Below are 136957 nucleotides of genomic sequence, written 5' to 3' on the forward strand. Positions count from 1 at the left end.
CTGCTAACACACAATGTCTTTGAACAAAATCGCAACTTAGTACATTTCTAGAAACAGAATTACAGTACTGACTTTAAAAACAGTTTCTAAGGCTCAGACTGAGTCCAAAAAGGCCTCTGGGTTCATTCAAGCTCTTAACATTTGGACTGCATGAATGCAGCATAAGAATGATTGCAGCAAGACATCCACAGGTAATTTCTACATTTATTTTTTATACCAAAAAGTTATGTGCAACAAATAGAATTCGTACATATTTACATTGTTTTACCTGTTAGCAAAATTGTATCCTAAACCTCCAATAGAGAATCTCTCAACTATATTGATAAAAGGAACATCTGCCCAATGACTCCATTTAAATGGATGTTTAATTTGGAGTTTAAAGCACTAGTAATAAATAGCTGATGGAACATACTATACAGAACAAACACCTAATATTTAGGCCATGCTTAATACAGTTTTATGGTAACAGAATACTTCATCTTTTCTGGACCAATTTTGTCTAGATCACTGTTAAAGAACATTGGTAGAACCAAAGCTATCAGATCTCTCTTTGACTTTAGCCCATATAAATTTGGAGCATCAAGTGCTGCCTGAAGCACCTCACCATCTTTCTGAACAATGAGAGACTCTGTACAGCAGAAGACAGATGCCTACTACAGTACGCAGAAACCTCCTGATGAGAGATCTGTTGTCACTTTATCAAAGATGGTGGGGAATGTTTCATTGGCCTTAACATTCCAAACACTTGACAGTGAGAAACTTCCAAGAACATTCATTTCCTAGAGACCTGAATGCTTCATTGGCCTTAAGAGTAGCAAGTACCTTACAGTAAGAGGATTTCAGGAATGTTTAATTCCTAAGCAGGTCTGGGATGAGGTTCTTTTGCCTTTCCAATCAGCCTCGCCAGGGGACGGGGGAGAAGCCAATATTCAGAACCAGTCTTTGTAGATGATGAGTTTTTTTCCCCTCTGTTCTCAGTGTTGGAACCACAACCGGAATCTGTGTAATGATACTGCCCCCTGGTCCCTCTGCCAGACCAGTTATTAATTGCCAGCTTTTTTTTTACCCTTACTCTCATATCAAGATTTCTCAGGATTTGCCTTCAGATTTATAAGGCTCAAATTAATATCAACCACATATTTGCCACAACATTTGTTTTAATTGGGAGTAGCAGGGGGGCAGTTGCATGAAGCACTCGTCAGATTTCCACATTTCTAATAGTAACCTGAGCCATTTTACTGGAAGAAATATGCTATCATTGGGAGCAACGAGGAAAGAGTTAGAAAACTGGAAGCAAAAAGTTTCTACTGCTAATATTATTTTGCCCTTTATTCAGGCCAACTGCATTTCTAAAGCACAAGAGAGAAAGTAGAAGAGTTAGGGCCATTTCTAGCAAATCACTTCCAGTAAAAAGTAACTGCAAGAAAAGCACACAAGACAAGAGAATCCACAATCAAGGATCAGATTTGCAAGATCGTGCACAAAGTGTAGCTGCAAATTCTTCCAGAGACCAAACTCGATTTCCATTTGATCCCTATGTGCACACAAACGAGGACTGCAGACACGACTGCTGAAAATCTGGCCCTAAACAATTTTACTAAACAAACTGAATTAACAGACTATGCCCACACAGACAAGCACAAGACACAGTGAAGTTAGTCAACACCTATACTTTCTGCTGATGGGGCTTTTTTGCCTTTTTTTTCCCCCCTGGTGTGTAGTACACCCAAAAATTGGACCAAGTAATCATTGGTTATACTTGTCTCCGTTGCTGCTTGTTCTGAGATATTAGCACTGCGACTAACCATTTCAGGCAGCACGTGTTCACCTCTTCCTTGGATGAAAAGATGCCTTAGTGTAGATCACAGGAATGCATCAAAATAAAACTATACAACATGTTAAACAGTGATATTGCCTCGAGGCTTGTAAGAGAACACAACAAAGCCTTGAGGGACCAGTTTGACATCATTCACTCCCCTCCTATCGAAGTTCAAGGCATTTGAGAGACAGAACTAAACATCAAGACAAGCTTTAACTATACTCTGGTCAATACAAAATGCATTTAATGAATTGTTGTCTAAAACTGTTAGACAAGAGGGACAAGTAATTTAGTGTTACATGCAACAGATGTTACTCATACCACAGAGCTCTATACATAAAAGCAGTTTCCACCTACATCCCTGATACAAACCAGAAAATTACTTCAGTAGTAATTTAAATACTATTTTGCGAATTCAATCTAAAAATTCTATTTTCTCTACTGAACACTGCATGTTTCACAGTCGAGTTTATCCTCAACAACTTAGTGTTTATAATCCACTTAGCCATACAACACAAGTGTTTAAGAGAAAAATCCTAAAATTAGTTTAACTAATTCTTTAAATAAATGAGTTCGCAGTTGGAACTTCATATTTAGGAGCTGACAAGGGCAAAAAGCAGCACAGCACCAATTACAGAAAGTAGCTGAACCTAAACATTTTGGTGTCACAGAGTCTGAAACACAAGTATTTTACTTTTCCAAATCACACCTTCAACCTTCTATCACATTGATTTAAGTCAAGTGAAACAATATTGCTACCACTTCTCAGTCTAAAAACTAAAATAGATCTCATAATACTCTTCTATCCCCAGCAGGTTTTCTGGAAATTTTGTTTGTTCCTTTTTTAAAGCAAGGACACTTCTGCCTGCCAAGTTCAACACAAAGTATTTGGTTAAAGATTTTAAGACAGAAGGCACTTTTAACATTCAGCCTTAGAATACTGAGTGCAGAAACAACATTTACCATTTTGTTCCTTTGTTTAAATCTGCAGTTTAATTTTTTTTCCCAATTAGTTATTAGAAAGAGCAATGATAGCACTATATCACGTTTTCATTTTCAAGAGCACATTTACTTACTTATCCCACTAAATAGGTTGCCCTTCCAAGGGATCTTATGTATGTCAGGCCTAAAGTTCATTTCCCAATATAGCACAAACCAAAGATCCTGACGAAGATCAATTAAGTAACCGCTTCTTCAGTGCACTACTTGGTTATCCCACTCGGTCAGTGGCTTCCACTGCAAATTGCAATTCTGTACTGCAGCATTCATATAACATCAAACATTAGTAACACTGGCTGTCTGACCGCAGTTTAAAAATGAAACAGCTTTGTATGGAAATTAAGTCCTTTCAAAGAAGGCTCTTTGATACACCAACCCCCAATCTGCATATAACATCCCAGTGGCAGCTTTCTATCGACCACATTAAGCTATTTTCATTCCGTACATAAATTAATGAAGTTGTGGTTTAATGAACATACTTCAGGTCTCAGCTTTAATTCCATTTTCGTTACTGGAGATAAAAAAATAGCAAAAACGGAACAAAACCCAACCATCATTCTTGCGAGAGCACTAGCAGCGAGTGCAGCAACACGGTGTTCTCTACAGAGGTCACTTCTTCCATCGTGTCAGTCGACTATTAGCTGAACACTCTGACAGCTCCTAGGCTAACAAAACTGACTGTTCAGTGACTTCTCCAGGGATGAAACCAGTATTTCTAATTTTATTTACAGTATAAGTCCTAGTCAAATCTAAGTCCGTCAGCTAAAAAAAAGTAACACACATACTGTAAACATGGCAACATTAAATATGGTAATGCTAGTCTAGAATATTTAATGCTATGATCACATCTTGTTATACCTGAATTTATATACAGGATATTTTATAGCAGGTGTCACCCACTTCACAAGTGGAGGGGGAAGAGAGAGAGTCTAGGTTTTGCTGTGGCTAAAACTCCTTCAAAGTAAAGTTAAAGCTTGTCTTTGATTGTATTAGAGCTTTCTTTCATAACCACATTTAAATTGAAGATTAGCACAAAAAAAAGTTACCTAGGGCCCCTTCAAATTTATAATTAAAAATTCAGTTACTCAGGGAAAGTGTCTGATATGGAGAATAAAAAATTACTGCAAAATAAACTTAATGGAAGTTGGGTCTTCAGACTGTCAGTCAAAAGTTCAAACAGGCGTTACTCCTGTTTGGGTTGGAGTTGCCGTTTCCAGGCCTCGTTCAAATAAACTAGTCGTTTGTAGTTGACGATAAAGAGAATGAAGTTCAGCAAATATGTGACGACGCAGACAATGCAAAATTCCTTCAGCACGAAGTACAGAATGTATGCCAAGTACAATGACCCTACTACAGACACTATGGAGGATGTCATGAGGATTAGAGCTGCTACTGCACTTGCTGTCATACCTGCAACAAGAGAGAGAAAGTTACTACTGCTGCTCTCGTTTCCCCCTTCCACACAAAGCAAAAAGCCTAAGCACTCCAATTCAAACTCGAGGCTACTCAGCAAGTCTGCATTACACAGAAGTCTGTTTAAAATACCATGAGTTCAAGATGGCTGACAAATCGCTATTTGGAGGGGAGCTTCTAGGTTCTGTACGACAGTCCTTTGATAAGAAGTATGTGTAGTATTTACCATCTTCTGTATTCCTGAGTTATGGGAAAGTTACAGATTGGTCAAGTTATGTCTAGCAATGTTAACAGCTTTATAGCAGACCATATAGTTATGAAGAAATACGCATACATTACATTTCATGTGCTTTTTTTGCCTGCTATCTCTATTACCCCTGCAAAACTTGTAAATTCCATTTTTATTTCCTTTCTTTTCTATCGTGCAATCCAATGCTACATATATTTAGGTGAAAATACCAATGCAACAACTGTCTTGACACTTGTATTACTAATAGAATAGCAGGAGGAAATGCAATTGCTCCTGTTATCAGTTGGGTTTTTAAGCCCTTTGGACAGATGTATCATTACACTGGTGCTGAAAAAAAAATAAATATAAAAATCCCATGCATATATCTTATCTCTTGTAGACTGCACACTGTGTAATGCACTGTTCTTTCAACACCACAGACCTGTTACATAATTTGGGCTCCAAGTTGAATTAGTACTTACCAAGTAGCATTTGTAGTATATAAAACACGAGTCCAAAAACACTGTTTGACTGATTTATTGCACTGTCCCTTCCAAAGATGGAACCCAACAGACCGAATCCTCGACTCCATCTGTAAAACAGTGAAACTAATTAACTTGTATTTGGGCACCTATTGCTTTACAATCAGTATTTTCAATTCATTGCTGTTGGAAAAACAACAGATACACATATCCTGACACGACCACTGCAGCCCTTTATGAAGTTTAGGGTTATCTTGGAAAAGCAAGAAGCTTGCAAAAAGGTGTGCACTAGGTACAACTTTATCCCACACATTGCTGATGAAACTTATTTGACACACCAGGAACTACCCAATTCACCCAACTGCAACTTCACCAAATACTGTATCTGCTCCCTGGAGTTGTAGTTCAAAGGTCTTGTGTCAAATAAACCCTTTCTTCCTCCAACAATAGCTTTAGCAGTTCTCTCAACCACAGTACATTGGACACACAGTCACTACACAGCTGAGTGAAAACTGTACAGCTTGGTAACTAGTTGTTACCGGCTCTGCCAGCACTCTCCTCGCTGGCACTACAGCAAACAGATTGGAACCTGTGTTCGCACTTCAGCTGCTCCTGATCAGTCTAACACCTCAGGAGGAACCCAAATCTGTCAAGCAAACAAGCTGGGGATGGCCCCATAACAAGACTCACAGACCTCATTTGCTAGAGCCCTCGCAGAGCATGACGTTTTGACGCAGAGCGACTTTGCAATTTTTTAGTGATAAGGTAGAAAGCAGCACAAGCCCTACAAAACTGTTACAGCAGTAAGGTGGATAAAAGATTAAATTAGCAAATGTATTTGTGCTAGAAACCATTAATTTGATGCCCTAAGGCAGATCACTTCATTATTTGTAGAAGCAAAGGGAGGACCACATTTATTAGTGTCACTTGAAAATAAGAAAAGAAGTTAACACTATTTGGAAATGCAACTTAATTCACTTACGAGAGAACGTTAGAACATCTGCCAGCATATCTTTGGAGCATCAAATCAAGCACTACCTAAACGTAAGGCTGGGTTTACATTATCAGGTTAATGGTCACATAACCATGTGAATAAAGCACAATTCCTCACTGCTGTTCAGCAGCAACTACATTTATGCCAACAGAAGAACAGGTTGTTGCACTGGAGGCAACAGTTCTACTAAGCCAAGCGCAGGTTTGCTCTCTGCACGCTACGGGAACGTTGCTGATGTGCTCCACCATACATCTCAGAGCAGTGAAAGGCCACCACCACACTACACGTGAAAAGTGCCACGATAAGTATAATTTTATAGTATCTCGAAAATACTTCATAATCTCAGTCGTTTGTGCGATATATTCAAACATACTCGAATTAATATTTAATTCAAACTTAGTAACTGTCTGCAATTATTATTATACTCAAGTCTTGTCCTCTTGTCCCCAAGACACTGAGCAGAGAATTGGGTACCAATTCCTAGAAAGCATGCTTAATGCATTAACAGTAAAAAACCCAAACACACTTTCAACCAGTTTGATCTCAAATCTCGTAAATGACTGAAGTAAAACGTATGTGCAAATACATGTCACGGTTGGTGACATCCTCCCTGCAGCGTATGAAGGCCAGCAGTCCCAGTTAGCATATGGAATAGTTTGTGGGTGAAGTAGTATCAAGGATGTGTGGCAACGATCCAGAAAAGCAGCTGTAGAGATGCGAGTGCAGCACTTCACAGCTAAGGGAGCTATGCTTCCAAGAGGGAGGGATTTCAGAAAAAAAGACCAAACACCATGCAACAATACATAAGCAAACATTGTAAAGAAATACTTTAAGTTCCAAAGAATCTCAGCTATGATAAGACTTTCCTCCCACACATTGAATGTTATCTGGATTTTAAGTGAGAACTGTTTATTTTTTAGCCTTATTTTGATAAGATAGTCACAGCATGTATCACTGTCTCCCAGCCACCAAATGCAGTGTTAAAGAATCAGACAAATACATTAAAGGTATCATAATTTTGCATTTAATAGTCTATTTTTACATTTCTGCATTACCACATTTGTAGATGTTTCAGCTTACTATCCACAGGTGCAATTCATTGTTCTAGTCACCAGTTAAGAATTCTTTGTAAGGTGGCATTAAACTCTACTTGAACACACTCAGGCTTTCCTTACTGAGAGTCTGAAGAGCGTAACTCAAAGCGTGCCCAAGTTTGTGGTTCAACATGAGCCTAGCTCAAAGGAACTGCAGGATGCTGGATTCCTCCCCTCTCCCTGCCCTAGCTGTACGCTCTCACTTCTGATGCTCATGAGATCGTCGTGTTTGAGAGTGAACTCAAGTCTAAAACATCAGAAACTTTAGACTACAGAATCTCACCTTACAGTTATTCTGCAAGGGAATAAAATGTTGCTAATGGGAAGATAACGAGTTCAAGCCCTTCCTGACTGTCCCCAAGTGATCTGTTCATAGCTGCAAGAAGGTCAGAGCGTGGTGAAAGCTTTTTCCACATGCAGTAGTTCATTAAGTATCTTGTTTGCCTTGTAGCAGCTTTAAGGACATCAAATATTAAATTTCAGTCCATGGAGTACAGCTCTAATCTCACATCTTATTCCACACACTTCAAGACAGCTAAGAAGCCTGTAGTGCAAGACATGAAGCACTTTTCCCAGCCTTATAAGGTTTGCAGTATGAGGAAGTTTTTGGCATCGAACTGAAAAGTAAAATATTTAGACTTTGTATATTTCTATTTCCATCTAATTTCTCTACTGAAGAAGGTCAAATCATCTCCGAATTCTATCAAGGAGGACCCAAAACCCACTAAAACACACAAAGAACCAAGTACTTTTGCAAGCAATTGGAGGAAGGAAGATGACTTTCAGCATGATAAAAATCTTTCCTCTCACACTGGAACAATGCAAGTCACACCTGAGTTATAACAACTTCAAAAGTCTAAAAACACATGGCAAACAGCAAGAAGAAAGACTGCAGTCCTAACATTAGAATAAACATCAGTGAAAAGGGCTATAAACTGCTCACGAGTTCTTCACAGAACTTGCCTTTTTAAGAAAGGATACAATTTACAAGAACTATTGTTAATGCAGACAATTTTTTCTGGATATAGAATGTTAAGTAAAATGAACTGCATTAGTTAAAGAGTTGCTTGCGCAGCAAGATAAAAGCATAATCCAACATCACCAACTTTTTCCTGGTACTGACTTGCGGTTCCCCATCCCTGCAGCAGTCAAGTGTTGTGCTGGGAAAATCGTGCTGAAGTCACCCTGCGTGATTCCGAGCTGTAGGACAAACACACGTGGCACCTGACTTGTGCCACACCCGAGTTTCACTCCTATTAACAAAAAAACCAAAGGCAATCTGAACTAACTTCAAGGAAGTTTTAAAATAAATCTTTAAGACGTCTTCCTGTATCTTTTAAGTAACTCAAATCGCCTCTCTGTTCAAGGTGACAGCCAGCGTCACTTCTCACTTCCAGGTACAACTTTGAACGTTCTTGAAAAAAGTTTTCAGAATAGTGATTCAAGAAATCCAAGACAAAGTGTTTAAAATTCTTTGTGTAGTTTTCTAACATCTAAAATTGAACACTACAGTGACTTTTAGTCCGATGTGCATTTCCTTTTATCAAAAGGAGGTCTTGAGAATTATTATTCACACTCTAAACAGCATCCCTTTTGGTTCGTGACATTTAACAAAGCTCCCAAGTGTTGCATACCAAGAAGTTAAAGCAGTATTTGTCTGCACTTGATGCTTCTTAACAGGAAAACAAGAACCACCAAGGTCATTTTGATCCTCCATATCAAATAAAGTGATATATCTCCAATAAAATCTTATACTGTTAAATCATTACCTCTTTTGCACAATTATGAACATCCTCTATGTTCCAGAACAGCACATTACGGGAGAACACTTTAACTCTGTATTTAGCAGAGACAATACCACCAGCAGAAAGGCAACCAAGAGAACCTCATGCAGTGCACTAATCATTTTACAGGACAAGTAAACAACCTCCATGTAGAAGTTAAAAGCTGTAGGAGTCATCAGTTTTAGCTCAAAAAGCAACAGAATTTCAAGCCTGCCAAACACAGCAAGTCAAACAAACAAAAACTACTCGTTTAGCCAAGAGTCAGATTATTATCTCAACCACTCTCTGTAAGAAATAAATGCGATACCGTTTTTTCTAGCCAAGCACCCCAGTTCTGACTGTTACCTGCAGGAGATGTTTTTAAGGGCTTTTACAAAGAGATCATTCCCCAAGATGCTCTCCTTGACCTCAATCATCATCCAATTAAGAATCAGCTTAAAAAACTTCTGAACTGAGGTTTTACCTGCACCAACACGCTCAGTAGCCTACCTTGAAGCCTTCCTGAATGTAGCCAGACACTTTTTGAACACATACTTTTGACCTCCAGGACATCCCCCGGTGATGAATTCCAGAATCACCTCCATTTCACTTGGCAATCCTCAGTTCTCATGTCAGGAAAAGAACTAACTATTGCACGTTCATTTTAACATGAAAATAACCATACTAGACCAGGTCATGCCCAGCTAGCTACAGCACCATGTCTCCAACACAAGCGAGTAGCAAATACCTTGAACAAAGCACGCACATCGTACTTCTCAATTCACATTCTAGTCTCCTAAATGTCTCCTTGAAAATGCTATCAAATCCTTCAGGAGACCAGAGTATTAAATGGGATGTATGATTCAACAATCTGAGAACACTCTGCGTTTGTGCAGCAGCACGTTTTCCAACACATTTCTCTTTCAATTTTTAGGTCTGCTGCAATGAAAAGGGCAAACAATAATAATACTAAAAAGATATTTTCAGAGAACTGTAAGAACTCAAGTTTTATTTTCTCAGTAGTAGTCAATTACTTAAAGCCTCTCATTTTAGGATCATTTTTCATCCCATAAGCATTATTTGGTTATCAACAGCAAGCTCCATTTACCACTTTGTAGCCCTGAGGAAACAATAAATACCATTTTCTAAAAAAAGCTTACACTTGGCAAGTGATAGGCCCATTTCCTGAAGTGTCCTCTGACTTCTGAGCTAAGTTATAGTACAGAATGAAAGTTCTCAGGAGGGAAGCAAAGCTGGCCACACATCAGCTTTGGTGAAAAGCTGATACAGAGGTCAAAGGATCTGGAGCACCCTAATACTTAGCCATGTTAAGAAACTTTGGCTGCAGCTGCTTTACAGCTTCACTAGAGGATTTTGGATTAAACCTGGTTCGTGCTTACAAGGTCGTTTAGGCCACTCTAACAGTTTTAATTATTAAGTAAAAGCCTTCAGTTAGAAGCCACAAGAAAGGAAGGAGATTAAAAATTCCCATTTGTAAGCTTGCCAAGAGTGCTCAAAATTTGATTCACTTAATTTCATCTTTAAATCTATTAGCAGTATTTACCATAAACAAATGAGATTGTTCTATATATCCTCCAGCTCTACCTCAGAAACAGTCTGAAAAAAATCTATGTCTAGATCAGCAAAATCTCAAGCAGACAGTGGTTAATTATTTTTTAGCAGTCCTCACAGAAGCACTGGTTACTCAAGCTACAAACCAAAAGCGTTGTATTCCTTCTACATAACCTTGTCTATTACGCTATCATAAATGAAGCCCGAATTTGAACAATAGGCATTTAGTTAAATTTACTTTCCCTCAGGAAAAATAACTCTCAACCCTACTGCAAATTTCAGTCAAGCTAGAAATTATAGAGTTACGAAAAGCAAAAATACACATGTATACATTGTAAGGTTGAAAAAAAAAGACTCATGTAGCTAGGGTACTGCTGTATTTTCTAAAATACGTGCCTCAGCCACTACATATTATATCAGCCTGAAGTATTAAGTCACCAATTTTCTGTTAAAAAGATGAGACAAAAATCGCTTGACCGACCAGCTTCTGCTGCTTTAGGAACAATTTGCTTTAGAACTAACGAAGCTGGTTTTCCAAAAATGTTCCTAAAAACACCTTCCTTGCCCGGCATGCAGAACAACCAGATGCCTCTCAGCTCACACCCTCCAGCCTCTGCACTCTGCCTCCCCAGTCAAGTCCAGTACCTCTCAGCTCTGAGTCCCATTTACACACGTGCTGCCCACCTGCCTGGCACACCGAATGGGACCGATAACCTTAGCTCACGCTGCGGGTAGTTTTGCCTTCAGCAGAGCTATTACTGTGAGTCTCTCTCCCGTCCCCTTGGCACTGAATCCGTCTCTATAAAACGTTAGCAGCAACTTGCATCCTTTGTTAAATTTTGACATAAAAATTAAAAATTATTAATACACAAAACATAAAGGCAAAATCTCTAGAAATCAGGTTGTATTATTCTGCTTTTTTAGCCTATCTCAGCCTCAAGTTGTTTGCACTTTTTTGGCTCAGTATCCTTAGCTGTAAAACTTGTATCACACTCATCTAGCTACAGCTTTGCTAATTGACCATCATCTTTAACCTGCAGCACTCCAAATCCTGCTGGAGCAAACTGCTTGACATACTAGATGGATTCTCCCTACACTGATTTCCCCCTGCCCAATCAACAAGCTAGAGATCTTCAAACCTTCCCTCAGACAGCAAAAATAAATCCTTGCTAAAGAAAAACTGAAGAAGCACCGTTACACCTGCTAACTAAAAATTTGCAAACCTCAGAAATGAACAACCAGTTTTAAATTACAGGATAGATTATAGCTGAGTCTCAGGAGACAACATTTTCACATGAACTATTTCAGTAGCCTAAGAACCACAAATAGGGTTGCTGTTGATTGACCACCAGCTGCTGCACATACTGCCCTTCCACAGTTCAACCAAACTGCTATCTTTTTCTGTACAGAATTGAAGATGCCTAACAAAAACAATTAGCTTGGCTCAGCTCAATTTATTTAGCTCAATAAAGATATTACTGACTAGAAGAGAGCAAAGACCTGCAAAACTAGTAATTTTTTTTTTAAAAAAAGCATATGAGCCTCATTTGTGTACACTGGTTCACAAGAAGGGACTAGACAAGCTTTTCCTGCCACCTGCATAAAGCTACTTTTACCATTTCTCTTAAATCTCTAACAATTGCAGCTGTCCACCTCAAACACATCTGAATGCTTGCTTGCAGGTAGAACAACAAAAAAGTCCTGGGACATCAGGAACTTACCATTAACACGAAAGACATTCACTCTATAACATTCTTAACTTGGAATCAAGCAAACTTAACAGATACCATGTTTACAGGAACTGCCCCCACAACAGAACTGAATGGGAACATGCAATATAAACATCAGGTGAGGGAGGAGGTCAGAGAAGTTTTCTTCCATGTTCCATTTCCTTAAATAATGGGGTTGTTCTTGTCAACTTGATCTCTGTTACAGTCTGCACTCTATCAAGATGCACCAGAACAATAGTTCTGGCAAGGTGTGCTTCACTGAAAAACCAGCACTGCTCAGAGTTTTAGCTCCAGTACCTTACAGCATAATTGCTCTGCAGAGGAATAAGCTATGCACCAGCATAATTACACTTACACCACACAGCACTGAAGTACTATGTCACAAGATTAAACAATTCAAACTTAAGATAGGTCTAAATTCACTGCTCGAAATGATTTATGAAAGTGAGCAGAACAAGACAATGATCCTACAGTTTTCACAGGCCACCCTTGGCAAATCCAGTAAAACAACTGCAGGGCTGCACAGATCTGTCCGCAACATAAGCAAAATTTTACAGATGTGCATTTTGAGTAATTACCAGAGGATCACTTTGAGGCATCCACTAGAAGGCATCAGGCAGATACGCATTTAGACTTTCTCAGAACCGGCGTTTTGGGGCGGCTCAAATAAAAGATGACAATCCAAGACTTTGCACATTAGCATGAAGTTCAGGACAGGGAATCCCTGAAATACGTCACCTATCAAATGATGTCCAGAAGAACACCAATTCTTAAAAATCCTATTTTGACTCTAGAACTTCTTCAGTAAGGCAGCTAAAGATGTCAGCCTAGATCAATATTGACTATTTCCAAACCTCTTCACTTACAAAGCTGGCCAAAACTACAAGTATTGCTAAAGATACACAGGGACGTGTGCCCTTTGGTCGTTGATGCCAGCTATCTTAAGTCTGCATTGAAGTTGTCACAGCACTAACACATGCCAGGCTACAAAACTTCTTGCAAAAAGAGGCATCCACTGATCTGCTCTGCAGAAACCTCCAATTAATCAAGACAGAAACCAGGAACATATCAGAAGACCCAAAAGACTCCCAGGTCACACAAAAGAGCAAACCAAAAAGCTCAGAGTCTCTGCATTACTACTTAAATGTCACATTTTATTTCAAGCCATACCACTACCCACATTACTTGAAACTCAATTATTTTAATTCCCTCTGTGAAACTATTCTAACAGCAAAAACAAAAAGATTCTTCAGGAACTGCTATTAGCCAATTTCATTATAAATACAGCCATACCTGCCACTTCATTATTCTCAAATAGAGCAATTCACTTAAAACATGTACAGCAATTGCCAAATGAAAACTTTTGGTATTTCCCTAATACCTTCCTTCATTATACATTCCTTAGCTGTTTTCTTTTTAAATTATTTCATGAATTTTCCCCATGATAAAAGCTTGAAATATGATGGCCATCAATATTTTGAATAAAGGATACTAGGAAGGTATCTTCTGGATGAGCCAGTCTCTGATACAAGATTTTCCATACTCCTCCCTCTGCATCCTGGTAATCTTTAAAACACTTCTGTTCTCACTGTTGTGCTCTAGAAGCTGGTAAAAGCCACAAAGTACCAGTTTATCACCCATTTAACTCTGTAGAGTTAACTCTGCTCATCAGCTAATCATATAATTTGTGATTGCCAGTGTAATAGCTTAATGAGAAAAGAAACATATCAAAGTTAAATCTGCATTCCATGTGAAAACGCTGTAACACAATATTTGAAACTCTACTATCCTGGTGAAAACTAAGTTGTAGTTACAAGTTCCTTTTAGAAATCAAGTTTCAAAGAAACTTTGGTGACATGTAGGAGTAACGAGGAATATTCAATCGGAGAGAGGGAGAGGGAATGACTGACAGCTGGGGAGCTGTGGCAACATGGAAAATAAGATTAATTTCACAGATTAATTTCTTTCAACGTTATTCCTACTTCACGGTTTAACAGCTTGCCCTTGTCTCAGTTTTAAAGCAATACTCCCTTTTTGTCTGTGTACTGTGCAGCACATTCTTCTCCAAATATGGTTTGTCTGAGCAGAACTTGCACACTCCTTTTCCACAAACTCCTTTTACCACTAATCATCATGAGCTATCCTGGCATTTGCAACACTTCAGTCTTTAAGTGTGATTCTCTTATAGCAACTGCTAGTGAGATTTTAGTTGATTTTATCCCTAATTGCTCATATAGAATTCCTGCCGTAAAGTATTTACAGGTCTTGCCATAGCACACTCAACGTTTAAGCTGCAGTGTTACTAATGAACACTATAATTACCAAGCATTAGTCCATTATTGGAAATACCTGAAGATATAATTGGAATTATTTAACTACTTCGAGGCATTTAGTAAACATGCATTAAAACTATTACTTCAAATTCCCTGTCTCAACAGCAGCATTTGGAATTACAATAAAAAGCTGATGAAAGACAAATTGCATATAGGAACAGACTACTAAGGTGCTTAAATCCCTGTTAGTCTCTTTTTACCTCTATACCTGTGTTAAAATTTAGGTAACTGACAACGCTCGTGTGGCCTATACATAATTTTAACTTTTAAGTTTAAGTTATCTGGCAAGCTTATCGAAGTCTTCCTCCTGTCCGGATTTAAATTTCTCATTTCAGGACACTTCTCAAGAAGAGATTCAAACAAGCACCTTCACAAACTAAAGATTATGTGATGACAGACAATAAAGCAGAGTTAAAGCCTTCATTCAATCACAAAAGCCTCCTTTCAGCCACCTGCAGATACACATCTCTCTGTAACACAACACAAACCCACTTCTGTCACCACAGAAGTGGTTTTAAGACTAAGAGTTGGGTATGTTTTGCCCAAACAATTTAACCAGTGTCCACCTTGACAGAGTATGGGCATATTCTCCCCCACTGACTACTTGTGATAATACAGCAAGTACCTTCCTAAAAACCGTGACAGCTTTTATGCAGGCTACACAGAGGAAAAAAAAAAAAAAGAAATCTCAAATACTCATCTAGCTGAAGGCACTAATACGATAGTACCAAAATTCTCATTAAAAGAGGAATTTACTATATACATTTGCTGAAGAACCAAACCCCTCCTCTTCCCAGCTCCTTACTGGTGGGTACCTTTGCCTATGTCTTTATATGCCTCTTCCTATATATATGCGCACACACACATGCACAATGCAGTTTTTGAAATTGCTGACAAATCATCTTATTTCTTCAGTTGAAATACTTGAGAATACGCTTTTAGGAGAATTTCTTGGCCAAATTACACCTGATAGTATTTTCTGTAGCATGCTTATACTGGTAGCACTCGTAACTATACAGCAGGTTAAGTCTTTTCAAGTCAAGCTAGCAGCATGTTAAGATTTATACACTGACTCTCCCAACAGAAATAAAAAACATTGGTTTTTAAGAAAACAACTGCTAAAGTAATTACTGACAGGAAACCTGTAAAATAAATCAAGATTGCGACGGGGCTTGCGCTGCTGAGGGACACACAAGCCCTCTCGAATTCAAGCATTTTCCCTGTCACGAAGGCAGCCTGTGCTGCCAGGTAACACTGCAGTGAAAACGCAGTTCAGACACTGATTAAAAACAACCCAAAGCCAACCACCTACAACCGTACGTGTTTATTTTGGCCTCAGCCACCAGGCACACCTCCTGCAGATCGCTCCGAGGCGCGTTCGCCACCGAAACGCCTGCCACTCCGGCTAATTACCGCTGATTGCAACACGAGCCGCGGGGGCCTCACCCTCCCCGGGACGATCCCGGCACAACGCCGTTCCCACACTAGCCTTCCGGTGAAGGGGCTGCCTAGACCGGGAGCCCCGACACCCCGCTGGCCCCGCAGCACAGCCCGCTCTGCGCCTCAGGCGCACCCTCCCCGGGACGAGCCCCGGCCCGCGGCCGCCGGCTCCCGCCGCCTCCCTCAGAGAGCCGCGCCACCCCTCTGGCAGCCCCCGCCCCAAGCCCCGAGGCACCGGAGGCCGCGCTGCGGGGCCCAGCCTCGCCGCCCCCCGTGCTCCCGGCGCCTTCTCGCCGAGGCGGCCTGGGGCGGCGGCGGCGGGTCCCATCCCCGCCTCACCTGGAGGTGACGGCGGCGGAGCAGCGGACTCGCTCGCTGAGGTCGCACAGGGCCTGGTAGTGAAGGTCGCGGCCCTTCTCCCGCTCCAGGTGGCAGGCGTAGAGGGAGAGCAGGATGCCGGCCGCGCACAGGGCGGAGCGGGCCACCCGCTCCCAGCGCGGCACCGACACTCGCAGCAGGACGGGCGCCGCCATCTTACCCCCTCCCTCCGCCTCAGCCCGCGACGCGCGCCCGGCGCCGGCCAGCCGCGCACGCGCGCCCGCACCCCATTGGCTCGCCGGGCGGGCGCGCCCATCCCGCCCCGCCCCTCCGGCCGCGCCGGACGTGGCGCTTCGCGACGACGTCACGTCAGGCCGGAGCCGGCGGGGGGGCGTGGCGCGGCGGGCTGTCATGGCGCCGCCTGGCGGGCAGCGGGCGGCACTGCGGGGAGCGGCCTCCCACCCGCCCCCGCTCCGCTATTTTCAGCAGGAAAATCAGTTTTTCCCCCTTTTCCCTCAGATGTGAGCAGCGGAGGAGATGTGGGCTGTTCCGGGGAGTGCTGCGGAACCCGGCACGGCTGACGGGCCCCTTCGCTACGGCTAAGGCGGCGTTGGTCTCGTAGGTACTCCAGTGGGTGCTCTGGGTTTTCATCATTATTTTGGAGAGAATGAGCCAAATCCCCGGAACCTTCAGCCACACAAAGCCCATCTGGTGCCTCCTGTGCAGAGAGCCCTTGCTGAGCACCTGTTACGTTCCCAAAGTTTACCCTCAGGCTCTCTGGGATGCGTAATTTGGACAAGAGATATAAAAAGGGGATTAAAAGTTTGGTTATTTCCTACTGCACACGGTAGCCTGGTGCTCCACCTGGCTCCGGAGCTGCTGCTGCTGGATTTCCCCAAGCCTTCCTCAGTCTTATCTTTGGAAAAGTACGCTTTGCACTTGAGCAACAGGATTTCATCATGGGATCACGTTCGTATCACACCTCTAAATATAGCCGGCAGACCTGTGAGGCAACAGCACGAGCCAGAATTAAACGGATACAACCAAAGGCAATCAGGACTGGATCTTCCCTCTTTCGTGCCTGTCTGGTTTCTATCAAAAGTAGCATCAATATCTGTCTGGCTGTAGTTTAAGAAGACAGCAAATACCTCTGGTCTACCAACACAGAAGTCATGTAGTAGCCGAAGAGAAAGTAGTCTCTGCTTACTGTAAACACCCACCATAACCACCGCTATTGCTTTACTGTGAGGATGGCCACCGGCTACTTGCTCTCCTTCCCTTCCCCATTCCGTGGTACACACATTATGGCTGGGCATTAGCAGACGGAAGGGCGAGTCAGTACAAGTTTTCCCAAGGAAGGCAGGACGCAACACACAATGGCAGCATTCATACCATCCGTGCCTTCATTGTTCTGCAAAACAAAACGAAGTCGAAGAGAGACGCACTGCAAAATTACTTCAGCAACAAGAAGGAATCCCTCTGCCAGCAAAAAGGGGAAACTGAAAGCTATTAATTAAAAAGAGTTGAGAAAACCATTCATTAAGAAATTAGTTGTTTGAACTCTAGCTAGCGTATAAACTAAATTAAAAAACTCCTGTTCTCTATGCTGTGCCTATCAGGGGGAACAAGGGGAGAGGGACAATGGGAAAGGAGTGGAGATGACTGAGGTAGAAGGGGCAACCGAAAAAATAACATGCACTAAAGCAGCGGGAAAAAAAAAATCACTCACATATTCAGAGGTTAGCCCTTAAATCAGACGAGGTCTAGTCAAAACTTTTCCTTTTTGGAAACCCAATGGACATCACGGGATGTTGGGCCCTGGAAGCATCGCTCAGGCTGGCAGCAGCAGATGGAGGAGCAGGGCTGAGCTCTGCCCTGCCAGGCTCTGAGCGGTCCTGCCTTGCTCTGGGAGCTGTCTGTGGGCATCCTGGGCCAACCGCAAGAGAGAAAGTGCCAAATGTGAAGTGAATTACTTACTGTCTGTCTGGAGTGCAAAACTCATAATGCTTCCCAGGCACTTGACAAAACCCCAAACCCAGAGCGGCTAAGGAAGCAGCCAAAATGGAGGCAGGCCAAGAGGAAAAGAACCAGAGAGAAGATCTGTGCAGAGACGAGCTCCTGCAGCAACGCCAGCAAGCTCAACTTACATGGATGCCACCGTTCTGAATCGTGACATAGTGTTTATATTTATCTCCTGATAATTTTTACATTAACAGCAACTGCTTTCCTGATCGAAGCTTTGGTTTTGGATGACCATTGCTGTATGAGCTCACGATATTCACGCTTCCTTCATCAGACAATAGTTACATCCCGTTATGTACAAGATGTCGAAATGACTGGTTTTATGTAGCTACCCCCCTAACAAATGAAGAAACTGTGAACGAGTAATTTTTTGTCACGATAATGGCTTTCTAATGAAGTGATAACGTTGCAGGTTGGCAATTGCATTTTGAGGATGAATCTCTAAGGATAGAAGCGAAGTGATTTCTTAAAATGGGAAATGGAGTTGTTTGAAATGTCACTTTCTGTTGAGCCCTATTTGACAGTTTATTAACTCATTAGGTCTAATCCCATGTATGTTAGTCATGTGGACTCTTTTCACTGTTTTCAATGGGTTTTAGATCAATTTAAAAAAGCAGCTTGTGCGCTATATTAACTGAATGAATAGAGATCAGATTTCAAAACAGTTTTACCTCTGATATATCTGGACTTCAGTAGTGATCTCCAAGGACTATAATTACGTTCCTCTGACATAACTTGTGCCTTTCTCCTTGTCCTTATTAAATGATTCATTCTTTTCTAAAGCTCTGCTATTATTCCGAAAATAATTTGTGTTTTGTCTAAAGAACTCCCTCCACCTAGAATCATAGAATCATGGAATGGTGTGGGTTGGAAGGGACCTCAAAGGTGATCTAGTTCCAACCGCCCTGCCATGGGCAGGGAAACCCTCCACTACACCAGGTTGCCCAAAGCCTCATTCAACCTGACCTTGAACAATTCCAGGGATGGGGCATCTACAACTCCTCTGGGCAACCTGTGCCAGTGCCTTACCACCCTCAAAGTGAAAAATGTCTTCCTTATATCTAATTGAAATCTCCCCTCTTTCAGTTTAAAGCCGTTGCCCCGTGTCCTATTACTACATACCCTCGTAAAAAGTCCCTCTCCAGCTTTCCTGTAGGCCCCCTTTAAGTACTGGAAGGCTGCAATAAGATCTCCCTGGAGCCGTCTCTTCTCCAGGCTGAACAGCCCCAACTCCCTCAGCCTGTCTCCATAGCAGAGGTGCTCCAGCCCTCAGATCATCTTTGTGGCCTCCTCTGGATCCGCTCCAGCAGCTCCATGTCCTTCTTGTGCTGGGGACCCCAGAGCTGAACACAGTATTCCAGGTGGGGTCTCACGAGAGCAGAGCAGAGGGGCAGAATCACCTCCCTTGACCTGCTGCCCACGCTGCTTTGGATGCAGCCCAGGATACAGTCGGCTTTCTGGGCTGCCAGCGCACATTGCCAGCTCATGTTGAGCTTTTCCTCAGGGCAGCTCTCAATCCATTCTCCACCCAGCTTTAACCACGTTAAGTGTGGTGCCATTCACTTTATTTAACAGCTCTGGATCTAGTACCATGACGACGCAGTAGAAAGCCTGACTTTTATTTATTCTCTTCCCTTTGCTGTTTTTATTGCATTCCCCTCCCTAGACTACGCAATACCGGTCTTTTCAAGCTGTCTTTCACCATCTGTCTCCAAGCTTCCAGACTTTATTTTTTTCTTTTGCTTCCCCAAAGAAACAGCCACCTTCCAAACCCTGGTTCAGGTGTGCAGATGCTTCCGCCCATGGCGACAGCTGAGGGGGAGTCAGGCCTTGCTGGAGCCACCAGCGACCACGGCGCTGTCACGATGTATCCCGGGTTAGAGCTGCTGGGTATATAAACGATAAATTAATTAATATATTAATTAATAATTTAAAAACATATTCCTCAAAACACGGATGGAAAACACAAACCCGAGGAGCATGTGCAGACTGTCTTGTGCGTGGGGCTGCGGGGGGCAGGAGGTGCCCTGCTGCCTTTTTTGGGCGGAGGGCGGTAAAAATTTCACTTTTTTTGTGAAATTCGGCAATCCCGAGCGAGGCCGAAAGGCTTCCGCAGCCTCCTTCGCGGCGCCTCCCGCCGGGCTCCTCCAGGAAGAGGGAGATTCTCGCGGGACGGGCGCACGTTCGAACACGGTTTAGCTGCTCGTTTCCACAGCGTGACCCGCCGCCATCGCGCCCTCACCCGCTGCGGCGCCACAAGCGGCCGGCGGAAGGGGCGTGGCCGCCGTAAGCCCCGCCCCCTGCGCGGCGTGCCGGCAGTGACGCAGGCGCGCGCGGCCGGTGTCGGGTGACCTTCAGAGGCGGCGGCGGGCGGTCGGCGCGTGGCCTTGTTCTCCCTCCTTTCGCCTCGCCTCAGCGAACCGCCTCACCGCCATGCCGAGGGGCGGCCGGAGCCGCACGTCCCGCGTGGCGCCCCCCGCCAGGTGAGGGCCGCTGGGCCCCGGCCCTACCCTGCTTCCCTTCCCTGGCCCCTCGGAGGCCGCAGGCGGAAAAGGCCTTTCCGCCATTTCGGGGTTGGGTGGCAGATGTGGGGCGGGGGTGGCAGATGTGGCGTGGGGGGACCCGGCTGTTCTGAGCTCCGTTAGCGGAGCGGGCTGGGCGCTTTGCGGGGATGGAGGCAGAGCTCCTCAGCGCTCGCTGGGCGGCAGGGCCTGGCCACCTAGTGCCTGGCCACCCAGTGCCTGAGCGTTAAGGCCTTATTTAATCAGCCCTGTTTGGGTTATATCTCTCAGTGGGTGCGGCTGGTCTTTAAAACAGCCCAGAAGAAGCCTGTAAACCGTACCCTGCTGTGCATAAATCGCTCACCAGAACATCGGGTTCCTGCCATCGATGTGGAGGATGTAACAAGGAGGATGAAGGTGCTTGTGCCCTGCAACTAGGCGGTCTCTGCCCAGTTTGAGACTGGAGTGATGATATGAGGTTTTGTCTCTATGTCCTTACAGTCGGGCACCACAAATGAGAGCAGCATCACCGGCGCCTGCTGCTCGGGCACCCGTCCCAGCAGCGGCACCGGCTTCTGCTGTGGCGGCTCCTGCACCGAAGCAGCCTGGTCTGATGGCGCAGATGGCTACAACTGCTGCCGGCGTTGCCGTGGGCTCTGCTGTGGGCCATACCATAGGTCATGCGCTTACCGGAGGATTTGGTGGAGGAAGCGGCTCTGAAGCTGCAAGGCCTGACATTACTTACCAGGTAAGAGAAGGCACAACTGGACACTAGCTAATGAGGTGCTAGTGAGTTAACAAGGTGAGTTAACTTGGCACATGAGCTATTTATACGCTGCTGTAATTGCTGTAGATGTAAAGACCACACAAATCATGGCTGGGAAAGCTGGGTTAACTTTAGCGACTCAGTCTCCAAGGTAACTGCTAGAGTCACCATGACTATCTTAAAAGTAGTTCAAAGGGATGCACGAGTGATACGTGCTTGTGGTAGTAGTGCCGTAGTACCCCTCTGATTCAGTTGGGACTAAGCGTTCTAGGTCTGACGACGATAAGATCTATTGCAAAACCTTTTTGCGCTGCTCAAACACTAAGATAGCGCTGTTACCTTGTCCAGGTGCTATCCAGAGTTACCTAAGTGTTTATAACTTACAAAACTCTTCAGAATGTGCCATGCTACTGCTGGAAACTTATTATGTACTTCAGCCTGTTATTTGTTTTCCATTTTAAAAGTAACACGGCGTTTTGACTAAAATGCAGGGAAGAAATACACAACAAGCAGTACTGGGGCGGTGTGGCTTCATAGGCTGGAGCTGGATTAGGGCGTTTATGGAGGTGTCTGCCGTTTCAGGAGCCCCAGGCAGCTCAGCCTGCCTACCAGCAGCAGCAGCAGTTTGCTCCTTGCCAGTATGAAATGAAACAATTCCTGGAGTGTGCGCAGAACCAGACTGATCTCAAGCTGTGCGAGGGCTTCAGTGAAGTACTGAAGCAGTGCAGGTTTGCTAATGGTAAGTAGACAGTGCTACCAGACCACTAGTAAATGAGCTAATCAGTAAAATTATGGTGGGAATGTCCTGGTTTTTTTTTTTCAATCCATCTGGTAAAGAATGGGGATTGATACAGAGCACATACACTGAAGTCCATTAAAGCAAGTTGCTGTTGGCTTCCTGCTTTGATCCTGTACATGTAGTTGGAGGTGGTGGGGTGGAGAAAGTATGAATTCCTGAAGCTTTTGTGCTGGTGAATGGACTGACTGTTTAGGAGAGTGGTGGCAGCATACTTGGAGAACCAGCACAGCCTGTAGCAAGTGCCTGTTTGGCACAACCGACAATCCATCCATCTCCCACCTGGGAGATGGGTGACTGCTGAAGTCTGCAGTTCAACATGTCCCAGCAAACAGATAGAATCACAGAATGGTTTGGGCTGGAAGGGACCTCAAAGATCATCCAGTTCCAACCGCCCTGCCATGGGCAGGGAAACCCTCCACTACACCAGGTTGCCCAAAGCCCCATCCAACCTGGCCTTGAACACTTCCAGGGATGGGGCAGCCACAACTTCTCTGGGCAACCTGTGCCAGTGCCTCACCACCCTCAGAGTGAAAAATTTCTTCCTTCTATCTAATCTAAATCTGCCCCCTTTCAATTTAAAGCCATTGCCCCTTGTCCTGTCACTACACGCCCTTGTAAAAAGTCCCTCTCCAGCTTTCCTGTAGGCCCCCTTTAGGTACTGGAAGGCTGCAATGACGAGGGGAGAGGGAACACACTAATGTATGTCTGCCTTACAGCAAGGAAGACCACCTGCCCTTTAGGGATTCAAAACTTGGTGTGATTAACTGTGATAACTTCTCACCTTGCAGGTTTAGCCTAAGCCTTCAGAACAAGGCTGCTGAAGATCACCTTACAAGATCTGACCTATGAATGAAAAAAAGCTTCAGTAATAAAGTCTAAAGCTGTCTGATATCTTGTTAGTTCATATATTCACACGATTGTCCTCCTCGTGGCTTGATTCCTGCCATAGCCGCTACAGATGTGATGCAACTTACCGCAGCAAATTAATTTAGCACAAAATGGAAGAATGAACAACAAAGCAGAATGAGCCAATGTGGGTTAACTGGTTTGCTGATTGTTGTGTTGAATGTAAGTGATATGGTGTATAAATAAACAGCTCTCTCTACAAGTACCTTGCTTTGGTGGACTTGGGAGTCTGAAGGGTGAGCAGGTGAGAACTGATTTTTGGCAGGCTTCTGTCTGCTTGCCGGCTCTGCTGCCAGCAACGGTGCCTGAAGGGCTGGAGCTACAGGAGTTTAGGAACACCCGTAGCTCCGTGGCTGCCAGTGTCTCCTGCTTGAGCATTTGAACCCCACTGCTGATTAAAATTACCCGTAGTGACAAGGAAGGCTGTGTCTGACTCCCCACTGCTCTGCATGCGGTGGGTCTCAGTGCCCCAGTGGCTCCTGTCATGCTTTTAAAAACCAGCTCTATATTTAGGCTGACGAGATTCTGGGAAGTTCCCTCTGCTCAGAGAGGATCTCTGTGGTAGGGCCTATTCCCTGCCGCGCATCTGTACACTTCCGAGATAACACAGTCTTACCTCAGACTTGCAGTTGCCAGGAACACAAGCCCGGGGTGCAGGTTTTTCTTCCTCCATCATGTAGGAGTCGTGGAGTGAAACACGAGAAGGTGGTCCAGCTGACGGTGGGTGGGGTGTCCTTCTTGTGCTGCGCTTAAAAATAATAATCTCCCTTTAAAAAGCGTTTACTGCTGCAAAGTGCAAACCCTCCTTTTTCCATCAGAGGGAGCAGCCAGCTCATGCCTTGCTGGAATCCCTGGAGCCTGCAGAGTAAACACCCTCCCGCACTTCAGCGATGTTGTAATCCCGCTGCCAAGGGAGGGTTGGGAGTACCGGGAAGGTGTATTCGTGGGGAATAACCTTGCATCAAAAAGGGCCATTCCTGTTAAAAATACTTTCATGGCATGACCTATTTTTCCTGAACTGCTTGTATGCTGTGGGGTATTCCGCCTGTTCCTAAAAGGCTTCATCTCTGATCTGCAGCTCCTGGAAGTGAAAAGATAAACTCGATGTTCGAAATGGGGAAGGGTTACCTCAGATATGGGGACAAGAACACGACCACCTTTCCTGGTGACACGAGCAGCGTTGTCTCTGCTGATTGACGCCTCGGCTGCCAAATGTTTCACCGTCCTGCTGAAAAGAAAGAAAAACATTTTGGGCCAGAAGCGCCTGCGCTGGTGCTGAATTTGTAACAGACATCCCAAAAAACGCTCTTCACGAGCAGGCAGGGAGACGCACGTGGACTACAGCGGGGCCGGTAAAACGATTTGCAGCCGCGGCTGGAAAGCGACAACCCGAGGAGGGACCCGGCCAGGCGGGGGTTCCGGACCGTCCAACCCCCCCCCCCCCGGCAGCATCGCCGCGTAGGAGCGGCTCAGGCACGAACCCAACCGGCGGTTTAGCCCCGGGGCTGAGCGCAGCCCCGCGCACGGAAGGGTTAAGCCCGGCGGTGCCGCGGAGGAAGTCCCCGAACCTCCGCGCTGCTCCGCGGCTCTTCCGCCCCTCAGCGCGGCGGCCGCCAGCTCCGCTCCCCGGCGGCGGGGGGGCGGTACGGGCTCCCCCCCCCACCCCGGAGAGACGCGCGCTCCGCGCCGCGGCCCCGCACGCCGCCCGGTCGCGTTACGCGTTATTTTTGGCGCGGCGGCGGCGGCGGGCGGCCCCGAGCGGGCGGCAGCTGCCCAGCGCCCGGGCCCCGCTCCCAGCCCGGCCTCTGCCCTTCGCCCGCCCGCGGCCCGGGACGGGGACGGGACGGGGACGGGCGGATCGGCGGACCCAGGCTGCCCGCGGAGAGGTGAGGCCGGCGGGAAGCGGCGCTGCCGGGAACCCGTTTTTGGAAAAAAACCGGCTTCAGGAGACGGTGCTTTAGGGGCAGGGAGGATTCCGGAGCCGGAGGGGTTTTGGCCGCCCCGCACAGCTTCCTTTCAGGATTATTTTAAGAATTCATTTTTTTTTTCTTATTCGCTCAGCACCCCGGGGCGGGTTCCCCGGGAGCTGCAGCGGCTCCGCGTTCGCTTGCGCTCGCCGAAGCGGGAGGTTTCGGTGCAGAAACACCCTCCCCGGGGGGGGGGCGCTTTGCCGGGGGTGGGGGCGAGGGAGCGGTTTGGGGGGGGGGGGGGGGGCACCCCTGTCCTGACCTAAAAACTGGCTTTAGTTTGAGCTTTCCAGATTTATCTCACTAAATATTTGCATGTTACTGAATATTTACCAAGGCAAACATTTAAACCCCTGTTTCACAGCAGCGGCCTGAGCACACGCAGTGCCCAGCGCCGGCTCTGTCACCATTCCTCCATCTCTGCTTCCTCCCAACCCTCCTATTTTTCCCCCCTTGCACTCCCATGGAGCTCCTAGAGCACTGATAATAAAACCGGCTTATCCTGTTAGTGCTCTGTACTAACTGTTTACATAATATCAGGATGTTTTAAACAAAGTCCTGGGCGCTCTCCTCCCAGAAGAAGGCACCGCAGCCCCCCGGGCTCTGCAGATGCTCCCCTGCCTCCAGCCTTCAACACCACCAACCCCCAGGATTTTGATTTTTCAGCTTCAAAGAAATCAAAGCTCTTGGTTCTCCCCCACCCCAGAGATGCTCTCTTTTCCCTACGCCCTGTTCCTGCCTCTCATTTATAGTTTCAGCCCTGACTTGGTTTGGCATTGCTCACAATTTTCCCAACAGCTGAAATTGTATAAACTAAATCAAACTCATGGCTGGTTAGAAATTCTTCATCTCTCGTTAGACATCCTGCCCAGCAGCAGCAGACAGACACCTAAACCGCAGCATCAATTCTTATAACCAGGTCAGGACAGACATGCATTGATAATACGATTTAAACGTACTTAGAGATTCAAACCTGCCTGGCAGCATCCTGGCAGAGTTATTGCCACCTTGGAGAGAAGGGGTAAGGAAAACTTGCAGTATCGGAGCTCACCGATACTCTCTCTCCCCAGCAACAAAGTGTCACCTCAAAACGACAGTTTTCCTGCCCAGTTTTATAAAAGCTGCCGCCCCCCCCCCCCCCCCCCCCCCCCCCCCCCCCCCCCCCCCCCCCCCCGCTAGCTGCTTGGTTTAGGTGTACGTTTTCAGAGCAGCTGGACACGGAAAATTGGGATTTCAGCAATGCTGGGTGCAGGAACAAGCTGAGGATGTCCAGTTCCCCAGGCTTAAAGGGAAACGCTGGTGAAAATTAGGGCTAAGGGTTACTGGTTATTTCACCCCCTCTATCAAAATACTGTTGCACCACTCCTTGAGCAATGGCAGCACGTTCCAAAAAAACCAAACCCTGAAAACCCTCCAAAAAAAAACTGAAAAAAGAAAGCGGACAGAAGCCTTTCAGGAGTTTTGGAGGCTGCTGGCAGCTGTACGTGTGTGGCCGAGGAAGCTCGCTCAGCTGCTGTCCTCAGGCTGGCTTGGCCCCAGCTGACCCCACAGCGCCGGCTGTCCCCAGGCACCCAGTTCCCTGCCTGCACCCTGACCCACCGAGCCATGCCACTTCACCGATCCTCACCATCCATTTCCCCTCCTTAGTCCTTTTCCCTTCACTTTAAACACTATTTTTTTCCTCCTTATTTTCAGCCAAACCGTTCCGGACAACTTTGTCGTCTTAAAAATAATCAGGAAAAAAGAGAAGAAAAAAAAACCCAAACAAAGGCAAGGCAGATTTCAGCGTTTCGCAGGGGTCTTTGGGTGGTGTCGCTGTGGGGTGACGTTTCTGGAGGCTGCTGCTGGGGACCTTTGGACCTGCTGTGCCAGCATCGCCTTGCTGCTGCACATGTTTGCAAGCTTAAGGTGCAGCTCAGCCACTGCCTCCCCTGCCAGCGCTCTCCCCGTGGGAGAGTGTCAAAAAATTGATTAAATTGCTTTCCTAGGTGGGAGGAACCAGGAGAAGTGTAGTGTAGTCCTTACCACATGGTAGGAGCTGGAGGACCATGCCCTGTGAGCTGGGTGCAGGTGTTCTGCAGGAGGGAATGAAGTTTTGAGGTGCCACAGCATTTCCCAAAGCCTTGGCCCTAGCCAGGCTGCTTCTGCCCCTGGGGACAGCCAGGTGACAGGGATCCAGTGGGATTTCTCCTGTTCTCAATGGGATTTCCATGGGGTCCTGAGGGCTTTTCTAACCAGCAAAGTATCCTCTTTGATCTGTGGTCCAGGATGCTCCTTCTCCTCCTTCCTCCTTGATGTTTTCTTATCCAGAAAGGATCAAGGGTCCCTGCCCTGGGTGCAGCGAGCACCCATCCTTGCTCTTTTCTCCTTGCAGTCCCTTTCTGCTAGCAGACGAGCCCGAAGTGCTGCCAGACAGGAGCCAGAGATGACAAAGGAAGAAGATCTACCGGACTGGAACTCATCCAAGGAGTTTTATGAAAAATATGAACCGAAGGAGGTTTTGGGCAGGTAAAGCTTGTTTTTGGCAAACTGTGGTTTCATGTACTCCAGTACCCAGTAGGAACAGTGTCCCTGGGAATCTGATATGAACAGGGCCTGTAGCAGCATGGGGTTAAAAATAGCATGAAGCAGCACTTTCCATCAGCTCAAAATCTTCTGTCCCACCAAGGCTGGGTGACAGAGTGAGACCCACTCGTGTATGAAAATACCAGCCAGCCCAGGTGCCCATGGTACGGCCACGAAGTTGGGCTGGACGGGAAGGAATGGAAACCCCCATCTTGTCCGTGTTGTCCTTGGCAGGGGGGTGAGCAGCGTCGTCCGTCGGTGCATTCACAAAGTCACCCGGCAGGAGTATGCCGTGAAGATTATCGACATCACGGCAGGTAACATATCCCCCAAGGAGGTGCAGGAACTGCGAGAAGCCACCGCTAAAGAGATTGACATTCTCCGGAAAGTCTCAGGCCACCCCAACGTCAGTAAGTCAGGCTCTGAGCATCAGGGCCAGAGAGTTTTCTTCCCCATTTATTCTTCGAGGTGTCCTCAGGAAGGGGTTTTGGGGTGAAATCCCTGAAGGATTAGGACCTCCAATCGTCCTAACACAATGCAGGGCACTGGCTTAGAGCATCGTTTGCTCTACCTCTGCACACATGCCAGCAGTGCCCACGCTGCCCAGGTTGTCTCTCAACCAAAACACTAGTGAAGATCAACTCATTAATTTGATTAGCAATTAGATCAGCAACTTTCAGCCCATTAATGGACAGGAACATGCTATACGCTGTGCTCACAGCCCCCGTGTTTTATTGCAGTCCAGCTGAAGGACAGCTATGAATCCAGCACCTTCTTCTTCTTGGTGTTTGACCTGTAAGTACCAGCTCGCCCATCACCCCAGCACTGCCTTCACCCCAAGCCCATTCCCACTCTGCAGACAGCCACCAGCCAACACTTGCCCTGGCTTTTTATGGCCCAAACAGGGCAAAGTCAGGGAACAACCAGCTCTTCCTTAAGGCAGAAACAAGCCTCGATTGCTGTGAGCCAGCTCGTTGCAGCCTTGCCCCCGGCAGCGTTTCTCCTCCGTCAGCGGCTCAGTGCTGCTCAGATTTCCCCGTAACCTTTGGTGGGAGCCATCATGTATTCCTGCCAGTTATTTATATGCCCGGCGGGACCAGGGCACACATGATGCCGTGACGGCTGATGCCGGGGCAGCCTGATGGACGTTAGCGGAGAGGGATGGCACCGCAAGAGCCGCACCCCTGTCCCATCCAAAACCCACCCTCTCCGGGGACAGCCTTTCCTCCTCTTGCCTGACGTTTTGCAGCCATATAGAGGCATTTTTACCCCTTTTTATTAATAAGTCAGCTTGTCGTTGTGTGCAATGGGGCTGTTAATGGGCAGCCCCCTCCCCAGGGGCTCGGATCCCATTTGCCGCTGTGGCTCAGCCGCCGCCTGCCCGTTTTCCCTCCCACACGCAGGATGAGGAGAGGGGAGCTCTTCGACTACCTCACTGAGAAAGTCACCTTGAGCGAGAAGGAAACCAGGTAAGGCCGGATGCAGATGTCCGTCAGTCGTGCTGCAGAAGCAGGGTGCGGGTTTGAAGGACAGCCTTGCAGGCGGCACGGCACCCACCGGCAAAACAGCTCCCAGAGCTAGTGGCTGAACTGCACAGTTCCTGTCCCCGGGAACACGGTGCTGGTGGGGCTAGGAGAGGTGCTCTCCCCATCTCCAGGAAGATCATGCGCGCGCTGCTGGAAGTGATCCAGTACCTCCACTCCATCAACATTGTCCACCGGGACCTGAAGCCCGAAAACATCCTCCTGGATGACGACATGAACATTAAGCTGACGGACTTCGGCTTCTCCTGCCAGCTGCGTGAGAACGAGAAGCTCAAAGGTAGGAGGAGGGTGAGGCAGGGGCGATGCTGGGCCGGCCCGTGGCCACCCCATTGCTGCAGTGCCCGTAGGGGTCGGTGGAGTCTCTCCAGCCCCACTGTCTCCTTGGGGCCAGTTTCACTGCTGTGGGTGCGAGTTGGTGCCAGTTGGCTTGGAGTGCCTCTCTGCTCGTGCTCAAGCCTGGCTCTGTCTGTGGCACAGCCTCCACATCTCACTCCTTGCCATGAGGAAGTTGCTGCCCGTTAGGAAAGCCACCCTGTTCTTTCCACTTTTCCCCCCCCTCCAGCTGACCCTCATTAACCCATCCATTTACTGCCTAACATCAGGGTTTTTTCCTCACTCCTACCCTGTGAAGAGCTACATAAGCAACAATGGGCACCCCCTGGCATCCCCATCGCTCTCTACACTCATGTTTTAGCCATTATAGTCCACCAAGAAAAGTCACCAGTGAGATGCACATGAGTCACACTTACTCCCTGCCAGCACCATCACTGCAAAGATCCCACCTGGGACCCAGACCCCCTCGTCCACTGTTCGGGGGTGGGGGGGAGGGGGCAGCACAGATGCCCTTGGGTGACTCAGGGGGATGCTCTGCCCCACCTTTGCAGAGATCTGCGGCACACCTGGCTACCTGGCCCCTGAGATCCTGCAGTGCTCCATGGATGATGAGCACCAAGGCTACGGGAAGGAGGTCGACATGTGAGTGAGACACTTGCCCTCCCACCTCGGGCTGTTCCCAAAACACACGCGGTTTGAGGCACAGCAAGAGCTGGTGCAGGTGGGAACCAATTTGAGTGTTTGGAAGAAATTAAATGATGCACCAAAAAATGCCCTCGGGGACTGTGAGGGCCCATTCTGGTGACCTGGGGGGCTCCGGCACAGAGGTGGGAGAGAGGCAGCCTGGGGACGAGCCCATCTCCCTGCTTTGCCCTGTTGGAGAGTGGAGAAAGCAACGCTTTCTGCTTGTAAAAATAATCTCAGGGGCTGGAATCCAAGACGCAGGGCTTTTTAAACACACCCCATAGTGAGACACAAGCCTGAGGCAGCCTCCAAGAAAGGAGCCGGCTCAGGCATCATAGAACCATGGAGTGGTTTGGGTTGGAAGGGACCTTCAAGGTCATCCAGTTCCAACCCCCCTGCCATAGGCAGGGACACCTTCCCCTAGATCATGTTGTTCAAAGCCTCATCCAACCCGGCTTTGAACACCTCCAGGGATGGGGCAGCCACAACTTCCCTAGGCAACCTGTGCCAGTGCCTCACCACCCTCATTGTATAAAATTTCTTCCTTAGATCTCATAAAAATCTCCCCTCTTTCAGTTTAAAGTCATCGCCCCGTGTCCTATCACTACTCTCCCTTGTCCAAAGCCCCTCTCCACCTTTCTTGTAGCCCCTTCAGGTACTGGAAGGCTGCTAGAAGGTCTCCCCAGAGCCTTCTCTTCTCCAGGCTGAACAACCCCAACTCTCTGCCTCCATAGCAGAGGTGCTACAGCCCTCGCATCATCTTCATGGCCTCCTCTGGACCTGCTCCAAAAGCCCATCAGAGCCCAGTCTGAGCCCTGCAAAGACTTTTCCACCATTTCTGGTGGCTTTGGGCTCAGGTCTGCAGTGGTCAGAGCTGTAACCAACCATTCCAGACACAGCAGGGCATTTCAGCCCCTTTTCAGTTTAAATACCTCCACTGAGCCCCACACCAGGACACTGTGCACTCCACAGCCTGAACCAAGACAGCCCCAGAGCATCCAGCCTCACTGGCGGCACCACCACATCCCACCCTCCCATCTCCTCTCCCGAAAAAAAAACCCAAGAAAGGCAAACACCTCCAACTCACAGCTCCCTCCTGCAGCATCCAGGAAAGCAGCTCCACATCAGCTCAACTCCAAAACCCAAACCACTCTCTAGCAGCAGGACAACCCCTGCTCCTTATTACCCATCAGGGCTAACGAGCCTCAGGAGCGAGCTCAGCTTCCCTCATCCCACACCATGCAGGGCAGCATCCTCCTGGTTTTCCAGGGTGGCAAAGCGCAGCGTGCCCCAGCTGGGGGGCAGCTCCCAGCCACCCCTGGGGTGCAGATCGGGCCGGGTGCCCCCGGGGTGCCACCCAGGGCTGGAGGGTCCCTCTGGGCTACCTGCAGGTGGAGCACCGGGGTGATCATGTACACCTTGCTGGCCGGCTCGCCTCCCTTCTGGCACCGCAAGCAGATGCTGATGCTGCGGATGATCATGAACGGGGACTACCAGTTCAGCTCCCCGGAGTGGGACGACCGCTCAGACACCGTCAAGGACCTGGTATGCACTCGGGGATGGGAAAATGTTTGGGGAGGGGAGAATTTTGCAGACACTTGGGACATCCCGGGTCGATCCGGTATGCTTGTGCAGATCTCCCGGTTCCTGGTGGTGGACCCGCGGCAGCGGTACACAGCTGGCGAGGCGCTGGCCCACCCCTTCTTCCAGCAGTACGATGTGGAGGAGGTCCGGCATTTCAGCCCCTTCCGGAAATTCAAGGTGAGGTTGGGTACAGGGGTGTCTTAGCACCCCGACCCTGAGCCCAGGAGCTGCAGGAGCCGAGCAGTGGGATGAGTTTCCCAGCTGAGGTGGGAGAAACTGGGAGTTCAGGAAGGCTGATGGACCTGGGCTTTGGCAGGATGTGGCAGTTTGGGTGGGACGCTTCTCCAAGCAATATTTCACTTACTTTCTGGTACTTCCTAAGGGCTTTTTCACAGAGGAGAACTAAATAAGACAAGGGAGAAGCCTGCCTCCCCCCTCACATCATGGGGGGAAAAGAAAAAGATCACATCTAAGGGGAAATCAATGAGCCTGACGTCACAGGGGTGCATCAAATGATGCAAAAGTTGATAAAACCGGAATCCTTTCCTGCAGCCATTAGGGCAGCACAAAGGTACCCAAAGTGGCATTAGGTGACACACTGTGGACTGACCCACAGTTTTCATGTTATGGGCACACTTGGAAAAAGCCTGAACCGCTCACATGGGACTAAATACCTCTGGCAGGAGCCGGGCTCCCTCCCGGCCTCCCCCACATGGATAGCAGCCACATGGGATGCGTCGGGGCTGATCTGGTCCCGTTGTAGGACTGGCCACGAATTCCAGCCTCTTCTCTCCATGCTGCAGGTGATCTGCCTGACCGTCCTGGCATCGGTCCGCATTTACTACCAGTACCGGCTGGTCAAGTCGGTCACCAGGGAGCTGGTGATCCGGGACCCCTACGCCCTGAAGCCCGTCCGCAAGCTGATCGACGCCTGCGCCTTCAGGACCTACCGGCACTGGGTGAAGAAGGGGGAGGCGCAGAACAGAGCTGCTCTCTTCGAGAACACCTGCAAGGCCATTTTGCTGACGCTGGCAGCCGAGGAGGGGCTGTTTTGATCGCCACTGCGTTAAGCCGGTGCGTTCGCTCAGAGCTAAGGCGAGTAAAGTCTCTGAAAAACAACCAGTGGTTTCTTTCGCTTTATCTTAGCGATTCGGCGGCGATTTGCCCTTGGGGTCTGTCCCGCTGTAAGGGATGGGTTTGGAGAAGCCGCCTCTAACAGAGCCGTAACCAGCTGCAGCTCCCGACGTGCTCAGAGCAGCACATCTGCTTGGGAAGGCTCAGCTCAGCCCTGGAGCGGGACCTTTTCAGGGCTGTTGCAGGTGGAGGAGGGATGAGCAGGGGCTGTTGCAGGTGGAGGTTTGTCCTTGCCCACTCATGGGCTCGGGGTGTTGCTGGCAGAGCTTGTGGAACATCTAGTTTGTAGCCCGTGTGCTGGCTGTAACACCTGGGAGAGGTGGGTCACCGGTGTGTGTCATCTGTGCACTTGGAAACGAGCGCACACGTGGTTTTGCCACTGTTAAGGGTGAGTAAAGGCGCCGTGTTTTATTTCTGGGAAGGCTCAGCAGATAGTACAAACCTGGGACTTCCTGAGGAGACAGGGACTGATGGACAGGTCTCGCTTCCAGGGATGTGCCCCCCTCTCTCCCCCAGCCTGCAGCCACCCTTCCCATGCTGGTGGTCACTGGGGGCTGCGGGTGTTCGCTCGCTCTGGCTGGGGATGGAGGTCAGAGCAGTTGCACCCTCTGTTTATTTACAAGACACCAACAGGAGAGCTGCAAAACCTCCAAGAGGACATTACAAGACAAACCACCCTGGCTGCCATTCCCAAACACTGCTCCTGCCCAGGCATCCCAGTGCGGAAAAGAGTTTTGGCTGAAAAGTTATTTATTTTTCATTTTTAAAACTCTCCTGCTGAATGCGGCTGCTGGGGGTTACTGTTCATCTCCACAGGAGGAAACGCCTTCAGGTCTTCCTGAGCGACCTCCTCAGAGCTCGGGTTTGGTCCGGCTCCTCTCGGCCGTGACGGGTGGGATGTCGGCAGCGCAGCGGAAGCTGAGGTTGTCGGAGGCTGAGTCTGGTGTGTTCCCCATTCTCATGCGGAAAGAGAGGCCCAAAGTTAGGGACCCTTCCTAATTAACACTTACATCCTTTAATGGGACCCTCTGTAACAGACTAGAAACATCTTCCACCTCCCTTGAGTAACTTCAAGAGAAGCATTTAATTCTAAACACTTGATGGAAAATACACGATTTGAGAAGCAATTAGGAACGTACTTGTAGCAGTAAAATTTTTAGCAGTGTTTGTAGTATGTTTTCCTAAATGCTTCTCAGAAAAACTGAGCAGGAACAGACAAAGGTCTTAAAACCTGCTTCTGAATAAAACCAAGCCAGAAGAAATCGCTGCAAAACAGCGCCTGGGCACTGCCCAGACCTACCTGGTCGTAACACGAGCTTTATGATTTGCAGACCCATCCGCAGTGTCGATCCACGAGGCGCCTCTCAGGACGTGCATTTTCTGAGCACGCTGCCTGGACGGGAGCCCCGCAGCTGGGTACTCCGATGCTGTCCACTCCCAGGTGTTTCCCAGCAGGTCATAGAGCCCTGAGACACGGATGGTTTTGCATCAGGATTATGAGAACACGTTTGCAAGGGCTGCAAAAGCACTTGGGTGTATGGGAGGGAGGGTGCAACATTCAAAGGATCACTGCAAGCGTGCGTTTGCCCTATTGCAAACTAGCCCCAGTTCACAAATCTCTTATTTCAACGCGTCCCATTGTTTCCCACTCGCGGGAGGACACGGCATCCGCTGCCCTCAAAACAACACGCTTGAGATCTTCTGGTAAATCACATGGAAGTGCAAAATAAGTGACTTCTAATTAGAAGCAGGGGATGGTTGGGTACATTGAAGTGCACCAGGTGCACAGCAGCCAACTTCAGAAACAGCCATCGACGCTTTTGCTGGGCTCGGTTATTCTGTCAAGATGCTGATGTGATCCCAATGTGACCTTAGAAACCCTGCTACAAACTATGGGATTTTGTAATTAGTGTTCATTGAGGAAGCAGATGCCACCTCTGAAAGCAGGGCAGGATGTCTGCGCCGTACCGTAGTTGTTCTGAGGAGGGAACGCTGCCACCGGCGAGATGCCGTGATAACCGTCTTCAGCCGTGTCAACCCTCGGGAACTCGCCCTGCGGGAAGAAAGATCATTCCAAGCAAAGACCCACCGTGGAGACGACACAAAGTCCTGCTCTTCGCAGGAGCGCGTTACGCTTAAACAATGGAAATAACTCTCCACTGCAAATTAACTCTATGCAGCATTTCTGGCCGAGAGAGGAGATCAACCACCCACAGTTCTCCCAAGACAAGCTCCTTTTCAAACAAATTTCTATATGAATTTTTGGTTATGTATGAATCTTTGGAAGCCCTGAAATCCTGGTTTCCAAGGGAAGCAGGGCTGAGTCTGCTCCCTTTATTTTGGATAACCCACCAGGAGCTGAATCGCGGGAAGCCCGCGGTGCTTCCCAGGAGCACGCAGGCTGCTCTGGCAGCCGCGCACACTCTGCGGCCGCGTTAACCACCACCCTCAGAACGGTTCAGCACAGACGGGATGATTTTTTAGGATCTTACCTGCCACAGATTCGTACGGTTCAGCTGAAACTTGTTTCCCCAGGGATACACCCTTTCTGCCACAGAGGAAGAGATACCCATTACCTTGTGTCACTCCAGCCTCTGCATTTGCCTATTTTTAACCAGGCTTTTACGACTGTCCTTTTCTGCTCAGCTCAGGACACCGAGAGGGGTTATATGAACGGGGCGAGCTGGTCTAATCCCTACAGACGCTGCCAAGGAGGCGAGAAGAGATGGGAGTCAGCAGCAGCTTCCCATTCACAAACCATCACTCGTGCTAGGGAGTCCCACGCTCCCCCCTGCAATCCCAGCACCAATGGGGGGGCAGGGGGGTCACTCCTTGCCCCAAAACCATTAAATGGTTATTTTCAGCTGGCAGAAGTGCTTTGTGTAGGAAGATACATTAAGACCATAGATAAGCCACCTCTTCTTCCTATATCATTATTATTATTGTTATTATTAATTCAACTCCCAGGCCAAAAAAGGCGGTTTCAGTCCCCCTGATTAACCTCTGGAAACATCCCTGGATGGAGGCTTGGATCTGGTAGAACTAACATTACTCGATGCCTGAGTTTGAAAAAAGGTCGGAGCTTGCGGTACGTACGCTCCAGTCCTCCCCTGGCAGCGAATTCCCACTCCTCTTCTGCCAGGAGCCGCTTCCCTTTCCAGGCGCAGAACGCCTGCGCGTCATTCCAGCTCACGTGCAGCACCGGGTAGTCCAGCCTGTCCTTTATGCTGGAGCCAGGACCTGAGGGCTGGGAGGAATTACATCAAATGGATTTAATTGTTTTTTATAAACTTTTCAATTAAAAAGGGAATAAAGGACCAAAGAGGCCAAGGTGGGGAACGCACAGCAACCAGAGATGCTCTTTTTTTCCCCCATTTTCAGCCGGTGAGGTTCAGCACACACTGACACGTGCACGCTCCCAGCATGGAGAGGACTCGCCGCAGCTGGTTTTTACTCACCTGTCGCCAAAAGGCCTTCTCGATGGGCAGCCACCACGGGGCAGACTGGGAAAAGAAAGGACACCAGATTAAAGCTGAACTGGGGACACCATCCTACCGCAGCGTGTGTGAAGAAGGGCGTTTGTTAGTCTGGAAACAGTTAAATGCTGCAGTTTGAGCTGGGTTATCACAGGCACTTAGATAGTGCTTTCCAACAGAGTCGAGGCATTTGCTTTTAAAAGTGAAAACGGATCAAGCAGCCCATGCTGTTTCATTTTTCTATTTTAAGATTTAATTAGTAAAGTACTTTCAAACGCGCTTTGCTCTCTCCCAGCTCACTGGAGCACAGTCTGACAGTGTTTGGAGAGGATGTAAACAGAGGAGTGCCATAAACCAACTCAGGCTCAACCCTGCTGTTAGTTCCAAAGCAGAACAACCCAAGACTAAAGAAAAACCACTGAGAACGGCCACACTCTGCATTGAGAGGTACCTGCTATTCAGCGGAAAAGCAATACTGGCAAGGGTCTCCCCTCTTGTTTGTTTTTTTTTTTTTAACTTAATCCAGAGAGGTCAGACCGGGAGGTGATCAGAAATACCACCTCCAGCATCATCACCGAAACTCGCCCCCATGGGATTTAGATTTACCTCCAGTTTTTGGGTGACTTTTTTTTTCAGCTCTTCAGATACGAAATCCTCAAAGACAAAGCTCCAGCCAAACGCTTCTGCTTCTGTTTTGTATTTCTTTTCTCTAACAAACTCCCTGGCATAAATACAACACACTCAGGCATCTGGGTAAGAGTTCTTTGAGAGTCACAGCACCAAACACAGTGATCTGCACACGCAACAAGTTCAGTGCAAGGCAAAACGTACACGACGTACAGACACCCCACCTGCAGAGAGTCCCCGCTCCTCGGCACGGCTCCAGTTGGTTTGATATTGATTTAACACACAGAACAGTTCAATTTGCATCTGTTCACAGACCTGATAGTTTTTATGTTACCTGTGCATGTAACCTCACCCTGCACCCTCGTCTTCCATAAAATGTAACAATTGCACACATCAAAAATCCCTGAAAAGCCACTAAAACTTACAACTGCTGTTAGTCAAATGTCCCCAAAATGCAAAAAAAAGTCACATAATACTGAATAATGTCACCCTGCTCCTGTCCCATTTGTTTCCCCATTGCCTGAGTCACAGGAATTTCCATTACTGTGTGTCACTGGGCAGTTACGGTGTGTGGAAGTGTTGGCTCTTTTTAACCAAGAAGGGTTCAGCCAGGCAAATAAAGGCATTTCCCCCTCCCGCTCCCTCCATTTATTAGCGCTCTCTACAAGGGCTTCTATAAAATACATGGAGTGGTCTGGTGTTTATAAATGGAAACTGAACCTGTAGGAACCTGCCATCTGAAACAGTACAGCCCTATCAGTAAGAAAAAGACAAACAATCAAAAGTGTGTTTGCAATAAAAAAGGAAGGAGAAAAAAAAAGGAGGAGGGGGGAAAAAAGGAGGAGAAAAAAGAAGAAGAGAAAAAAGGAGAAAAAAAAAAGGAAGCGAAAAAAAAAGGAGGAAAAAAAAGAGGAAGCATGTTTGCAAGGTACCCTGGTAAGACGCTTCAGCTTGCACCCGTAGAGGTGATTTATTACCGACAGACACATCTTTTTGTTGCCATGGAAGTGCCGGGAGCATCCAAGCGGTGGCTTCCCGAGCCCGGGAACCGGCCCGAGAGCCCCACCGCCGCCACCGCCGCTCTCACCTGAAATCCCGGTTGGTGACGGGGTATTTGTCGACAGCAAACGGCTTCACCGCCACCTCCCTGAGCGGCCCCTCTTCGCTCCTCTTGTCCAGGGAAGCGGATCCCATCTGGAACGTCCCCCCCGGCAGCCGCACCATGCCTTCATCCTGCGCAAACACTGAAAGGGAAGAAATTCAGGACGAGAACTTTTGGTTTCCAACACGACCGCGCAGGACAAGGTGCGTTATTTGCCAGGACGTCACTTTGTGTGCCGGAGGTAGGGAGCGAACAGTGACAGGGATTCATAGATTTCATAGATTTCTAGGTAGGACCCGTGTAGGGTCCGCGTTTTCGCGATAATAAGCTTAAAAGATTTTAAAGTCACATTTTCAGTGTGTCTCTTGGGAAAGGAACGGCTCCAGCCAGGCGCAATCCGCAAGGCAGCTCCTTTGAATTAACGCTTTGCTGCAATTAGGAACCTGCGCGGGGAAAACAAAGGGATTTTTACGGCTCCCCCGCAACAAGGCGCAGGACCGGCACAGGCAGCGGCCGCTCCCGCACTCACCGCGGCCCAGCAGCCAGCAGCCCGCCAGGAGAGCCAGCCCCGGCGGCGCGGGGGCCATGCCGCCCACCGGGACCCACCGCTGCCAGCCCCGGGACCCAGCGGCGGCCCCGCCGCGCCCTGACCCAGAAGCGCTCCGGCCCCGGGAAGTGTTTCCGGGCCGGTCCCGCCCCCACGCGGGGTCACACGGGTGTGTCTTGGGATTCCCGAGATGGTTTGGGGATTTGGTTTTTTTTTTTTAAGGAAAGGGATACTTTCATAACACGGGAATTACACGGAAAGGTTGAAGAGCATTTCGCCTCCGCACATGAAAAGACCAACAAAACCGCCACCGCCCTTGAGGCATTTCAGTGTTTCACATGCAAAAGAGATGGGTTTTTTTGGGTGTTTGTTATGTTTTTTGTTTGTTCGGATTTAAAAAGGTTGCTTTTATAGTCGTTCGGGCAGCCACCTGCAGCTGGGGAAGGAGGCTCCGTCTGTTAACGTAACAAAGCAAAACTGGGATTAGGGAAAAAATGACTGAAGACCACAGCAGCCTGTTCCCCTCCCCAAAACCCAATCACCACACCCCCAAACCCAACCACTACACCTCTCAAACCCAACCAGTACACCCCCCAACCACCTTGCCGTGGCAGGCTTGATCCAAGGATGCAGCTCTGCCTCCACCTGGTACATCACTAGTGCTCCATAAATACTTTTTGACGCAGCAGGAACAGCGTCAAAAACCTTCCAGTGTGGTATGAGAAGGATGACAACCCACCACCAGTCCTTCAACACACTTCAAGCCGTTGTGGAGCACCTTCACTCACTCAGGTTTTAGCTGTGCCCAAGTACAACAGTGAAGCGACTGGCTTAATCCAGCCTCACGAAATTCCACGTCTGAACCACGCTACTCCAGAGGCAGAGTCTCCAGCAGTATTTTCACAGCCCCCGAGAGGGAACACGCTACCATGGAAGTATCGGAATCAATAACAAATCCAGCACACAGAGCTGGGAGCCAGAAGCTGCGGATCGAGGCGTGCAGCCCACGGCTGCTCGCCAAGGCTGGAGGCAGAACGTTCAAGAGCTTGGGCCGAGGAAGGTAAAAAGTTTTAAATAAGTGACACACACGGAGCACAGAACGTAACAGTTTATTGGGTAAAAAGGAAAGCAACTTCGGTTGTACACTTCAGTGAAGTTAAAAATAAATAACTGATTTTTAGAGCCAAATACTTGAACAGTTGCTAATATTTTGAGTGGCCATGTTTACCAAAGAGGGGCTGCTCCTTACAGCAGAGTAACTTCCATTGCTGGGAAAAATCCACCATGGCTAAGAAAAGAGCACCTCTGGGTGGATTTCTTAGACATTCCACGGGGCACTAGTGGGGCTGACCCCTGTCGGCAACAGCACGTCCAGCTCAGCCTTTAAGGGAGGACATTCCGGCTCGCATAATTTCGTCCACCAAGAGAATGTTGCTGGCAATCACCGTGCTGGAAATATTAAATAGATATTGTTAGAATATCCATTTTGACACAGTTCAAAGAATACTCAAGCTCCATTCCTGCCTTTCAAGACCGTTTCCTCTACGTGGGATCCCTCGATTTCATATTACTGAACAATCAAATGTCCATTGCTATTTAAAGTGAAAATACTGAAACATTTACCAGGAATGAAGCAGTTGCTTTTTGACATTATAATTATCCCAGATTCCAGCTGCTGCAGCTACCATTGGCTCGCCTACAAAAGAGACAAAATGGTCTTTACATCACCAGTTCATGCAATTCAAAGACTTTCCACTGTCTAACATCTGGAATTTCCTGCTATGTACAACAAAAAACAGTCATTACTATGTGAAGCACACGGAACCACAACAGAATGCAATCAAGTATTACGGCACGCAAAATCCGACTGCCGCAGCACTCTGCACAGCTTTTCGTGGAATCAGGCACAGCTTCCTGCACTCAGAGCAACTTTATTCCTCATGGAGCTGAGCCATGACAGTTTCTCACTAGAGCATCATCCCGTTATTTTATCAAGCTCTTACCAGTGTTGAGATCGACCCCAGTGAGTTGCCCCGATTCCGCGTGCTCTGTCTGAACCTTCACTAGTGTCTCCTGGGGATCGTAACCAGAGTTCTGAGCGAGAACCTTTGAGAGAACAGAGACATCATTTCCTGTTGTTAATTAAGAGACCTCCAGTAGAAAAGGCAATGGGACTTTATTCCCGAGTTCCTTATACCTTAGGAATGATGAGCAGAGCATCAGCAAAAGCCTGAACTCCAAGCTGGGCTCGCCCTTTCACATTAGGTTTATGCTTCACAAGAGCATTAGCTACTGCCACTTCTAGGGCACCTGCTCCTGGCACCACACATCCTGCAAGGGAGAAGAGGACATTGAGACTTCTCAACAAGCATCTATTCAGAACAGTCGATTTTTAGTGTAGTTTGATCTCTTCCCTCATCCTTAAAAAAACAGTTTGTACCTGACCAGGTAAGAACTTACACAGTTATCAAATACTTGTAAAATACAGGTGCAGGAACAGTAACTAAAATCACTTCACATTGAAATTCACTCAGCTTGGTGTCCAACTGCACCAGACACCAATGAAGCCAATACAAAATTAAATGATTCTGAAGTGAATTTCAACAGAAGATCCTTAAGATGGAGACTCACCATCCTCAATAGCGTTTTTAACAGCGCGCAGACCATCTCTTACTGCATCCTTGATTTGCATGAGCGTGTGCTTATTGGGCCCCCTGATCAGCAGGGTGACAGAGCGGGGGTTGTCACATTTCTCAATAAAGGTGTATTTCTCTTCACCCTGTAAAACAGGGTTACGTATTCATGTCATACATTTGGTTAATCAACGTATACATGTTAGTAAAACAAAAAAATTGAGCAGACACTTTCGGATTCAGTTCTGCACTAACAGCACTTCAAGAAGTGATGAGAACCAGCAGAACCTTATTTTTCTTTTCTTAATTTTACCGATATTTAAAAGCATAACATGGAAATAACAATAGGAAAACACACTATGACGAGAGCAAACATCCAGGTAGATGTTCACGTACGAGCGGACACTGGGATGTGCAATGCCACCAGCCTTTACTCATGCTCCAGTGTAGCTCCTAGAACACTTAAGAAAAGAAAGCCTCCTCATACTTACCAGTGTGTACTCGTAGACAAGCCCTGCGTGTCCCAGACAGTCAGGGGTGAGATCCTCCACGGAGTTCATGGCAGTACCACCACAGGCAAGGGTCAGTCTGAGAGAGAACACATACAGCACTTGCTTTATATCCCATGAAATCTGAAGTCACTAACACAACAACAGTATTTCAGCACACACAACACCACACTTCTACGGCTTGGAACAGTTTGCTTCTGTTCAAGAAAGAGCTCATGCTTGCAGAGTTAAGTCTCCTCTATAGGGGTCTTCATTTGAAGCATATTGACAGCTGAAATTCCTACATTACCCACTGTGCCAAACGGACGTTTCTGTGGTTTGTACGAACTACCCCGAGTCGCACCAGTAACAGCTGAACAGACTTTTTAGCCCAAGTCCTTGAAGATGAATTCAAGCCAGACCTGACTCACTGTTGGAGTCCAGAAGAGCACGTTATTTTACCCCCACCTCTTCCCAGGAACTGACCTTTCCATGTTCCTCCTTTTAGCTCTCCGCAAAGCAACTACTCCTTCTTTTGCAAGAGCATCCAAGGAAAACGGGTCAATTCCCTAGAAACAAAGAAAGTGACCATCAGGATAAAGAAAAAGCTAAAATCCTTCTCTCTCAGTCCAACACCAGTAGGTAAATTCTTCCTCAGGGCTCAAAGAAAATCTCAAGCAGGAACTGCATACATATATTCAAAAGCACATCAGCCTAAATTTAGCTATTTCTGTCTGAAGAACTGTACAAAACGAGTCACACAGCACATGGCTTGCCAAGAAAGTCAACGTTTCAAATTAACTTTTCCAGTTAGTTATACCCTTCATCTCACCTTTTGGTTGATCACAACAAATCCTTTATCTGAATCGCCACAGACTCTTCTTTTCAAGTCTATGATTTTGTTCACTCTGTCTTCAATGAACTTTCTTTCTGCTTTCACTAGCTTCTCCCTCTCTTCTGCACTTTTATAGAAGAATCCAGAGCTCACCTCTCTGAAGGATTAAAAAAAAAAAAGAAAAAGCAGTAAGACATCCTGTGCTGTAGAAATAAACTTTCTCCAACCAAACCCCCTCCAACCAAATCAGCATGCAACATGTAGCTGTTCCTGCCCTCCAGTTCAGAGCTTTTCCATTTGAAACTGAGCAAACTCTGAAGTATATTTAAATGTGTAAAGTATATTTACACAGATGTGTAAAGTATATTTAGATGCGCCATCTCCAACATAAAATTACGCCCAAGAAAGGAAGGGCTTCCAGCCTTTCTTCAATAAAACAACAAAATAAAACCCACTACAAAGCTCTGCCTCTCAAAGACATTTTCTTAGCCTCTCTCTCAGCCTTCTCATCTTCCCTTTTCCAGAAAAGGACTGCAGAAGGAGCATCACCTCTTCCATTCCACCTTCTACACTACCTGCCTCGCTCTAGAAGATTCTATGCCGTCCTTTTGGTTCTTATTTAAGCAGATCGTAAATAAAAGTCTTTTCCAGAAGCATTTTCTGCTCCTCACCTTGTTGCTGCGTACTTACGTTTTCTCATATTCCAGAGATACGTTGCAAGTAAGAACATAAGCATCTTCCACTCTTTTCTTCATGTCAGGATGACGAGCACCATGATCCAAAACCAGACCCCTAATCAGCCTGAAAGACGAAAAAGCATCTTGTGTGTCAGCATACACATTTTATGGAAGTGCAGACTAGTCAGAGAACTGACAGTGCAACCATCAAACACAAACTGCCTGCACGCTTGTGTGCGGAGCAAACAACCCTCATGTATCCCACTCCCAAGAGCATGCTCGTTCCCATATAAAGAGCATACCAAGAGTGTGGAAAAGGAATTTATTCTGGCATAGTGTCTGACTGCATTAGCTACTGAGGAAAGCTAGTGCAGAATTCATCCATGCCACTGAGGTAAATGTAAGAGCCTACGGAACATCCAACTAGATAACTGCAAATCAGTTTCCATTTATCAAATGCTGTTTTGTATTTGTAATGAACAGATACAAGGCCAAAGCATAACTGAGCCACAGACACTACTACTAGGAAAAAAATAAGTATCTATACATCACTGTTATAAAGGAAATAGACATGTTCAACCATAACAAAGTAAAGTCCAAGTCAGTGTTACTCTTGGCTATTCAAAAAAAATCTCTTGTCAGGAAATTAAGTTCAGTGACTGGGGAACTTCCGCTGTCTAGATAATACCAGGCTGAAATCTGTATTTCTGCCTTTCTTTCGTCCCCTCACTAAGGATTTTTCCAGTGGTAGCTTTAAGACACCCCAGTTGTTCTTCTAAAACGAAGAAAACAAAACCCACAGACTACTCAAATGTCAGGACACTATTAAACTGAAGCTCAAGGATACTCATTACTTACGTTGTGTCAGTTTCTGATTTATGCTTCATCTCCATAATCTCTACCATGTGGAGGTCAATAGGCTCATCTGGTTTTCTGACTATCAAAACAGAATCTACCACAGCCTGGAATAGAAGAGAGGAAAAAAAACAAGTCCCAAAAGGGCCATTAGTCTTCCGAAGTGCAAGTTCACATCTTTCCATCCACCCTTTACTCAAGTAATAATCACAACAGTTTGAAACCTGGACCTCTTCACACAAAACGAGGCAGGTAAGAGGTGTACACTTGCCTCTGTTAGGATGTCAGCAAGCTCAGCATGAACTTTAGTACGGAGTGATGTTCTGGCAACATCTATAAGGGTCTCCCTGTCCATTTCCTTGGTTACTTTGACCTGCTCCAAAACTTCAAGCGCTTTTTCCTTTGCAATCTCAAATCCTTCTGCTACTATTCTAGGGTGCAAACCCTAAGGCAAGGAAAGAAGGGAAATCATCAGACAACAGAAGACAAAATGGCACTTTTTCACAAGCGGAACCTGTGGTTTCAACACTTCATATAATGTCAAAGCACAGGGAATATGCATCCTACAAAGACAAGAAAATGTACTGTCCTTCTGAATACATATAAAAGGAATACAAATCCTTCCAATGCAGAGGAAAAGTACAGATTATTCTAGCACAGAATTAAAGCCAAGGGAACTACAAAGCACACTTGGGTGTTCACTGTGCCAAACAAACACCTATTCTGTAACACTATCCAAAATACCCAATCCCAGGGAGGATCTTCTCGTTCATATACAAGTAAAAGAAGTGTTTTCACTCACATAAAGCAGACAGAAGAGCAGGTACCAGACAAAACCTTATTAAAAGCCACAGTATCCGCAATAAGTGGTTTTGCTTTTGAACAAGTCTTAAGTGCTCTTCTCCAGCTTTTCCCCATTTTACAAGTTCCATCATACACACTCATTTCAAGCAGAAAAGTTCATGTCTGACTTATAAGTATTAAGTATTAAACACAAACCAAGCTGAATGGTCCCAGATGAAGCTTTTAACTTGTCCACCTACTAAAGAAACGCTGCATACATACCTCAGAAATATACAGATCTGCCTGCTTCAGGAGTTCTCCAATGATCAAGACATTTGAAGTGGTACCATCTCCAGTGATGTCATCTTGCGCTGTTGCTACTTTTGCTATCAAGGAGGCTGTGGGGTGTTGTATTTGCTGAACAAAAACAAGAACCTGAGCAGTAAGTCTTACTGCACTGGTACAGGAAGCAAGCAATCTGAATCAGCTGAAGAAAATATTTAAGGACTGGTTGATGTTTTCATGATTCATGTCAATCCAGCAGGTTTCAACGAATGACACCAACTAACTACACCAATCACTTTGACAAGAAGTTGATTGAATTAATCCATGTAACACAATTTCCCTACTCAGATGGTGCATCTACACACAAAAACGCTGAGCGCTAAGAGCCAAACTATCCTCAGCTCATCAGGAGCTTGAAAAGAGCTCTTTTCTCCTTCGGGCAAAGGATGCACCATCACAACTGGATTGTTGCTGGAACTAAAACCAGCATGTAGAGAGTTCATTTAGGAATCTGCATTATCACTGCTGATAACCTAACTGGTTTGCTATTCCTTTGGCAGTTTATTTTACTCATTCTTATGAAACTAAAGAACATTCACATAGTTTGTTTTCTGCCAGTTCCTCTGCTAAGCAGTACATTTGGTGTTCTGGCTATGAGCATTGTGCCTGTCTAGCCAAACTTCACAACCACCACACATGACTTTATGTGACTTAGAGAAGTCAGTCTTTTAATTCAAGGAACACACACATCACTTACATCTCCAATGGCTGACTGAAGAGTATTTTAACATAGCTTGAAGCCTATGAACCTACAGAACAGTATCCACATTTGAAGAGGTTGGTGCTCAGCAACTGTACTAGAGTGAGATAAAATCAAATGGGACAATTTATACTGTCGTTTAGCTTTTAATCATTATTTTCTTTAAAGCACTACCAGTAGTGTGACTGAACCGGTGTAATGAATTTTTCTTGTCTGCCAGATCACTGTGTATATTAATTCCAACACTTTATGCTGAATTACAACAGACAGCTTAGTGCAGTGCAACACTCCACGTGCTCTAACAGGCCGTGTTCGCCCAGGGGATGTGGGCACCCCTCGTGTACCCTTCACCCGTGCAGGGGGGAAACTGCAATACAACCCCACACGGGAAAGCGGTATGAGCTGCATCCACCGCCCAGATTTAAACACTTTCCCAGCCACAGACCCATGAAGAACTCTGCTGTCCCAGGCCTGCTCAAGTCCAACAGAAGCATGCTTGCCGTAAGCAAAGCAGAAGGCCACAAAAGTGCCTGTAGCACTAAATAGCTCACGTTTTCTTTTTAATTGCCACATTAGCACACAAACTTCATTCAGCATCGACCAAGATGCGTTTATTTACCTGCCCCTCGATGCACAGGGCTAAACGCCACAGAACTGCAGGCGGGGGGCAGCAGGGGCCGGGGTCTCCCCTCAGCCACAGGCGCTCGAAGCGCACACGAGCCGCCTCCTGCCCCCCTACGCCCCCCTCACGGCTCCCCCCGCCGCGGGCAAGCAGCGGCTCACCATTTCCTGCAGCAGCACGTTGCCATCCTTGGTCAGCTTGATGTCTCCAGCGCCCGACACCAGCCTGCGGGCGACACGAGGTGGGTGAGCAGCACCCCCCGGCCCGGCCCGCGGCGCTCCCCGTCCCTCCGCCCGCTCATTCAGCCCCACCCGCCCCGGCGCCCTCCGCCTTTGTCCCCCGCCGCACGGCGGCTGCAGGAGCGGCGTCCCGGCCTCTCACGGGCGGCCCCCCACGTCTCTCCTCACGCTTCCCCTCAGGCCGTGACGGCCGCCCGCGTGCTGAGGCGCCTGCCCGCCCTCCCCTCCCCCGACGGGCGGCGCGGGGGGTCCCCTCACATCTTCATGGTGCCCTTGGGGCCCAGGTTGGTCCTCAGCACGTCCTGGAGCCCGCGGGCCGCGCTGATGTTCACCGCCAGCGCGGCCTGGGCGCGGGCCACCTCCGCCTTGGGGTTGAGCGCCTTCACCGCCATGGCCGCCGCTCCGCGTCGCGCCGGGCCGGGCCGGGCTGGGCCGGACGGGGCGGGGCAGGGGCAGGGCGGGCCGCGCCTCCTCGCCCGCCCCTTCTAGAACACTCCGAGGCGCTCGCGAGCCCATTGGTCCGCCGGCGGGACACTCGCGTTTCTATTGGCTGCGGAGCCTGTCGCTCCGCCGGCCCGCTCCAGTCCGCGCTGAACCGCCATTGGGGCCCGCCGGCGCGATACTCGCGTCCCCATTGGCTGCGGAGCCTGTCGCTCCGCCGGCCCGCGCCAGCCCGTCGCTGCAGCGCCATCGGGGCGCGCCGGCGCGGCGGGTAACGGGGAGCGCGGCCGCGGGGGAAGGCGGGGCGGGCGCGGATGCGCGGGGGGGTACCGCACTCGGTCTGCGAACGAGGCCTTTGAACGGGCAGGGTCGCTCGGTCATTAATCCCACCCACTCATGTGACAGACACCCCCGGCAGGCTGGCAGAACCGTGAGAATAAATAATTAAACGTGGCGATTTAATGTTAGATCGGTAGAATTAATAGTTAAGCGGGCAGGATTAATAATCACAATGGTTCTCGGTAACAATTCCGAGTTGAGGTTAATCAAAACGTGTCATCCTTTAACGCAGCAGCCGTCGTGTGGGGCTCTGGGGCTGCGCCCCCCCGCCCCGCAGTGCCACCCGCCCGCTCAGCACCCGCACCCTGCACGAGGCTTTCCGGGCACGGGGGCCGTTTCCCAGGGCCGTGCAGGGGTTTCCCGTGAGGCCCGTGGAAGAAAAACACAAATATTGTTGAAGTCAGAGGAACCTTGATGGGCTACTGGACACGTTTGTCAGGGCACGGTCCTGGAGGCTGCTCAATGTTTGTGTCTTACTGGCCTTGGGCTCCCAGATGGAGGAATATTGACAATTTTCCTTAAGAGAACTCCTGCCGCGGCTCCATGCACACACCGCAGGCACAAAGTTTGACTCCCACCTTGTGCCATCTGGGCTTGTACCCCCAAACACCCATCTGCTACGTCTGAGCAACGGGCAGCATCAGGTGTGACACAATCCTCTTGTTATTTCGTAAGGGAGGTGCCCGCCTCTGGAATAATCACGGCCTGCGGCTGCAGAGATGTGCCAGGAAGATGCAGGTTTTCGTTGTTCCTGCAGCCCATCTGCTCCGGAGGGTGCTAACCCCCAGCAAACAGGGACAATTGGCCTGGAGGCCGGATTTCATCAGTATTTGGTACAGAGGAGACAGCCAGCCTTCCCCAACGCTCATCCACCAGGCGTGAGGATGACACAGGGTAAATCTCCCCCACTCCATCCCACTTTTTGCAGCCAGGAGCCCTGGATGCCGCGCTGGACGCTGGTCTGCAGCGACCTGCTGTAGTGGTGCTGAGCAGCAATGCAATCTTGTCACATCATTTTGGTAGTAAACTCTGAGCCCGCTGTTGGGTCTGATTCTGTTGCACGGGCGTTGTGGGGAAGCTTGACTGAAACAGTCAGTAAGCATCAAGTGTCAGGGTGGACTCTCCAGCCTGGCCGGGTTTGGCAGTACACTGTGGCACCTGCTGGGAATCTGCTCTGCTGCTCACTTTGGGTGAGGATCTCAGGTTTCTGGGCAAAACGCCATGCTGTGCAGGAGGGCTCCCATGCACGGCCTGTCGGGCTGAGTTGGCAGGTCTGGATCTGGAGGGGACAGCTGCTATTATGCTTGGGTTTCTGTTTTTGAAATGTTTTAGGTGGAGGTGGTGTTTGAACATAACACACTACGAGTTCAGAGGCCTCTTGTTTGTCTGAGCGGTGTATAAGTCTTGTGAAGTGTTTTAATGGTGACTCTTTTAATGGTGAATCTTTCAGCCTGGAGAAGAGAAGGCTCTGGGGTGATCTTATTGCAGCCTTCCAGTGCCTAAAGGGGGCCTACAGAAAAGCTGGAGAGGGACTTTTTACAAGGGTGTGTAGTGATAGGACAAGGGGCAACGGCTTTAAACTGAAAGAGGGGAGTTTTAGATTGGATATGAGGAAGAAATTTTTCACTCCGAGGGTGGTGAGGCACTGGAACAGGTTGCCCAGAGAAGTTGTGGCTGCCCCATCCCTGGAAGTGTTCAAGGCCAGGTTGGATGAGGCTTTGAGCAGCCTGGTGTAGTGGAAGGTGTCCCTGCCCATGCAGGGGGGTTGGAACTAGATGATCTTTGAGGTCCCTTCCAACCCAAACCATTCTGTGATTCTATGATTCTTTAGTATAGTGGCTGGGCACTTTCTGTCCATTAGTGCAATAATTAGAAATAAAACACTAAACATGCAAAATGCAGGAAATTACACTTAGCATTTCATAACTGGCTCTGGAATTCTCCTGTTAATGTTCAGTCTTCACTTTTGTTGGGATGCTACCGGCCTGCTGAAACCGTAGCAAAACAAAACACACCAGCCCAGCCTGGACAGGCTGCAGTGCTAATGTTTGAGGTGCCCAGATGAAATGCCCAGTTAAAACACCTGAATCCCCAGCTCTGCCCTGGATTCTGTAGCCAACAGGTCGCACACAAGCATTTTGCTATTCTTGCTTCTCTGGTTTGTAATTTTTTTTGGCCTGATCCTCTCTGGAGGCTGTTCTCAGCAGAGGGCAGCCTTGTCAAACCCATAGGCATACTAGCGGGCACGTTGTATTTTATGTTTTCCTTGCTTCTGTTGTGATCCTGGTGGGTGATGTCCCATGGAAAGGCAGGAATTATCCATCCTAAACACATGCAATGTGTGGGCCTTGCTGCTGATATGGCTGTTCCCCAAGCAGGTTGAGGTTTGTGAGGGAAATTATTACTATAGAAAGATAAAGCAGTAATTCTGGCAAATTTTAGTTTGAATTTTAAATGTGGTGGGTTTAAAAAAAAAAAAATGGCATGGAAAGCCATTTTCAAAGACATTCTAGTCCTTCGTGAAGGTAGTTTCCGCTTTTTGTACAAGTGGAGAGCTTCCAGGCAGACCTCTCTATTTCTTTCCTAGCTCACATGTCTGAGGATAGTTATTTTATGGTATAGTAACATTTTTCATTAAATCCCCATTTTGCAGCATTTTTCAGACATCAGGACAAGCTTTTTGACATTTTTCAGTCTTGGCTGTAGTTGTTGAACTGTTCAGCGTATTTGTTTTTAATGCATAGTGAAAACACAGGGCAGATGCTTACTAGGCCTAAATTGTGCTTTGAAATCAATAGGTTTACAACAAATTGCACCAGATTAGAGTCAAAATATTTAGCTGAATTACAACCAATGTGTCTGTTAAATCAAGCCAAATAAAGGTAGTATCCTTCATTAAATACTCAGCAGCAATTCTCTAGTCAAATCATGCACTGCTTATCTTGGCAAAAAAACCTCTGAGATTCTCAGTAAAAGCAGTTTTCTTTCATCTTTATCAAGATCTGTTTTCATTTAACCTTGTTCACAGAAATGATTTCTAAATCTGTTTTAAAAGCATACTGTCCTGCCTCGATAAAACTAACAAACAGTGAACCATGTCACCAGTTTTGCAGCAAAGGGGCTTGGTACCAGCTTTTCGTGACACAAGAAGTTACTGATAGATGCTGAGGTTGATAAATGGTCGTGTACTGAGAAATTCTGAAAAAAACACAGAGGAAGAGACAGGAGGAGAGGCACACAAGGCTATTGATTTTAATTAATCCATGTAATTTTGAGGGGCAATACTGCCAGAACTGCAAAAAGAGATCATGCATAGAATGTGACTGGTGCATCCAGTGGTGCAGAACAGTCTTTGCAGAGGGGCAGCAGTCATAAGACTCCTATCACAAGTGAATGAAAGAAGCTAAATCAGCTAAATCTGGCTTTCTTGACCTTGAACCAAACAACCAGCCTCATAGTTCTGGGTTGGCAGCCTCCCGTTTCCTAACCAATGTCCACCCTCATGTCCGAGGGAAGCTTTTCTGTGGGATGCCAAACACGAGTGCAGAACCTGTCTGTGCAATTTGCAGTTTTTCCACTGCGTTTAACAGCATTGCATTTGGGGAAACGAAACAGAGCCTTCTCGTAAGCAGAAGTTTTAATTTTTGCCTTCAAAGCTTTGGATGAATTTTGATTTGATTTTTTTTGTGTGTGTGTAACATTGCACGCCCTGATGCACCGCGTACCAGCTTAAGCTAAAACACAGAATCACAATCTTAACTCACAGCACCTTTCATCTCATCCACAGGGAAAGAAAAGTGTCCCTGCCTCGCCTCCGATTTCACGCCGAGAGAAACTCCTGACTGCTGCTGTCAGAGCCCCTCCTCGTCCCTCGCCCTCCCGCGCTGGAGCTCGGCGAGTTTGCTACGACCCGTTGTCTTCTCCTGTGGCACAGGCTGGCTGGCGGGCGAGCCAGCTCCCCATCATCTTGTGCGGGATCTCTTCCCTGCCAAGCCGAGCCTACCCAAGCTGGGAGCGCCCCAAACTGGGCCCGAGCAGCTCCTCCCCCGACGTAGGCAAGGTTACACCTCTCTTCCCTACGCCTGTCAGCGAACAGCTGGACTTCTCTGGTTACATGTGTGCAACCTTTTAAAAAAACCATCCAGGCTGGCTTACTCAGCAGATTATAAAAGAGTGATTTACAAAATGCGGCTTCCTTCCAGCTCAGCCCGTGCCGTTGTATTTATGTGACTGAAGGTCTCAGCTGATCCCTTCTTTTCTTGTGCAGCCAAGAGGTTTGCAGCAGCAGCAACAGCCACGGCCAGTACAATACTGTAAGTCACTGGGAACGTTTTTTTCTCTCAGTTTGGAAGGGGTTGGCGTTCGGCATATCAGATCCATAACACCATAGTTTTCTAGCATAGAGAATGAAGAGTGTCTTCTGCTGGGGCTGTGACTGTGCTGCCCTGCAAGATGCAGCACCGCCGTGGCGTCTGCTTTATAACAGCAGCATGAATGAATGATGCAATCATGCAGGGGGGAAGCATCATCATTTTATCAGGACAGGCAAGAGGGGACTGGAGACTTGGGAGGTTGAACATCCATCAGGTTCCCTCTACCCCTTTTTAACTGCTTTTTAAAAGGTGCTTAAATAACTTCACTGTTAGGCACTGCTGTTCAGATATTCGTGTAAGCTGCAAACAGTTCATCTCTCGACTTGCATACAGGTTTGTGTTACTACCTTTAAACAGAGAACCAGGAAGTGTGAAGCAAGCTTAGTGAGGTTAAGGACTGAATCTTTCTATTCTCACACGGAAAACCACAGAAACTCACAATTCTGGATGGATGGGTTGAACTTTCTACAGAGTAGTACTTGTAGGGATATAAACAACAGTCACAATTTGCTTAAATATAACTGATCTGCTTAAATTTGTCCCCTTTCCTCTAAAGCTTTCAAAACATAGTGCTAATACTGAGAAAGAGACAGCAACATAGACAAGCTGTATCACTATACAATTCCCACTTTACAGACATAGGACTAGAGACAATGAGGATTGAGTGGTTTGTTTAAACAAATGCCATGGAAACACTCCTGGGAACCTTCTTATGAGCAGGACGACTCCTGCAGTGGCAACAGGTCCTGAGAAAAGTTTCAAGAGCTGTTTCCTCCAAATCCCTTACTGTAAGCAGCAGTTTCCCTCCAATGCAGCACAGTTTAATGTGGTTGCATGCCTGTTAATCTCGCTGCACGCTCAATGCCACGTTATTCTGCTGCAGGAACGTATCTCAGAGTGTATCTCAGTGAAGTGCTCGCTCTCCTTGTTAAACAGGAAAGTGAATCAGAAACACCAGAAAGTGTTTGCAAACTAGGATATTCCTCAGTGATCTGTTTAAAAAGATATTTTAGGTAATACTTCATTAAGATGCACTTAATCTTCATTTTTTTCACAGCAATAAATGTGAACATAATGCAGCACTTCTGAAAGCTGAAATACGGTAACAAGTGAAGTCTAGTCACAATGAGGATTTCGAGATCTTGCCAAGATCTCATCAAAATATACCAGCCCCAGAAACCTGGAGTTCTGAGTAACATTTACGTGTTCCTTTTGAGTTACGTGTAGCAGATAACTGTGGATGTTGCAGTGTTTCACAGTGTGGCAAGTGCCCTTCTCTGAAGGGTCAGCAAACAGAAAATTTCAGTTGTTTTCCTTCGACATGTGGTCTTACATAATTCCCGTGCTTGCTTCTGTGGCTCCGCCCTCTCTGTTACGAAACAGAACTACTTCTTGTGGAAATGCCAGGTTATTTTCCAAATGGCCTAAGGGAGTGCTTCATAGTCTGGAGGCAAGGAGATCTCATGGGAATTCCACTTTTCCCTTGTGATTTCCTTTTTCTACATCTTTATCTCAAGTTTCACCCTACCTCTCTCTCACTGTCACGGTTTTCTTATGTCTTCTCTAGTCACTTCTTTGCCCCTTGTTTCTTCTTTTCCCCATTTTCTTCTTTTCAGCTTTTCCCTACAATGTGCTATTGACCTGTTGAAATCTTTGCTGCTTGGATGCTTTTCCAGCGTGGAAATAATAGGATAGGAATAGATTACCTATCTGAAATTCAATGGCAGAAAAATCAGAGATTTTTCTATCCATGTTTTTTGTATGGAGACAGGACTCATTATTGTTAGTTGTGGGAATTTCTTTTTTCTTACCATCTCATTAAAACCTTGACGCATTTAAGCAATCAGATGCCCTATATTTCAGAGTAATTAATCTCTGCCAACTGTAGAGGCCTATACCACTCTGGAATAAAAAATTGCTGTTCCCTTACTACAGCTGTTGGAGATTTGTCCATAGAAGGGTTTTACACAGCTTCAGTTCTTTTTGCTCATGTTTCCAAGGGACACCTACCTGTGGACAAGCTGCTGTGTCTGCTCTTATTTCCTACGTGTGCTTACTCGGAGGTGAATTGTAGGCAGCTTCCTGGTGGATGCCATGCCAGGATGGCCCAGTGAAAATCTGGAAAGCAAGGGAAGGACCAGAACCTCTCCTGCTTGTATTTTCCCCCACTCCTGTTCCCCATTACTCAATCACTAATAGCCTTGCTTTATGCTCTCATCTACGCTTAGGGCTGGGAAAAAATTTCACAAGTTACTGAAATTGGCATGTTACCATTTGGAATGGTATTTTCCAGCCTCTGGAGCTGATGATGACCCCAGGACCTCTGCCAACAAGGGCAGAAGAACATTATACCACTCCAAGTGGTTCACTTTTAACTCCTAATATTTGCTTTTCCCACCAGCAAGATTCCCTGCAATGGCTGAAGCTTCTTTCATAGGTTCTGCTCTTTGCTTGTGTATGAGCTTCCCTACTTTACAGTCCATCACAAGTTCTCCAACGTGTGTGATGATACATTAGCCAAAACTAGGTCTGTGTTTTCCAGGACTCAGTGCCCAGCTATAGCAGAAAGTGGAAAGATTTTAGCAGGTCACAGGTCAAGGAAGATCAGGAACCACTGATGGCTTCCGCGTTTCAAAATGAAATTCTTCCCTTCCAACTTGTCATTTTTAGGCACTATCAACCACAGCTTGAGACTCTCTTGAAAGAGTTATTGCATGGAACAAGGAGGGGACAGAGTCAATTCCAACCATGGCTCCACAACTGGTATCCGTAATTCTTCTTCTAACTTGTATGTTTGTCCATCAAAGTGTGAAGTCCACCACAGCAGTGATCTCGTCATAGTAAGGAGCATCCAGAAGGGAAAGGAGTATAGGGAATGTGGGTACCAGAGAGAAGGAAAAGTTAGTGTCTCTTCCTTCCCGCTCTCTATGTGTGTTTCTAGCAATAGCATTTTTCTCAGAGAGATTAAAATTTGGAAGACGTGTATCCAGAAGTATATTTCACATCACAGTGACACAGTCCCCATGCAGTGACATTGCATCATAATGCAGTAATGTTGCAGTGCGGTCTCAGGTTAGCATGATGCAATGTGACAGTTTTGCATAAGGAATCGGTGTTGGAACACTCTGATGCAAATGTCATGCCACAGTGATGCAACAAGTTTGTCCAGTAGGGCAAATCTTTAAAATTGGCATCAAACCCATAGTTGAATTTTTAATGGACTTTATAATTTCCAGTAGTCTGGAAAAAATTAACACCCTACCATTTAAAAAATGTTAGTGGCTGGTTTATTTTTTTTTAATTCCACTGCACAAATATATCTAGCAAATGGCTGTCAAGGCCTACCCTAAAGTCAAAGCCCTCCTTCTCAGAAAATCAAAATCCTCCACTGGCAATACAAACACAGTGCTGTGGAGCCAATGTCGAGTCAAGGCTAATGCAAAGTAAACTTGGAATTCACGTGTCACCTGTCCACCCGCTGCCAAGTCTTAGCTCAGAACCAGTCTCCATCAGAGGGAAGGTTTTACGTCCGTGGCCACTTAAGAGAGAGAGGTTTCTCTCATGTGCTGTGCTGATGGCGTATGACTGTATTTCTTATATATACAGCACAGTCTTTATAGAAAAATACAAAAACCCACATGCTGTCTGCAGCAAGACTTTCTTTAGTGATGCTTCTAAGGCTAGACCAGAGTTTTACAGTATGTCTGTGCACAGAACACCTTTGATGCACCACTGCAGAGACCTGTCAAACTATGGTTCAGTCCTTGTTTCAGCCCTTCCTGGAGGTGGAGTTTGTAAAAGGCTTTTTCTGGAACATCTCCTTGTTCCTGTGTACCCACTCACCTTTGCTTTCTGGCACACCGGGAGGTTGAGCCCAGGCCCTGTCCTACCTTCCCACACCTAAACCGAATGCACAGGAGGGAAGCACGGGCTGGGTGATACCTGCTCTCCCATCCCCACTCACACCTGCCATGCAGATGAGCACTGGGGAAGCTACTGTGTCACCTTCTCGGCCTTGTGCAAAAGCCATGAACTCACTTTGGTGCACACAAAAAAACTCAAGAACAGCTGGAACAGTGCTGTTTTGTGGCTGCCTTTGGATAGCTTTGCCTTTGACGCAACTTTGATGCTCTCTCTCATTCTTGCTATTTCATCTCTACCTGTGAAACAGTGATATCTCTTACAAATATGGTTCTTAGCTGTTCACAACAGGTTTCACCCCTTAGGGTTGGTGGCTTCATTTATACAGACCTTCACCTTTCAGTGAAGGATTGGAGCATTCTCTTTTATTCTACACACGTGAACAGATAAAGATGAGTGTGTGTGTTCTATAAATTTTTCTCAGTGATTATGGTAATTTTTCACAAAGCCTTTTGTATCCCAGTAGTCACCATATGGTTACTAGTCGTGGGAATAAAACCCAAGGTTCCTGTTCCTGCTTTGACCATTAACTGTTTAGCTGTGGTCTCTGAGTGAGCACACAGAAGTTGCCTCAGGAAACAGCACTGGTGCTTACCATGTGTGATCCCTGGACGACTCCAGTACTAATCAGCTCCTGTAATTTTCCACAGCAAGGTATACAGTGATCATCATCTCTATCTTCAGATGTCTTTTGTGTCTGGGGGTGCAAAGTTTGTCCAAAAAGGGCAAAAACACCCCATTTTGTGGGAACTTGCATGTGTCAGACCTCTCACCATCAACATTCACATGATATATAGGAGAAAAATAAATTAGCTTAGTGAGAGGAAAAAAAAAGATGACACTATGTAACATGATGAAGGTCTATAACATGCTGATTGGTTATATTTTTTCCCCTATCCCAGAAAAAGAGAGAACCTGCTACCCAATTACACAAGACGTGTCCTGAAAGACATCTAAGAGATTAGAAGAAACAACCAAACAAAAACTTTTACAAAAATCTGGGAAGTGAGTTAGAAAGCTGTTAATTCCAAGTGTACAGATTGGTAAATACTAAAGTCCACACTGAATTCCCTTCTGAAAGGGTGAAGCACAAGATAAGTCAGGTAGAGTAAGAAAATACTTACTGACACCTCGTGCTTCTGATCTACAGAGGTAGTGTTCAACATATTTAAGGGGATAGATATAAAAGAGAAGAAAATAAACTTTTGTCAGGGATTGTTATGGAAAAAGTTGTGTCACAATGTGATATCGTAACAGGTTGAGTGAAGTCCCCAAAGCCTAAGACTTCACTGGATTTTATCAAAGATGAATTCCCAGTGCTAAGGGCCAAATCTTCTATGCGTTTATAGATGACGAGAGTATTTAGTTTATATTAATTGGGACATAGAAAAGGATCTAAAACTTCAATTTAGGGACAACCGCTCACTGATAGGTTTAAGATAGTTAAGTCTACTGTGATCAAGTGAATCCTTCAGGGCTGAGTGTCTTCTGCTATATCCTGGAGAAACTAATTTGCACAGTAGGCTGGGTCTGATAAGAAATAAAGATCCCTTTGAGTGATGAGGGCAAGATGAGACAGAGAATTGCAAGTCCCACACAGCAGCTGGCAGTCTGGCGGTTCAGCAAATGCCAAGTATTACAACCTTGAACCCCCTGTGAACATCAATGGGCCGAGCCTGCAGAGAGCAAATCAGCAGCTGACCAAAGCTCCACAGCCCACCTGTAACGTAAATTGAACATCAGTAGGCAGCAACAGCAGAGAGCAAATCAGCGACCGAGCCAGACCTCCACCACCGCTCACGCTCTTTGATAAAAGCTGGGTACCAGGCTGTGGGCATCCCTGCTTGCCAGAATCAGATCGGTTGCACCAATGGCTCAAGACGGAGTGCAGTTCTGTCACTCAGAGAAAGACTTTATCTTGTCCTCTCACAGTAAGAAGGTTCCTAAAAGGATGGCATCCCTCTTGGAGATGAAAGAAATCTTCCGCAATGCTGACGCAGTATGCTTTGATGTGGACAGTACAGTCATCAGGGAAGAAGGCATTGATGAGCTTGCAAAGTTCTGTGGCGTCGGAGATGCTGTCGCGGAGATGTATGTATATTTGCTGTTTACTTCAGAGGAATAGTAGTAAAAAATGAGCATGGATAAGGTTAATCTGTAACAGTGAATTTGCAATAGGGATTAATTCAGCTCCGTCACAGGAGACTATTACAGTTTAAAGAGGATTTTTGGGAATAAAAAGTGAAATTAATGCATAATGAAGTAACTTCTTTCGGAATTGTGAAGCCACTCAACAAAACTATACGGACATAAATTATCTAATGTAAATTTCTTCCATAGACTAAGGTCAGCCCTCGTCACTAAACTTGGCTAAGCACTCGCAAACCTCGTTATGAGATGAAGGAGAGGGGACAACTCTCTTAACACTTCCCTGGGGCTGATGCTGTTTCCATTGAAACTTGTATGAAAAGTTCTGTTACTTTCAGAGAGCAGCACCTGGGCTGCAGTTTGGGAATACTGATCCTAGTGGCTCAGATGCACTCACAGAGGGAATGAAACAGTTTTCCTTTGCCTCACTGGTTCTCACAAGAGCTCCGATCTGTAGAGATCTACCAGTGGTTGCTAGCAATCTTTGCAGCGTACCAATCTTCTCCTTCACAACATAGCTATGCTAGAACCTAGAACCCATGGACTCTTACCTTGATCCTTGTCATTCTTCCTTAATTAACTGTTCTCGGGAGAAGCCTCAACTTGTTAAATGTCACTGATTCGTGTTCTTTGGATCACAATTTAGGACCCGCAGAGCTATGGGTGGCACTGTGACATTCAAAGCGGCTTTAACAGCACGACTAGGTCTCATACGTCCCTCCTACGAGCAAGTACAAAAATTAATATCTGACAACCCACCTCAGCTAACACCAGGAATAAGGTAAGAAGACTTTCAAATGATCAAACAAAAACGTCTTCCAAAAGCACATGGCATAAATCAACAGAATTCTGTGACATTACCGTAGAGCTGGTTTAGATTGACTTCCTACTCCCTTTCCGTGTTGTTTGTGTACAAAGCTTCTATCAGGAGCTTGTAATGGGCTGAGTCCATGTCAAGTGGCCAAGCATCCATGTCAAAAGAAAACAGTCTTGGGTATTAACTGGCGTTTTGGCTGGTAAGCTCAAATTCTGGCTTGAGGATTAAACAAGCATGGAATATAATCTGTTCAATCACATCTTTTTTTGACGAGTGATGGAACTGGGAGATTTAATACCCAATATGAACTACTGGTTTGGTCTACTCTGCAATTATATTATCTCTCTCTTGCACTTCTGTGTGCAGTCACACCCCTGGGCTCAGTTTAGGGGATCCATTGTTCAGAGCTACCCATTCTGTACTAAAGTCCCTAAAAAAGTATTAAAAAAATCATTAAGGGGAAATACATATATATGTGTGTATTCATTCATCTTCGGGTTTGGAATAAACAGTAATTATTGAAACTGAAAAGTTTTTTTCCTATTCAGATTGTTTAAAACAATTGAAAATAATTTATTTTCTACAAAACCTGGCCATAGCTTCAAGTTTAAAATATTTTTAGCACATACAGTCATTTTAGACACTATTGTGCTTATATTTTCTCCTTGAAACGACGCAGATCCTCAGGTTTTGCTGTAGAAGGCATAGCTCAATGTAACTACAAAGAGAACATTGTTTCCTTGTTTAGAATCACATGATTTTCCTTTTCATTCCTTCCCTTTCTTCCTCCTTTTCTGTAGAGCCTGCTTTAAGCCTCCACTTTGCTTCTTATTATTTAGCATTTTACCACTTCTACTGCTTAGCATTGCTGCATGCTGATCTCCCTGCCTGTAGAGCCAAATCCTGGAAAACTTTTAACTGCCTTCAAGCCCCGTTGACATTAGCTGGGTCTGAAAACTTCTACTTTTCTGATTCCTTTTCTGTAGCTGGTGCCCTCTTCTCAAGATAGTATCAATGTCCAGCATCTGGGGAACCAATTCTGAGCTAGAAAATGTTGGCACTTTGCACGCTTTTCAGCCCACTTGGTATTTTAGCACAGTGGCTTTATCTCCCTCACATTCCCTACTTTTTTTTTTTTTTTGCATTATAGATTATTTTTCTTGCTGTTGTTTAGGTATAATTAGTGGAATTAATACTTAATGAAGCAACCTATTTTGGAATTGTGAAGCCAGTCAGCAAAACTATACTGCTGTTGTTTTAACTTCACTTCTGAAAAAAATCTGAGCTGGATCTGCTCTCATTTGTTCAAGGGAACTAAGGTGAAAAATATCAAAGTGTAAAGAAATCATTTCCAGGGAGTGGTTGTTTCTGAGCAGCTAAATACCTGTTTGTCTCTAGACATGATGTTTTTGCTCTTCTCAAGCAAGATGTATGCACCAACTTGCAAGGGAAAGAAGGAAAAGCTTTGGGCAGCAGAGATGGATGGAGCTGGAAAGCAGCACACATCCTAATTAAACTGGAGTAACACAAAGTATGGGCAGCCTTGTACAGGAAAGATATTTTAGCTTTGTTATCCCTAGATGCTGCCAGGCACTCACGCTTGGTGACTGCTCTTTTTTCTCAGGGAGCTGGTGAGCAGGCTTCATCAACGAGGGGTCCAGGTCTTCTTGGTCTCGGGGGGATTTCAGAGCATCGTGGAGCACGTGGCCTTGCAGCTGAATATTCCAACAGCAAACGTCTTTGCCAACAGGCTGAAGTTTTACTTTAATGGTGAGATTGCCATAATGCCTCTTTTGTCTGCTAATTAATGCCACTTTTTTGGTTCAAACTGTCAGATATTGGGCTACAGATACTGTCCAGCCTACATGACCTTGTTACCAATCCAGCTAGCTCCAAGCAGGAAAACTGTAAGACCTTACCAAAGTTAAGTTCAGGTCACTTTCCAGACATGAAATAGAGCTGTAGTTACTTTTTAATTGCAAGCTGTGCCAAAGGTAAAACATGTTACAGTTGCTGACAGCAGAGTTTCATTTTCTCTTGCTTCTTCAAGTTTAAAGAGTTTATTACACTGACCTATTTTTAGAGGCAAACTTCACTTTCAGTGATTTTGAGGTATGTATGGAGATCAATGTACTTCAGTAGAGCTGCTCTGGACTTTAAGCTAGTGTAATCAAGCAGAACTGTAGTTCGTGAGGTTGTTTCTTACTCAGTGTTTCATACACTGTCTATACATCATACTGGATGCTGCTTTTGAAATGTTTACACCAGAATGACTGGATCAGAGTGACTGGGAATGGATTTGTAAAACTACTTATACAGGGTTTCTACTTCTGCCTTAGCATTTCAGCTCTGTGAAAATCTCCCCACTGAAACCTGGGTAAAATCCTAGTTTTTACACTTACCTTCTCATTACTTTTTTGGGATGCTGATATTGTGAGGCTTACAGGGCTGCATGTAATTAACTGTTTTCTGAAGTAAAGACCACAGGCATATGTCTGTCTTCATTTACAAGAAAATATGCTATGTGTCTAACTCGTCCGTCCTTCCCTTGTGTTCCAGGAGAATATGCAGGATTTGATGAAACACAACCAACAGCTGAATCAGGGGGGAAAGGCAAGGTTATCACTCATCTGAAGGAACAGTTCCACTTTAAGAAAGTAGTTATGATTGGTGATGGAGCTACAGACATGGAAGCCTGTCCCCCTGCTGTAAGTATTAAAGAAATGGAATTCTAAATTCCTTTCCAGCAAATCCTTTGGGGAAAAAAAGTGCGGTTTGAAATCTTTGTATCAGGGAAGATCTTTAGCACTTCCCACAGCCTGAGAGATACTGGTGTGGGTAGTTTTCCTCTAGAAAGGCTGCATCATGCAATGGTTGATTTCTCTCAGTTCGGACAATCAGAAAGGGTGTCACCCTCTAAGCCAGGGTGCTGGCTGGGTCCAGCAGCACTGTGTAGCAGTCTAGCGACCTCTCTCAAATCAAGCTGATATTATCAAGTCTGCCTTTCCCCTCGATGTCCCCTCAGCAAGTGCTTGCTTCTGTGCAGAGGTCTTAATCTACCAAGATCCTGGTTCTGAACACCGGTGAATGGTGCTTAGCATGAAGATCTGGCACAGATCTGGTGCACAATTACCTGGTATTGGCCAAGCAAGGGGGTTCATCTCACTGCACAGTGATGATACCTTTGAAGATAGCAGCCCTGACAGGGTGAAATAATAAATAAATTAATAGAAAGACAACTTTTATAAATGGCCATTTCACAGCAGAGATCTTAATTTCATCTCCCCTTTAGTGCCTAGCTCTACGCAGAAGTACTCCAGTGCCCCTTCTTTGCCAGTGTTGGGGGACAGAGATCCTCGTGCATGGGGATTAGGGATGGTTGGACTCGATGATCTCTAAGGTCTTTTCCAACCTAGAAATCTATGAATCTATGAAAAGCACAGGAAAAACCTCTAAAAGCTACTGCTGATGCGAGTTACAACAGCTGGTCTCTTGCTGTTAAATATGTGCATGACCAAAGCAGCTTAGCATTTGCTTAACGCTTTCTACCTAAAGGCAAAAAAGCAGCAGTGGAAATTTTAAACACTGCACTTTCACTGCAGATGGTTTTCTCAGATGTAGAAATGATGATTGTTCCTGGTTAATGATTGAAGACATGGTTAACGTTTACTTTTGGTATCTATCAAATGAGGTAAACAGAGTTAAGATAAACGGTATAGGCATAACTGTGAGATGCTGCATACATGCTCGAATGTTAACTCATTCTTGAATAGTAAGGCTTTACGTGGCATCACGTTTACAACAGATTTTCGGTAAAATCTCAGATCTGAACAGTCTTGAAGTTACAAGGCACTGAGACACAACTTTCCTATTGGAACAAATCTCTAATAACCAAAGTGGTACAAAACTAAATGTTAATGAAGTTCTTGTTAACAAATATGAAAAATGAACATGTAGAGTAAAACAGGGGAAGAGGTGGGGAGGAATACCATAATTTTAAAAACTAGTCTTAAAACCAAACTTAATTGCTGAGAAGCTCCATTCCTTACATGGGACTGCAATAATTTATGTGCTCATTCTTTCTGTTTTGCCAGGACTGCTTCATTGGATTTGGAGGAAATGTAATCAGAAAGCAAGTGAAGGAGAAAGCTAAATGGTACATCACTCACTTTGACGAACTGCTAAAGGAACTGGAAGAACGATAAATTATACAGTAAAATAATATATTTAACAACTATAAATCCATTATACAATGCAATTAAACATATATTTGTTTGCAAAGTTGTGTTCTGGATTTTTTTAGTGATTCTGGGTGTTGGGAACCTTCATCTCTGGCCTGAAACTCGTGTTGCAAATGGCACCATTCTACTCAAATATTTTGTAACGGAAATGGTAAGATTTTTTTAAACATCTTTTCCAAGGTGGAAGAGGTCAGTTGATTATTCACTTGCAAGTGAAGACCAAAGGTAGGCAATTATCAATAAGTTAAAAATACCTTAATGGATTGGTCTCTGGCCAATATTGCATATCTATTGTTTCAGAATCATTGAAGCTAATACCTCTACTTATTTTGAGTGGCGAAAGAAGAATAAGGGAGCCACAAATGGAAGTTTGTCTAATCACTAATTATTATCATTATTAATAATAATAATAATGATGATGATGCCACCACAATATAGTCTAAAAGGTAAACAGTATGGTAAGTACTTTCCATTCCAAACAGTCTCAGAACTAGGTTACACAACGAAGAGATAGGTAGGAAACATTACCAAGTATCTCTGATTTCACCAAAATATGGCTACAAGAGAACCTGAGATGTCATCTGTTACTCAACATCACTGTTACTCAACATGTAGGCTGAAAGACATGCAATGCATGCAAATCTGAGATATATGCAATATTCATCTCTGTCCAAGAAAAGTATTTTAAGGCAAGTGCTACAGTCGTTCCCATACTTCATTAAAATACTTCAAACTAAACTCCAAAATGGTGATTTTGTAAAATGGTCACACTGTTTACTTAACTGTTTTATTTATTTAACGATGCCCGCCCCCCCATCAACCTATAACTGGACGGAAGCTAATTCATCGACCTTTAAAAAAACTGGTCAACTGATTAAGAAAATACTGTGAAACTTATCTAGGCTCTTCCTCTGCCTCACGCGTGGATCAACCACTCTTAAACCTGAGCTAGAAATAAGTCTAACCCGTTCCAAGTATTTCTCTGAGTTTCAGCTACTGAATCCCAGTTTCTTAAGGACTTGTCTTTTGTGGCTGCAGTGTTTGATCCAAGAGGTTCCTTATACAGAACACACTTGATAAATGCTGCCTTTTTGTCAGCAAGTCCCTGACAACTCTTCTATGTCTTTTTAACCAGCTTTGCTGACACATCATGATACTTTATTTCCCTGATTTATAAGCATCTCACCTCTGATAACGTGAAAAGCTTTTCTAATAGTAAAATAGATCCCATATCTTTCACTTCCTTCCATCCACATAATACCATCACAGGAGAAATATGCATTGGTATAACATGATTTGTCCTGGAAAAAAAAAAAAAAAATCTATGTAGGCTTTTATCTTCTGGGTGCTTACAAATAGCCCCAGTATTTTTCTGGAAACTGAAGATTATGCTGAAATGTGCTAATTCTCCTCCACCTCATCACATATGTCATAGATAGGAAGACAAAGAAGAGATGTGCCTGCCTTCCAAAATCTCATGCTGTCTCCACAAAATAATCTTTACAGGTTTACACAACTTGCACTGGATTTCCTTAATTTAGTAAGATTACATCAAGGTGCACTGGGAGACCTCCTGTCCAATTGTTTAAGCACCACCACCAATTAAAACAAACACTGGTCTGTCCATTCTGCAACTTCATCAGAAAGGATATGGGGGAAAGAGGCATTAACAAAGCCCCAGAGAGTGACGAATGGCAGCTCTCAGTGATGCCACCTCATGTTTTTGGCAAAAAAATGAGGCAGTAATTGCATGAAGTTACAACAGCATTTAAATACTAGCGAGTAGAATGGTTAAAAAAAATCCAGAAACAAACTTCTGATGGGTTTTTAGAGAAAGGCAATACACAAACAATTATACTGAGTATCTATATAGAGAGTTTAAAAACCTTCATAAAAGAAAAGCTGAGACAGACAATAGTTGGCAGGCTGCTCACAGAATTCTCCTGGGAGCATTAAACATAATCTCTTTCAAATTCTTCCTGAGAAAAATCTCAGCCAGCTCCAAGGGCAGTTCATGTACAAGCACGCTTTTGTTCAGCCAAGACTGCATGAGTAGAACAAGTATAAACTCTTGCTGCTCTCATTCAGTGTGGTCCTCTGCAATTCCATCGTTACGAGCAGAAGCGTTTCTGCTTGCTGCAGTTTTCTACTGAATTAAAAGGCAACCAAAAAATATAATCTAACATCAGCTATAGGTCCAGGCCTCGATCCGAGGAACACTGGGACATGCTTGACTTACATAGGGAATTTCACTAATGCCGCAGTCAGAAGACTGTGCAGGAGGCTCTGTGCCACAGAGATGTTAACATTCACAGCATATCTTCTGCCAGTCTGAGTGCTATGGAAACATGGCATCATGCCAATGGTTTCACAAGAGCTCCTTAGGTCCAAAAAAAAAAAAAAAAAATACCACCCCCTTCCACTGGGCAAATATCAAGCCTGACTTCTAGTCCAGGAGGTACCAAAAGAACTACTGACTTTAGTGAGTGGCTAAGCTCTTTTGCCTGTAAAACACTGGAAAAAAATAGGAGAGAATAAAGCAGAGTGAGGTAAGTTTCAATGTTACAATCAAGCTACCGATTTACCCGAACATAGCCCATGCCAGTACAGCAGAGTGTGGAGAGTAGCACACGTTGGGCAAGTCATCATCTGGTCTTCAGGTGGGTCTCTGGACTTCAGAGCATGGGGAAGCACATCGCTTCATATAAAGCCTTTTACTTTGATGTGATTATTGAGCCAGAATTACTTTAAATTATATATTCAATTTGCATGAGGGGACTTCTTAAAAGAACAGCTTGCAGCCTTTTCTAGGAAGACTACAGGACAACTAAACTTGAGTTCTAATTGTATCTTTATTACAGTGCTATGAACTAGAACAAGAACTGATAATTACCAGACACTTCAGGCATTGTTCTCCACTTTCCAACCACTGGAAAGTGACTTCAGTTCTGAACCCTACAAATTCTGCTCCAGGAAACGCTGAAGTATTGTTAGAAAAAGCACAAAGGCAGACTTGGCCATGAAATTCAGAGGGAAAAGCACAACAATGTTCACAGCTGGGGAAAACCAACTTCAGAAACGGCTCAGCCAAAGGGAAGCAAGGAAAGGTCGGCACCACTTATTTATCTACTGCGTTACGTTCGGAGAGTTCACATAGTTATCTGTAACTAAAATAAGAGGAACTAATCTCTCTGTGATAACAGCCAGAGCACGAGTGCGAAGCTCACAACGACAGCAGGCACATTCGTAACACGTTATGACGACACTCCTGGGAATCCAGATCTTAGGCAGTGATAAAGACTTGTGCCACATGATGTCACTCCGCAGAATATCCAGTTATTCCTTAAATTGTTTTATTCATGCAAAACTTCAAGGTCCTCAAGTAACAAGAGCTCTGTCTGACTGGATTTAATTCCTAGTGCTCCTGGCTGAAGGTAAGGAACATGGATTGCATCAGAACACGCAAAATCCTGTAACTCCAAAATTTTTTTTGGCCCTTTGTCTCCGACTGAGATCGCTGGTTATAAGGGGTAAGTTACAAGGACAATTCTGTAGGGATAAGAAATAAGGGAGGATACTGGGAGAAATAACAAGGACTGGAAGCTGGTATCGTCATCCTTTTTTTCCTTTTGCAGCTGAACAGTAGTCCGAAAAGCCTGGAAAAATGACAGCCCCAGATGACAGTACTGCTCATGACTGATTTACAAGAAGGAACAGCCGAAATGATGTACTTGGCTCACTGAGTAAGCCAAGCTGAGAACTTTAAGCTAATATAGTACAGAATTTTACTCAGTAAAATCCCATAATCAGTTGACAACAGGAGGAAAATATGAAAACAGACAAGAATCAGATCAAATATTGATTTTGTTCGAGATGAAATTCAAGCAAAGGCAAGAGTGCAGTGTATTTCACATGGGAAGAAATGAAGAAATCAGACCTGAAAAATTAAGCATAATTTGTGCAGAAATATCGAAAGGAAAAATATTTTGTATTTATCACCATAGCACTTATGACTTCTGGGATGTAATGGAGATACTGTAAATTCATTTTGGAGAAGGAAAGCAGAATACTGGGAAATGCTGTCCCTGACACAGAGAAGTGATATTGGCTAACTAAGCTGAAATATTCTATGCAATTATTCAAATTCTTCATAATAAACACTGCGAGATGAGAGAAAACACAGGTGGTGCAATACACATAAGCTGCCAGTAAAATGTGAAAATTAAAAGGATTTTATTGACTGACATGTTCTTCCTGAAAACTCATTGAAATGTACAAACTGGACATTCAGTAACTGATTTGTACATTCTGTATGTTACACCGATTCTTGCAGCTGCTTTAAAGAGAGAATATTATTTTCACTTACAGGATGTTCACATCATTGCAGACACCAGCAGTGTTGATATATTCTAGTCTAAAAGTGAAACCAAAATAGAACTGGACATAATGGTACATCGCTTTATGCCAATTCTATTGAATCAACATGCGCCAGTTTCACACATCAATTCATAAGTACCTACTGCACAGTTAGTGAAACACCCGACCAAGCATATGTCTGAAGTCACGATCGCTTATTAAATTAAACCCCTTTTCCTAGACCTCCAAGGTATTTGTAGAGATAAATGTATTTAACTGAGCTTGATTCCCTGCAGAATGCTCAGACAACCACATCTTGTCAGTATCTCTCTAAAAACCCTAGGTCATACTTCACAAAATTCATTTCAGGTGTAGGGATCTACACAAATGTGCAATTAGTTTCAACAGGCTTCAGAGTCCTTGCACAACAGAATGCCCTATTCTCTGTCCATAAGCCATCACCTGACAAAACAGTATCATCCTCAATTAATGACTGCCTATTTGTAAATTTAGAGCCACTCACTGATTTCAGGCCTGCTAGAACAGCTAGGTGTATTTCAGAGCTGTCTGAGGGCTTCAGAGCTGCTAATTTCAGAACTCCCACGTTTGTTTTTAAAATCTGCAGTCATCATAATGTTACACAAAGGCCACAGCAACTGTAACGCTCCATTCTGTTGCTGTTACTGACCACTGGGCATTGTCTATGTAGCAGAAGATATTAAACACTGTATGCCATACTTAGCCTGAGGAGCTGTCTCACAGAGGAACTCATACATGCCTTTGTACTTGTTTTCAGTCATCAACTGATTAATTACAGTCCTGTATTTCTTTTTTTCCTGGTACAATTCTAAGAGCAAAAGGTCATTAGATTCTGAAGAAAAGAGGTCTCTTTTATAAGCTCGATACAGTACTTTTATATTTCAGACTATGATATACAATGTATACCATAAATTAAGACAAATACTTGTCACTTTATCTACGTAGGCACAAGTAAATCAGTGACTTTACTGAAGCGGAGAGATCTTCAATGGTATCATGATTCTGGACTCCATCTCCTGAATAAGGGGCACTGAAAAAAATTGAGACAGGGTTTTATTTCACTAACAGAGATCATTAGCCGTTCTACATACTCAGTTTGAACAGGTATTATTGTCTTCAAATTACTCTCCCAGCTAGTGCATGCCAAGTCATCAGCAACCACCAACGTTCCTGTAACTGAAGCGTAGTAGTTTTGAGAACAAGTGTTTTTTAATATAATCTCTCTGCTCCTTTGAAGACAAATATTCCTATTCCTTTTCACTATAATGAAAGTTTTCTTGCATTCTTCTGGTATACTTCCTTCGAAAGGTACCCTATGGAACCAAAAATCTGACATGCTTAGCTACTTTTGTCAGTTTTGTTATGAAAGCTATCTTTGATGTCAAAGATTGCCTGGCTTCTGGTTAAAAAGTCTAAATTCCCTTTTCAAAGGGATGCATTTAACAAAGCTCCCGTATTTCATGAAATATTAGAGGTAATAATTTAATATAAATTTCACTATTGGCTCTCTAAATTTTTGGACACAAACTTAAGCATTTACACAAATCTATTCTTCTACAGAAGAGGTGATTTTATAAAAATTCACTATTAACGTAACAATTTTTTAGCAATTAGGCAGCTTTTCCAAGCTTGTACGATCAATAGCAAAATTCACTTTACAGCTTAATGAAATGTCCCTCCTTTCCCTTACAGTAGAAAAACTGACACACAGACACACACACACCAGAGATGCAAAACTTTTTATCATTGTGCAACACACAGAAGAACAAAAATGATGGCGTGCACAAAGGTCTACCTCTGGCATTCCACCAAAGTTAATAGGTTACCTGTGTAATAGACTAGTTCATCCCAGCCAGGTTTATGCCACGCAGCGTTCCTTATATCTTCTCTGGTTTGGAGGTCTTTGTAAGCTGGTGAAGGAAAAGAACAAGCATAAAGCTTAGAATCAACTCCTTTTCCTTCTACACTTGAATAGCTCTCTTAAAAGTACTCTAGAGCATAATTAGGAGGCTGCAAACACTCGGAAGGAAAAAAGTCAGAAGTTCTTCTCCACAAAAAGGAAAAGCTCCCAAACCAACGTAAACAGAAGGAACCGAAGAAGAGAGAATGTCTTAGATGCAGGTAAGACAGATAATGCAAGAGTACAGTTCTACACGAGCGGTGTCAGATTTCTAATGCTGGAATATAATATTCTGAATTGTTGAGATATGAAGATAATACTGCATATTTTCTAAAGGAAATATTGGATAATGAGTTTCTTCAAGTTGCAACAATCCTAACGTGAAAAGTAACTAAGGATTTGTGGAGACTAACGCACAGAGAAACCAAAACACCATGATGTAGTAACGTAAATAAATGCTTGACTTTCCTTTTTGTAGGTGTGGTATACGTGATGTTTGAAACTAAACTGTAAAAACCTGACTTCAGCACGAATGAGGATGGAGAAGAGATGGTGGGACATGGCTTGTCATGCTTATGTTACTGAAAGCAAACAAGTAGTCCCGAGTAAGAAAGAACAGTGAGAAACTGTTGATGGAACCAGAAAAAGCATTAAATGTTCACTTCTGCTTGCTTGGTTGAGAAATAAAGTTACCTACACAAAAATTAAGAAAATCAACATTGTTGGTGTAAACCAAAAAAAGCCTCTTAAGACATTCCTTTGCCTTCTATAAAAACCTTGTCTCCTGGGCAAAGTCCACAGCCTGTTAGGGGCTGATTCAGCGAGAAAAAAGCAGAGAACACAAACAAATTTACCCCAGAGGTGATGAACCATATACAGCTGTCCGATTTGTGAGAAAAATCCTCCAACTGCTTCGTTATTATCCTGTCGGAAACGAATTGCACGAGCCCTACAGAAGAGCAAAGCAGCTATTAAAGACAGCAGATCTGAGTAGGAAATCAGTGATAATTGAAAAGAAAGCAGAGTTGAAAGGAAGCCCAAATGTTGAACAGCATTTGCCTCAGTAATTAAAAATCCACAATACACTGATTTAAAGCACTAATTAATTAAAATACACCTATGTATCTTGTTACAGTGAGTTAAAACTAGAGGCTTACAGATTCACTACACTGTGCATTAATCATTCTTTGTCCTCAACATTAGATCCAGCATAAAAATAATTGCTGGAACAGTGAAAGTGGCAGCATATTTTTATAGCAAGTTCTCCTAAAACTAAATCCTCAGGTTTCAGTCACATCATCTTTGCCACAGTCACTTACCATAGATTGTGAGGTAGTGGATTACAGATGTTTTTATTCACATGCACTATGCAATACTTCATGATTTGTTGTGTAAATAAGATCAATATCTTTCTTAACTAGATATCTATTGTATCTTCTAAAACAGATTGGCTACCACTATAGATATGCCTATTTTATAAAAATCCTCAATTCAATTTAGTTTATTCAAATTATTGTAATTAAATAAATTACATCAATGACAATGACACGTCTAACAATCCAAGTCCTCACTTTTGTCATAATAATTGAAAATACTCTAAATTATTTAACTATCAACCATTAGAGCTGCGGGGATTTAGTGAATGTAAATTGAAAAAAACATTCGCTGGTTTTAAACAAGACCAAATCAGAAGCATATACTCAAGAGAAGACTGTCTCAAATGCTTTTAATCTAGGTATTAAAATACAAATGTGCTGCTCAATAGGTTTTCAAGAAGCAACTTGATTTTTAAAGATTAAAAGAGCCAAGACTTAGGCTATTTAAACTAAAAGCAAGTCAGCTTCTAGTGGTGTTGTGAAAGATCAACATAGTCTCAAGGCGTTAACCACCACCCCTCACTGCTGAAAATAAATGGTTTCTGCTTTTTACATCAAAGTAAAAGGGTTATGTGAAGGAAAGCCAAATCACAGAGCCCACAATGTTGTTTGCACGCAGAATTCCTCTTTCCTTCCTCAAAGGATAAACTAAGGGTCAAAGAACTACCATACAAGTTGCACAGGCCATTAACTGGGCGACTGAAATGCTTTGGTACCATTCTGCCACCTCCACTTTGTGATTTTTAAACATACATCGCTCAAACAGGAGAACCCAAGTGCTAAAGGAACACTTACCAGTAATTTCCCCACTCGATCATCGTTCCGGGCTACAAAAACAAAACAAACTGTTAAAACTGTAAAGAAAGTTAAAATATTTGGACAGTTTTCAAAACATTTACATATGGAAAACAGTATGTACTAACAAAATCACTTCCTCCAAGTGATAAGCATATTATAATCATCTGTAATTACTCTGTTTACTAACTGTACTACTTAGTCATTAGACTGAAGTTTCCTTCAAATGAAAACACAGGGTTTTCAGCGCTGCAGATAACAGTATCTTGTTGGAGCCTGCCTCCATTTTGGACCTCACACATTGAGAGCAACGACTCAGACATCAGCTTTGATAAGAGCCAGATTTTTAAGGTGAAGTCTGTTTTCCATCTACATCGTATAAACATGCTTTGAATGTTTTACAACAGCATAGAGTTTAAAAAATAAAAATTTAAACTTACTCTAAGTTGATAGGATCTCAGTTCATAAATATTAGGCCCCTCTCTGGGAACAGGTTCATTCCAGAAACTAAACTCCAACAACAATTGGTTCTTGCGTGAGAGAAGCATGTTACCTCTTTCTTTGCGAAATTCTGTGAATTCCTAAAAAACAATGTGATCACTGTCAAACTGTGTCTTATGTTTCAACAACAAAAAGCAGTGTACCATACGGTGACTTAGATTTTTTTTTTTTTTTAATGCTATCTTGGAGTTCTGAGACATTGAAATCCTTTAAATTGTAAAGGCATCTAAACTCCTCTGGCATATTTGAAAACTTCAGGTGGCATGTTTACACAGCACTGTGTTTCATAACGTATTCAGCTATTAAACCTCAGTATTTCTAACATGAGAATAAACCCTTCTCCAAAGAGGTTTCTAAGTTCATGCAGCAAGAGATGAGATATTAAAGTAAGAGCAGGTGTTCAAATATGTATTTTTTTCTCTGATTATTCTTCGTTCTCTTCCAAGTAAAATAACCAATTCTATCAAAATCAATGCATTTTACCTTATTTTGACGGAGTTTACTCATGACCTCATTGAGAGCTGGATAGCCTCCCTCATATCTCCACAGATGAACTGAAATAGAAAAAAAGGAAGCTTTTCCTGGGATGTAACAGACTAGCGCTAAACCTTATGGAGTATTCACAGTATAAAATGCTCTCCATACTACAGAATTATACAAAAATAGAAAGCGGGTAACAGTTATAAAAACAGATTTTCATTAAAGAAAGCACTACACATTTGAACATTTTAAGAATAAGGGAATCATCTGCTTTTTGAAGAAGGTTCTCTTGGAAAATTTTGCAATCTACTCTGAAGATAATAGGGAAATTTCGGAAAGGACATTTTGTTGCCATGCTAGTAAGATGTGATGACTTTTACATGACTGTAGTTGAAACTGAGATTCAACTGAAGAAGATGACTTAATTCCAAAAATGTGTTTAATACCAATTTCATCTAAGAGCAATAGAAGGGCAGAGTTTTTAGTTCAGTAAATTACTCAAGCACAAAGAGCAACACACTTTCTGTAAGACAAGAAAAATGATGCAAATGTTATTTTTGAGGTAAACATGACATTAAACAAAGTAGAAGGTATCTGAACATGCTAGAGTTGTTACATTTGCTAGGGCTTACCCCATATAAACAATTTCAGAACAGGTACCTACATTTGAGTTTTTTCAAAGCATTCTCTTTTTAATTAAGCATAATAAAACCCTGTAATAAATCATAACAATATTTATTTACAAGCACTTAACATAGCAAGGCAACAATATTTCACCTCAAAGAGTCACAAAAGTTATTTTCTCTCCTCTAAAGCAGTCTTGTGCCTTTTCCAGGAGAGCAAACTGGAGACTAACGTAAGGCACTTCACTGTGACAGCAGATCCATCCAGTGGGCCTGCTTCTCCTGTCTTATCCCCGGGACAAATTTCATATATCCACCTAATATTAACAGCCTGGGCACGAGTACTGAACAAGTCAAAACCCCAAACATGCTTTACTGCACTGCTGGAACAGTTGCAATAACATTTTCAAGGTGGGCTATGGATGCAACTACAGATACAGTCTGTGTTAATACGTTACAAAAGCAACGAATGAGACTCGGCTAAGACATTCTCGTTTCAACTGTCTTCACTCTGCAATTCCCCTTCAACTTTTAGAATTGTTTCTCAGACATTGTTTGGTTTATCTGCCGTTATTTCTTCGCATTTGTTCAGTGCCAATATTGCAATATGCTGTGAATTCAGGAAAAATTAAGGTGTATGTGAGTATACTTATCAATAACAAAGCAACGACATTGATACTTGCATAGCCAACTACATAACAAATATCAGTACACTACTCTATTTGTGGCTTCCCATTCCTTCAATTTCCCTGAGCTCAGGAAATTTTTCAGGTTTTCTCTCTACACTAGACTCTTTGTAGTTACCTCTGTAGCAGCTCTTCAGTAATTTCTAGTTCCAGTATGCTTCCAATCTGCATAGTTAGGCAGTATCCTTATATGAACACTAAAGAAATATTTTTACTTTCCTCCAGTAAAGGCCTAGCTTATTGTTGAGTTTACAATGCAATAATTTTTTCAGGTGGCGTGAACGATTTGCATTTCATTATCATGCAGTAATTACAGTGTGAAAGTCTGAGTAAAGCGTTTATACTGGCCTATACAAGAATAAACTCTGTTTTTGTAAACCTTTGCCTTTACCCTAAATATTCAGGAACACGATCCATGCCTGCAAAATATTACAGGACCACATTTTACAAGCATTTCCCCAAATCTGTTAATCTGCCACCTGGAAAACATGAAAGTGTATTAACAGCAGGACAAATATTAGGAATTAATGCTTTACTGTCAAATTCAATGAGACAAAAAGCAAGTACTGTAAATGCCAACATGACTACTGATGCACACAAACCCTCACTGTATACATTGCTAAAGGTTTACTGTCAACAGAGATGATTTAAAGAGAAGAAACCTGCCAAGCACACATTTCACTTGTATGGTTTTACGTTCTGTTGTACTTCTATCTCCTACCAGCCTGATCTTGCTCTCCGTACCACGTGTTCCAAGTCCCCACCAGTGCACATGGGTAGTGTTTTTCTTCATGAATCTTTGGCAGCACCTCTTGACTTGAAAACAAGGAATACAGACACTATGTTGCATTTCCTTCAGGGAGGCTACAGTTGATATGTATAACAAATCACCACACGTTTATCATTATGGCATGAAAATTCACAAGCTCTACTTTTCAGAAGGGAAAGCTGAAGTACAAAAATCTGCTATACAGGGGAAAGAACTACAACACTACAAAAAATTAAGGTAAGTGTTAACCATTTCTTGTACTTTATGAGAAATACATAGCATGGTAGAATTCTTTTGATGCAATAAATTATGTCTATCACTGAAAAGGTTATCCCACACATTACGAAAATAAGTATCAGGATGTCCCACCAATGCAGAAATGCAGAAATAATACAAAATAGAATGGTAGAAAATAGAAAATACAGCCTAACTACTTCGGTGATTTGCTTTAGGAAAAGCTTTTATTTATGGAGGAAAGTAGAATACACAAAAATAGGAAGGGATAGTCTTCTGCACCAATTACAACGCTATTAATTTTGTTGAGCTGAATGAATAAAAACAAGTATTTTGACAGATGAAATGATGACTGTACTTCATGGTATGCAATCTTATCGCTTTCTACCATTTCAGAAATTGGTCTTAGTTTGAGGCAACTCACCCATTAAAGCAGAGTGAAACTCCCTTAAAAATACCTCCAACACAAAATTTCTATTTGACTATTTCCAGTATTTCTAACATTTTTTTGAACTTTAAAAGTGGCCTACATTAGCATTAGGAAATTAAGTCTTACTGATTGCTGACTTGGTTAAGACAGCTTTCATTGCACTGTACTTTGATGAATAAATCAACTAGTCTGGTTGAACTTTGCCTTTTAATATTTTTCCCTGAATAATTACCCTTCTCACTCAGCTTGGCTCGCAGGCAATGAGTCTCTCTGTACAGTATCAGATAATAGCAAGTAGGCTGGTCTTGGGCTGAGAGTCATTACGTATGAGCTTTCCTCTTGATTCTGCCAGTGACTTTCTAGACAACCTTGAGCAAATCTCATTATCAATTTGTACCTCAAGATTTCCCACTACATAAAAAAATATGATAGAATGATTCTTCAAGGATGTTTCACCATCAGTTCATATTTGCAAAGCATAATGACATCCTAGAAAGGCAGCCTTAAACAGGAACATTAAATTATTATAATAACCCTGAAATATATTTTGTTGCAAATTAGAGGAAAAAAAGTCCACAGAATATCTTAGGAACACCACCTTTTTTGTTTTTAAAAACTGTTGCTAATTCTTCAGAAGAGCTCCTTAACCACAGTAATTCTTGAAGTACTCTCATCATTGTTTTCATTACATTATTTCTTTATTAACACATGATGACTAATCCTTATTATGATTTGATACGGAATAAGGAATTAATCTGTTCATCTTTAATTTTGGGAAAGGAAGGAGGGAAGTTAAGAATGGAGTAATAAAAAAAACTAAACCTCTCTGAAGTTTTCTCCTTCCCTGGAACACTTATTTTGCTTTGGTTTGGAAAGAATAAATCTAATCACACATATTTCATCTGATTGCTGTCAGCAGCTTCTTTCTTTGCTATTGTCTCTTTCCTTGAAAATAAGAGACATTAAAATATTGTCTCTTTCCTCTGCTTTCACTCAACATTTAGGTAGCTCATGAGAAGTGGTTCCCTGTCTTGTATAATTAGACATGTTTATATTAAGCTTTTAAACAGAAAGCTGGTTGAATGCTAATTATGCTTCTCTGTGTATTTATTTTTTTAAACAAAAAAACTAAAAATACATTCTGATTGCATGTTATTCTAGTGGATTTCTATGTTTTTATAGCAAGGAAAATAGTTTTGGGTTATCTAGCCCCATTTCAAAGCTGAACACATGAAGGCACAGAGATGTGAGATGACCTACTCATGGCTGTATGGCCAACCAATAACAGAGTTGAGGACACAAACCAGGAGTTGTGAACTTCTTCCCCACCTTCCAGCCCAGCTGGTGTTCTCACCAATACATCACACTTAAAAAAAGTGGTTGCAGTAGGGTATCATTATGCTAAGAATGTTTTATTTAACTGACAAGAGGATCACTGTCAGTGAGAAAGCACTGCTGTTTCGAAACGCGTGAGGCTCACTGCGTTTCCAAATTGAAACATACAGATCTTGAAAAGGCAGTTGTTCCGGCTCCAGAGTGATTATGTAGGCAGAACAGGACTAATATTTCTGCAATTTCGTCCTTAAAGTAGTAAATTTAAAATGTTACCAATTCATATATTTTATAAAGCTGTAACTTTTCAAAAAAACTCTAACAGTACTGCTCCCTTTGGAGGATATCACCCCAATGCAAAAATCCCATCCAAGGATTTGCATTCATAGCTCTTTAAGAGCAGATCTTAGTAACATTACTTTTACAGAAGGATATAGATGATCTGAGAGAAAGTCGACCCCTGAGTTTTTAAAACCTCCTCAAAGTTATACTTCAATTTAATACTGGCATGTAGTTTTACTTACCGGTGATCCCTCCCTTTCCTTACTGTATGCAGACAGTAATCCTCAACACACTCCTACACTGCAGCTGCAGTGGAACATGATACATACCAGCATCTACCCGCATGGACCATTAATTGTAAGACAACTAAGGGAAGGGAGAGAGCTCCTCCAACAAAAGTCATCAATGTTTTCACAAATGGCATCATCCCAAATCACAGCTTAGGAAAATGACACCTCCAAGACGGAAGGCAGGGGGTGAACTGTGCAAAGTATCTTTTGCCATCTCTCTCCAAGAATAACATGATCTACTTAACACCATGCCCTGAAAGTAAAAGCAGAATTTTTCCACCTCCCCTCTAAATTATTACGATATTTGACAATTTTCAGAACAGCTTGTGACCAAATCAACGTTTAAAACGTGAAAACATAGTATGCACACTTACCAAAGCTTGTTGTAGGTCTCTAGACATTCTGGTTTCACATTGTGAACTGTAACAACAACATTACATGAGAAATGCAGGAACAGAATAAAAAAATGGTAATGTTAAATATAAAAATATCACTCACTCTGTAGTTTATACAGACTGCTGGTCTCTCTTTTGGCTAGCAGGTTGGAGTGAGCATCCTTCCTTGGATCAACTTTGCGAACGAACAGCGATTTCAACCAACTGTCTTCACGAGGTCTGCTAGCTGAAGATGCCAGTGCCCTACATATTAACAAGCACGTTATACTGTCACTTAGTGTGTCTTGAAAAACACCCGCAACACAGGGAAGATAGGCACAACCATGTTTAATGCAAACAGTGTCATAACACACAGTTACAGACACATCTATTACCAAAACTTTCCACTGAGCCACTTCCCAGCAGGTAAAGGCAGGTTTTTTTCCCACTGAGATTTACCCTCTCACAAACCATTTTACTTGACATGGACCTGAACAGTTAACCACAAACTATCCACTTTAACTCTTTGTGCACGTGGCAGGGAATAGGTGGATGGCTGCTTTTGCTGCCTATTTATCTTCGCTTTTTATCAAGCGTCTTTGCTCAAAAAGGCTGGGTCTGTCCTGGTGAACACAGACAAAAATGAAAAAGAGCAAAAAGACAGTGTACGTAAGGCCAAATTTGTACAGTGCAAATAGGAAAGTAACTGCCATATGTCCCTATGTTGCTTAAATGCAGTCCTAAAAAATGGAAAGTTAAATAGTGCATCTTTCAAGAGAAAAAATATAGTGAACATGTAATTTGGGAAAAATTTTGAATGGCAGGAAACAAACAGTCTGCAAATACTTCAATTCCAAATTGTGGCAACTGTACTATGTAGGGGTACAGATCCACACTCTCTGTACAACAGTCACAATTTTCCTTTCTTTGAAACAGAAGAATTTCACTCATTTTTCTATCTAATCTTTATGCTGTTTCTGCAAGTACACTTCCAAAATAACAGTAATTCCCTTTACACCACAGAGTACACAAAACCTTACAATTGGTAACTGTGCTTTTTTAAAATGATGGTTAAAGAAATTATTCTTTTTTTTCCAGCTGACAGAAGACCTCTCAATCACCCAAAATTGTGCAGAAGGGCAAGAAAGCTGATGTATTTAACTGATTCTCTATAATGTATGACAGGGGAGCCCAAGCCCAAATGTTTTCTTCTTTCTTCTAAGAAGCACTTCCTTTAATTTGCCTCTTTTTGACATGAGGTTTCTGCTAAAATACTAAAATATTTATCTGACACACTAAAACTGTGGTGCCACAGCTGGAAATTTAAATCTTTTCCCGGCTCAGAAGTCAACTTTTCACCCTTAATTACTGCCTGGGAGATCCAGAAGATAGCTACTGATCTTCAGCTGTAAAGTCTTCCAGATATCTAAAGTTTGTGACAATCATTCAAAGAAAAAAAAAAAATAGAGAAGAAAAATCTCCACTTCCTTTGGGAAAAGTATCTTCATGAACACGCCTGTGTGTATCACACAAAAGTAGTTCACGCTAGCAGTGTTATCCAACAATCAACCTTTTAGTCCTAATGTCCGAAAATAACCTAACGAGCTGGTTCACCCTGTGGAAGCAGGATGCAGGAAAGGTGAAGTATTTCACAGCAGAGAAACAATAACAACTAGAAGAACAACTGCAGCTGAGATGACCATCAATATTAAGAAATAATTAGTAAATACCTCATTGGTGCATTTATTGACAATGGTGCCTTCTTTGGCCCTCAGCAAACATACAGACGTGTTACTGTACTGAATGCTGAGCAGCTATTCTTGAGCACAACCATCTAGAAGGGCACTCCGCGGTAAGGCTGTTGTTAAAATAGAGAGCACACAGCTGCCTGGAGTGGAGTATCTCCAATCTCAGCTGGAGGAGGCAAGGCACAGGTGACTGCAGTTGTGTTGTCAAATCTGCATCAGTTGCCACAGGAACACGAGCTGTCCCAGATGACAGAGGGCAAACTCCATCTAATAAATCCAAGTGGTTTTAAAAAGCTCCCTTAAAGTGTTAATGCTCACTGGTCAGCAAATGGGGCTCTAGGAGACAGAAGTCAACCCCAGTCCTGCAGTGCTTGTTTTTGCAACTCAGATCTGTAAATTATTGCCATTTTCTCCTCTTTATTAAAGGGAGTTACCAACCTAATACTTGGAACACTCTTCTATGAGGATTATCGTTTGTGACAAACTCTGAAGATGAAAGAGAGAAATAATCGTGTTGCTTTTTTTGTGAACCAGTTTTATTGGTTCTCCAACAGTAAGCTGGAGTTACAGGGATAATACTGGAAAACAAATTCCCCAACAATGAGGAAACTCTCATGACTGGAATGTTAAACTGCACCTAAAACTGGAGGTATATTTAATTTTCAATACAAAGAAATGAGTTAATACTTCACATTCATGTAAAATCTTTTACCCAGCAATTGCAAAGTTCCTTGGGAACAATGACTAATAAATCATCACTGTCCATCTAAAAATACACTTTACTTACAATAAAGAAAGGTAAGAGCTGAAGTTTGTCAAAACAGATAGTCAGTGCACCCAATCTGAGATCCTAGGGCCTTATTTTGAATCCATATCCCTCGAGAACTTCTACACTACTGGTGTAATTCTAGACACCCACAAATCAATAAGCCCTGACCTGTCTATCGGTTCACTCGTGTGGGCAATATGTTCCCAAAGTTAGCTCTGGAAGAGTAGGGACTAAATCCATGTCTTTCGATTGCCAGTTGTGAGCATCAACCCCAAATTAGTTCAAAACTAATCCATTAACCAAAAGATGCACTTTTAACTAACTTCTTAACATTATGCCCCACAACATTGTAATACCTGTTCCAAGTGAAACAGATATTGGATCCAAATTGTTCCCAAACCCAAACACCTCTAATGAAAATGTGACTATACACACTGAATGAATGTAGACACACTATATGGAATTACCATTGCACTTCACAATTTTTCATGTTTTCATGCCATCTTTTGAGGCACTGCTTGACTATGCTAGCAAGTTCTTATCCTACAAAAGTTACCTATGGGGTTAGGTTTCTTGCCACAAAGATTGGGCTGTGAACACAAAAGGGTAACACTGAATAGCTTGCTTAGATTAAAAACTATGGAGAAAACACTTCTACCCCACTTAGCTTCTGCTTTATCACAAAATATACACTGGGTGGGAGATATCAGGTCAAATATTTAGATTTTGTAGAAACCCATGTCTGCCTGGAAGAGAAAGAAAAACAACTTGTCGATAATTGACAGTTTTTGATCTGTGGTCTAAATAGATGACAAAGTTTATTTGAAACAAAAAAAAACCCAACAAAACATGCACATAAAATCTCACAACATATCCTCACACAACTCCCCCCATTCCTGTTCTGAACAGCTGCTTGCAGTGGTGCTTTTAGTCTTGCACAAGGGCTGCTGCCCATTCTGAGGCTTGAGACAGCAGCTTTCCCTGTTTCAAAGAAAGGGAGAAAAAAATCTGTGTAGACCCACCCCAGCTGGACTACTTCTGTGTCTCCAACATTCAGGGAGCATGTGTGTCTGCTTCCTACACCCAAGACACACGTGAGCACATCTGTGACCTGAAAACTGAGCATGTGTGCATGCACCTGTGCCATCCAGGAGGTGTGTGCATGTGTCTGACTCTTCACACATCAGACGTGGGCATGCAAATGTCTGCACCCAAACGCTTGACGGATGTGTCTGTGCGTGTGCCCTGGCACCTGTGGACTGTATGCACGTGCACACACATCCCAGCTGCTGAGGGAAGTAGGAATACAAGTGCCCTGACACCTAAGGGTTGCACACACACACTGGGGTCCATGCATAGCTGTGCATCACGAAGGCAGGGAGATGCTGGTGTGCGCAGCCATGCACCCCAACACTGGGGGAAACATGGATGTCAGGGAGGGGTGCAGCCTGGCACCCTGAGCGTGGAGCAGCTGTGTCCTGACACCAAGGGGTGTCATTGTGTGTGCAACCATGCACCCCAACACGAGAGGACACGAGATGCAGGTGGCCATGCATCCTGTTGCCCGGTGAAGCTGGGATGCGGAGTAGCTGTCCACCCTGATCCTGGAGGGATATTTGGGCGCAGAGCTTCCATACACCCCAACAGCAGGAACACGTGTGCAGGCTGGCTGTGCGCTCCGACACCCGGCGATCCGTGGCCGTGCGGTGCCTGTGCCCCCTGCTGCCCGCAGGACGGGGTGTCCGCGCAGCCTGAGCCCGGGGGACAGGTGGCAGGGGGTGGCGGGCACCCCGACCCCGGCGGGGCAGGACAGGGCAGGAGTGCGGCGCGGTGGGGCAGCCATCATCCCCACCCCGGGGCGGATTCGGGGGAGGGAGGGGAAGGGGCTGGCCTTGGCGCCCATGACCTTGAAGGACACCCCGCGCGAGTCGCACTTCCCGCCCCACGGGAAGGCCGCGGGCCCGGCCGGTCAGCTGCCCCGGCGAGCGGGGCGCCATTTCCAGTCAGAAAAGGGGAGGGGGGGGTGTCTACGCGGCGGGGCGAAGGGAGGCGCGGGCGGCGTCGGTTCCATCTCCAGCCTCCCTTGGCGGCCCTCTCCCGCCCGCCTCACCCCCTCAGGGCTCACCTGAGGGCCAGGCCGCCGCCGGGCGGGAAGCGCGGCACGGCGCTGGCGCCCGCCAGGCTCCGCCGCAGCAGCACTCGAGCCGCCATCTTGCTCCGGCCGCCTCCCTCCTGCGGGCGGGGGGGCGCGCCGAGCGCTGCAGCGCCGCCGCACGGGGCGGGGGGGCGGTGGTCCCCGGGAGGGGGAAGCCGGCGTGCGCATGCGCGGATCGCCCCGGCCCAGGACCCCCTCCCCGCCCCGCCGTTGGGGTGACCCCAGCCCGCTTTAGGGTCTCGCCCGAAAAGCGCTAAGCGCGAGCCCCAGCGTTTCCTGAGTCATGTGCAAATACTTGTTTCTTTTTCCCCAAATAAATTGTTCGCCCCCACCTCGAGTCGAAACGGTTTCTGCGCCGTTCTGGCACTATTGAATTTGGCTAAGCTGGTGGTGTCCGCCAGCATCAAATCCTCAAGTAACTTTAAACTAAGAATAAACTTATAATGAGGCCAATAGTTACAGTTCTAGAGGCAATTAGCCAATAAGCACAGAAAACAGGTTAATAATGTCTTTCTACAGCACATACAAAGCTTGGATCATTTCACCAGGCAGTTTCCGTTGCCATTTTATGATTTTCATATCAACGCCCTGTGAGAGTAAATCAACAGCTACCACCTGCAATGTGCTTTAACATCAGTAAAGTAAAATGTTTGTGGTACCTCTTTAAAAAAACAGTTTAACCCACAACTGCCATCATGCTTTTAAAAACAAGTTACACTTCAGACTATGTACATTTAATCCCATTTTGATCTGACGGCATGTCGAGTTCTCGAGCACCCCTCCGAGAGCCCACCTGTAAACTTAAAAAAACCTGACAATACTCTGTGATGAATCAACCTGAGAAAAAATGTAACATTTTCACAGCTACTCAAAAATGACAGGAAACACAGGGAAAGAGGATTTACTTCCCCAATTAGATGCAGATGCAATGCATTAACCAAAGAGGAAACTTTTTCTAGTTCTTACAAACATTATATTTCTAGTTACTAGAACACTTATATCCACCAAGGGTCAAGTTCCTTTACTGCCTGCTTGGATGCCACTTAAGTGCATTTCCCACAGCCCTGGGCCATGTTCTAGCCTGGGTCTGATTTCTCTCAATCTCTGCTCGGGATGAAGTTTCACATTTTACATTTACCCAAGCAGGAATCAGAGCCCAGGTTTCCTTCCACTTCGACGAGGGCCTTAATCAGGCAGCTACAGTTACTGAGTAATTTACATCAACCTAAACCACTTAAACATATCAACAAGAATAACCTACAGCCATACATTGAAGACACTTCCGAAAAGTCAGAGGCCATGTTCACATTCCTGATTTACACAGGGACATTTGAAAGAAAGTGTCTTGACATCCCAGCTTATTGATTTGACATGCAGGACAGTACTCGAGGACTAGCATTCCAAGAACGGTATTTTTTGATTTGAAGCACTGAAGAAAAATTAAGTTTCTCGTTCTTCCTGACTCACATAATTTACTGAGTTCAATTGGACTTTGTTAGCAGTTTGCAGGCAGCTGAAACTGATTTTGCACAGGTGAAGGAAGTTAAAGGGCAAATGATTTAGACCACTCTGACACTGGAAGAGAACACAACTGACAGCTTATAGTAACTTGCTGGCTCAGTTTCTTAGAGTAAGATATTTTAGGTCAGAGGAGCTCTGGTCCAGATATACCTTGTTTAGCTTCTGATCTTAAACAAAGACCAAATGACATAGGTAGACACTCCAAAAAGGATTTCTCAGCTTTAATACACAACTGTCCCCTCCATACAGAGACATGGAATGCTGTCACCACAAATGCTGCATTTTGAGGCAGATGCCCCTGTGGATCTGAATGAAAAGTCAGCAACACAAGGCTGCTCTAACAGCTGCACACTCTTACTTAGCTTGATGTCCTGGAAGAGAGAACACAACATCCCCAGAGCTGTAGCAGGATAAAGTGATCTTTAATCATTAACTGCTATGGCCTTCTAGTTTCATATTAAAGTATACAGCAAATCAGTACCTGTATCTCTCCCAAAATGTGTTGTTTTAATTAGCTTTTCTGATGAGATTAAATCTAACCATCTTTACTTAGACTTTTTTGGCTTTGTATTCTCATCAGCTTCTATTTCCTGCTGGCAGTTCAAAGAGATCCATCTCTCCCAGAACTAAATACTTTCTTTGGACAGGTTACAAAGGCAACCATACTAAGCTACCCTAAATTTTTATTCTCACCTTACTGCCATTATAAAGGCAAGTGGCTATGTTTTTGTTAGAGATTTTGGAAGTTAGAAGATACTGCAATGTGCTATGAGTGACTCTAAGATGAAATAAGGACACATCCAGGCAGCTGGTTTCAAAATTCTACACTTCCTTTCAAAAGGTTTAATAGCATTATCTTAATTAATCCTACAAACCACAAAAGGCTGTCTGAAACACAGAACAATCAAATAATATAATGACCCTCCCACCAAACTTAAACATTATACAGTTATAATCTTGTCTTTCTCAATTCAGAAGAGCTTGAATCCAAGTGAGCAGCTGGCTTTTGAAACTGTCAGGGCTTGGGGCAAAACTACATGCAACAAAACAAAGTGTTAACACTAAAGTCACATTTTGTCCATGTTTTCATTTAAAGATTTGAGGTGCCTATCAATCTGTAACATCTGTTCTTATAAGCAGCTATGTTTACTATTTATCTTGACTACAGATTTCACTGAAACATTTAACATACAACAGCAGGGCCCCAAACATCCCTGACAGAGACAAGCTGAAAAGCCCACTATTTAAATTTGTTTTTCCCCACTATTTGTCTGTTGAACAAACTTTAAGTTCCTGAAGTTTTTCACTTAGATAGGTAGTATCTGCCTCTGTCAGATTTTCTGAATCTGACAGATTTTCAAGGAATCTAGTTCCCGCACAGGGCTTTCCTGTTATTGGGTCTATGACATTTCCAACCTTGAAAACAATTTCAGCCAGTTCGTGTTTCACATGTTTGCTCCTCCGCTCAGGCAAAGCTTTCAGAAGAACAATGTCTCCAACAACACACTGCTGCAACGGATCATGGGCAAAATAGGTTTTTCGTTTGTTAAAGAACTGTAGAAGGAAAAAATGAAACCTTGGCATTAGATTTCAAAGTTAAGCAATTGGTAAATGTATAGTTAATATAAAACAAACTAAATTTCACTATGGAGAAGTAAAGCCTTATATATTTTTTAAACAAGATTCAGTTTGGATCGTGAAGAGAAATGCAACTGTGCACTCTACTGTTTTTCCAAAGAAAGCACAGCAATACTCTTCCCTGACAATCTCTCCGGTCAGGATGTTGTTGCCGACCAAGCCTGTGAAAAGGAGAAGGGGAAGAAAAAGCCAAGCACAAAAAGCTGTTCCTAGTGAACATGTGGATACTGGTAAAAATAACAAGCTCTGCACTTGACATAGATTCCCTTTCTGAGCACCACCACTTTCCTCTAGACTCTCCGCCCTCTAGTTCTGCTGTGTTAACCTTTCCTCTCCTTTGGATGCTTCCCATCAACATTGCTTCAGCAAAACAGCTGCCTTGGATCTTCCATTCAAGCTGGAGGACTTTCCTCTGCAGTCCACACTTCAAGAACTGATATTAATTCTTATTCATCCTAATATGTCAAAAGTACATCAGCCCTGAAATTAGTATTTTGAAGTTTGTAATTTGAGAGTTTTCTTGCTCAGTTCACTTTCTTCCATTTAAAAAGTCAGTATTTGTTCTAATTGGAACAGCAGAACTCAGAATCTTCTTTTAAGAAAGAAATTTACAGGTTCTTCTACTGAATGAAGTATTGGACCAGGATCCACAAGGCCCATTATCTAATCCTGACTCTATCCTTAGCCTTCTGGTCACCAAAGGCAAGTTATTCCACCTACCGTGTACCATGGTTTCCCTACCTAAAAATGGAGAAAATAGTACTTTTACCTCCCCTGATTGAAATACATTGACGAGAAGTGATAAAAACAAAGCTTGTACACCACATCACAGCACAGCTTCAAATACTAAGTATGCTTACAATTATGCATACAGAAAAACTGCTACAAAATGAATTGTACAAGTGACTAATATAATGTGAAGTTTCCAAAACAAAACACACTCCAAATCAATATGAAAAATTAAAATTAAGCATGAAACAACAAAAACTTACCTCATCAACTGACATCAAATGAAGTGCATTAACAAAGCACTTCAAAGAAATAAATTTAGCAGATAATTTTGAAAGGAAGCATCCTCACAACACAGTGCTTTTCATCCTTTGAGTCATCCTCACAGCCAAACTGTTATGCAAGTTCCTTAAGCAGTTTGCATTGTAAAAAGCTATCAAAAATTCTAACAGTCAAATCAATAAAACATTCCTCCAAATAGCACAAAAATTACCATGCAAGACAAGTTGTTAACCAGCTTTTACCTTTAGTAAATAAGGATCTAGCACAAGCCTTGTCACTCTCACTTTGGCAGTTTTCTGCATTTTGGTTCCTATTACTTTCCCTACTATCCATTTTGCATGGACAGCTCCACGTGGTACAGACATCGTTTAGTTATGGTCATCCAGTGCCTGGCAACAAGCAAGTAGACATGTTATTTTAACAAAAAACCACAACCAGTTTCTGATCAAAGCCAAAATTACAATTTCTGTTTCTGACTAACAATGTAATTCAGTCATTTTGCTGGAAAAACAAGGTAGATGCAAGCAGTTCAAAGCTCCATAAATTGCACTACCTCAGCCTTGTTTTACAATATATGAAGGTATATGAACTTGTCCCCATGACCAGGGAAAGTTACTTCAGAATGGCAGCAAAAATGGACATAAGACCTTACCCAAGAAAGCCCAAAAAACTCCTTTGAATCATACCAATTGTCACATACACAATACAGAAATGTGCAGCTGTGCAAGCTATTACACATTTAACTCATACTCCAGCAGCTGTTTTTGCTGGAGACCTGTTAATCAGGTCTGTGTGCGACCAGAGTTAACCCAAACAGGGAGCAGCCTGTAACTTTTGTTCTGAAAGTCATTTGCTTGTATCACGTTGTTAGTTGAGCTGATGAAACCTAAGAAAGGTAATAAGCTTCTGAAAGCGTAAGTCACATATCAAAGAGCTGTCTGACCTACGTAAGTATATCGCTTTTAAATTAGTTCTTTCCTATAAATAATTACACTCCACTACCTTATTTTGCTTAATGAGGGAGAGCTTTCCACGCCACTCTTGCAAGAGTCACGGGCAAAACAGACAGCTAAACATTAGAAGACTTGAACAAATATTAACACCAATGAAGACTAACGACCTTTTTCTCTCCCACCCAGCTATGTACTGTTAAGCACAACTGACACTTGTTGAGTTCTCTGTTTATCCATTTTGTAAGACTAAGCGATGCTTGCTTTGATACTGCAACACACCAAACTAAAAGTTTAGGGATACAGGGACACATCCATCGGGTGGAACGCTTTGAGCAGCAATGCTCGGGGCTGCTTTTACCCTCGACTCAGCTGTGTGGCCCACAGGGCTGCAGGACGGCGCCTGCGAGAGGCCCTCCCTCTGCAAAACAGACCGAACCCGCACCAACCACAGCGACCGGGCCGGGAGAGGCAAAGGCAGATAAAACAAGCAACATCCACAGCGCACAAGGGAGCCGCCAGGAAGACGGGAGCCACACAGCTGAGGTTGGGCGTCTCTCACAGGGAAGGAGAAGCTGAAAGAGATCGGGAGCCTTCCCCACCCCCCCGCGCTGGGTCTCCGCAGTCCCCCAGGCCAGGCCGGGCCGGGCCGGGCCGGGCCTCAGCAGCCTCCCCACCGGCAGGGCGGAGGGGGAAGGCTGTCCCGCAGGCGCCAGGCCTTCCCGGGCAGCCCCTCCGGCCCGGAGCCCGCTCCATGCCCAGGCACCCCAGCCTCACCGCCACCCAACCCCTCTCACCGCCAGCTCCCGCCGCCGCGCCGCGAAGGCCTTAAAGAATCGGGGCCGGAGCGGGCGGAGCCGAAGCCGGAAGAGCCGCGCGGCGGCGGGGCGGGGCCAGCGGCGGGGGGGCGGAGCCAGCGGGGAGGATTTAAAGGCGCAGGCGGCAGTGTGGCCCCCTCAGAAGGGCCTGAGGGCGGGCGGGCCGGCGGCTTGTTGAGGGCTTTGTGCTGTCCCTGAGGCGTCCTCGGTGTTCAGTGAGGGATGAAGGCGGATGAAAATGAGGTTTTCTTTCTCTCCTAGCCTGGGGGGGGGCCATGTGTTCTCAGGGAGCCCCTCTCCGTGGGGAGCCCTGCCTTACCTCCCGCCCCCGTGGGCTCACGCAGCTGAAGCCAGCCCGGTTTTTGGTACAAATAATTGATGTGGTGCTGCCTTCAGCAGCAGTGCGCTGTGCTGCGTGGCTGGGCACGGTCTGCAGCAGGCCTTGGTCTGGAGGAGGTGAGGAGGCAGGGGGGTGAGAGCTGAGGTGCCGTTTCACACCCTGAGTTTCAGGGAATGGAGATGGCCGCCAGCACAGTTTTGTTTTGCTGTTGTGTGGCACTCGGGTCTGTTTGCACAGGAAGTATTTTTGTGCTTTTGCACCTGCTGTTTGTAAATGAGCCAAATCACAAAGGTTTTCCAAGTAAATCTGGAATAATTGTAATGTGGAAAGTGAGGTCTGGCCTGTTGTTCCTGCTTATCCATACCCTGGTAGAAATTCACCTTCTGTGACTCTATATTTAATATGGAGGGTTGAAAAAGCACCCAACAGCTTACAAACTAAAAACAGTGAAAAAAGTCTTGACTTTGCTGTTGCTTTTGGGGTAATGTGCTCCTGCCAGCTCATGGAGCTTGTGCTCTCTGTTCCTGTGAGTTCAGGCTGAGGCCATCCCTTCTTTTATTTAAATGTATTCATTTATCTTTTTCTGCTGGCAAATATTTTGGCTGCTGCCCACTTTCCAGGCTTGTTCTCTTTAGGTGTTATTGTCCCATTGTCTCTCCCCACAGGAAGAGTTCAGGTAGGGAATTCCGTTTACTATGGAGCTTCACTTCTTAAGGTGTCTGGGTATGGTGTGAACAGGCTATTCTTTGTATGGCTGGAGACACTGTTGAAATAGTTTGATTGAATACTGTCAGAGGAGTTATTTGGAATTTTATTATTAGTTCTTACAGATGTTCAAATCAAGATTCATGAGCTTCTCTTACTTAGTGCCTTATTGCTTCGATTACAGTGCAGAAAAGTTGGGAGGAGTCTTGCTGGCACAGGCAGGAAATGGTTAAGAGCCTTTCCTATCACCTGGGAAAGCAATTCTTTGATTTTTCAGAGGGCGCTAACATGCTGCAGTTCACAGGAAACAAAGGAAAGGGGATCAAGTATAAAAGTTGTTCTTGGATTTTATTTTCAGTGGCAGACCTTGCAAGGGCTGGATATTGATGTCTGCTGAAAAATACAGAATTTTGGATTAAAGAGAATTTTTTTTCTTCTTATCTTCATTCAGAAAATGATCTGTGAGGTAAGTCTTGATTCCAACTGGTGACTTTAGATAACTTCTTTTTAGATTGAGGTGTAAGAAAAACACTTATATTGCTGACCCATTTTAAAACAATGATTTCTTTGCTTAAATTGTTACTTGGGCAGGGCACAGAGGGAGAAATGTGAGTCAACAACTGTAAAAAGCCTGCAATGTTTTCCTGTATTGTCTGCATTCAAATTGCTTGCATTAATTTCTGAACTGAAGTATAGAAATTCAGGAACCAGGAGAAGCATAATGAGTCAGGGGAATTTGTGATTAAGAGTTGCAGTAAATACTTCAGCAATGACAGGAGGCTTTCAAATTGTTATAGTATCTATGTTAATGTACTTTTGCAGTTGTGGAGCCAAGTGTCTTCTATTGGTGGCTCTTAAAGTACTTCCCAAACTTTTGTTTCTTTAAACAATGCTGCACTTCCAAGGGTTTTATATTTCCAGCTTGTGTAAAGGCTTTCCTAGCAAATGGTACAGTTGTTGCCCCTGTACATGTGCTGATTCTTAAGGGCAGGCTGCTTTTGGGGATGTAAGAGAGGGCTCTCATAATTGCCATTAATTCCTAGCCTGTCTGCAGCTGAGACTGAGGTGGTCTTACCTTAAAGTGCTGCTGGCTTTTTGTGTGTATGTGTGAAAACAGATGCTTTTTTTCTTGAGTGGGGCTGACCAAAGTGGGATTGGATGGTGGTAGCTCACGCACAGTTGTCACTGAGAGAAGTGCCATGTGAAGGGAAGTCTTTATATCCTGTGGAGAGCCATGCAAACCATCCATTCACCTTGGGAATGCTAAACTGGAAGTAAATTGTACTCTCACTCTTAGAATGTCAATTGCAGCTTGTTTGTTGAGGTATTTCTCTGTGTCTGTCTCTAATGTACTGAACTCTGGTGGATTTATTGAGCTTTTTTGGGGGAAGGCCTGATTTAATTTTCTTGCTCTTTGTGATTTTCAGTTAATACTGTAAGCAAGTGCTATCTGATGTGTGGGTTATTTCCCATTTGGGCAAAACGTGCAGCGCAGTGATGTAACACGACTGCCCATCTAGTGCTGTGATATCGATAAGCATCAGTCCTTGCAAGAGTCGCCTTGCGAGTTCTTCTTGCTATTGCGGGCTGTTCCCAGTTTCCCTTGCACCCCCACGTTTTGCTCAAGCACTGGTTTCTCATTGTTAGGAAGGGAGAAAACTGTAATCCAGTCAGAGCTGGTGGATGTCAGTTCTTTCATCTTGGACACGAGCACACTAAAAGGCAAAGTCAGGACTATTTAGTTCCTGTGAATTATATTCCTCATCGCTGTTTCTGTTCCCCTCATCAAGCAAAGCTTTTATCATTTTTCCCTTGTTTTTTATAAGGTGCAGGAGAAGCTGTGGACATTCGCAGCTTCTGAACTGTCTGTTCCCAGATGCTGGCTGGGACAGGAATCTTTCATCACCCTGCCCCATTTTGGATTAGTGTGTTATTTGGTAAGGTTATGACATGCTCTATCTATCCCATTTCGCTGCTTCTGGATCTTGAGCTTAGATCCCTGTGGCAACTGCAGAAGTAAATCACTGGAGCTCAGTACCAGAAACTCTATCTTGAACCACGTTGCACAGGATTCACGGTTAAATGTTGTTATTAGCAGGGATCTAGAGAGTGTATCGCTTTTGCGTTTAAACAAAAGTTTGCAAACCCAGATTGTCTTATTTGGCAAGTTTTCTCTTATCTGAAAAAGTTATTTTTCTAAAAACTTGGCTCTTAAGTGCTTTTGCTTATGTTGTCAGTATCTGACATTCATTTAAGCTATTCAGTGCAAAAACCTTTTCTATTTCTTTACTGGTGCTATTGATTAAAATGCAGTTTACATTTCTTGGGAAAATTTGATATTCAAAAATGTCTTTTCACTGTGAGTCAGAACGTACTTTTCCATGGAATAAAAATTCTGGAAAGGAAAAAAATGCTATTGGAAATGTTGAACAAATTATATTGTCATTTCAACCAGGTTATACAAGAAAAAAGAAAGAACTTCAAAGTCAAAATGAAGGGCTCTGGTATTCTTGTCATATTTTGAGAAAATTAGTACATTCTTCTGCAGTTCAATTTTATCTGTTCAGCGTTTTCCATATGAAACACTTTGAGAACGTTCTGTACTGGCCCTAACTCCAAGTTCCTGTTTAATTCAATTGGCTGTTTCAAATTACATATTAAAAATGAATTATGAAGCTTTTTTCTCCTTTGTCTTCAGCCATTGGTGTTTCTTCTAGAACTAATAGAAGGAGATATTTCCAGTATTGTATAGTAGTTTGTAGTTCTCATGCTTTAACTGCTATATCCAATGGTAGAATTATTTACAGTAAATCTCTGGTTTTGAAGAAAACTGGACAGGAAAGACCTTTGAAATGTAACAGGTTAAAATATAATTTTGCTCTTAGCTGTGTTGCAGCTTGCAGATGGGAGATCAAAAAATTACGGGAATAATTACTGCTGTTTTGGATGCCTTCAGATGCTGCTCACCTTGTCAATATTACTTTGGTCACATTACACTTTACTGCTGTGGTCGTTTTTTGGCTTTTAAATATTCCTTTCTCCCTAATTGAAAACACTTTTCTATGGTAAATAGAGAGGACCTGAGCTCTGCTCAGCAGTGTGCACTGAAAAGTTGCCTAAATTCCTCTAAATTATAGAGGAAATGTGCTCTGTGGCAAATCTGTTTTTCACTCCTCTAAAAAAAAAATTACCTGAGGATAAGGGGGTACCCTGGGGGTGATGGGATTTGGGCTCTGGATATGCCTATTGCTGAAGAGCCCTGGCTGGCACTGAGTCTCCGTACTGTGAACTGGCCTGTCCTAGGACTGGTGGCAGGCACCAGCAGAAGGACCAGCTTGGAGCACTTTGAGGCATGTAATTCCCCCCAGTCTTGAGGAGGGAGCAGATACTGTCACACTGTTTTGGACAGAAGTTCATAATGATAGAAATTCCATCCGATGCTTTTCCAGCATCGTCACATTCTCAGTGTGCAACCTTTCTGTGATTTAATTAAGCCTATTATTCCTTTTCCTAACCATTGTGGTCATGAAGAGCAGACATTATAATGTCTCACCATACTTGTCCCTTCTCTGTACTAACCAGTACTTTCATTTTACCACAGATTATTTTCTAGCTCTTGGATATCTCCTTTGGATTCTGCCCAGTTAGCCCATTATCTTTCCTGAAGTGTGTTGTCCCAAACTGAACAAGACTTCAGCAGAAGCTTTACCACAGCCAGCTGGAGGGAAAGGATTCCTCAACTGGTTTCAGTGGTGTCAGAAAAATGAATTTCCTCCTGAGCTTTTCTTCCCCACTCTGAGTTGTCTCCAGTACCTGTTCTGAATTCTGCTCCTGATGTCCATATGATTTGGTAAGTAACTCATCTGTTCTCTGCCTCAACTTCCCTGCAATTTGAAAAGAAAAACTTCCATGTATGTTTTACCTCCTATTTAGCTACTTGAAATTTTTGGATGAGGGGCACGTACAAAGTAAGTGGAAAATAATCAGTACGTTTGCAAGCCAATTTAGAGCTTAGCAGAAGCAAAGAAGGGGACAAGATATTTTATAAAATCCTGGAAGGTACAGACAAATGGAACTTTTCAGTTTAAACTAGAGCTTTATTTTGGAATTCCTTAAGGAGTGTTTGGAAGTCTGACACACTAATAGCCTTATATTGTAGGAAACCAAGAATGCCTCAGTCTCTTCTTGGCCTGTATAGTTCACAGATACTAAGCAGATTGTGCAAATCTGAGCTGTTAGTTTTATAACGTAAAAAGAAGAAAACTTTACAGGCTGATTTCCTGTGCTCAGAAGTAAACATCTGAGAACTGCATAGTGCAGATTCACACTACCATTTAACCCCAACTTTCAGTATTTGGTTGGAATGGTATCCACAAAACCCTTGTGGCTAGGGAAACAGTACATCTCATCAATTTTCTTGATGGCATGCAGTCAATTGCATGTAGAACAGAAGATTTGTGAGGGAATTTTCTGTAGGCTTCCACAAAATTAAATTCATTTCACAAGAACTCTGCTGGGAAAATTTCTGTTCTAAATAACTTTCATCGTTGTGAGTTAGTATGCCCAAGCGAACACGGTAAATTCAGCTTAATTTCGCTACATATATTCGTGGCGTTTGTATCATTTCAGGGACTTAAGATCTCATGCTGTAAAGAAACTCACAAAGTTAATTGCCCAAGGAGCCATAACTGATGGAAAAAGATTGAGTTGGATTTGATATCGTAAAGTTTTGCTGTGTGGTGTGTGGCACTCTACTGTGTGTTTTACAAGTGGAGCTTCCAACGGTGCATTTGATGTTGGTACATGCCACAGAGACCTTTGAGAAAGGGAATTTTGCTTGGATATGTAAAAGGGATGAGGAATATCATACTTCTGCTGGTATTACTCTCACGAAACTGTAAACATTCATCCATTGCAGAGTTTTGTTGCAAGAGACTACTGAATTGCATGGATGTGGGTGATTGTATGGAGCACGAGGGCTGGATTGGAGGTTTCCTAGATGTCCTCAGCTGTAGTGAGAGGCAGGCCCTTGGATCTTGCAATGTAAGGTCTGAATGATATTCTCTCTAGTACTGTAGGAACCTAATGTTTGCTGAGGTCTGAGGAAAGACAGGAATGACATTTTGAAGCAATTTATTTTAAGGAGCAAACTAAATTTAAAGGTCAAACTAAATTTTTTGTTTCAACATCCTTTCTTTTTTGTCTTGGACACAAAAATGTGTATATAAGGTGACTTTATTCTGCACGTTTGGACTTGTCCTACTTTGGAATCTAGCCAAGAAAATCTTACTGAATTTCCAGCCTTAAATGTAACACATGCTTAATTTCAGGTGTGGCTATCCTCATAAACTAAAGAATATGTCCATCCGAGGCCTGAAGAAGAAACAACCAAAGACTTTCAAAGTCAAAATTATAACAGTGGATGCTGAAATGGAGTTCAGCTGTGAGGTAAGAGTCCTCAGCAGAATGCTAGAAAGATGGAGACTGACCTTTGTATTAGCAGGACATAAATTTGAGAAGTTGAGATTATCAGTTCATGGATGGTCTTAAAACTGATCTATTAATTTTATAAGCAATGGATTACTTGGTCTCAGATGCATTCTTCTGTCAACCAACTCGGACTATTCAGAATTTAAAGCTGTTTCCAGGAAATCCTTTTGACTGACCCAGCTAAATTAGCAGTAGGTCTGCTTTCTTCATAATCAATCCAGCACGTGATGCCGGACTTGTTTGTAAGTATACCTACTTCTCCTCAAAATTCTTTTTTTGTAAGTGACACAACTCTAACACACTGCCAGCTTGGATGAAGAATTCTGTGGAGAGCTGGTCCTAAGATGTTGCTTATAAAACGATTTATAAAATGTTTCTTTTGCGCTCAGTTGATCTGGGACATTCTCTTCAAATTTGCAAGCTCCAGTTTATTTCGTGAACTACAATGGCTGTTTTGTGTCTCTGGGCAGAAGAGAAAAATGATCAAATGAAAAAGCTAGCTTTTCTTCTTTTAGTTATGGCTCTCTAGCAAATTGGATAGGGAAATCATGACTGCAGAAAAATATGGAAGAAAACAAATATAACAAGTGATCAATTGCAAAATGAATGGGTCTGCACTATTGAGGAGATAGAACTGTACCTGATTAATTCCTAAGCATCCAGCAAAAGCAAAAAAAGACATACAGTTATTTTGAGAAGAGGAGTTAGAAAACTGAGATCCAATAGTACTGGCAATTCTAATGAGACTTGACTGTCTTGTGGGGCATTGAGTATTTCATTTCCTCGGTCCCTCAGACACAATAGATTAGTCACAAGCGCTGCACTTCTGTGACTTACTGATCTAGAATACCTTCAGACAGAGTTATGAATATAAAGGATTTGGGGAAATTGATTTAAAGATCAGAGTCCTTGTGAACAAATGCAGCTTAATATATTCCTTCCTTTGCTATCTCCCTTCTCCCCAAGTATTGCTAGTTTGCTGTGATGATTTCCTTCTTTCCATTGAAATAGTGCCTAGAAGTTCATTTTTTTTCCATTAAGTTTTTAGTGGCTGACCCATGCAATTAGACAAAATCATCTTTTTAACATGTGGCCAAATAGAAGAACCAGATGTGCAGCCTTTTCAGTGAAAAAATGAGGCATTGTAAGTGTACGAATCTTGGGATGTTTAATCAAAGTTTGCTCTCTAGGAAGCCAGGCTCCTAAATTACTCTAGAAGGCAGGCTCCTGTTCATTTCAATCAGAGTAGCATAAAGGCTTGGCTTGGTGCCACTGGAATAGCTGAGGTATGTGACAGATGGATTTGGTTTCATCGTTTGGCATTTCTGCACTGAGCCCTGACACTCCTTTCGCTTCCCCTGGCCTTCCCTCGGGCTCTCCAATTTGTATAAACTATTGAATTAGATTTTTACAGCTGTTGATAAAGCCTTGCCATGTATTAGGAAATCAATAGTATGATCCTCGTTCCATGTGCTCATAAAGTGCTTGATGCTGTGGTTAGATGACTACAGCTGCTCTGTGAGTGGTTCTATGGAGGAGAGGAAGAGGAGGGAGAGCATTGGAACTATTGCACCTTGTAGGCATGTTTCACTGAAAAGCCTAATTTGCTTGACTAAAATGTACCTGTTATTCTTAATTTTCTTTTTCTCTTTTTAGATGAAGTGGAAGGGAAAGGACTTGTTTGACCTGGTGTGCCGAGCACTCGGTTTAAGGGAGACTTGGTTTTTTGGCTTGCAGTACACAATAAAAGGAATGTGCACCTGGTTAAAGATGGACAAAAAGGTATAGGAAACAGAAAATAAGTGTGGCAATTTTCTACTGATAAAAAAATTTACTTTTTAGCACATGAGCTAAAGGAATGACATGACAATGAATGACAAGAATTACATGACAACTCATAATTTTGGATGGTGTCATTTTTTTAAGACCAAAGTTTGTTGTGTTACTTGGTCTGATTGTTTCTGTCACGTTCGTCCTGAGGGTATCACACACCAATCACCACGATATGCACTGATTGCTGTTCGATTAAAACTCAGTGTTGCCATTCCTTCTGAAATAGAGAACGGCTGCTTCACGTGGATTATCAGCTGCTTTCTGATTTTCCTCTGGAATATTATTTTGAGACACTTATGTACTATTTTTGCTGATGATTTTATTTTATCTGTAAATAGGTTTTAGACCAAGAAATCCCCAAAGAAGATCCCATTAGCTTTCATTTTCTGGCTAAATTCTATCCAGAGAAGGTAGAAGAGGAACTATTACAGGAAATTACCCAGCATTTATTCTTCCTTCAGGTCAGAAACAAGTTTTTAACCATTAATTCCTTCTGTATTTACCCCAGTCCTGTTGTATTGTCTTTGATCTTGTTGGCAGCTGTTAGTCTCAGAGTGATTCTGCTGGCTTCAGCTGTTATCAGTGTCTCTGAAAAGATCTCATTTTTATGAAGTACAAACATCTCTCCTGACTCCTGTGGTTTTGTGTACTGGTAAGATGAACATTGTCTTCTGCAGGTTTTTGTTGTCTTGATGGCTTCTCTTACTGTTTGTGCTAGGAATGGGAGTTAAATTGTTGAAACCTGGACTTTCATGAAAAATGACTTTTGCATCTAGCAGTTTGGGTGATAATTACACATCTGGATATTCCAGACTTGTTTTGCTCCTATAGTATGTGTTTTTAAAAAAAAAAAAAATCCATGCCAGGCTGGCACTGCTTGAAGAACTGTGAGACTTTTGCCCTAACTGGTCAGTGCTGAGAAGTATAAATGAAGCCATTTTTTTTTTAGCTTAAGGTGTTATCTTGAGATCTGTCATCTGGCCTGCTCTGGCTACAGCTAAGTTAGATGAAGAGAGCCTTAGTAGCTCCTTATCATCATCATAGACCTGCTGGTGTAACCTCTTGTGTAACCATTCCCTAACCTAGTTCTTTCAAAATGAGCAGAATTAGAAGAGACCTGTTATTAGATGTACGCGCTGTTGTGGAGGAGTGACTACACGAGCAATTACAGTGGTAGTTGTGAAGGTGGAGAAGAGGGAGGGGATGGTGATAAGCAGTTGGGGACAAAAGCTTTTTCACCCGTATCAGCTGCAGATGGAACAAGACCTGTGACTATAGCCTGTCCCTGAAACTAAAACTTGCAAGTTCCTAAAAATAGTCCAGGTGGTTACTGGGAGGTCTTGTTGTGTATGACTGTAGAAGGCACAATCACTAGAAAACAAGAACTCCCTAACCTGTCCTTCTTAAATGTTCATTTGTAGATTGTAGGGAAAAAAGATGAAACTTGATAGCCATTGTGAAAAACAGGTGAACTGAGCGCCTGCTACTCATGCTAGCAGGATAAATCCCCAGCCCTGACAAATCTTCGTTACAGGTATCAGAACCCATTTCAGCTCTGCCACAGAGGCAGCTACTGAGGAGCTGCAGGACAGCAGTACTGTGCTCAAAAGCAGAGTTGTTGGCTGGATGAGCATGGCTTGGTCTGTACACCATGGTGGTCCTTACAAATTTACAAATTTCCATGAGGTGGAAGCCAGTAAAGTTTAATAAAGTTAACCCCACATATGCATTGATACTAGTGGCTTTGCAGAGGCAGCTTCCTTATTTGCTACTTGGTTTTCTTTTATCTCAGACATTGTTAGGATTCTTGTAGCTCCGTTAAAAAGTAGATGAAGGAGCAAATTCTTGGAGTACAACGCTTTGTTATCAAAATCAAGATGCATGAGCCAGGAAAGGCCATGCTGCAGCTCCATAGCTGCAGCAATGGGTGTACAAGTATTGAGTTTTAGATGGTCAGCTGCTTATTTCAATGTCTGACATCCAGCTTCTCTCCTGAGTTGCTGTGGAGTCCTCTGCAGTTGCAGCCTTCTGGTGTGTTGCTTTATTCTGATAGCTTTCAGCGGTATTTGTCTGCACAAGTAGATCTAGTGCATGGAATAAATTCAGTCTGCATCTGTAAATAAACACAGTAAATACACTTGTTCCCTGAGGAGGATGTATTAATGGAGTAATGGGAAAATGCTGATGTTCTGGGGGTTAATACATTAACTAGAACTTCATCCAGAACCCTCAACCACTTGGCAGTTTGTTTCTTAAGCTAATTTTGGAAAGGTATGAGAGGGGCAGAACTCTTTTCCTAGTCTTTTAATCCTGATTTTTTTCACTTTTTTCTTTTCTCCTTGAACCTGCCTTGACTAGCAGATATGCAATTAGCAAATTCTTTTCATTCCAAAGTAGAAAAACAAGACTGAAACAAATTTGAACTTGCAAAGTTTCCTGCCTATAAGAACTTAACATCACACCTGGATGGTAATAGGAAAAACATGTATGGACATCTGGATGCCTGCAGATTTCAGCTCTTCTGACTCTTCAGACCTTTACGAATTAATGTGGCATAACAGCTTTTTGCAAACTGTGAGACTAAATGTACATGACTAAAGCTAAACGTTATCTGTTCAGAGATTAGGTAATTTGCTCCTTCATAAAGTAGTACAACGAAACGTGTTTGTAAGAACTGATCAGAAAAATACCCCAGATACTTATGGGGGATTTATCTTAAATTGTTCTAAGTTCTGAAATGTATGATTTGCACCATGGAGTATGAAAGCTGAAGCTTTCCAATTTGGAAGAAGAGTCTTTTCATTCTTTCCATTTTAACAGCTTAGAAAGAATTTTCCCTGTACTATAACTCAGGTTCATATATTTTGGTCACCGGAGACTAAATTTAAAAGAAAAACTTTCTTGATGGTTCATTTCAGTTCACAGTACCTACAGTGCCAAAGCGCGTTAGTAAAGATAGCTCAGTGCTATCTCAAGTAATTGTTCTTTTTGGAAATGTTTAAGACAGTGCATTATGCAAAACTTTCTTGTCTTGTGCTTGTTAGTAGGCTAAATACATTACACCTGAGAGGAGGACTTGTGAAGATTAATTTCCCCTTCCCTCTTTAGGTTTTCAAGTGAAAATTACCCAACTGATTTAAAGTCAAGCAAAATCTTAAACTATTACACCTCTGATCTTGGTAGCACCATAGGTAATTAAGATGAAAAGAATGTTAAAAGACTTTACCATTTATACTGGGCTTTTCTTTTTAAACCCCTATGTTTTTGTTGTGTTTAGGCCACTGTAATCAAATAAATGAAGTTCTCTATTAGTCAGGTTCCCTTTGGGGGGGGGGGTGTTCTTGTTTATTCTCTCTCTCTAAAAAGCTTGATAACATACTATTATGGCTTTCACTATGTCTCTGTCCTTGGCAACATTAGTCAGCTGGACAGCACTGAGCAATCTCCTCTAGCTGGGTGTGCTTTGACTAGATGACCTCCAGAGGTCCCTTGCAACCTAAACTTTGATGGTTTACATGTTCTAAAGCTAACTTTTCCAGAGCAGGAAAAAAAAGAATTGTTAATAGGAATGAAGTGCAGACAATAAGATTCATTTTTATAATACATTCTTTCAGGACTCCTTATATAAATGTGTGAAGATAGCCGATGGCATTTCTATGAATTTAGAGTTAAGACACTTTAACTTTCAAAAGTTGAGTTGTTTTTTTTCATTAAATGTAATGCTAAGTAAAGGCTTCCTGTGTTTCTGAATGCCACTTTATTGTTGCTGTTATTAACTCATAATGGTGATGCTTGGTGCCAAGTTATAGTCCAGGCATGTATAGTTTCATTTCAAGACTGACATAAGTCCTGACTTTGAGCTTCTTTAAATTAATCTCTTTTTCTCTTTGTTTAGGTTAAGAAACAAATACTGGATGAGGAAATCTATTGTTCTCCAGAAGCAACAGTTTTACTGGCTTCTTACGCTGTTCAGGCCAAGGTTTGTGCATAGAAGTACTCTTGATTTTTGATATTTTTTTCTTTTTTAACCAATGCATATACATGGTGGTATGTACAACACAGCAGTGTTAATATTTTCTGTTAAAGAAGTAGGTCATCCCAGGAGGTACAGCTAGATAAATAAGCATTAGATGTCACTACAAGGATTTTGGTATTATACCCTATGCTTTCTCAACTTAGGGGATTTCTTTGAAACTAACATTTTAATGTAATCTTTCTCCCAGCTAGAATTATTTCCTATTGTTTTAAAAAATGCCCATGGATACAGCAGGTGCTGATACCAGAGCTCACAATGGAAGGACATGATGTTTTTTAGTATCTCTCAGAACATAGTTCACTTCATGCAAGCAAGAGACAAACTTACACAATGGCAGGAGACAAACACAAATTCTTGGCAGGGCTGGCCCTCTGCAGCAGCCCAGCCTCTGTGCAGTAGGCTGTAGGAGTAGGGGAGCTTACACCCTTGAATGTAGCCTGTAATTCAGAGAAAGCTATGAAGTCATGGGAGATTCCTTTGTATCTGCTGCTATCGAGAGCTGCAGGCTAGGACTAAAGTCTAAGGGTATAGAACACCTCAGTGGCTGTATTGGAGCCTCGTGCATAGCACAAAGGCTGAAATAACTTCCATGGAGAGTTCAGGTGAGGGGACCCTATTTATTACGTGCTACCCTGTATACAGGAGAAAATCGGTCGCAAGCGATCACATTGAACTACACAAGCAACAAGTTCTTCAGCATTTTGCATCTAACAAACTGAAGTGTCTTTTCTTTTCTTGGGACAGTATGGTGACTACGACCCAAATTTTCATGAGCCAGGCTTTCTAGCCCATGATGAACTCTTACCCAAAAGGGTAAGTCTTTATTCTGTATAAAATTCAATCTTTGAATCTACTCTTTGCAGCACAGATGTTGCTGTGGAATTAACCAGAGCATTAGAAACTGTTTGCCCTGAGTTTGGCAAAATGACCGAGCTGTGAACTGCATTTTTGCATTCATGTTGCTTGGGAGAGGCAGCACATGTATTTGTATCTTCAAAGGAAACCAAACTCCTTCCTTTCTCTGTAGGTCCTCAGGCAGTATCAGCTGACAGCAGAGATGTGGGAAGAAAAGATTACTGCTTGGTATGCTGAGCACAGGGGTATTGCCAGGTATTGAAATAATTTCATTCTTTGGAAATCTCATACATTTCAGAAACTGGTTATTTGCAGTCTTCAGTGAAATTTGGCTTTTGTAGAGTGAGCAAAGAAATACTGGTTTCCAAGCTGTGATGTTAATAGGTTAATTTATAGCTAATGATAAAAACACCCATTCGTTAGGGGTAAAAAGTATCTTGTGTAGGGCTCCCACTGCTTGTAAACTGGACTTGCTTTGAAATGAACAGAGAAGCTGAGGGCTGTTGCAGAGTTTCACAACCTAACGTATCTAAAATAAGAGTCCTGTCTCATCAGAGTCCGTTTATGCCAGCATAGAGAAGTTCCTGCAGAAGGCTTGAGTTGTGTTGAATTTGCAGTTAGCCTTGGAGATGAGTCTTTTTGTTTAAGGCCGTTAACTACCTGGAGTTGCTGGTGTCTGTCCTATGCAGCAGCTACTTTCTGGAGCGATATCACGCCAGTCTCCTCTTAGAATAAGAGAATCAGATATATTTTATACCTGGTGAAGATCATGGCTGAAAAGGGTGTCAGCATACTTAGCAAGGAACCAAAACAGTGAAGATGCAGCATTGTAGTTCCAGAACTGAGTTTTGGTGGTAGTCCTTGTGGACATTCAGCTACTTCTAACACATTCAGCATGCCTGGAAATTCAACTGAACAATAAATGGGAGCAGTTGGCACCCAGAGGCAGCCTTTCCTAATATTTCTGTTCAACTTCTCTTTGGCTGTTCTAGATGCTTCTTAGTGCTATTTTTACTGAATATTTTCCTCAAAACTTGCTGATGCCTCACCTTGAAGGGAGAAGAACGGTCGGTGGAGAGGTTGTCACCCTTCTTTGGTCTCTGCCCAAAGCCCTGTTCAGAATTTGTTCAGGACTCCTTTCTCTATGAACTCTGTTTCCTGAAGGAAATATTCTTATGTCATGGAAAACAATGGTAGGGTAGGTCTCGAAGATGTAATAATGATGGAGTGGCAAAACTAACACAAGGATAAGACTGGACTTGAATTTTAATAAAGATTGCACTATACATTATTCAAAATAGGTTCAGCTTTACTGTCTTTGTTCTGTAGAGATGCTGTTTTTATTATCCTTTTTCTGTTGTTGAGAATAAGGTGGCAAAATTAAGGAAAGTACAAAACCAGATTACATTGCCCACTTAGAAAAGAACAGGCAGAGTCAGCTAGGACAGAAAGGTTGGAAAGGAATCTCCAAGTATAATCATGGCCTTATTCTCTAGGGATGAAGCTGAGATGAACTACCTGAAAATTGCCCAGGACTTGGAAATGTATGGTGTCAATTATTTTCCAATTGCTGTAAGTGCTTTATTTTAGCAATTTTCAGTTCCTGTAGACAATGGTACTGTCCTTTTAAAATCCTCCAGGCAGTTTGGAACTGGGACTGCTGGCTTCTGGTTTTCTCTGCTGATGGTGGGCTGTGTGCCGATTGTCCTGACTTGGTTGACTTGCCTGCTACATGAGTAGGTGACTAAAGCAGTTAAGATTAATGTTTTACAATCTGACAAAGATCTTGAGTAGCTCTGGGTATGTAGTAGGAAGAAGGAGAAATAAACTAGGTTTGAGCTGCTATGGTCAACCTAGAGGATGGGGTTTATTAGCTAGCAGTGACAACATTCATAATATTTTGTGGAAATATCAATTTCTTTAAAATACAGATAAATATCGATATATTAGAATAAATGTGGTTCTTGTCTGTGGTTGTTTAATGTCACCATAAACAGAGTGATGTCACCACCACCAGACTTTTACTGGTATCTATTGTTTTTTAGCAAAATAAAAACCATACAGATCTCCTACTTGGAGTTGATGCCAAAGGTATCCATATCTACAGCATTAACAACAGGTTCTCTCCAAATAAGTCGTTTGAGTGGAGCGCTATCAGAAACATTTCCTATAGTGAGAAAGAGGTATGATGGCTTTGATATATTATTCTTTTTATATGGGTATGGGTGTGGACTGGGATTCTTGGAACAGGCTGAAAGCTGTCTCTGTTTAAATAATTTGGGGGAGAAGGGGAAAGTCCTAGGGAGCTTTGTTACAAAACTAAAAATAACAGACCTGCCTCTCAGATGTGCTGCATAACCTCAGTTCCCTTAGCAGCCAGAGTCTGCTCTGAGCTCTCCAGACTTGTGGAACCCACTGTTCTGGTTCCTTCCCTGCTGCTCGTCCTTTGCAAAACAAGTGTGTTGATCTCGGAAAAGGATAGATATTATGAATGCCACCATGACTAGCTTCTTCCGTTATCTCAGCTGGAATTAGATGATCTGTAAAGACTTAATGCCATTTTCATATGCAGACGCTGTCCTTGTAGATGAAGTTTGAAGGACACTGGCAAGAGGACGCATGCAGGGAGATGTACATGTTTTTCTGCCTGACCTCTGCCGTTTTGTCAGTGCATGATTTCAGTCTTCAGCACAAGCCTGCCATTGCAATTTCAGTGTGCTTTCAGAGCCCGTCTTTCACCTGTAGAAAGTACAGTGGGGAGGGGGTGAAATTTAGTCTCACTACAGGTCATGTGGCTGTATGGAAGGCTGTAACCAGAAAAACAAAACCAGAAACACTACTTTGGTACTGAAATACCTGGAATTTGTCAGCCAAAAGACAGCACAGCCTGTTCTGTTTTCTGTGGGCCTTTTGAAGAACGCCAAGGATGGGATTTGCTGTCCAGAGTGCATACCTGAAATCAGGCAGGGCAGCCTACAGGAGTTCTGCCTCCAAAAAGTTTTTGGTCCTTGCTTGACATTAAACTTCTCTGGTCTGTGAATAAACTCCTTTAACTCCCTATTGTTGGGAAATTGGCAGCCCTATATTTAAAGCTCCACTATATTCAGTGCCACGTTCATGGTCCTGCTCCTTACGAGGCAACACATTCAACCAGTTGTTACCTACGGGGTGGAACATGCTGTAGGACATTATGATCTTGGTGACTCAGATGGCCTGAAATTATACGTTGCATTGCAAATGAATTATAGGAATAGAGTGCTAGCTAAACCATGAGTCACAGAAAACAGGATCTTAAAGAATGAAGCTATTTTTTGTTATGCAGCCAAACTAAACACAACACATGAAGTGAAACTGTGGATGGGCCTGGCAGCGTGAAAGCTGTTCATGTCCTCTGGAAACAGTTTGGGAGACAGGACTGAAAATGTGAGAAGGCAGGAGCTCCAGGACTGTTATCTGATGGTCAGAAGAACAAGTCCTTCAGGCCCTTGATACGTTTGCAATGATTGGTGTTTAGAGAGGTGTTTGACATCTCCCTGACTTTAAGAATATGACTCCTTCTGGGGATTAATAACATATATCTATTTTCCTGATAATCAGTGCTTGTTCTAGTGTTCTTAGTATAGTTTGTAATGCACAGGTGGTATTATTATGAAAACCACCATCAAACTGGTACTGGGATGAGTCTGTGGGAGGCTTTATCTTCTAACAGCCCACTGTGGGAGCAGGTGAGGAACCTGTGTAACAGCAGCCCTGGTTCTGATTCTTTTGAGCAAAACATTTTTTGCATCACTCTGGCCACATTTGTGGCATAAATCACTGATTCCCTGGAGAGAAGTGGAGATTGGCTAAAGCTTGCATTAGTATGAATATTTTCAGCTTTTTTCCTTCCTTCTCACTGTCTCCTTTTTTTTTCTTTTGCCTGTACAGTTAACTATTAAACCTCTTGACAAAAAAGCAGAAGTCTTCAAGTTCTTTTCCTCTCAACTCAAAGTGAACAAATTGGTGAGTGTCCTGCTTTCCTTTAAAACTGGACCTGGTAATACTGACTGATTCTGAGTGAGAAATGCTGTTTGTAAAACCTATGGAGAGGTCAGGGAGCATTGAGTTTCAGCATGTGTTTCCCTGAGGACTGTTCTGCCTGGGAAGCCAGGGTGCATACGTTTGTCCTCTCTGGGATGGGGAGATGATAGGTGGAATGCAACATGTGAAAGAAGGCCCAAACCTCAAAAGGAAATCCAGATGCTGGAAGGGGAGGATGTACTGTATGGAAGGGTGCAAAGCCATGTTGGCATCCACCTGTCTCCCTGCTGTGGGTTCTTAATCAGCTATTCTCTCTCCTTTTCTAAGAGAACAACAAGGAAGGGACCTAATCAGCTAGTGAATCGTATCATCACTGATTGCTTCCTAACACAACCACAGGGGCTGGGTCACTTCTCAATGAGCTTGTGGAGGGGCCATCATTGTTCCCACAGCTACTTCTTGTGTACTCTTGGCCTAGATCTATTGCCTGTTCTTATTCAGGAAAGTGGAACCAGAGAAGGATGAAGGACAGAAGAAACCCTTCATCCTGTTATGAACTTATCTAAACTGTTATGTATCTGGATATGAGCCTGCCCTGGGTACTGATTTTCTTGGAAGGGAAGCAACTGCCAGCACTTGTACTGAAGTCAGAATTGTCAGCTTCTGTCTTGAGGCCAATGTGGGGCTCTTTGCCTTTCTGGTTGGGGCACAAGTACGTCAAAACAGCATTTGCTTTGCTTTTCCTATCCAGATTTTGCAGTTGTGCATTGGAAACCACGACCTATTTATGAGGAGAAGAAAAGTGGACTCAATAGAGATCCAGCAAATGAAAGCACAAGCCAGGGAAGAAAAAGCTAGAAAAAAGGTAGATTCTTTCTGCTCCTCTGTTATTGAAAACACTGATTATTATTCCAGCTGGTGCCCTTGCTGTCCATGCATTGCATCGATGCGTGTGTGGGAGGCGAGAAAGTGCAGCAGGATTGAATGTGGGAACAGCTCTAGTGTGTATGCAGCATCTGAGGATGTAAGTGATGTTTGTGAAACTGAATAGGTGATCGCCAAGATTTGGGATGCATAACAGATTGATCCAAGTGCTTTTCCATCAGTCTGAAATAACCAGTATTACCTGTTAGAGGAGTTCAGTGCTGCAAAGTGCAAGCACCTTCAGCGTTGCTTCTCTGGTGAATCTCAGCCCACCAGCTAGAGAGCAGTCCGATCTTTGTTAGATTCGTTTGCTGTGCTGCCTCAGGCCCAGATGAGATTTTGCTGCAAACCCACAAACGTGGTGTTGCTCGTTCCGTTTCCAGATGGAGAATCAAAGGCTGGCCAGGGAGAAGCAGCTCCGAGAAGAAGCTGAGCGAGCCAAAGAAGAGCTGGAAAGGCGTCTTTTCCAGCTGGAAGATGAAGCCAGGCAGGCCAATGAGGCCCTGGTGAGTAGCACATTAATCTGAATATTCTTGTGCTTGACAGGCTTTCTTGGTTTGGAAGCTTGTTTTTTTTCCTTATGGCTCCTGTGAACCACCAGGAATGATGGCTTAGATAAGGCTGGAGAATTGCTGACCACTGCTAGAGAGGGCATGCTGGAATACCTGGGAAAATGTCCTTTTGCTGTGAACCATCCACTCCCTGTGTTTGGTTCACAGTGCTTTCTTCAGGCAAAGAGGGAAGAAAGGAAGCAGTCTTGGAGCTGAAATTAGGAGAAAGGGGCATGGTGCCCTGGCAACTGAAGGGACCAACTTCAATTTTTGGTTGATGTCTTTGTTCAACTCTAAGCAAATGTCTCCTTGCTTTGTAGCAAGGTGAGAGACAGGAAGGAAGTTAGGCAATTCTAGAGCAGAGGAGGAACACCAGCCCCTGCAATTATGTTTACTATACTTTTTATTTTAAATGATATTTTTATCACTTGACCTTTTAGGAAAAGAGCACCTCTTCCTGACTGTCTGCAGGGATGATTTTGTAGATGCTAGACAGGTTAACTAAGAAAAATTGTTTCTTAGCTCCGATCCCAGGAAGCAGCAGAGTTGCTGGCTGAGAAAGCTCAGATTGCAGAAGAAGAGGCAAAATTGCTGGCCCAGAATGCTGCAGAAGCTGAGCAAGAGCGACAGAGGCTGGAGATCACAGCTCTGAAAACCAAAGAGGAGAAGCGTCTGATGGAGCAAAAGATGCGGGAGGCAGAGTTGATAGCAGTGAAGCTGGTGAAGGAGTCTGACCGGAGGTTAGATTTGCTTGGGTGGGGTTGTGTGGTCTCTACTGGGATTCCTGGGTGGAGACAGTGCTGCTTTTCTCAGAGCTAAGCCTGAGAGGGAGGGATTGTTCCTGAAGCAACTCTTCAGAGTAACTGAGCCTTCTTATGTCTTGTTTGTTCTAGCTGGTACCAGTGGTTGTGATGCAGATCAAGAAGTTTGCAGAGAATCAGGTGCAAGGCTTTAGAGATGTTTAGTATTAAAGATCCAGAATGCAGAAGTGTTTTCTGTTTAGCACTATCAAAAGAGCATGGGCTACCTAGCTATCTAAATTTACCAATCTGTGTATGCTGTTTTCATTCATTAGTACCAAGTCATGGTCTCTTGTATCCCTTTCAGATCTTTGAGAAGTGTAAACCAGGTAAACTTGTGTGGAATATAAACCACTCTGTGTTTGCATGTTCCATAACACTGCTGCCTGAAGATGCAGAGCAGACGAGTGTTGGCAGAGGATGTTTAACCTTGCTATTAAGGGCCTTCTGCTTGTTTTAGGATACTGCCAAAAAGCGTGCCAAAATAAAGAGCAGATATATTGCACCTCTCTCTACCTCAGGGAGGATCTCTGACAGCCTGAAGAATCTGTATCAGCAGGTCATAACTAAGCCCATGGAAATCAGGAGTAGGAAAAACATGTTAATGCAGCCAGTTTATGCAGGATTGTCTTTGAAAGCATGTGTCATGCTGTGTCTAGTTAGTTCTCCATGTGACCATCCCTCCACAAGTGTCTTTGGGTAAAGGAATCACTCATAGTAACAGAACTTGTTCTCTGGAAGCTAGTGAGGTGCATAGCTCTGAAATCCATGTGTTGCTTTATGCTGGAAATCATCAGCCATTCACATCAGGATATTTGTCTTACAGAGCCAAGGAAGCAGAGCATCTGAAACAAGATCTGCATGAAGCCAGAGAGGCTGAACGGAAAGCAAAGCAGAAACTCTTGGATATAACCAGGCTTAATTATCCTGTAAGTTTCTACTGGGCACCACTTCATCTTCAGAGCTAGTCAGATGTTGATTGCATTTTTATAGCTCTCCCATCAAGCTGAGTAGTGGCATGTCTGCACCCAGCTGGGGGACAAACACCTATGGGACCAACTGGTGCTTAAACACAGTGTAGCTAGGATGGAATTTGTATTTGTTCAGGGCAGTGAGTCAGGATGATAAGAAAGACAAGACAAAAGTTAAAAACAGGACTGATGTTGAGACTAAGGAAGCAGAGATTGTCTTGCTTGCATTCATGCCTAGTTCTGACTCTGTGCCATCTCAGTTAGGCAGTGCTTTGTGAGGTGGTTGTACTGAGCCAGCTGTGTTGTCCTGGCCCGTGAATTGCCCATGAGTGTCTTTAGGCAAAGCAGACGAAGCTGTCTCCAGCAAGAAGGCAGCACTAAGGCTGTGTGCCACCTTCTCCTCCAGTCTTGCTGAGAATGGATTTCCATTGTCTGCTGAAATAGCTAGGCACGTTGCAGCCAGGGTACTCTTCTGCCCTTGGGTCTGTGGGTTGTGGACTTCGGCAGTTGATCTGAGGCCACTCAGGTAGAGAGGAAGGGCTGCAGGAGCATCTGTGTGTCTCAGAATCCATGGGTAGCTTATGAAATGGCTCAGCATGGCATTCTTGCAGAAGCTGGGGAGATAACCTAAAATCAAACAATCCAATCTTACTGACAGTGCTTGTGTTGCCTTTTTCAGCACATGGTCAAGTACCCACAGTACTCACCGACTGACACCAGAGATGCCAACTTTGACAAAGGATCCGTAAAGCTGGATTTGAAGGACATCGACCTCAAGAGACTATCCTTTGAGATAGAGAGAGAGAGGTATCACTATGCTTATGGTGTAAATAAATGAGAATGTTAATCATGGAAAGTACAGAAAGGAGAAAAGATCTCTGGGAATCGCAGTTCATCAACTTAAGATGGCCTCCTGCTTGTACACATGACTGGAGGCCTTTTACTGAGCTGGTGTGGATTCTGTCTGTGTAAGATTAGGTATTTATACAGAGGAAAAGTGTTCTGGTGGCATCAAGCCCTAACAAGTCCAGAACCCTTCTGCCTTGGAGAGCGTTATGCCAAGGGCACAGTACTTTTCCGGAGTAATGCATGTTAGATGACAGAAGTTTCCCTCTAGTGTTGAAGTATGGTATCGTTTTGATGTAATACATCGAGAGGCTTTTCCTCTCTTGGTCTGGAAGGAAATGCTTGGTAAAAAGAATGCTGAAGGGTAGAAGTGAACTTCCTTCTCACTGGATCAAGTAGGCTGACATGTGCCAGACTTCATTTTGCCTATCAAACCCAAAAGGAAACAAAGAACTTCCTCTCTCCTCCTTCCACACATAGCTGTTGGAGCCATGTGATGCCAATAAGCTTTTTGTCTCCAATCTGTGAACTGCAGGCTAGACTACTTAGAAAAGAGCAGAAAATTCGAAGATCGGCTGAAAGAACTGAAGTCTGAAATTCATGCTTTGAAACTAGAAGAAAAACAGTCTGGGCTTTACTCTCATTGGAATGAAGTTCTGGGATCCTTGGATCGCTCCTTAGGAAATGTGTGTACCCTAAATACCTGCCACTTTTTTCAGCATGAACCATAAAAGAGAATAGTGTGGGTGTGCCAAAGGTAGTTGCTGTATTTCAGTTCAAGGCACATACTTTAGTATCTTTGATAGTAAAATATTAAAAGTGTGAACACAGACAAGGAAAATTCATGTCAAAACAAAATCTCTAAGAAGTTTTTCCTAGATGAGGTACCAGTACCATAAGCAAAAATTAATCATCTTACTTTACGGATTATGAAATCACAGTTAGGGTTTAAGGTCTTGGAGCAAACTAGATTGTTGTAACTTAACACATTTAAATGAGTTTCCTCATACTTTGCATCACTCTCTCATTCACATGCTTTGTGATTGCTAAAAGTCATAAAAGTCTTGCTGTATTTTTTCTTTTTAGGCAGTGAGGTACTAAACCCAGATTTTTGTCCTGTTTCTTTTTATTTATATAAACAGTCCAGCCTCTTCCTGAACCAGTGCAAGAATAGGGCTGGCTTTATCTTTCCAGGTTGTTCCACATGTAGCAAAAATGTTTCCAAGTCAATGGTTTTAGAGAAAGAAGGGAGGCTTGGAAAAATTGTGAGGGAAGATGGCCTTTATTTTCTGACTATGCATCTGATGTTCTTTTTGGCTTAAGCATTGATATAGAGAGGGCATTAAATTTCCATGTGTTCTTTTCTTTCAAAGATGCCATCATGGATGAAAACCTTAGAAACTGGAGATTCATTGGATATAAATCTTCAAAGACCTTTCCCTGCCTACTCGTTAAATACTACAAGCAGCTGGCCTTGTACCAACAAAATTCAACACACAGTGCCAGTGGAAAAGTCATCTTTTCAAACAAATCCCTTGATTGCCAACAGTGTGGGCACAGGAACTAGAAAACAGATTATAAAGGTAATCAGATTTGTAAGTAAATTCTCAAATGTTGACTAAAAGTTTAGAGTTCAGAGAGGTAAACAATGTCTGGCTTTAGGGACCTGTTTTATCCAGCTCTCTCTCAGCCTCTCAAATGACAAGTCAATGCACGGCTCTTGCATGGGTTTGGAGACTCTGCACTGGAGCACCATTCTGGACTGTTTGACTTGAGGCCACCTGTTTTTGCTTACTTACATCCAAGCTGGAATGCAAGGCTGTAGCCTTGGTAAATGAAGCAGATGCCCGCATGCAGTAAGAGGATCTGTGTTAAATTTTGTCTGTCTCAGCCAGACTTGGAAATGAGAATGTGTTTCCAGGTATAGCTGGTTTTAAGGGACAGGGAGTAAGATACCAATAAATGCCTAGAGTTCCAACAGTTTGTTTCTCTGACATGGAACACACTGGAAAAGAGTCCTGGAGAGCTAATGAGCTGAGTCTTACGAAAAAACAACCTGCTTTTAACTTTCATTAGAATGGAGAATCTATTAAGCAGTCAAGAACTGTGACAACGGTCTTGAACAGTGGGAAGGAAATCAGCTTTCTCCAGGCAATGCTAGTTGTGCAAGGTATTGGGAATAAAGAAAGCTTGATGTGTTTGCTGCTGTTTTATATGAACAAAACTGAGGGTTTGAGGATCAGTTAGAGTCTCTAGCATATAACATTCAAGACCTGAATCTTGGGGATTGTGTGCTTAGAAACCAGAAGGAACACAACTGAGTGTAGCAGCAGATGAGGAAGCAGCTTTCTAATGCAAGTAACAAAAGCAATTTCTAAGGCTAACCTAGTCCAAGTAGCAGAGGAAAGTATGAGGAAAATATGTTTGTTTTAAGAAGGAAGAAGAGGCTATTGCAGAGGATCTTGCAAAAGGCTTCAGAGGTAAGAAAGAACCAGACCAAAGGGAGTTACTTTGCTTTAAGTAAGAGTTCAAGGTGAAACTAATATTTCCTATTTGATTTGCCTGTAGGTTCAGCAGCATGACTCGGATGTGATCTACATTTGAAGCCTCTCGTTTCCTTACCAGACTGGTAGAACCTGATGGCCATCTTCTTGGCTGCTGCAAAATGCACCTATACGAGGACACTTGCGCAGCTCTGTCTGCTGACAGGCAATGGCATAAGAGACATGGTACTATAGTTAGAGCGGTGCCATTCAGCTTCCAAGCAGAAAACATAAGCTGGAAGCACTAAAACTGTCAGTGTAAAATGGCTAGTGTCTCTGGGTACAGTGGTAAATGTACAAACCCAGAGAATTGTTGTTTACTACTCATGCACTTTTGAAGAAACACTTTATACTTTGCTAAACCTTCCTCCTCCAGGTATTTTTACACACTGACTTATCAGAATGGTATTCCACTTTTGTAGAAAGGACGCTAGACAACAAGTGTCCAGGAGATGTTTGGGATGAGAAAATTTGTACACGAGCTTGGTGTTTACCTACATAATAGACTAATTATGTTTTTGGTTTGGTCCAGAGGACAGGACTCCCACATAGCTGCTCAACATTTTTAGTGTTTGCCTGTCAAATATTTTTTCTCTTCCCCAAACGTTTCTTGGTTTGCTTAATTGATTTGCATTTCTCTGTGAGAAATCTCAGCTTTTAATTCCAGATGTAGAAGTGGACTCTTCAAATACCTCTCATTCCTGGGGGAACCCTTTGTTTGGAATGCAAAGCTTCTGTTCTCTTTACAGTTTCTCGCTAGATCAAGCACTTTCTGTTGCTTTTGCCGCTCCAGCAAACTTTGCATACATTAACTTGTTTCCCAGTTGTGTGGAACACAGCTTACAAATTAGACAAAGACAAAAGATGCTATTGGTGTCTGCTAAAATTCAACTTATTTCTGATGGAGAGGTGCATGCAGCAAAATGTCTGCCTTGTTAGTAAAACCTACTTGCATTTTCTGGTTTCGTGTGTGTTTAAGTGTCTGTTTCAGCATAAATCTTCAGTCTGAGGACTTCTGGGGAAGCAGACAATATGCAGCTGTAGCTAAAGTAGTAGCACAGTTGAGCATGTGGTGTACAAATGAATGTTAATGTTGATAATGTTAATGTTGTTCTAAAAGCTAAGATTAAAAAAAATACGTTAATAAAAAGTTTTAATTTCCACTTGGCTAGTAACAGCTTTGAAGTGAATGTTGTGTCAATATTACAACAACATTAAGGAGGTGAGTTCTAAGAACAAACACACAAATCTCCTCTGTACACATCTGCGGCAGGCCGAGGGCACAGTGGGGGATGGCGTCTGCAGCCAGCTCTGCTCTCAGACTTCCAGCAGTCCCGACAGTTACGTGGCAAGACGCACATCACAGCCATCTGCAGTGGTGGCATCTGTTTTCTGGCAGGGGCAGGTGAGGTGCGTTAATTCTCTTCACAAAGGTTTGCAGACTGTTGGCTGTCCCATGCATAGTTTGGTCTGTCTGGGAAAAGCCTTGGGTGTGAGGTGGAGAAGCTGTCCGAGGTGTGCAGCTGTCAGGTGTCAGACCGAAGAGGCAGATGCTGTCAAGGTCCCAAGGTTGGGTAGGTGGCATTGGCCAAACTTGGACAGTGGTGAGATAGGAAATGGTCCTAGAGGAAAACGGTACAGAACAACTCGGAACATGGCATTCTTGGATTTGGGGGTGTGGGGGAGTGCTGGGATTTCCCTGGTTCTTCTTTTCCTGTTTCCTCTTTTTATCTATTTTGCTGTCTTGCCACAGATAACTGAGCTTGTACCCTCATTCTGCCACGTGCTGAGGCTTCCTTTTGCTGTCCTATCTGAGCTGCATCATGGCATGCACAGAGGAAGAGAACTGCTCCTTTGGCATGATTGATTTGTTTCTTGGGACTGTGTCCTGTGTGTCACAGTGAAGAAAAGGACAGCGTCACACTGCTGCCAGCTTAAAAACGAAGCCTGTCTGTACAAGCTGTTCTCAGCCTGCTGTCTTGCAGGTATTCTTGCTGTGTATTGCCCATGTGCAGCACCATGTTCCTGCATACTTGTATGGGGGTTTGAAAGTTAGATGGGGCAAGAGGAGCTGGGATCTGCTGGAGAAATGCTTGCACAATCACAGATTAAGTCAGATAGGGCACTGCAAAGACAAGTGCCACCTGGCCATTAGTTTAAAACCTAAATACATATCTGAAGCAAACTTTGTATGTTGGTGCTTCTGATGCTCATGCTTACTTGCAGTATTGACCACTTATTAAAACATGAAACTACAGATGTGTTGAGAAAGATGTGAGATTGACTTTCACTTGAAGAAAGCAATGAGAAGCATGAGCCTTAGTTTCCCCCAAAGTGGAGAAGAGAACACAGATATCTTGTTCTAAGCAGTAATTGCAAGATTTGTCACCCTGAAGAGCAAGGTATTTATCTGATGATGCTGTCAGTCTTTGAACATTCTAGGCTCAACACACAGCTGAAGTGTAATGAAGACCTGTGGACCTGGAGGCAGCAGTCAGCAGATGGTGCTGTGATGCTGCTCTGCTGCACAGCTTAGACCTCATCTCCAACAGCTCACAAAGGCCTGGCTCGGAATCCCTGCAATGCTCCTCGGGAATCTCTGCCAATTTCTGTGTTCCCACACTAGCCTGAACTTGCTCATGTTCTCTTCCTGGAGTTTAACCTGACATAATTTTTGATGGGCATTCAAAATGTGCAAGCACTATACTCTGAGAAGTTGTTATTGCACAAACAGCTTAGTCTCATGGGTATGAGCTAACTCCCCATATTACAAAAAAATCCTATAATAGTTCTTACACATCATTGTCATCATCAGGCTGTGAAAATGGCCTTCTGAGTGGATTTCATCCATAACTGACAGAAGCATGTGGGACCCCACAGGTCTGGTGCTATATGATATTTTCATTAATGCTATTTGGAACAAGCATAGGCCTGTTAAACTTGCAGAGCGTGGAAGAACTGTGGTGCGTAGTCTAGAGAGGGTGGGAGAGGCCTGAGAACAGTTGACAAGGGTCACTGCAAGGAGGAAAGAACAAATTCATCTTTTGTTTTCATGCTGGGTAAGACATGATGTTCTAGTCTCAAACTACAGAAAAAAAATGGAAGCAAAAATACTGCAGCAGTGAGGAAGTGCTAGTAGGTCACCTGGAGAGTGAGGAAGTCTGTTCCTGGAGAGACACCCTGAGTGTTGATGATCTGGATGGAAGCTGATGACTCTTCCCAGCCTATTTTCTGAGTTTCTCTGGAAAAACCTCTTGCTCTAACCCCAAGGCATTCTACCTGCTCTCATAAAAAAACTGAGATGGGAAATGGCGTATTCTTGCTCAGCAGGGTGCTCTTGATCTGAGACCTGTCGCTTAAAGACCAGCTGGTTCATAGTCACCTTGCCTGGATCCAGGGTTGACCTGGCCCTGGCAGGTGGGCACCCCTGGGTGTGTGGCTGACCCCTGAGTCAGGGAGTCAGCCATATGACCCCCCTTTCCCTCCCTGTGCTGTTGAGGAGTCCAGTCACCACCAGCATACGATGAGTGCGCATCCTGCCTTCGTGGACTGCTGTTGCAGAATTACACACAAGCGAGTTTCTTCCTCTTCTTCCTTGCAAACAGGCTGTCATCCCTGCATCTCGCTGCGTCGCTACCCTGCTTCTTTCTAGCCTCGTGCACTCTGAGCCAGCAAGGTCTACTGTTGTCTCTTGTGCCCAAAATACTTGTTCTCTGTTGCCAGAGGCAGCTGCCAACTTCTTGTGTCCTTCCCAGAGCATCCCTGGCACTTGTGCTCAAACCTCAGGAGCATGTGTGGGACACTAGGCTAGCACCCTTAACTTGCCATCATCACACTGCTCCCAGCCTGCCGTTCTTGGTGGTGGGGAGTGTGGTGGGGATGCAGTCCTGGCATGGGGACAGCTGTGATGAGTCCTTGGTGGCAAAAATCTCAGGTCAAACTGTTTTCATACAGCTCTATGGGCAAAAGACTTAGCTGTGTGTTATTTCTGGCTCTCTGTGCTCTTTGGACTCCTTCCCGTGTTCCTGCAAGGCGTTTTCAGGGGTAGCAGGGTCAGCTTTTCTGAGGGACTCTGGGCACACAGGGGAGCCCACCCCTGGGACTGCACTGAGGCATTTAGACTAGGGGTAGGAAGTGGTTTTCACACCAAAGAGCACTTTGAATCAGGAGCAATATCTCTCCTGGGAGGGGAAGGCTTTGTCATGCTGAATTACACTCCTCAGGATTAGGGCATGGAGTCTGCAGGAAGGAGCTGTTTCTTGAAAGGATAGTGAAGGGCTAATGGTTGCCATTGCTCCAGGCTTGGTCCTAAAAGCAAAGTCAAGATGTGACAGCTTGTTACCTGCCAGGCTATAAACCTCTGCTCTCTCTGGGGAATTCACAGAAGGAAATATCAGTCCCTTTCAGCTGAAAAGTGGAAGAAACCGTCCAAAGAGAGAGTTTTATGGTTTGTGGCTGGCCCATGGGAGCGAGGGGGACGCTGTGGGTGCTGGGCTTCACAGACTGGTGGGGGGGATAGAAGTGAGAAACCTGGAGGGGCTGTTAAATAATCCTGCCTACAGAGTGTGATTCAGTCCTATGTGCTGTGGGTGAAAGCAGCAAGGGGAAAAGGATGTGAGCTGACCCCAGAAATTGTGCCAGTAAATTTGAAAGGGAGATTTCCAGAGAAAGAGGAAGTCAATAGAAAAAAGCCTGAAAATTTAAAACGGCATCTTAAAGATCTTTTGACTCAGCAGAGAGGCAGCCCAGGAAGCTCTGAGGGACTCACAGGAGATGATCAGAGCCAAGTATGCAGAGGAAACCGAAAAGAGAGAAATCGAGACCGCTGATGCTCCCAAAGGAAATTCGATGTGCTTGGATACTCCAGTGAAGGTGACCACGTCCCTGGGGATGTGGCAGCAAGGATAGCGAGGCAAATACAGGCAATGTAAAGAGTAAAATGTTGCAGCTGCAAAACTAATATCACTCCTGAGATGCAGAAGCAGCATCTCAGGGGTTGTCTGTGCTACGAGAGACTCTGCCTCAGCCCTGCTCCTCCAGGACAGAGAAAGAGGAGCTGTTAGAGATGGGAGTATCTAAAAAGGATACTCGTGAGGAAATTTGTAAGAAGTGCTATTATTCAGTGATTTCAGAGTAGGTTGTTTAGCTGAGCAGGCCAGAGGGGTTTCAGAGTGAAGCAGTTAATCACATACCACAAATCCACAACTGCTGAAACCACCTCCAGTCCTGGAGAGGAACAAGTGAATCTACCACTTGTCCTGAGAATTGAGAGCTGGCAGCTGCTGTCCACCTGGGCTGACGGTGTTTCTACAGCCTCGTAGAACATTTGATTCCAAAACAACACTGGGGTTAGTGACACCTTTTAGAACAGGACTCTAAAACACCTCTGTAGATAGGCCCTTGAAAATACAAATCAGTTCAAATTCAGAAGGAAGATCACGCCTCTAGTCTGGCTGGCTTCTTGAGCGTGCTGGTTGCACGGTAGGACTGCTGTCCATCTGCGTGGTGGTTGGTTTTTATGTGCCCTGTTTGGGTCAGGAGCCTGCATGAGAAACTACTTTCATGTGGAAATCTAATTTCCCATCTATTTGTATTCCCAGCCGGTTTCCAGCCATTTGTTCTTATACCAGCAACGGCCACTACATCTCTTTTCCGGCCCTGATGTTGACTGTGATGCTTTCACACAGATCAGTCCCTCGTTTTCCCAACTCCACAACCCAAGCTCTTTGCATTTGACTCTTCTCGCATTGTATAACATCGGGGTCTTGGCACAGTCTGGTGACTTGTACCATGGGTCTTTCCCTGCCCCAGATGTTTCCAGCTGACAGCCTCCCAAACTGGAATGGCTGCTACTGTTATCCCTTGCCCCCAACAGCGTGATCATACACTCTGCACTGCTGAATCAAATCCCTTCTCTGTTACTCCAGTCCTCAAGGTCATTATAATCTTTCTGTGTGATATCCCGGCCTCTTCTAGATTGATGATAGCATCTCATTTTGCTTCGTCAGCAAATTTCCTTTCCATCCTCCTGCTTTTTGTGCCAAGATCATTAACGCAAATGTTAAATAAAATAATTTTTGAGGCAGAAACTCAAGGAACTGTACTGGTAAACCCCTTCAGTCTAACGCATCCCCTTTCAGCTGAAGCAATTACCGTGCGCCTTTCAAGTGGCTCTTTACCCACTTTACATTTCATATGCCAGTCACATCTTCCCTGGCTTAGCTAATAATTTACGATGTGGCACCATTTCAAATGTCCTACTGAAGCCCAGATGAGTGAGATCTACTGCATCGCCTTCATCGCAACTGTCTGTGAACTTACAAAAGGAAGCTATTTGGTTAGTGTTGGTGTGCGTCAGGCCCAATACTGTGGGATGTACCATGAATATGTTGTATCTTCTGTGATGCCTGAGGAGCTGGAGATGGGAGTTCGGTGGGAGGCGTAGGTTATTTACATTCACCAGGGTTGGAGAAGACTGGGGTTTAACAGAGTTAGTTGATGGAGCAACATGCTAGTGGATGACATTCGCTCAGGAGTCATTTCAAATACTAATTTCTGTTTCTAAGGTCAAACGAACTAAAGCTACTTGGGGAAGAAAAAGGCCTGTGGTAATGTTTTTCAGTTAATGGCCAGATTTTAAAGAGATTTGGCTCCTGAGTATTTGGCCCGTGTGACTTCGAAGTCTCTGTTCCATTTCTCTTTAATGACATTCAGGTCCCCTAAATGCCATTTTCTTTAGAGAATGAGACTTAACATCTCCTTATTTTCTAGAGTTGACCTTTGGTGCTGCAAGCCCAAGCACTAAGCAGAATATTGGAGCATGTGAAGGATGGGACAGAAACTAATTCTCAAAATGCCGTAATGTTGTAGAAACCAGCAGGATGATCTCTGAATGCCACATTCAGCTCTGATCATTTTGACTCAGAGATGGATAGAGCTGACAGAGAAGACTTTGAGCCAGGTGATGAAAGGATTTAGTGACTTGGAGATGAAAGATTGTAAAGAGTGGGGCAAATAGATGAAGGGAGCTTAAAAATAAACATTCAGTATTATTTACCCTTTCATGCAGAAGAAGAAAGAGACATCTACATGGCTGAAACCACTTAAAGAGAGAAACCATGCACTAGAGAGAAATATTTTGACACAAGTTGTAATTAACATGTGAAACTCCCTGCCAGAAGGTCTCAACAAGGGCAAAAAGTAGAGAAGACAGAAGCAATTGCTATGGGATAACTCCAGCTATGTAAGTTTAGCTAATTTTTTCGGTTTTACTCTGTTTATCTGGAAGTGGGGCTTACGCAATCTACTGTCTGAGTGCAGGAGGTAGTGATAGTTGGTGTCTGCAAACTCAAAACTGAAATCACTTGCAGTCAGCTGCTTTTTAAAGTCCCAGTGATGTGCCCATGTGGGCAGCGTGGATCTCGGCAGCGGCAGTAGCTGGGAGCCACTGGCTCTGCCAAATGGCACAGAAGAGCAGTAGGTCAGTACGTCTGGGAGACCAGAGTCCGTGTACCCCTGCAAAACCAAACCCAGCCCTGGTGGGAATTAGCCCCAGGGTTTTTCCTCCACTTGAGCGCAGGGGTGGGGATGGGGCTGGAGGTACAAGTGATGAGGCACAGGAGACAAACAGCAGGATTATTGATTATGGACAGATTGTTAGAAAATCATACAATCTAATCTTGTGATTTATCGTAATAGTGTGAACGAATCTGAAACTGCTGCTATGTCAAAATCACATAGGATCCATGACAACATGCTAAAGCACTCCCTCTGAAATCCTTACACTTAATTCCCTTAGACATAAACCATTGACCAACCCTGGAATTGGCACCTAGACTCTTCTCTGAGAAGGTGTTTAGAAAGCAAGAGGGGTCCACACTGAACCCCGTGACTCAGCGGGAGGACCTCCCTCATCCTTTGTCCCTGATCCCTGTGTGAATCACTCCAACTCCATTCTGGCTCGATTTCCCCAAATCTCTGTACAAATAATTTCCCCTGATCCCTGTGTAAATCCTTTAACCTGATTCTGATTCGGTTTCTCTTTCGTATACTTCTTTTATGTAGTAGGTAACAGAGTGAACCTTGCCATCAAACTCTTTTACAAATTCACATCAAAATCACCTTTATTGATATCTTTGACAGTGATTCTTTCAGCGACCTGAATCTCTCACCTCCGCGACATCAGGTCAGAGCATCGCTGTGGTCTGGTAGAGCAGCGTGGGGTGGCTGGAGGGTATCAGACTCGTGCGCCTGTGGCGTCCCATTTCCCTCCGTTCGTTGGACCTTACTAATCCTCTCGTGTTTTCCTGTAACGTGCATACACACGGGCGTGCTCAGCCTCCTACCTGGGGACAGATTATTTTTACTCTTACCACTCTTTTCTTTCAGGCTAACTCAGGAGTCACTCAAACTGGGAGGAGAACAGGTCCTTCTTTGATCCAGGACTGTAGAAAAATCCCTGTCCTGGGTTGTCTGTCTGTGCAGGGCGTAGCACAGGGATCCTCTGAATTTAAAAGTTATTGGTGGGGGCTGGTTTAGGAATTCCACTTTGAAGGCTGAATTACTCTCATAAAACAATATACACCAGGGTCAGCGATAGCACGCTGCGGGGTGAGACTGGTGGCTGATCTGTGTTTTCCTTGTAACCTATAGCTACGGGGCCCCTTTGCATAATTTTTATCAATGATGAGCGTCACTTCCCAGACAGATGTTGCATAATGCCACGTGGTTTTTTCTACACTTGCATGGGATCATGGCCTTGGCAGTTTCTTTCATTTCTCTTTGCCTGCGGTTTCCTTCTGCCTTACGCTGGTGCGTGGCGAAGGCAGAAGGGCTGCGGTGGTCCCTTGGGTGCTGCGAAGCGCAGGGCCCCACGTGTCGGGCAGCCTCTCCTGAAAGAGGTGCAGAGGGCATGGCTCAGGGTCAGAAACACAGCCTGCTTCTGCCAGGGGGATTTGGCAGGGATTTGTCCTCAGGGTAAACCTCTCTGCAGAGCTGGGGAGGCTTTCCTAAAGTCGGCTGCAGCCCGAGGCAGGCTTGGGGACCAGAAGCCATGCTGTCCTCTTGCAGTGGTTGAGATCATCCCTCGTCTTCTCCTAGAAGCATGGAATGGTTGGAGTTGAAAGGGACCTTGAAGATCATCTAGTTCCAGCCCCCCCTGGGGGTGGTGTGTTTTTAGACTTTAATTCCCTCATTTTCTTAAGGAGACACATGCAAGGCAGTACCAAAAGCATCTGGTAACGCAAGGCTAGTGTCATATTTGCTCGTCACTGGCTTTCTGAGACCTCTCCCACCCCGCATGAGTTTGTCCTGCTCATCACCGGCGACTCAGCAGTGGCCACAGCCTGGCCGGGGAAGATGTTAGGGGAATCTCTGGGGCCTTTTTGCTTGACCCTTCCTGCCTTATCTACCTCTTCCTTACTTACTTGTTTCTTTTCCTTTTCTCACCTGTGGACACTAAATTTCGATTGTGTTGAGTACTTGACCATAACCTTTTGTTTTGTTTATGCAAAGGCAAGCAAAAAAGAGGTGTCATCTTTGGCTACTTGCTCCCCTCCCTAACTAAGGGGCTTTTACTTTCTTTTGTTTTTCAAATTTGTGTTTGTAAAGCTGGGTTTTCTGGTCTACTGTGTTTCCTCCTCCCCTCTTGAATTTCTCTTGTGTTTCTCTGCTAGATTAGAAAGTCATCCGCTTACAGAGGTCTACCATCCCGCGAGAAATAAAACCATAAGTCATTTCTTCACTCTCCCTTTAGATCAGTTCCTTATATTTAATTCCGTAAGCAGACTTAAACACTACCTATCTACTTTTGCTGAGCTTCATTTTTTTGCAATTCGTTGAAATAGCCTCCATTCCAGTTAGAATGGAAAGTATTTCATCAACATCCAGTAAGAAGTCCCATCCGGCTCTCTAAATGGAGAACTGAAAGCTTGGCCAACCACTTCTGCAGCAAAGAGGAAATATTTTTGCCATTTCCATCTGAAATAATCTTTGCAATTTTGAGATTTCCTGTGGTTCCTACCGGATGACAAGCTTTCCTCTGGTTACTGCTAAAGCTAATGCCCATGGATCATCACGCTTCTACTGGTCATTGCGATGACTTCGGTTTCTAATATTTGCTGGGTGTGGGATATTCCTTACCACCCTCCTGGCACTTGTTCTTTCCCGTTGCTACTCTCTTGCTTATCCCACCCCTATTGTCTCGGCTTGGGAAGACAGAGGGGCTCCTGCCAAGCCAGCATTGCCCACTGCCATTGTTCATCCCTGGCTGTGAGCTCTGTGACTCAGTCCTCCTGCCCAAGCCCAGCTCAGCCCTGGCTCGGGGCTACTCTCCCAGAAGTATCCCACCCCGGAGTCCGGGTAGCTCAGCATCTTGTTCCTACAGTTGACCCAGAGGGCAATTTTTGGTTGCCTTCATTGTAACAGCCTGTTGCATGCTGGTGTCCTCCCTCATGCTTCTCCTGGTCAAACAAAGCACAGCTGGCTCTGGTGAGGGCTGGAGAGATGCCAGAATGGGGTGGTTGGAGGGCAGAGGTCTGAGGCAGGTCTTTGTGGGAGACATGGGGGTTTACAGGCAGAGAGGTTCATAAAAACCCAAAAGGCTTCTGCTGGCTGACCCCTGAACTTGGGGTTCGTCTGCACACAGAGGACACTTTAAGGTTAGGAGAAACCCCTTAGTGACTCTGCCCTGTCATTAACAGAAAAACTCATGCAGATCTCCAGTCCTCTGAGGAATTGAGCCTTTTTCTTTTGCTTTTGTGTATCCAGTGACATTTGACAAGCAGGAGCATTTACAGCAGGTACTACCTCTTCTCCGAGCCCTTCTTGAACACCCCAGATGAAGACTCTGGTCACCATGAATTACAAATCATTTATTCATTTGTAGCCCCAGGCACAGAGCAGCCTAAACAGAAATAGCTGAAACCCAGGCAGTTGGAGAAGGGAGCTGGAAAGGTTGTTTCTGTTCCTACCGCTGCCCGGAGGCGAGATCAGTGCTGCCTACCTCCTCCCGAAAGTCTCCAGTGAGATGATTTACACCCCTTCTCACCTCTGTCCCATCTTTTCTAAAAGAAACAATCCCGACCTTTTTTCCCGATCCTACGCCTCCTCAAGGGAGGCATCCTTCAGACAGGGGCTGTTGCAGATTAAGTTTACTTAGCTGAATTCTTTTAAGTGCATTCTTTTGTCTCAATAGTCTTGCTTGGCACTGCTAAGAATCAGTAGGATCAAAAGCCTCGCTTGGCATGAGTAGCAAAGTTTGGTGAGGCCACAAGCTCGAACTTTCCCATAGGAATGTTGAACTGACCTTGAGCCATTGCCTGGTGGCATGAAGGGAGGCCCCGAGACCAGGGCAAGCTGGAGGATGAGGAGGCTACAACTGTCAGCAGAAGCTGCGACCTGTCCAGATATGAGCAGCTAACAGCCAACCTAGAGAGACAGGGAAAGAATCTGACAAGGAACAAGAAGACCAGACAAACCGACCATTGGATCAAGAGGCTTGTGCAAGGTGCATCAGCAGCGGGTGCATAGTCTATAAATGTATAAATGTCCAGGGATTTCTTTGTTCCGCGTCCCTCTCCGGAGGCACTCAGCTCAAGCTGCTCCTATTGCTCTACCACTCAATTAAATGATTTATTTTTTTTTTCCCAGCAGCTGATGTCTGAGACTCTGCTAAAGGAAACCTGGGACGAGGGATTTCTCCAATAGGGACCGGTTGACAAGAGGTTTTCTGGGCAAAAGTCCTAAACCTCAGGCATTGTGAGGTTTATCCCTGTGTGTGAAAGGGGAGCATGGCTCGTGGCCCGTGGGGTCCCTGCAGCAGCGGCAGGGTGGGTGCTGGGGGAGTTTGGGCTCCAGCTGGTCCCCGCTGGACACCCAAATGGAATCCGAAAGTCAGCCCCGTGGCTGGCGCTTCCCCTTCTGTGGTTTCCTGGTCTTCTCCAGCTCAGCAAAACTGGGTGATCCTGACATAATTTCCTTGGTATGATGCGCTCCTTTTTTCTTTCCTGAAACCCTGCACCCGCCCAGCGCTGGGGATAAAAGGAGGGCATCGCCGCAGGGGCCGAGCATCGTGCAGAGGAGAGCCCTGCAGCCCCCCAGCTCCAGCCCCGTTCACGGCTCACGGATCCCTCGGCCCCCGCAGCACCATGAAGGTCCCCGCAGCCGCCCTGGTCGCTCTCCTCCTCGTGGCCGCCTTCTCCCCGTCCGAAGCCCATCTCGGTGAGTCCAGTGTCGCCATGTCTTCCCGGGGCTGGTTGTGCCATCGCTCCCCAGGCAGGCAGAGAGCCCCGTCCCTATTGCGGGGACCCTGGTGGCGATGGAGAGGGATGGGAGGAGGAGACCACTGCCAGCGCTGGGACTCAGGCCTGGGGGCCAGGAGTCTCCTGGGGAGCCGCTGCCAGAGAACAGGACACAACACGGGAGACAGGAGATGGCAAATCCCTGGGGAACCCCAAGCACCGTTGGGTCGTGTGCCTATGCCATACCCTGGGGTCTCACTGGGCTGGCTGGCCATCTCTCTCTGTCCCCACAGACGGCGTCCCCACCACCTGCTGCTTCAGCTACCAGCAACACCCCATCCCACGGAGCCTCATCATCTCCGCCTACGTCACCAGCAGCAGCTGCGCCCAGCCCGGGGTGATGTGAGTACCCACCGCTGCCGGGGGCTCGGGGTGCGATGGCCGGGGCGATGCTGCCGCGGGGGCCGGGAGGGGGCCGGGGACATGGACGGGGACACGTGGGGTGCTGCCAGCGTGCCCCAGCGCAGGCACCCCGCTGCCCCGGCCGAGCTCTCCAACACGGTTTTCTCCTGGCAGCCTGGTCACCAAGAAGAAGAGGCAGCTGTGCGCGGACCCGCAGGCACCCTGGGTGCAGGCGCATCTGAAACACTTCCAGAACCGGAAGATCTGACCCTTCCCTGCTGCCACCCGCGATGGCCCCAGTGCTGCCCTGGTGGGTTCAGATTCCAGCCCCCGCCACGCCAGAGAGTCCTGGAACTGCAGCCTTCTGCAACAGGAAAACTTATTCTATTTAACTTATTTAAGTTAAACTAAGTATTTTTTTTGCTGTACAAAAATAATTTAAACTATATCGAAATGATAATTTAAAGGAAAATTATTTAAACTGTGTCGATGTACCTGTTCATGAAGAGTCAGGAGTTTTGATGCCCGAATAAAGTGTTTGTGCCACCAACCCCTTTGAGTGTCTCTGAAGTCCCTGCTGGAGCCCCAACGTGGGACAAGGGACCCATGGGAACCCCCTTGCCCTCCCCACGCCCTGGGTTTGCCGCTCCCCAATGGGCAGGGCAGCCTCAGCCCCATGGCAGCTCCCATGGTGCTTCCCCCTGCCCAGCCCGGGTTCAGCTCTGGCACCACCCAGCAGCTTGTCCCCATGGGTTGACAGCAGTGTCTCACCTGGGGCTGCCAATGCCGGCTCCTATTTGGGGAATGGCCCGGCAGCACCCACGGTGACAACAGGAGAGTGGGGGCCACCGCAGAAGCTCTTGCCCCACAGCGCTCGGGCACATCAGCAAAACACCCGTGAGTTTCCAGCTTGTTTTAGGGAGGATCTGCAGGTTTCTGTGACAAGGGCCAGCAGGGTGATTGGGTGTCAGTTTGTCCTCACTACCCTCAAGAGGGAAGAATTTCTTCCTTGGATCTCATCTAACTCTTCCCTCTTTCAGTTTAAAGCCATTGCCCCTTGTCCTGTCACTGCATATCCTTGTCCAAAGCCCCTCTCCAGCTTTCTTGTAGCCCCTTTAGGTACTGGAAGGCTGCTGGAAGGTCTCCCCGGAGCCTTCTCCAGGCTGAACAGCCCCAATTCTCTCAGCCTGTCTCCATAGCAGAGGTGCTCCAGCCCTTGGATCATCTTCGTGGCCTCCTCTGGACCCACTCCAACAGCTCTATGTCCTTCTGATGTTGGGGACCCCAGAGCTGAACGCAGCACTCAGGGGGGTCTCATGAGAGCAGAGTAGAGGGGCAGAATCCCCTCCCTTGACCTGCTGCCCACGCTCCTTTTGGTGCAGCCCAGGACACGGTTGGCTTTCTGGGCTGCCAGCGCACATTGCTGGCTCATGCTGAGCTTCTCATCAACCAACACTCCCAGGTCTTTCTCCTCCAGGCTGCTCTCCATCCATTCTCCACCCGGCCTGTACTTGTGCTTGTCTGTAAGGAGACCGTTGACACGAGTGACAGACCTGGTATGGGCCAGTTTCTTTCATTTGCCATCCCTGTTTGCGCAGCGGTGGGTGGATGGGCTCTAGGGACAGCGAGACGCCTTTCCCCATGAGAAGAAGGACAGTGCTAAATCTCCAGGCACTTCTCCTGCAGCCACCCCTGTTTAATCCCCTTGATCCATCTGGGAACAAACCAAACCAATCCCCAAAACCTCTCAGACCCCACCCCAATCTCAACCTTTCTGCCATTGCCAGCCTGCGCCTGCCTTTATCCCTGCCTTGGTCCACGTGCCAGCAGGTCAGCAGCTGCCCAGGGTGTCCTTCAACCTCATGGCCAAGCAGGGGCTGCTTCATCTTGGAGAGGGGAGCTGGGGGCATCAGCCTTGGCCCTTGGGGTGTCCCTGCCCTCCCAGGGGCTCCTGGACTATTCCCGGGTCCCCACAGTGATGCCGAGCCCTGATGTGTCCCCCCGTTTCCTCCTGCAGGATTTACATCATGACCCAAGAGCTGCAGGTCGGAAACATGATGTTTTATTGATGGGGTGGAGGGACGAGGACAAGGGAGGGGATGGAGCCGGCTCCATAACTTGACGAGGTGAGAAGGTACAGATAATTATGGGGTGCGAATAAATAGAGCTTATGTGGAAGGCAGCTTCATGTGGAGGTGCTGGTCAACTCCTTCTGCCTCTGGTACTCCTGGAACCAGCTGCTCTCCGGGTCCACACAGAACTTCTTCCCCTTTAGCAGCTCCACACTGGGAGGGGAGAGAGAAGCTGCCTTAGCTGGGGGGTGCAGGATCCAACCATGTCCTGGAGTTCCCCCACCAGCCTGGGGATGCAGCCTCCTGCCCCCCAACATCCCTGGAAAGTGCTGACTTTAGCACTGAAACCTCAGCTTCCTTCGCGTTTTTCTGGCTGGGAGCTGAAACAGGGGGATTTAGGGGCTATTTGGAATAAAGCAGTGAGGAGGAAGGTGCATGTGAAAAGCCAGGACAAAGCACCCCCCCATGGCACCCTTTGGGGGTGGCTTATTTTGAGGGATCCCCCAAAGCAGAACAACCTACTGAGCAGATGGGTGAGCAAGAGGAGGAGCGGGGTGCCTGGGAGGAAGGCTGGGAGGGTCTGGGGGTACTTACCGCACAGCCTTGCGGGAGCAGTGGGAAGGTGTCTTCTGGTAGCTCCTGATGAGGGAGGCAGCGATTTTCTGGTGGATGAACATCTTCTTGTAGCAGCAGGCGCTGTAGTAGCTGCGGACTGAGGGGAGGCGAGAGGGGTTGGTGTTCTCCCACGCCTGGCACGAGGGATGTGAGTGCTGCCCCAGAAGGTGTGGGTGCTTCCCCGGGGGCTCTCCTGCTCCCTCCTGCTATGAGGGGTCACGTCTTGCATCCCCTGCTGTGCTGTTTTGCCCCGGGGTAGAAGCCCTCGATTTCCCTGCTGAGCCCCCACCAGGGTGTTGGGGCTGGAGCCATCCCCAAGCCTATTTTTGCCCATTTTGAACAAGACCAGGACAGCCCTGTTCTCCAGCAGCTGGTGATGCCCCTCAGCCCCCCAGAGCTCCAGCAGAAGCAGGAGTCGAAGCTCCCGTCCCCCTCCCCGACCCCCCAAAACCCCATCAGTGGAGGAGCCGGGGACGGTGCTGGAGCATCCATAGGGAAAGGCTCAGCTTTGATACTTACAGGAGACACCCTGGATTCCAGTCCAGAGAGCCACCAGCAGCAGGGTGAGCAGGGCCAAGGAGAAGACCTTCATGTCCAACCTGAGACTGAGTCAGCACCAGCAGCTGATGGCACTTGCTGACTTAGGGCCTCTGAGAGTTACCTGCCCGCACCTCGGCATGATATACCCCCCGCTCAGGTTTTCCATGACACCTCTGGACTCTCCCCGGGGAAAGAACCGCCTGGAGATATTAATAAAGGGCAACGGGTGAGTGGAAATTCCTTCTCTCGGTCCCTCCGGCCCCTGCAGTACCCAAGGGCTGCTGGAAAGTGTGGCAAGCAGCTGACAGCTTTGCACCACCAGTGATGTGCCGGGGCCGGCAGTCTATTTTGGGTTTGGTTATTGCCACCGGCAAACCACACAGGATGATGTTCATGCTTGCCAAAGCCCCAGGCGAGTTTATTTTCAAAATCCACCCATTGTCAGCTAGGCTGCAACACCCTCCTTGCAATTTTGCCCTGGGGTGAGTGGCTTGGCAGCGGTGGAGCTCGCCCCAGCCCACCCTGAAGCCCATCGCTGGCTGCCCGTGGCGGTGGGGTGGCCATCACGGTGGCAGTGCCTGTCGCATCTCCTCGGGGCATCCCGGGAGCATGGACTGGCCAGGCATCCCCGAGGGGCAGCTCTGGTTGAACTTGGGCCATGGGTCTCCACTCTTTAGGACGGCCGATGAGGAGCGTGGGAAGGCCCCTCCTCACGGCTGCGCCTGCCTCTTGCCCCTCTCACCAGTGGCTTCCCCAGCCCTGCATGGACATGGTTTGGCCTCATGCACCCCCCGGACCCCCTCGCAGGGACATGGTTGGGGTTTTGGCTCTTCCTGGCTCCTTCCCGACCCCAGCACTCACAGATGTGTGTTAACACCCGGGTAGGAAAACCAGCAGCAGGATCTGCCCCTGCCCAAGTCACTTGCACAGCCAGCTGTTGGCACGCCTGACATCACATTTAATTCCGTTCAGCATGTGGTACAAAAAAATAACCGTGGAGCTGCTTTGCCTTAACCCCTCTGCTGCTGCCAGGCCAATGGGCACAGCCCCACTGGCCCGCTGCTGCTTGCGAGGGGTATAGGCAGCTGCCCGCGGGCAGGGCAGAGCGGAGAGCATGGGGGCTGCCGGCGAGTCCGGACTTTGCCACTGGGAAGGTGGTGAAGGTCATCACAGCACGATGGGGACCATGTCCCTGATGAGTTTTCTGTATCCAAATGGAGTGTCCCCACAGTCGCCTCTGCAAAGGGGTCACCTTTGCGGCATCCCGTCCCCCGTGGAGAGGACTCCCCACGCTCCTCCGGCTACCCTGCTAGCTGGGGACGGAGAAGGAGCTGACTGGGAAGCTCTGCTGGTATTTCTTCACCCAGGCCCTGCTTGCCTGGGCACAGATCTCCTTCCCGCTCCTCACCCTGAAGCTGGGGCAGAGAGATGGTGTTAGCGGGGTGATGGTATGGGAACCCTGGCACTGAGTTTTCAAGGGGTTCAGAGGCGCCGAGAATCAGGATTGGACCCACCAAGGCAAGGCAAGGGGTCTGGCAGGATCTAGAGGGGCTTCACCCCCAGAGCCGGGTTTAGCGTACTCACATCACAGCCTGGTGTGGGCACTCGGGGCTGGTGGGGTAGCAGGCGACCACGTTGTCTCTCTTGATCCTTCTCGTCTGGAAGTTGAAGCAGCACTTGTCCGGCATGGCCGGAGCTCCTGCGGGGACAGCACAAGCTCGTCTTAGCCTGGAGACCCCCACCTCCCATCTCAGCCCTCCTGCTGTGGGCACGACAGCTCTCCAAAGAGAGAGCCCCCCTGCACACCGTGCACGAAACAAACCCGCATGGCCCTGTCCCTGTCCCCCAGCCTGCAGGGACGGAGCAGGTGGCAGCACTTACTCTGAGCCAGGCTCTGGCAGCACAGCGCTGTGAGGAAGAGGAGGGCGCAGATCATCCCAGCTGCCTTCGCCATGCTGGGCTGCCGGAGGGCTGGGACAGAGCTGCCGTCTGCCGGGGTCGGGGCTGCCGGGCTGCTTTTATGGGGGAGCAGTGGGGTCAGCTGCTTGGGCAGGGGGAGGACCTGGGCCCCTGCCACGTCCCAAAGCACAGAGGGTGAGCAATGCTCATCCCCTTCCAGCACAGCCGTGGGAAGAGAAAAACCTGCTCCTGGGCCGTGCTTTTAGCCCTCAATGGGCTTGGGATTTTTTTCTGAGCTCCTGCCTCCAGTGTCAGGGCCGGTGGCCAGGTTGCTCCCAAAGTTTGGCTCCATATCTTCATCCTCTGGGCAGATTGTGTGCCCCATGGCAGGAGCCCCAGGGTGGGGAAGAGGGTCTGGGGATCTTCCCCAGCTGGGGCCAGGGCCAGGCTCAGCACCCTGCAGGATGCCAAGCAGCCACATGGTCTGTGTCCTCCCCCTGCACCTCAAAGTTTTTCATCCTATGGCTTTGCATTCCATCCCAGGGGACAAACAAACGGCCAAATACCATCACTCCTAAAAAAAAAAAAGCCACAGAGAAACAGCTTCTGTTTGGTTGCACTAGGAACATACTTGTCCTTGTGCTGAGTTTGGGCCTGATGGAGCAGATGGCTCCGCTTCCCTCCTTCCGACACTGATGCAGCAGCTCATATTCTTGGCCATGCTGGGCTGGGAAAGGCAGAGGCCAGTTTTGGGCTTCCGCAGTGAATTTTGACCGGCTGCAGCTGTCCAGAAATCCCCTTCTCCCCCCAGCCCCAGCAAACCCTGAGGCACACCCCAGCTGCTGGCAGCTGGTGGATGGTGGGAAGCAGCAGGAAGATGCAGACACGCATCCCTGCCAGCCCGGCTGTATGGGCAGACCACATCCCGCCGTGCGGGGCTGGGGACGCCGGGGACACCCCGTCAGCGTTTTGGCCACCCTGGGCTGCAGCGCAGCCCCACCATGGAGATCCAACTGGGGAGGGCATGGGGTGCTGGTCCAGGCAGGGACCTGCCCCTTTGTGAATGGCAGCCACCTCCACGGTGGGATCACACGTGTCTCTCCATCTGCTCTTCTCCAAAGCCATTTCCCAGAAATCAGCCTCGATTTTTGGGAGTGCATGTGCTGGGTGACAGCGGGGCGCTGCAAGTGAGGTGCAGCAAGTGGGGCCGGGTGATGCCCCATGGCTGGCAGGTGAGGACAAGGTGGGGGTTCATGTGTCTGTGCCCGGCGGGCGGAGCAGAACACCCTCATGTCATCACTCCAACTCCAATTTAATCTCTCCTGAGGGAGACCCCGGGGCAGTGGAGGAAGGCAGATGACTTGTCCTGATCCAGTGCAGCTGCCTGGCTTGCCTTTTGCTTCCTGGATCCATCCTCTTCCTCTCGTCCCCCTTCTTAAACCCACGCACCGAGGAGCTCCTGGCCCAGCTGGGGTAAACGTGGCCTCCTCAGGGTAGAAAATATTCCCCACAATAAGAAAATGGAACAGAAGCAGAAGGAAAACAGAAGAGGATTTACTGAACTGGGAAAGGCCCCTTTTTAAAGACTCCCATGCAAAACAAAACATCAGGCCAGGGAGTTCCAGGGACGACATTCCCAGCACCTGCAGCATCCCTCTGTCCCGAGCTCTGGTGCTGGCTTCTGCCCCGTGGGGTGAGCAGACACTGTGGACTGGGGATTTTGGAGCACGGGGGATTTTCAGCCCTGGTTGAGCCCCTGGAGCTGGCAGCCCCTGAGCACTCTGGGGTCCCCAGGGCTCCCCTGCATCTCAGGAGGAATATCTACCCCCCTTTCACTTCCCCACATCAGCTAGGACAGGGCTTTACTGGGCTTGCACAGACCTGGCACTGGAGCCGGGGATGTCCATGGGGGCTCAGAGGGGCCAGAGGCAAACCTGGGAGCGCCTGGGCTTTTGATGAATTTAAGGGAAATTGATCTTCACGTCCCTCCAGCTCATCAGCGCTCCCGTGTTTGGTGCAGAGAAGGAGACGGGATGTGGGCAGACTCACCACAGTGATGAACAGATCTGGTTTCTGCTCTGGGGCGGCCCTGTGTGTCCCCCAGTAGCTGAAAAACACCCTTTTCCTCCCTTTCTCCCCCGTTTCATGGGAGTCCTCCTTGCCAGCACTCACAGCTCTGGCTCCAGGCTTGGCCACCGAACGTGGCGAGGAGCAGAGCTGCTGGGGACAGGCCACCAGCCCCCGTGTCCCCCTGTCCCCTCTCCCAGGGCTGTGGCGTGGGGCCCTGGGGCTCTCCCAGCCCTCTCTTTTATCACCTTCCCTCGCCAGGAAATCCCGTGGCTGGGGAAATCCCACCAGGAAATATGGGGGATACAGATAGGGGACCGCAGGAGATGCTACCACATCCCCACATCCCTCCCGCTGCCGCTAGTGCAGTGAGAGTATGGGGGGGGGGGGGGGGGGGGGGGGGGCGGAGAAGGGCTGAGCCCCGTAGGGAGGTGGGGGGGCTGTTGGAGCCCCTAAGATGGATCCTGCTCCTCCTGCCGAGAAGCGCAGGGGAAGGCGGCAAATCTGGGGGCTGGCAGAGACGTTTGGGATCCCGCTGGGGTCTGAGTTCTCATTGCTCCCTCCAAAAACTTTGCAGGGGCTCCAAATGTCCCACTGCTGGGGGGAACGAGGGTGTCCCCATCCCAACAGCCCCGCACGGGCGTTGCTCTCCATCTCTTCTCCACATCCCTGAGCAGAAGCACAAGCAGCTCCTGAGGAAAACACTGCTTCCTCTGGGAGCATGTTGGTGCTTCAGCTCAGAACCAGCCCCATCCTCATCTTGCCAGTCGCGGTGTTGCTGGGGCTGCTGGAGAGAGCTGCTGGCACAGGACGGGCATTGCCGGGCACGCCGGGATGCCCGCTGGGAGACACAGCCTCCCTGGAAATGCTGCTTGCCCTTGGGTGAGAGTTGCTTTCCCGACTGTGTTTGCAGATGCTTTATTGATGCTGCGGCGACTCTCCTCGTCTCAGCTGATCAATAGCCCTGGGGGAGGAAGATCTAAGTGCAGCGCCCGCGGGACCGGGCGGCTGCTGCAGCTGGGGCAGCCCGAGTCATGGACGTGATCAAAGCAGCTTTGCCAGGTCAGGTCTGTTTTCTAGAAAGGATTTGCTTGATTTATTCTTCTCCCTTTTAAATCTCCGTCTCAGTGGGATCAGCTTTTCCATTACCTCGCTGGGGCTGATGGTGAGATAACCACTACACGCACACCCCACGTGTGCTGTTTCCTTTTTTTAAGGTCCTTGCCCAGCCCAGGCCACCCAGGACTTCCCCGGCTGCTTGCGGAGATGGTTTGTGTTGAGATGGTCCACCCTCGCCTGTCCCCAGGAAGACGTGGCTCATAGTCCCCCCACCGCTGCCACCCACACCCCGGCAGAGCCCGCCTGGCTCCTGCCCAGATGCCGTCACCTTCCCCAAAAAGGAGTGGAAGGTTTTTTGTTTTTTTTTTTTTGTCCAAGGCTGGAAAACCCGGCGGGGGTCTGCATCTCCTCCCTTAGGCTGTGGATGGGCCCGTCTCCTGCTGTCGGATGATGCAAACGTACAGAAATCAGATAGAGCAGATGCTGCCATCCTTGTCCAGGGGAGGTTTCACCAGGAAAGTCATGGCCACCCCCAATGTCAGACACTTAATGATGCAGGAGCAATGGTGAACACGCTGCAGGCATTGCTGCAAGAAGCTGCAGGCATGTCACCGGGCTTGGATCAGCCCACCTCGTCCTTGCCTGCCTAACCCAGGCATGGGGAAAGGCCGGCAGCGATGCTCCCCGGATGCAGGAACTGGGAACCCAGCAAAACAAATGGCATCGTGTGGCTTTGATGTAGATCTCTGGGGTTTTGGAGCCCTCTCTTGATGTTGGAGTCGGTGCCCTGCTCCTGGCTGGCGGCTGTGCCTGGGCAGCTCCCTCTTTCTTGGCTGCTGGTGCTGCACAGTTGGATGTGGGTCGCCCTACATCCTGCTGGCCCCAGGATGGAGAAAGCAGCCCGAAAAGGAAAGGTTTTCAACCCAAAGTGGTGGTGGTGGGGCGCGGGGCTCGGGGTGCCAGTGGCAGAGCTGATCCCAAAAGCTTTCCTGCAGGATGATGGTCCCTGTCCGCATCACCCAGGGGAAGAGACTTTGCGGTACCTGCATTGTGCTGTCCAGGCAGCTCGTCCTCCAGCATTTCATCCTCTCTTCGCTGTCCCCAGCTGAACTCTCCCCCTTCCCTGGCGTCCTCCGTCGTGTGCTGCCTGACTCATTTCCCGTGTCCTTTGGCCCCCGGCATCCTGGCTGCCTCCGCACAGCCGCCGGCCCTGGCTAAAAAGCTGATTTCACACCAAACTCCTCTGCTTGAGATATGATCAGGGCTGGGCTGCTCGAGGTGAGTGATCTCTTCCCCTCCTCTCCCCAACCTTGGCCTTTGAAAACCCAAAGTTTAAAACTAAAATAAACCCAAAGCACTATCTGCCTCCTTATCCGCACCCTGATTTCTGCAGGTTGCACAGACCTTACAACTTCCCCGTAACCCAAAAGGCAAGAAGCAGCATTTAACTGTGGAAAAAAAAAAGAAGAAATCCTGAACGAGCAATTAAGATGCTCATAAAATCCTCTGCACCCAGGAGCTGGAGTCAAAAATAATCCAAAAATTCACAGTAGGGACTTGCCGGGTTCTCTGGGTTTTCTCCACGCACAAGACCTAAGTCTGGGCAGCTCTGGTGGGATGCTGGGAGGCGGCAATGGACAATGGGGATCAGCATCACTGGGAAGTGGGGAGCTCTGCTGCACCACCCCGGATCTCTCCATGACCCAGCCTCGAATCCCCATGGGGTTTTCCCCAGGCTGCAGCTATCAGCAGCTACAATCTGCTTTTGTGGCGTTAGTGGCTGTTAGTTTCACAAACATTTTCTGAAACCACCTGCCCAGGGAGGAAAAAAGCTCAGTGGAAGATGAATTCATTTCCTCTAGGACCACCCTGGGGATATTTTCCTTGTGCATCCTTCCCCTGGCACCTCTCCGAGCCAGAGGAGCAGGGACCAGCTTGGCCACACAGCACCCCAGCAAGGCCACCCTTTCTCCTCGCTTCTGGAAATTTCCATTAAATTCCTTTCCCACTCGGCCACGGGAAAGACCTTCCTGCTGTCCTGCCGAGTTTGCTGTGGGGAAAATGGAAGGTGAGAAGCTGGTGTGTTGGATGGGGCACTGGTAATGGGGATGAGCACCGGCTGCGTGTGGCTGGGTGAGGGTTGGATCACAGAATCATGGAATGGTCTGGGTTGGAAGGGACCTTGAAGATCATCCGGTTCCATTTCCCCTGCGATGGGCAGGAACACCTTCCACTAGATCATGTTGTTCAAAGCCCCATCCAACCTGGCCTTGAACACTTTCAGGGATGGGGCATCTGCAACTTCTCTGGGCAACCTGTTCCTATGTACCCACAGCCCTTGCTGGTTTTGGGACCCTGGGGCTCACTTGAGGCTCATGGCAGTGGCTGGACCATGAGCCCGGCAAGGTGCCAGCCCACGGGAGCCCCTTGGCCCTGCCTGACAGGCTCTGCTGGGGCTGAGCTGGATGTGGGGATGGGGAGCAGGATTTGGGGTGCCGGTCTAGGGTGCAGCATCAGCCGAGAGGTTCCTGTGTCCAAGCCTTTTTTTTCCTGTTTTTCCTGCGTTTGGCACAAGATGTCAGTGCTGCCCAAGGAATGGCTACCCATGCTGTCCCACCGCACAGCCTGGCTGGGCCGTGGTGCTGCTTCTCCATCCCCTTGGGATCCCCAGCCTGGGGTGCTGCTCGGGTGCTCCTGGGGCTGAGCCGTGGCCCCTTTCACCAGCAGGGACCCACAAGGGCTTCTCCCAACCGATGGAGATGCACCGAGAGCAGCAGGTCTCAGCCAGCCCCGTGGCATCAAGTTCTCCTTTGGAGACAACATGAGGCTCTTGGGCAACGCCGGCCTCTCAGGAATCATCTAGGGAGAAACCTGGGAGCCAGAAAGAGGAAGGTGGAGGGGGATCAGCCCCATCCTCACATCCCATGGCACTACCATGGCTGCCGCTGACCATCGTTCCTCGCGCCGTGATGCCAGTCCATATGCAAGGGATGAAGAGCAGCTCTCCTGGAGCCAGCATCCCTCGGGGGGAGATGAGCTGCTCCGTGCTGGAAAAAAAAAAAGGGAAAGGGGTTATAGAAGAAAAAGAAGCCAGGAATGAAAACCCGAAACCCTCTACCAGCCACATGTGGAAAGGGGGGAAAAAAACCCTCAAAAGCGTGTTGACAAATCTGGAGGCTTCTGGGACCTTGGGTGACCAGAAAAATAACACATCAAAGACCTCAAGTATGCCTGAAGACAGATAAAAACTCCGAGCCAAAATGTTCTATGAATATTTAACTACCATCAATATTTAATTAGCAGATAAAGAGAGATTAAGAGCAAAGGGATCCATCCTCCGTGTGTGCTCCAGCCCCAATCCGTGGGTGCGTGGGGGCTCGTGGCAGCGGTGAGGGGCACAGCACTGCCTGCAGCAGGCTTGGCACCGAGACCAGGGTTCAGGGACCCCGAAGGCAGGGAAGGAGCCCCTTGAAAGGAAAGGCTCTGCTTTCCTACCTCCCTGCTGTGGGGCTGGAGGGGGGAAAGGGGAGGGATAACTCATGCCGGACCTGAGCGCTACACCTCTGAAACAGCCATCCAAAAAAAATCTCTGAAAAAGTCTTTTCAGAGATTCATGGTGCTCCAAAAAGAGCATCTTTACCCACTGGCAACGTGGGGCCTCCCAGGCTCTGGTGAATTGGCCACTTCAGTTCTGCTGGGCTTCCCCAGGGGACACGCAGGGCCGAGCCGGGGGAGCTGCCAGGGAGAGCAGCGCTGTGGGGGCTGCTGTGCCCGGGGTGCTCAGTGGGGCCGGGGTGCTCATTGGGCCAGGGTGCCGGAGCTGACCCTGGTGGGACGATGCTGGAGGTGACTAGTTCTCCTGCCCTGGGTTCC

The 136957-nt window shown here is 45.6% G+C and overlaps 12 protein-coding genes and 2 non-coding genes across 17 annotated transcripts; 5 read left to right on the forward strand and 9 right to left on the reverse strand.

The window, feature by feature from the left end:
- Positions 1–2344: 2344 nt before the first annotated feature.
- On the reverse strand, positions 2345–16401 carry VKORC1L1 (vitamin K epoxide reductase complex subunit 1L1). The gene is made up of 3 exons (XM_086624854.1): positions 16208–16401; positions 4943–5052; positions 2345–4228 (listed from the first exon to the last, which is right to left on the reverse strand). The coding sequence occupies exons 1-3, from the start codon at positions 16399–16401 to the stop codon at positions 4002–4004; spliced, it is 531 nt and encodes a 176-aa protein (XP_086480980.1). The 3' UTR covers positions 2345–4001.
- A 4192-nt stretch (positions 16402–20593) lies between these two features.
- CHCHD2 (coiled-coil-helix-coiled-coil-helix domain containing 2) lies at positions 20594–23385 on the forward strand. Its single transcript, XM_086624855.1, has 4 exons — positions 20594–20691; positions 21211–21457; positions 22058–22214; positions 23063–23385. Exons 1-4 carry the CDS (start codon positions 20642–20644, stop codon positions 23071–23073), a joined length of 465 nt encoding a protein of 154 aa, XP_086480981.1. The 5' UTR covers positions 20594–20641; the 3' UTR covers positions 23074–23385.
- A 4154-nt stretch (positions 23386–27539) lies between these two features.
- On the forward strand, positions 27540–32912 carry PHKG1 (phosphorylase kinase catalytic subunit gamma 1). Its single transcript, XM_009977414.2, has 9 exons — positions 27540–27655; positions 27947–28122; positions 28453–28507; positions 29116–29181; positions 29370–29533; positions 30141–30231; positions 31665–31818; positions 31909–32034; positions 32661–32912. The coding sequence occupies exons 1-9, from the start codon at positions 27573–27575 to the stop codon at positions 32910–32912; spliced, it is 1167 nt and encodes a 388-aa protein (XP_009975716.1). The 5' UTR covers positions 27540–27572.
- Positions 32913–33813: 901 nt separating this feature from the next.
- On the reverse strand, positions 33814–38754 carry SUMF2 (sulfatase modifying factor 2). The gene is made up of 9 exons (XM_086624513.1): positions 38726–38754; positions 38182–38338; positions 37074–37188; positions 36450–36494; positions 36088–36238; positions 35484–35539; positions 34960–35044; positions 34292–34457; positions 33814–33948 (listed from the first exon to the last, which is right to left on the reverse strand). The coding sequence occupies exons 2-9, from the start codon at positions 38316–38318 to the stop codon at positions 33843–33845; spliced, it is 861 nt and encodes a 286-aa protein (XP_086480639.1). The 5' UTR covers positions 38319–38338; positions 38726–38754; the 3' UTR covers positions 33814–33842.
- Positions 38755–39836: 1082 nt separating this feature from the next.
- Positions 39837–47312, reverse strand: LOC104371270 (T-complex protein 1 subunit zeta). The gene is made up of 14 exons (XM_086624512.1): positions 47179–47312; positions 46843–46906; positions 45297–45431; positions 44503–44676; positions 44235–44338; positions 43390–43500; positions 42697–42856; positions 42351–42433; positions 41868–41964; positions 41375–41522; positions 40941–41074; positions 40747–40849; positions 40367–40439; positions 39837–40192 (listed from the first exon to the last, which is right to left on the reverse strand). The coding sequence occupies exons 1-14, from the start codon at positions 47310–47312 to the stop codon at positions 40120–40122; spliced, it is 1593 nt and encodes a 530-aa protein (XP_086480638.1). The 3' UTR covers positions 39837–40119.
- LOC147527271 (small nucleolar RNA SNORA15) lies at positions 43631–43763 on the reverse strand. Its single transcript, XR_015222775.1, has one exon. It is a non-coding gene; the product is annotated as a small nucleolar RNA SNORA15 (small nucleolar RNA).
- Positions 44809–44940, reverse strand: LOC147527272 (small nucleolar RNA SNORA22). The gene has a single exon (XR_015222774.1). It is a non-coding gene; the product is annotated as a small nucleolar RNA SNORA22 (small nucleolar RNA).
- Positions 47313–51665: 4353 nt separating the features above from the next.
- Positions 51666–63202, forward strand: PSPH (phosphoserine phosphatase). 2 transcript variants are annotated; one of them, XM_086624666.1, is made up of 6 exons: positions 51666–52013; positions 56897–58085; positions 58789–58923; positions 60584–60729; positions 61519–61667; positions 63054–63202. In XM_086624666.1, exons 2-6 carry the CDS (start codon positions 57865–57867, stop codon positions 63162–63164), a joined length of 762 nt encoding a protein of 253 aa, XP_086480792.1. In that variant the 5' UTR covers positions 51666–52013; positions 56897–57864; the 3' UTR covers positions 63165–63202. The 2 variants fall into 2 exon arrangements, with proteins under 2 accessions (XP_086480792.1, XP_009982220.1); XM_009983918.2 differs by having other exon boundaries at positions 57927–58085.
- A 4244-nt stretch (positions 63203–67446) lies between these two features.
- Positions 67447–82410, reverse strand: NIPSNAP2 (nipsnap homolog 2). Of its 2 annotated transcripts, XM_086624412.1 has the most exons (11): positions 82363–82395; positions 81710–81773; positions 77792–77914; positions 77668–77713; positions 74678–74772; positions 72651–72721; positions 72107–72247; positions 71667–71698; positions 70350–70444; positions 69422–69505; positions 67447–68625 (listed from the first exon to the last, which is right to left on the reverse strand). In XM_086624412.1, exons 1-11 carry the CDS (start codon positions 82393–82395, stop codon positions 68561–68563), a joined length of 849 nt encoding a protein of 282 aa, XP_086480538.1. In that variant the 3' UTR covers positions 67447–68560. The 2 variants fall into 2 exon arrangements, with proteins under 2 accessions (XP_086480538.1, XP_086480539.1); XM_086624413.1 differs by lacking the exon at positions 81710–81773 and having other exon boundaries at positions 77792–77931; positions 82310–82410.
- A 2270-nt stretch (positions 82411–84680) lies between these two features.
- On the reverse strand, positions 84681–88308 carry MRPS17 (mitochondrial ribosomal protein S17). 2 transcript variants are annotated; one of them, XM_086624530.1, is made up of 3 exons: positions 88257–88308; positions 86752–86898; positions 84681–85414 (listed from the first exon to the last, which is right to left on the reverse strand). In XM_086624530.1, exons 2-3 carry the CDS (start codon positions 86872–86874, stop codon positions 85124–85126), a joined length of 414 nt encoding a protein of 137 aa, XP_086480656.1. In that variant the 5' UTR covers positions 86875–86898; positions 88257–88308; the 3' UTR covers positions 84681–85123. The 2 variants fall into 2 exon arrangements, with proteins under 2 accessions (XP_086480656.1, XP_086480657.1); XM_086624531.1 differs by lacking the exon at positions 88257–88308 and adding an exon at positions 87961–88036.
- A 4856-nt stretch (positions 88309–93164) lies between these two features.
- LOC104381506 (merlin) lies at positions 93165–112252 on the forward strand. The gene is made up of 18 exons (XM_086624902.1): positions 93165–93172; positions 94653–94770; positions 96469–96594; positions 96984–97106; positions 100541–100624; positions 101426–101494; positions 101709–101791; positions 103033–103108; positions 103582–103719; positions 105464–105538; positions 106308–106421; positions 106864–106986; positions 107554–107771; positions 108658–108760; positions 109482–109609; positions 110184–110334; positions 111022–111231; positions 112217–112252. Exons 1-18 carry the CDS (start codon positions 93165–93167, stop codon positions 112250–112252), a joined length of 1983 nt encoding a protein of 660 aa, XP_086481028.1.
- Positions 112253–124337: 12085 nt separating this feature from the next.
- LOC147527273 (C-C motif chemokine 4-like) lies at positions 124338–125100 on the forward strand. The gene is made up of 3 exons (XM_086624878.1): positions 124338–124410; positions 124724–124832; positions 125007–125100. Exons 1-3 carry the CDS (start codon positions 124338–124340, stop codon positions 125098–125100), a joined length of 276 nt encoding a protein of 91 aa, XP_086481004.1.
- Positions 125101–127017: 1917 nt separating this feature from the next.
- LOC104372536 (C-C motif chemokine 13) lies at positions 127018–128111 on the reverse strand. The gene is made up of 3 exons (XM_009978234.1): positions 128039–128111; positions 127499–127616; positions 127018–127117 (listed from the first exon to the last, which is right to left on the reverse strand). Exons 1-3 carry the CDS (start codon positions 128109–128111, stop codon positions 127018–127020), a joined length of 291 nt encoding a protein of 96 aa, XP_009976536.1.
- A 1257-nt stretch (positions 128112–129368) lies between these two features.
- Positions 129369–130013, reverse strand: LOC104372535 (C-C motif chemokine 3). The gene is made up of 3 exons (XM_009978233.2): positions 129941–130013; positions 129644–129758; positions 129369–129474 (listed from the first exon to the last, which is right to left on the reverse strand). Exons 1-3 carry the CDS (start codon positions 130011–130013, stop codon positions 129369–129371), a joined length of 294 nt encoding a protein of 97 aa, XP_009976535.2.
- Positions 130014–136957: the final 6944 nt, after the last annotated feature.

The sequence above is a fragment of the Tauraco erythrolophus genome, chromosome 21, assembly GCF_009769465.1.
Source record: "Tauraco erythrolophus isolate bTauEry1 chromosome 21, bTauEry1.pri, whole genome shotgun sequence".
Classification (NCBI taxonomy): Eukaryota; Metazoa; Chordata; class Aves; order Musophagiformes; family Musophagidae; genus Tauraco; species Tauraco erythrolophus.

What these genes read in the sequence shown, in the direction of transcription:
- NIPSNAP2 (XM_086624413.1), bottom strand. Translation starts at nt 82,395, where the DNA reads ATGGCGGCTCGAGTGCTGCTGCGGCGGAGCCTGGCGGGCGCCAGCGCC. An exon ending in TGAGATCCTATCAACTTAGA is followed by an intron (nt 71,699 to 72,106) that starts GTAAGTTTAAAT and finishes TTGTTTTTGTAG; the next exon opens with CCCGGAACGATGATCGAGTG. An exon ending in TATGGTTCATCACCTCTGGG is followed by an intron (nt 69,506 to 70,349) that starts GTAAATTTGTTT and finishes TTCCTTCACCAG; the next exon opens with CTTACAAAGACCTCCAAACC.
- LOC104371270 (XM_086624512.1), bottom strand. Translation starts at nt 47,312, where the DNA reads ATGGCGGTGAAGGCGCTCAACCCCAAGGCGGAGGTGGCCCGCGCCCAG. An exon ending in CCCAAGGGCACCATGAAGAT is followed by an intron (nt 46,907 to 47,178) that starts GTGAGGGGACCC and finishes TGTCGCCCGCAG; the next exon opens with GCTGGTGTCGGGCGCTGGAG. An exon ending in CTCTGCTCATCATTCCTAAG is followed by an intron (nt 40,850 to 40,940) that starts GTATAAGGAACT and finishes GTTCTCTCAAAG; the next exon opens with GTTCTCGCTCAGAACTCTGG.
- LOC104372535 (XM_009978233.2), bottom strand. Translation starts at nt 130,013, where the DNA reads ATGGCGAAGGCAGCTGGGATGATCTGCGCCCTCCTCTTCCTCACAGCG. An exon ending in CTGCCAGAGCCTGGCTCAGA is followed by an intron (nt 129,759 to 129,940) that starts GTAAGTGCTGCC and finishes CTGTCCCCGCAG; the next exon opens with GAGCTCCGGCCATGCCGGAC. An exon ending in TGCCCACACCAGGCTGTGAT is followed by an intron (nt 129,475 to 129,643) that starts GTGAGTACGCTA and finishes TCTCTGCCCCAG; the next exon opens with CTTCAGGGTGAGGAGCGGGA.
- CHCHD2 (XM_086624855.1), top strand. Translation starts at nt 20,642, where the DNA reads ATGCCGAGGGGCGGCCGGAGCCGCACGTCCCGCGTGGCGCCCCCCGCC. An exon ending in CGCGTGGCGCCCCCCGCCAG is followed by an intron (nt 20,692 to 21,210) that starts GTGAGGGCCGCT and finishes ATGTCCTTACAG; the next exon opens with TCGGGCACCACAAATGAGAG. An exon ending in GGCCTGACATTACTTACCAG is followed by an intron (nt 21,458 to 22,057) that starts GTAAGAGAAGGC and finishes CTGCCGTTTCAG; the next exon opens with GAGCCCCAGGCAGCTCAGCC.
- LOC147527273 (XM_086624878.1), top strand. Translation starts at nt 124,338, where the DNA reads ATGAAGGTCCCCGCAGCCGCCCTGGTCGCTCTCCTCCTCGTGGCCGCC. An exon ending in CCCGTCCGAAGCCCATCTCG is followed by an intron (nt 124,411 to 124,723) that starts GTGAGTCCAGTG and finishes CTGTCCCCACAG; the next exon opens with ACGGCGTCCCCACCACCTGC. An exon ending in TGCGCCCAGCCCGGGGTGAT is followed by an intron (nt 124,833 to 125,006) that starts GTGAGTACCCAC and finishes TTCTCCTGGCAG; the next exon opens with CCTGGTCACCAAGAAGAAGA.
- PHKG1 (XM_009977414.2), top strand. Translation starts at nt 27,573, where the DNA reads ATGACAAAGGAAGAAGATCTACCGGACTGGAACTCATCCAAGGAGTTT. An exon ending in TTGAGCGAGAAGGAAACCAG is followed by an intron (nt 29,182 to 29,369) that starts GTAAGGCCGGAT and finishes CCCCATCTCCAG; the next exon opens with GAAGATCATGCGCGCGCTGC. An exon ending in CAGACACCGTCAAGGACCTG is followed by an intron (nt 31,819 to 31,908) that starts GTATGCACTCGG and finishes ATGCTTGTGCAG; the next exon opens with ATCTCCCGGTTCCTGGTGGT.
- MRPS17 (XM_086624530.1), bottom strand. Translation starts at nt 86,874, where the DNA reads ATGTCTGTACCACGTGGAGCTGTCCATGCAAAATGGATAGTAGGGAAA. An exon ending in TAGATCCTTATTTACTAAAG is followed by an intron (nt 85,415 to 86,751) that starts GTAAAAGCTGGT and finishes TTCCTTCTACAG; the next exon opens with TTCTTTAACAAACGAAAAAC.
- SUMF2 (XM_086624513.1), bottom strand. Translation starts at nt 38,318, where the DNA reads ATGGTGCGGCTGCCGGGGGGGACGTTCCAGATGGGATCCGCTTCCCTG. An exon ending in TGCCAGGGGAGGACTGGAGC is followed by an intron (nt 35,540 to 36,087) that starts GTACGTACCGCA and finishes CCTCTGTGGCAG; the next exon opens with AAAGGGTGTATCCCTGGGGA. An exon ending in AAAGCTCGTGTTACGACCAG is followed by an intron (nt 33,949 to 34,291) that starts GTAGGTCTGGGC and finishes TTTCCGCATGAG; the next exon opens with AATGGGGAACACACCAGACT.
- LOC104381506 (XM_086624902.1), top strand. An exon ending in GAGCACAGGGGTATTGCCAG is followed by an intron (nt 101,792 to 103,032) that starts GTATTGAAATAA and finishes CTTATTCTCTAG; the next exon opens with GGATGAAGCTGAGATGAACT. An exon ending in TGGATCGCTCCTTAGGAAAT is followed by an intron (nt 110,335 to 111,021) that starts GTGTGTACCCTA and finishes TTTCTTTCAAAG; the next exon opens with ATGCCATCATGGATGAAAAC.
- VKORC1L1 (XM_086624854.1), bottom strand. Translation starts at nt 16,401, where the DNA reads ATGGCGGCGCCCGTCCTGCTGCGAGTGTCGGTGCCGCGCTGGGAGCGG. An exon ending in TCCGCCGCCGTCACCTCCAG is followed by an intron (nt 5,053 to 16,207) that starts GTGAGGCGGGGA and finishes ACTGTTTTACAG; the next exon opens with ATGGAGTCGAGGATTCGGTC. An exon ending in TATACTACAAATGCTACTTG is followed by an intron (nt 4,229 to 4,942) that starts GTAAGTACTAAT and finishes CTCTTGTTGCAG; the next exon opens with GTATGACAGCAAGTGCAGTA.
- LOC104372536 (XM_009978234.1), bottom strand. Translation starts at nt 128,111, where the DNA reads ATGAAGGTCTTCTCCTTGGCCCTGCTCACCCTGCTGCTGGTGGCTCTC. An exon ending in TGGAATCCAGGGTGTCTCCT is followed by an intron (nt 127,617 to 128,038) that starts GTAAGTATCAAA and finishes GCCTCCCCTCAG; the next exon opens with TCCGCAGCTACTACAGCGCC. An exon ending in TGCTCCCGCAAGGCTGTGCG is followed by an intron (nt 127,118 to 127,498) that starts GTAAGTACCCCC and finishes CTCCCCTCCCAG; the next exon opens with TGTGGAGCTGCTAAAGGGGA.
- PSPH (XM_086624666.1), top strand. Translation starts at nt 57,865, where the DNA reads ATGGCTCAAGACGGAGTGCAGTTCTGTCACTCAGAGAAAGACTTTATC. An exon ending in GGAGATGCTGTCGCGGAGAT is followed by an intron (nt 58,086 to 58,788) that starts GTATGTATATTT and finishes ATCACAATTTAG; the next exon opens with GACCCGCAGAGCTATGGGTG. An exon ending in GCTGAAGTTTTACTTTAATG is followed by an intron (nt 60,730 to 61,518) that starts GTGAGATTGCCA and finishes CTTGTGTTCCAG; the next exon opens with GAGAATATGCAGGATTTGAT.